Source organism: Amphiprion ocellaris, chromosome 9 (assembly GCF_022539595.1).
Source record: "Amphiprion ocellaris isolate individual 3 ecotype Okinawa chromosome 9, ASM2253959v1, whole genome shotgun sequence".
Lineage (NCBI taxonomy): Eukaryota > Metazoa > Chordata > Actinopteri > Pomacentridae > Amphiprion > Amphiprion ocellaris.
Genome location: NC_072774.1, coordinates 4,087,891 through 4,232,069, shown reverse-complemented (window position 1 = coordinate 4,232,069; position 144,179 = coordinate 4,087,891). Strand labels below are relative to the sequence as shown.

The 144,179-nt window shown below is 38.9% G+C and overlaps 1 protein-coding gene across 2 annotated transcripts; it reads left to right on the top strand.

Annotated features, from left to right (window-relative positions):
• Positions 1–43,974: 43,974 nt before the first annotated feature.
• efna3b (ephrin-A3b) lies at positions 43,975–143,651 on the top strand. 2 transcript variants are annotated; one of them, XM_023293238.3, is made up of 6 exons: positions 43,975–44,365; positions 44,645–44,860; positions 122,417–122,709; positions 125,174–125,239; positions 125,949–126,026; positions 139,285–143,651. In XM_023293238.3, the coding sequence occupies exons 2-6, from the start codon at positions 44,751–44,753 to the stop codon at positions 139,401–139,403; spliced, it is 666 nt and encodes a 221-aa protein (XP_023149006.2). In that variant the 5' UTR covers positions 43,975–44,365; positions 44,645–44,750; the 3' UTR covers positions 139,404–143,651. The 2 variants fall into 2 exon arrangements, with proteins under 2 accessions (XP_023149006.2, XP_023149005.2); XM_023293237.3 differs by having other exon boundaries at positions 43,976–44,472.
• The last annotated feature ends 528 nt before the right edge of the window (positions 143,652–144,179 follow it).

The window sequence follows — 144,179 nt, the reverse complement described above, 5'->3', positions numbered from 1 at the left end:
AAAATTTGCAAAACCTTCAGGAAGAAAAAATCCAATAATTTCTTAAAAAGTTTTAATTTAAAAAAAAAATCCCCCAAATTTGTCAAGAAAATTCTTGTAAATATTTTCAAAAAATTTGTAAAAATCTTCCAAAAAAATCCTAAAAATATCTAAAGTGATTTGATATATATCAGTAAAACTTCTAATATTTTCTTTACGAACATTCACATAAAAATCAACCAAAATCCAAATTCACTGGATTTTGGTTGATTTTTATGTGAATGTTTTTAAAGAAACATTTTTAACATTTCTTTTTTTCCACCAAAAAATGTTCAAAAATTTCCCAAAAATGTTGAAAATGTGGACATCAGAAGTTTCACTGTGAAAATATTTTTTTCTCTCCATATTTTCAAACTTTAAAACGGGTCAATTTTGACCCACAGGATGAGGGAAGGGTTAAATATCTATAGAATGTGGAGCCACCGTCTGTGGGCCACCGTCGTTTTCCAGTATTGGTAACACCTATGGGCACTTGGAAAGATGCTGTACATGTTGATTCCATTTTTTTCCACTGTAACTGTGTCATCCAGCATAGAAGACATTTCTCCTTCTAGCTATGGTTCTTCTGGTTCCATAGAGGTGCAGGACTTTATATTGCAGTGAAAAATGAGCCCACAGTGGGTAAAAAATGTGACAGGAGCTTAAGAAAAAAGCAGCCATAAACTGCTCGGGGGGTTCAGAGGGTTAAGTTTGTGTCATTTCTCGGTTTCCCTCCATGTTTTCTTCCCCCCTCGCCGCTCCATCACTGCCTCTGCTCTCTTTTTAGTACAGTAGTGTCAGTAGCCTCTTAATCCTGTTATCTCCACATACACAGACTGACACCGAGCTACTCGCCAGAGCTGTAATCAACTAGCCTCCACACACTCCTGCCTTTTCTTCCACACACACTCCCAGCGTGAACACACTCCATCACCGCGTCTCTCTTTGGCCTCGTTCTCCGTCGACGCTGTAATCCAGCTATTTCTGGTCTCCTGCTATTTTCAACAGCCATATGTCCACATGTTTAATGCACATCGAGGTCCGTCGATCACTCGTCGCTCCGCTGCTGCTACTTCCTGTTACAAGTCTCGCCTTTGCCTCCGAGCAGGAAATGTTCCCACAACGTTACCGACAGTCTCTTATGTTATTTCTGTGAAGTTAGTGTAATGTTTTAATGTCAACAATCAGAGAGAGTTATCGGGAGGACAGATGATGTTCTATGATTACAAAGAAAGATCGTTCTCAAACCAACATTCAAATCATTTTTTCTAGATGTTGTCGAGACCTTACATGATTTTTTGAAAATCAAACGGCAAAGTGGATCATGCTGCTTGCAGTGTTCTGGGGATGTTCTGAGGATGTTTTGAAGATGTTTTGAGGATATTCTGAGAGTGTTCTGAGGATGTTCTGAGGATGTTTTGAGGATGTTCTGGGGATGTTTTGGGGATGTTCAAATGATGTTCTGAAGATGTTCTGGGGATGTTCTGGGGATGATTTTGAGGATGTTTTTGAAGATGTTTTGAGGATGCTCTGACGATGTTTTGAAGATACGCTGAGGATGTTTTTGGGATGTTCTGAGGATGTTTTGAAGATGTTCTGAGGATGTTTTGAAGGTGTTCTGGGGATGTTCTGGTAATGCTTTGAGGATGTGTTCAGGATGTTCTTGGAATGTTCTGGGGATGTTCTTGGTATGTTCTGAGGATGTTTTGAAGATGTTTTGAGGATGTTTTTGGTAATGTTCTTAGGATGTTTTGAGGATGTTCTGAGGATGTTCAGGGGATGTGCGCTCCTGTAATTTGATAGGGTTAACAACGGTGGAACATTCTGCCAGCAATGTTCTGAGGATGTTTTGAAATGTTGTGGAGGTGTTGAGATGTTCCACAGTGTTAAATAACAAAGTGAGAACGTTTATAGTGCACCATTTAGTTTCCAGAATGTTTTAACGGTCTAACAGTGATATCACCAAACATCTATAGAACATCTTTAGTTATTTGATCTTTAAGAAGAACATACTGGGAACTTCTTGCAAAGTTTTGAGGATGTTTTGGGGATGTTGTTGAGGGAACATTTCATGGACTGTTCCACAAAGTTACATAAGAAGGTAGAAATGTTCTCAAACCAATATTCAAAAAATGTTCTCCAGATGTTATCAAGGCCTCAGATGACAGAATGTTTTCTGTATAGAACATTTTATAACGTTCCTGTAATGTGATTTGTTGCTTTTTTTGTTGAGGGAACACATCATGGAACGTTCTTCAGCAAAACATTCTCACGGTGTTCCATGACAACAAAGGAAGAATATTCTCATCCAGATTTTTAAAAAAAACTGTTTTCCAGATGTTGTTGGGGCCTCAGATGATTCTTATAAAACATTCCTGTAATTTGATATATTAACAAAGGTGTAACATTCTGGCTGTGATGTTCTGAGGATGTCCTGGAGATGTTGTGGAGGTGCTGAGATGTTCCGCAGTGTTAAATGATAACAAAGTAAGAATGTTTTCGAGAACTTTTAAACAGTCTAACAGCGTTATCAGCAAACTTCTATTGAACATCTTTAGTTATTTGACCTTTAAGAAGAAAATTTTGGGAACTAGAAGAAAATTTTGCCCTTAAAATACTAGTAGAACTTTGTAGAACTTTCCAGGAACATCTTGGGAACAACTGTTGCTCAACCCTCCTGCTTCCCTTTATCATTTGAGTGTTTAATTTTTTAGAAATCGTCCTGTTTTTCCAAATGAAAATGAACTGACTCCCCCTCTGTCTGTCCACACACACTTACCCCAAAGTAAACCTTTGCACAACTTTCCTTCTCCCTTCATCTTTGTCATTTTGTACTTGGTGAAGCCGCCTTTTCTTTTCTTCTTCCTCACGCCCACAACACTTATTTGCAACAGTGCCAATTTAATAGGGGTCATCATTTTACTTGTGTGTATTTTTTTCATCCTCACCTTTTTTCTTTTTTTTCCCCTCTTTTGTAAAAGTACATTGTGTGCAGCTCTTTTCTTGTGTACCGCCGCTCTTTTCCTCCCCCTCTGTCGCTGCCGTCTCACTTCCGTAATTACAGCTCTGGACTCAAGCCGTGATGGTAAATGCTTTTCTATTCCCCTCTCTCCATCACTCTCCCTCCCTCAGTTTTCCACCTTTTTTTCTCCTCTCACCAAGCAAATTACATCTCGGTTACTATAGAGACGTTTATTGAATGCTTTTTACCTCACTTTTCTTGCTTCCCCCCTCAAGCCCCCATTGCTGCCGTCCTCCTCTTCCTCGATTCTACCTGCCTTCCTCCCTGTTTGCTCTCCTCTTGCACTCTTGAGCGTCAATGGTCACCTGTGTCTTTTCCTTTTATTTCATTTTTTCACCTCTTTTGTCGTCTGGAGAGCCGCTTCAACTTCAGCGGCGACTAATAGTTGCTATTTTGTAAAGAAAAGATGAGAGCCGAGTACGTCGGATAGATTTTCAATGCAGTATTCGCTGCTTTTGTTGCCGCCATGTACTACATGTAAGGAGATTAAGCAGCGAGGTCTCTTATTGTACTGATGCGCCGTGCAGCTATCTATTACTATTGACTGCCTAAGTGGCCCCAACTGAATACAGTGCTGTGAGATGCAACAATACGATTGCATCTCTTCTTTCATCACAGATAGTGTCCAATCTGCTTTTCTTTGTTTCTCTATTGGCTTTTTCTTGTTTTTCTGTTTATATTCATTTGGGAAAAAAAATGTAGATATAAAATCACAAAGCAAGAAACATTAACATGCGCAGGTTTGTCAATGCAAATCAAGCGATGACGTCCAGGAGACGTGGGTAAAAATTCAGGAAAACAGAGTAAAGCTGGAAAAAATATCTGCTTTCTCAACTCAGTTTGATGATCCAACATAGTTTTTGTTATAAAATGGCTAAACTGAGCTCGATAAACATCTTTCCTGCAGTTTGTTTGTATGACAACACAAATATATTTCTAATCAACTTATCATGATGTCAAGCTGTTTTACCATTTATTGTCTCAATTGGATATTTATTGCAGATATCTAGAATTAACTTTGTCTTGACATCATCATTCTTCCAGGAGAAATTACATGTTTATTACAGATCTACAAATCAGTTGCAGATAATTGCATATGAATTCTGACTAGTTGTAATTCCAGTTTTGAATATCTGCAGTGTAATTCTGACTCATAATACTAGTTTAAGATATCTTTAATTCCTCTAAATTCAGCATATCAACCTCGTCCTTTTTAGATTCTTGAATCAAGTTTGAATTGCTCAGAAAGAAACCGTCAGTAGCTACTAAAGTGACATCTTTAAGTCTATCTAACAGCTAAGTTTAATTATCCAAAATTAAAATTACAGATTTCAACAACATCAGTTTGACTAGTTATAATTATACTTCGACTAGACAGAATTTTAATCCAATATCAAAAAAACACAGTTAGAGGTCTGTAATTATGGTTTGCCCTCTCAAAAATAACAGCTGCAAAAACATAGCAAACTGTATTAACATTTAGCAATACTGGATGTAAATAAAAGAAAATTCAATTCTTTCTGCTCAAAAAGAACATCTCAGACCTCAACGTTGTCATTATTCCAGGACAAATGACGTCACTTTAATCATTCATGTGTGTCTCATTAAATATTTCTACATTTCAGCTGCAGATATCTTAGAATTCTACGTAGTTTTAGTTCAGTAAGTAGTTACAATTAAAGGTAATTGCGCCCATGTTAGCTAAAAGCTAACTAGCATCTGTGGTCCCTGGACAGGTACAGCAAACGAGAACAACCACGACCAATAAATACACTTCAATAAAGAGTATAGAAAACAACAAGTAACGACAAATTTCAAGACATTTTAACAAATTTTAACTCATTTTTAAATAATTTTGGACTAAGTAGGTCATTTAGGACAGGTTTCAGGTGATTTTTGGACATTTTTAACAAATTTGTGACCTTAATTGAGTCATTTTGAACAAATTTAATAAATGGCAACAAGTTTCAAGTAATTCTCAGTAAATTTCAAGCCATTCTGACTCTTTAAAATTGCAAGGCATTGTATTGAAGTTTCAAGTCATTTTAGACATTTATTAGCTCATTTTAGAGAGTTGTTAGCTCATTTTGGACAGTTATTAGCTCAGTTTAGAGAGTTATTACCTCCTTTAGATAGTTATTAGCTCACTTTAGACAGTTATTAAATCATTTTAGACATAATAAAATAAACAAGTATAAGGTAATCATTGGTAGTGATGATGTTGTGCGAGAACTTGAGGCTGGTTTTAAACACTTCACAGCTTCCAGAGTCTCCTAATGTTTGTCGGGATGGAATTCCATTTTCAAGTCCTCCCTCAATTAAACAGATCTTGATTGTCCTTTTCAGATTCTTAAAAGGAGTTTGATTAGGTCAAAATAATGCTGAATTTTGTCTTGTCAAAATGTAATTATGGAATTTTGCATTGGAAAAATCATGTTAGCTGGAGTTGCATCAGAAGTTAGCTTGTTTTTCAAACACTATGAAACTGCAACTATAACCACATACTGCAGCAGTTTTAACTCTGTGTCAAAGCAGCTTGAGGACAAAGTTTTAGTGAATTTTGATGTAACGAAGCTCTGGTTCTCCTCGCTGATGAGCTCTGTCTGTTTTCCAGCATTTTCTAACCATTGTATCTGTCCTAGCAACCAACATTTCTTCTAATAACACTGTTGAAATACATTCATGGACCAACACGCAATGAGAAGCCTCACATTAGCATCATCACAACAATTCAAGTTCAATTATATTGAGTTTTGAGACGTCTGCACTGTGACTGGTCAGAATGATGTTGTAGAGATTTAGAATTAAACATTTTACGATTCAAAATGATGCTGTTGATGCTATTAAATGTTAAAACAGCCATAGTTCTTCTGGGTTAAAGTCCCTTCACCTCCATCCTTCTCCTTACATAAACTTAGTGGCTCCGTTGTCACGTTTTACTTTTCAGTGAGAAAATACATTTCCTTTCAAAATGCAGTTCAGTCGTACAGGAAGGTGGCGGGGTTGACATGGTTGCAGTCTCGTTGCCGTACAAGAGGAGTGCATGGCAGTGTGAATAATGTTTGAATAAATATTGCATGTAACATCGAGGTGTAAGCTAGCAGGGTGATGCTACATGGAGAGGACTAAACAGAAGTGAGCCGGAAAAACAGGAAGGTATTTATTTACACACTACAAAAGGAAAAACAAAAAGAAACAAAGGGAAAAAGATTTACTCCCAACAGTTACAGGAAGAGTTGTGCTGCTTGCAGAGCAGATGATTCCTCATCTCCACCCTGTGTATGTACATATATCCATCCATTTTAAACCAGAAAATCAGGTCAGACCTTTACAATGAACAATAAATTACACACGAAACACAAGATTTTCTTGACATATTTCCACCAACAAAACCTCAAATAGCAGTTTAACAATCAGTCATCAATACTGAATATTAAAAATTAGCTAAATATTTGTGTTTAGTTCAGTATTTAAGATTTGATTAAACTGAAATGAATGTTTTTTGCAACTAATTGCTCAGAAAACAAAATTACATAACATAAGAAATGCAGTGCCTAATAGACAAAACAAAAATAAGTAGAATACATTACTGAAAATAATAAATATGTATATAAAATAAGACTAGAAGAGAAAAAAGTAGCACTAAGTAGAAGAATTAACAACAATTATTCAGAGATAATGGTGAATTATTGCACATAAAATCGAAATATTGCACATTACATTGACTTTATCTTAATTATGTTTAATTTAATCTAATATCCAATCAAATTGCAGAACCCAAACATACAAAGTTGATTTTGAGGAGTGCTGCTTTGAATTTAATGTCTTTTTAATCTTTTTTTTTTGTTGTTATCAAACGTCTAGCCACTGATATTCAAACTATGAATTAATAAAGAAGAGGAAATAAAATGTGATTAATGTCCATCTTTTTACACAAAAGTGCTCAGCATGTAGTCCAGGAGAGAGACTTTGACTTCCCATACAGAGATGCTTCATGTACTTCCACTGATAAACAGTATTACATGTGTATTTCCAAAGCCGCCATGTGTGACGTGAGGAGAAGCACAGGTGTTACAGAGAACATTATTAAAGGTGTTAAAATGTTCGTGATCGCCATGACGGTGTGACAGTGAGTCAGAACACACAATAGCATCACCCACAAACTGAAGCCGCTAAATGGAAGATGTGCCGGCGCTATTTTCTTTCACACCTTCTCCGAAATGTCAAAATGTCTCCTGTTAAAAAGCCCTAATGACACTTAAAAGGATCTTATCTACATGCGACTGAACAATGACTCCATTACTTCCCCTACTCATCCCCATGACGGGTTTGGCTTTTTTTTATTTAATCAAAAGATTTCTTCTGGCGTAAGCAAGATTTTTGTTTGTTTTTTTCAGATTTTTACCAAAAATGTGATGTCCAGCATTATTCATACACCTTGGAATTGTCTGAATGTTTTCAGAAAATGCAGTTTTTGTCTCATTCCAGATGCTTCTGATAATTTCTACCATGTTCTAGAGCGTTCTAATACACTATAAACTGAGAACAGCTGATGCAGTAGTTCTCAAGTCAGTCAAGTCGTGACTGAAACCAAAGACCGAAGTAGGGCCTCCCGTTTCACATTGTTGCTGCTCACAAAACGTTTGAAGGCTACAAAGTCATATCCAAGTGTTTTCAAGGTCTGGTGTTCACAGTTTAAAGTATGATGACAAAGTCCAAAGAGTTCCACACTAAAAATACTAAAAATACATGGTGAAAATGCTTTATACTCCTTGAAATTGTTGAAAATTTGTAAGAAAATGCAGCTTCTATGTCATTTCAAATGTTCAAGAGCTGTGCAGTGGTGACTGTTGCGCTGGAAAAATGTCTAAATTCTGCAGATGTCTCCAAAATATTTTGAGAACTAGAGAGCAAGAGAAAGTTTTTCATCAACGTATGGAAATATGTCAGCAGCATATGTGGAAACTATTTAGTGCCAATGAGAGAAATGTTTAAAAATAGTTCCCTAACTCCCTGAATTTGTTGCCAGTTTTTGGAAAAATGCAGCTTCTATCTCATTCCAAATGTTCCTGGGAATTCCTACCATGTTCTAGAGTGTTCTAATCCACTATAAACATCCACAGTCAGTTCAAAATCATGACCATGAAACCAAAGTTCTCAGTGAGAACCTCCAGTTGCACATTGTTGCTGCTCACAAGACATTCGAAGGCTATAAAGTCATATCAAAGTGTTTTCAAGGCCTGGATTTTTTTTCTGATTGGTCAAAAATAAAAATTCATTATAAATTGAAGTTTGTCATGATTCTGAATAAGTTTGACCTTCATTGTAAATATTTGTATGTTGTAACTGAGTAGAGAACTACTGCATCAGCTGGTCTCAGTTTATAGTGTAGAAAACTGTGCAACATGGACCTAGTATCTGCATTTTCTCAAACATTTTCAACAATTTCAGGGGCATAAATCATTTTTGACATTGATTTCTTTGTAAAAGTGTAAAACCAAAACATAGATATTAAAGCTTCCCATTAGCATCTCCAACACAAAGTTTTACTGTCTTTTGTCACTTGTTTATGTCATTTCCAAGCAGAAGAAACCCGTTTGTCAAGATAAAAATCCCTATAAATTGAAAGTTAGCATGGCCATGAATAAGTTTGGCCTTCATCCTATATATTTGTGTTCTAATCAACTAAACTGCAATTATTGCATCAGCTGTTCTCAGTTTATAATGTATTAGAACACTATAGAAGAAAGTTGTAGGAGTAATTGGAATGGTGTAAAATCTGTGTTTTCTCAAAAACTTTCAATCATTTAAAGGACATGGAATATTGCGACTATAACAGTCTTTGTTAAAATGTCATTAAAATATCTGAAACAATGCATTACTTCATTTGTTTATGTCATTTCCTCAAGAAGAAACCTATTGGTGAAATAAAAATTCACTACAAATCAAATTTTGGCGCAGCTATGAATCATTTGGGGCTTAATTTAACTTACAGTAAAATGAACTGGCAGGGTATTATGTTTAATGTAGTAAAACTTTGACTTCTGCTTGTGAAAAAGAACATTTTTACGCTCCATAAAACAATACTCCAAGCATTCTGTTCTTTTCTTGCTGGCGTCTACTTTCTGTCTCCTCCTGGCAGCGTTCGTGGCCGATCAGTAGATGGGAGCTGGAAAAGGACGAACAGCTCAGTATATTTATCTGCCCTTCTGTTCCCTCCGTCCGTCCGCCGGCCCAGTCCTTTTTCCTCCCTCCATCCTCTCGGTGTGCCAGCAGCCATCCTCTTCCCCGAACACCTCCACAATTTATCCTCTCCTCTACCTCCCCCTGTCCCCGACTGCACTGCATCCCTCCTCTCCATCCCAGATGGATCGAGTGAACCCTCTGTAGTAAAATTAACTTTGAGATGAACGAGGCTGTGGCTGTTTGTGCATGCGCTTTGATATCCTGCCAGAAAAAATGCAGTGAAGGTTATGTCTTGATCTATTTACTGCCAAGACACTCCGCTTTTTGTAACTTCCAGGGTTTATGCTCTAAAGACAAAACAATTCTGCTCCGTGCCAAAACAGATATTTCCATGAGGAGGCAGTTGGGTGGGTTCGAGTTAAAGCGACTGTCCCATTATTTAACCCCATTAAAGTGCCTTTGAGGGCGATGCAGATCTCTTACCTGCTCCGTCATGTGGCTCCGAATGAGATAAGAGAGTGAAATGTTCCACATTAAAGCTCCGAATTGTCGTTTTTGTGTGTTTTCGTAAATGTTTTCCTCAAAATGATGCCATAAAATATCTACATTTAAGTGGATCCGTGTTTGTAAATACAATTAAAAGCTGCTTTGGATGGTTCTCCTGCTGGAATATTCCTCTTCTTCTAGCTTTATGTCAGCCAGTGTTTTGGTTTATTCACAGACATGCATCTATAAATGTCATCTCCCCACATCATCACACTCCCACCTCCGTGCTTCACTGTCAGGACTATGCATCCACTGTGGTAGTCCTGGTCAGGTTCACACCAAACATGCTGGACTCCATCTGAGCCCAACTCATTTATCTTCATCTGACCAAAGAATGTTCTCCAACATTCATCAGGCTTCTTTTCATGTCCTTTAGCAAAGTTTCATCTTGCATTTTACTACCATTCAAATGAGATAAGAGACTGAAATGTTGCACAGAAAAACTCAGAATGGTGATTTTTGTTGTATTTTTGTAAATGTCCTCAAAATGACGCCTTAAGATATCTACATTTAAGTGCATCCGTGTTTGTAGAAACAATAAAAAGCTGCTGCTTAACCTCTGTGTTTCCTCTCTTCTCCAAACTGCTGTTTGCATGGCTTTCTTCATTAACAGCAAATGTTTTCCAGTTTGTGTCTTTGTGTCTGTAATCTGCGACTGTCAGTGTGTGTTTCTGTGGGCAGTGATCTGATGGGGATTTGGCAGACATGCTTATGTGGTAGGAACTAAAAGCAAGTTAATTGTTCCCTGAGGAGACGTTCAAACAGGCCGGACCACTTAAAATTAGAGGCTGGAGATAAAAATGCAGATTTTTTTTTCTTTTTTTTCCCTTCTTCTTCTTCTTCTTCTGTTCCCTGTCAATGACTTTTTCCCCATCAACGATTTTCCCTGTGAGTTATTACTGCGGAATCAGACACTAGCATTGTATATGTGTGTGTGTGTGTGTGTGTGTGTGTGTGTGTGTGTGTGTGTGTGTGTGTGTGTGTGTGTGTGTGAGAGAGTGTGTGGTTGTGTGTCTAAATCTGCATGTCATTAAACTGCCTCCATTCTGCTGCTCTTACATTATAACACAGCATAACGTGTGACAGGTTTACAATAAACACCTGCAAACATTTAATTAAAAAGGAAGCGCACACATGTTTTCCAATAATCCCACTTCATGCTTTGTAATTAACTCCACATACAATTTAACTTAATTGCTCTTGGAAGAGACGTGCTGTAAAACAACAATCAATGCGCTCGGCCTATAGCTGAGACGGCATAATTACCCCGATCAGGTAGATTTAGCCCGGTGCAGAAGAAGAACACTCTGCTAACAGGTTTTCCTAACTCCCCGATACCTTTGGCTGGCGGTTTGCGATTTGAATTATTAATTGCTAGTTATTGTCTTATTGCTCGGGGATGTGGATTGTGTCTGCTGTGATGCTCTTCGTCTCCCCAGAACATGGGTGAAAACGATATCTCCTAATGATTGCCCTCTGCCTCGCCGTCTTTCAGTAAATGAGGGAAAGTGATACGGTTCTCTAATGACCAGCGTGAATAATCACCATCTAAATAAAGGTTCTGTTTGGTGCTAGAAATCCCCCACTTTGTCTCTCGCTATCAGCGTCTCGTTCTCTTTAACTCTCGGCTGACCCTTTTCTAAACCCTTTGTTGATTTCTTACCTCTAATTCTACCTTTATTGCGTACGACGTAAATACACCCCTGTGCAATATCACATAAGATTAAATGGTTCAACACTGAGTCACCTCTCAGTAGTTGCATTGTTTCGAAGTGTTGAAGTGGAGCGTTTGCTCTTATGTATAATGAAAAACTAACAGTTTAGATTCATTATATGAAACATACAGGCCCCACAGTAGGAACTGAATGCAACAAAAGTCGGTGCACGTTTCATTATTGGGGCTGTGTTGCTCCACATACATTCTATTGGATTCATATCAGGCGACATACTTGTCCAGTTTGTTCTTGTTTAGAAACTCTTTTGTGATTTAGTTCTGTGGATGGTTCTCCTGCTGGAATCTTCCTCTTCTTCCAGCTTCTTGTCAGCCAGTATTTTGGTTTATCCACAGACATTCGTCAATAAATGTCATCCCGCCAACACCTTTTGCTCTCATGTAGCCCCATATCATCATACTTCCACCTCCGTGCTTCACTGTCAGGACTATGCATCCACTGTGGTAGTCCTGGTCAGGTTCACACCAAACATGCTGGACTCCATCTGAACCCAACTCATTTATCTACATCTGACCAAAGAATGTTCTCCCAACATTTATCAGGTTTCTTCAGGTTCTTCTTCAAGCCTCGAGTTCTTTTGCAAAGTTTGTTCTTACAAGTTTGTATCAAACAACAACCAAGGTTGCTTTTCTAGTCCTACATACATAGAGGTCGATGTCCTGAAGTTGGCTTCTCACTGTCTGAGCTTCACAGATTTCCACTGATAACCCCTGTAACTAGTGTGAAACAGGTGTTGTCTGTTTTTCCCAGCTGGATTGTGAAAGTAGTTCACTGTCTGTGGAGTCATTTTAGGAGGACGACCACTGCAGCCATGATTAGTGCTACTATGACTCCTACCTCCTGATTACTGCTAAAACTGTTTAACTCATTTTTTGTTGATCTTTCAGGATTTTTTTTCCATGTTTGTGAAGTCTCAGTCAGATTTTTCAGTTCCTCTGTTCAACTCTTTTCCAAGTGGAGCCATGATGCAGACATACAGTTCATAGGTCCAAAATGTATAAAGTTCTGCTGTCCACAGCTCATTTTAGAACCACGTTCATACAGTTTGACTCATTGGAAATCACAGATGGACTCAGTTTCTATGTTGGGACTTGGATTTTTAATGTAGTCTTCATAAATAATGAGTTTTTGTTTGTTCATAAGAGGAAATACTCGACTGTTTGACGCAATTTTGAGCTATATTGCACAGGGCTGTACTGACTTCTGCTCTATACTGTAATATCAGTGTATGTATCATGGCAGTCACAGTGCTGTCTTCTCCTCATCATTGATATTCTGGTAAAAAAAATTTTTTTTGGTCCCCAGCTCTACCTCAAACCAGATGGTCCATTTTTTTATGCGGTTGTCAGTTTTCACATCCTCAGTCCATTACAGATGTTGGGTACGTGCACGGATGTGTATTTTTCTCCGCGCAGATCAGAGAGGAGCTCAAATTGACATCCATTTCAGCTGCACGTTTAGCTTTTATATCCTCAGCCGGAGTGAACGGCGAGGGGGGAACCGGAAGACATGAAAGAGTGGGAGAGTGCCGGAGAGATAAAAGGAAAGCACTGGCAAAAAAAAAAACCACTGCTGTCTGTCCGCACGTTTATTTTGTGCTTACTAAAGTTCTTCTTCTCACACATTCTCTCTCTCTCTCTCTCTCTTCGTTCGAGTGAGGAGGAGCTGAGTTATTAAAACGCCAACCTTTCCAACAAGAGGCAATAAATCAAACTAAATATCCAGGGGAGAGAGAAAGCAGAGAGACAGAGAAGGAGAGAGACAGGGAGAACATGGAAATGAAAAATAGGGAATGTATAAGTCTAGGAGGGGGATTTGATGAGCAGAAGGCTTGGGAAAGAGGGAGAGGAGATGCGATGAGAGAGCGGTATTATAAATTGATGTAGGGGATGAGAGGAGACGAAAGTAGCAAGGAAAATAATGAGAGTCTCACCCGGGCCTAGTCCTACACCTGCCCTCGCCTTGTCCACTTTGATTACAAACAGACAGTTCGGCCCAATCAGGGTTAATTCTCCATCGCTGCAAATCAGTCAATCAGAGATCCGCTGATTTTTCAAGGGAGCCGTAAATGTTTGGTAGCAAATTGATGAGGTGATAAATGGAAGGACGGGGCGCTTTGAGAGCCGGTCGCCGCGAAATGACAACGATGAAGAGACGATCATTACCGGAGAGATGATGTGACACAGACTCGGAGCATCTTTTATGCAATCTGGATGGAAAAATTAAGATGCATCAACTCCCGGACGACGCGCAGAAAACAGATGCTGCGTCCCAAAGAAAGAATATTACAGAGAGCGAATGTGTTTTAGCTAATATTTAATACCATCAGGACATAATGCTTGAAACGTGCAGCAACTTTGGAATCAAACGGCCAGCTTAGAAGAATATTTTATTATATGATGCATATTTTAGGAAGCTGCCTCATCCTTATCTGCAGCTTCGTTTAAAATTTTGGCATCATTTTTGTCACTCAGACATATTTCCAGTATTATTAGGACCCGGCAGTGATGGAGGACATGGTAGCATATTTATCATACAGATTAGATATTTATACATGCATAATACATAAAATTGCACTAATACAAAAGATAAATCAAACTGTCCAAATAACTCGCAATTTAGTGTCTTTCTGATTTCCTAAACAGTGAAAATTCTGTCCATTTGTGATGATAATTCAACTTGTACTTTACAAACTATAAAATAAAAACATCCTGACAGCTGTGATGGAGCTCAGAACCTTAAAATTGATAACTGCAGCTGATAAATTGCGGCTTTAAGGTGAAGGAAAGTCCACAGTATGACCTACTGGTCCACCCTGTCTCCATGTGAGGGATAAATTATAATTAAAAGTAATTAATGAAGTTCCTGCTGCTGTTGGATACTGCAGGTATTTAATAAACTCAGAGGAAATATTCCTTAACAGCTGGAAGCAACAGACTAAACTTCAGCTCCTGTTAGATCCCGATCCATCTCGTCTCCATATCAGGGATAGATTATAATTAAAAGTAATTAATAAAAATGCTGCTGCTGTCTGATGCTGCAGATATTTAACCCTTAGATGCATAAGTGAGTCAAAAATTGGCAATATTCTTGTAATGACAAGTTTTTATCATTTCATTTTCCAGCTATTACTCAAAAAACATGTTTTTGATATTATTCCATTAAAATTTTTAAGTTACCTTTTGTACTTTGATAGAAATTGTAATATTTGTATTACTACCCTAAGCTCTTTATCACTGATAATATCATACAAGAAGTGATACAGCGCACAAACTTGGAGAAAAAAAATCTGTTATAAAGTGATAAATAAAAATTTCAAACATGAAATCATCCTTGTGTGGGCCAAAATATAATACAAACAATAATACAAATTATTACTCTTAACCAAAATGACAAAAAATGGCATAAAAACACACTGGGATATACGGGTCATTTTCGATCCACTTATGGAAGAGTGTAGGGTCCAATCACTCAGGCATCCAAGGGTTAAAAAACTCAGAGGAAATACTCCTAAACAGTTGAAAGCAACGAACTAAACGTCAGCTCCTGTTTCTCAAAGTTTATTATGAACCAGTCTCATTATTCTGACTTGTTACATCCTCTTTTTTTATTTATCTTTCAGTTTCTAATCAATGTAAAATTATCAAGCAAAGTGAATTTAAAAAAATGCGTTTTGCAATTTTCAAACTGAGTCTTTTGCTCCCTTGGATATTTTTGGACCAATATTGATCCAAACAACTCAATGTAGGTTAAATCACTCATGCATGACTGTGTGTTTGGGCTTGTGGTGAGTTAACAAATGTAGAAAAATGTGACCTAGGAAGATTGCCGTTGTAGATTTTGTGAATAAGTGAACAGCGACGTCACTCAGATGCATTCAGATACCATCGAAAAGAGTGAATGAATGGGCCTTAAATGACAGAATGCACTTTAACAGATTGATGAAGCAGCAATTTTATGTACCTTATATTTAAAGAGGGCTTAGGTTTGTAAACTCTCAATTAACTCCCTGATCCCATTAGAATAAGACTTTTTTTGCATTGCATTTGCTGTATTTGGCTGCTGTATTGCATTTGAACGTGAATAATGTAGTTGTGTGTGTTTTTAGTTACATGCACTATATTATCCTTTATATCTTCTACTTCGCCTAATCTAAATTACTGTTTTTCATCAATGGAGGAAGATTTGAAGCAAGATTTCATGTTTTAAGACAATATTATACATAAATTTAGATAACTGAAAAGAATGAACTGAGTTTTTCTTGTCACTTTAATGTTCATCTCACCATATAGTGTTTATTATTATTTATTTAGTCTATAACCATTAATTTGACGGGGTTTTACTCATCTGTCACTATTACGTGGTATATATAAACTGAAATTGTTAAACATTCTCAATTCTAGTGTCTAAAATTGCAATTTCTTTGTTTAATTTCACAGACAATGGATTAAATTTGAGATTCCAATGTAACAAGACATCACTTTGAGGAATTCTGACAGTTTTCTGACAATTTTTCTGCATGTTATCGCTGTTTTAGAAGGACACAAATGGAAAAGAAAATCAACAAAATAATCCACGACACAAATACATAAGCTGCGGTCGTGTCGTGCGATAATTTAAAACCTGATTGTCATTTTTTAATTATTACATTCTGAGTCATTGCTTTGAAAACATGTTGTACTTAATTATGAACCCGGCGGTAAAGCAAGGAGGAGACGGAGAGCGGAGGAGGCCGTCTGACATTGAGAGGGCTCTGAGGTTAAATGGTTAAACGGTTTAGGGCCTCTTAAGTGCCTGTTTTCTTTCTCCTTCATCCCCTGCTCCCTCTTCTGCCCCATTCGTCTTTAAAATACGAGGAGAGAGACATCCATCACGGCTCTGAAACAAACACACACATGTATTCCCATCTGCATGTACATTACGGGGCATTCGCGGACGGACACTGCGCTCGTGTCGCAGACTTTCCAGGGTAATAGAGAGATTCAGAAAGGCGTGAAAGAGAGATGGAGCAATAAAGAGTAACACTCTTGTTCTGGCAGCTGCATCCTCTATCCCCCACCGGACCAGAAAGATGGGCTGGAATCCACGACACGCTTCTGAGAAATATGAAAGCGCTCGTAATTTGCCAAGTCTGGGAGTAATTATGTAACTTTTTAACGAGCGGAAGTGTTTAAAGCGCAGGTCTGACACTAAAATAGGATTTAGGAATCGCCCTGCTGAGATCTAATTGGAGGTGCTGTGATTGAAAAAAGAAACTAGATGATCCCAAAAGTGTTTCACAAACTGTATTCGAGCTGGAATTCTCAGTCGCTGCATATGTGACATCTTGAAGTCTAGTTTTAACCTTTAACTACCCGGATGTTGTGCTTAGATTTGGGGGTCATTCCAGAATTGGAGGACATTTGGGCTTCATAAACCTTCTCTTTTACAGTTTTCTGCTCCATATTCATGAAAAATAGGAAATAAACTATCAAAGGCTTGATTGGCTCAGCTTCCACATCAATGATACCATTTTTACTCACATTTTTATTCACTTTTAATCACACTAGCCAGATTGTTAATCCATAATGTTAGTTTTTTCTCAGGAGTAGAAGCTAGATATTTAGCTGCTGTTACTGCTGACCAAGAGGACAAACTGACTGATGGAAAAAAGTAATAGAAGAAAAATAGAAGAGAGGACATAGCTTTGCTCTATCCATTCTTTAGGAAAACTGTTTGATGATGTTAATTCCAGCGTTTCATGTTATTCGCTGTTTTCTTCTTCTACCAGCTAAAAAGGTTATGCTAACAAGGTTGTTGTGGGACACACATTCCATGCATAATAATTCTTACTGAAAATGTTATGCTGATTTTAAAAAATGGTCCCACAATTACAAGAGACATCAGTGAAAAAAATAATACCAAGAAAAGGAGATATAAATTTAATTTTAACAGTTGTATTTGAGATTGGATTTGGTCATCATTGGGGTGGGACAAGAGAAAAATGGCATTTTAGGGGAAACTCCAGACTTATTTGGTATCTTTTCTCCTATTTTTTAGATTTGGTCTCAGGACAACAACATTTACACAACAACTGCATATTTTAGTATTTTGTACATGGATTATTTGAAATTTGATGGGTGGGATGTAAAATATCCTCCAATTCTGGAATGGCGCATGTGACAGATTTTTATGCTTCTGGTTTTTCTGTAGGTGCAAAGCTACGTCTAGTTTTGTTTCCTGCCGTATTCGTACAAGAAGAGACTAGTTTTTCGTGCACAAAAGCAGCAGCAGCTTTGAATCGTCTTGGTCAGGCCACTTCGGTGTATGAATTCTGACCTTTTTTAGCTGAAAATAAGACTCTCTGCATTTTTTTACTCTAATAAATAACATAAAGACAAGTGTTGTTCCACTCTGATTGCTTCAGCACTTCTCGCAAAGATTTCCACCAAATCATAAATAAAATTACAGTTATTGGCATCATTCTGAGCAGTCAAAAAACACAGTTTGAGATCTCTGTATTTCGGTTTCGATCTGTCAGAATGATAGTTGAAAATTATGGAAAGCTGTTTTAACACTTAGCAAGACTGCAGGTGTGTTGCAGATATCTAGAATTCAATTTTTTGTCAAAAATAACCATTTCAGACCTCCACATCGTCATTCTTTCAGAACCAATGAAGTGCTGTTTACTGTTTGTGTTTCTCATTACAGGCATCTGCAATTCAGCTGCAGATGTCTCTATTCTACGTCAAAATATCTGTAATTCCCCTCCAGGTCAACAAATCTGCTTGGTCCTTTTTAGATTCTTAACAGAAGCCTGAACAGAATGATATTGTAGAATCTCAAAATATAATTCTGCAATGTCAGAATGTGAAATATGGAGTTTTAAGTTGGAAAAATGACATTGCAGATATCTCTAGTTACGTCAGAAACTACGGCAAGTCAGAAGCAGCTTGATTTTCAAGCATATCGCATCTTACAGCTGTTTTACCTCCATGTCAGAGCAGCTTGAGGGTGAAGTTCTCATAAATTTTGACTGAACGAAACTCTGGTTTGCCTTAAACTGCTGCTGATGAGATCTTTCTGTTTCATTTTCTAACATCTGATTCACCACAGCAGCCAACGTTACTTTTTCTAACACCGTTCAAAATGCTCTGATGGACCAACATCTGACACGAAGCCTCACATCAATACAATAATTCAGACATTTGAGATATTTGCAGCTGTTATTCTGACTAAATTGACTTACAAAGATCTCCACCTGTGGTTTTGACTGATCAGAATGATGCTATAAATATCTGTAATTTTAATTCTGATGGTCAAACTCAGCTATTAAATGTTAAAGCAGCTTCTATAGGAAGCTGCTGTGGTCGATTAAATGGTTAGAAGATGTAGTGAAACAGAAAGAGCTAAGAGTTTGCTGAGAATGAGAGCTTCGTTCACCAGAAACTTGAGGTAAAAATTTACTAAAACTTTGTCATCAGGCTGCTGAAGGACGATAAAACAGCTCCCATAGAGGATTACAGTTGCAGCTCCATAGTATGTTGGAAAAACAAGTTGTCATAGCTTCTAACTACAGATATCTCTAACGTCATTCTACGTTGTCAAAACCGTAATTCAAGAATCTGTAATTACATTATGAGGCAGAATTTCACTTTGAGATTCTACAGCATCATTCTGACCAGTTCAAATTTCATTTAAGAGTCTAAAAATGACACCATGTATATGTTGAACTGACGTTAATTGAAGATATTTTGAACTACAAGTATGATTAGGAGTTGTAGATATCTGAACTTGGTCAGAAAATCGTTCTTAGTTGTTGATATCTGTATCGAGAAACAAATTAATGGTAAAAGTGACGTCATTTGTCCTGAAAAAATATTTTCTTTTTGTCGAGGAAGAATATCTGCTGATACATAACCAAGCTATTAAATATTGTGACTGATTAGATGGTGTTTTTTTTTTATTTGTTTTTTGACTGAATTCTGCTTTAAAGCCAGATTTAAAAGAGTCAGTCACACATCTGCTAAATCGTTGGCAGGTAACCATCGTTTTTAAAGTGAAATAAGGACGCTTCTGTTTCACTGCATCTTCTAACCATCTGATCCACCACAGCAGCCTCTTATAGAAACAGTTTTTTACACTTAATAACGGAGTTTGACTATCAGGAATTAAAATTACAGATATTTATAGCATCATTCTGACCAGTCAAAAGCACAGTTGGAGATCTCTGTAAGTCAGTTTAGTCAGAATAACACCTGCAAAGATCTCGAACGTCTGAATTATTGTGACGATGCTGCTCATGTGAGGTTGTCATTGGATGTTGGTTTGAAAGGTGTTAGATCAAGCAACGTTTGCTGCTGTGGTGGATCAGATCAGGTCAGTTAAGAAATAAAACGACAGAACCAGAGCTTTGTTTATCAGAGACTTGTGGTAGAAATTTACTGAAACTTCGTCTTCAAGTTGCTCTGATATGGAGGTTAAACAACCTTTCATAGGCAGATGTTAGAAAATGAATCAGAAAAAGCTCATCAGGACAAGCTTAAGGTGAACCAGAGCTTCGTTCAGTCAAAATTTACGAGAACTTGGTCTTCAAGCTGCTCTGACATGGAGGTAAAACAGCTCTAATGTTTGAAAATCAAGCTGCCTCTGACTTGCCGTAGCTTCTGACACAACTAGAGATACAGGGGGTCCTCAACTTATGTCGGAATTCCATTCCTACGGCCCGACATAAGTCCATTTTCGCTGTAAGTCGGAACTGTGGCGGAAAATGTGAACAAAGCCGTTACGTGCATCACGATGTCGATCAGTTATTCGTAAAAGTCATGAATGCCAATGAATTTCATGCATGTATGAGTCATTTTACAAGAAGATAACAGAATATGTTGCACTGTTTTTACAACTTGATCTACATGATTATGCTTGGGAACCGCAATGAAGGCCAAAAAGTTAGAAAATGTAGCGCAATCCAATGTGGCGTACACCCAACGAATGTAAACAAAGCCATCTTATGGCATGGCGTGACGACATATTCGTCCACTCCACTCGCCAAATAGTTCCACGTAACCAGTTCCAACAAAACGACGAAACGCCGTACGTCATAAACAGAGGACCCACCCGTAACCAGTTCTGACGTAACAACGAAAGGCCGTAGGTCGAGGACGTCGTAAACCGAGGACCCCTGTATCTGCAACGTCATTTTTTCAACTTAAGACTCCATATTTTACATTTTGAAAAAGGTGTCCTTATTTCATTTTTAAAAAACTGGTTTCCTGCCAATGATTTAGCAGATGTGTGATTATCGGACTCTTAAATCTAAAAACAAATAAAGAACACCATCTACTCAGTGTAGTAAAGGTCCAGAATGTCTGTTTTAAAAGCAGAACTCTGAGAAACTGACTTCAGTCACTATTAAAATCTTACTTTTAGCTAAAAATCTGTAGTTGCCAATTAAAATCAGGAGAAACTATCACTGCTTTTACCTTCTGGATTATTTGAGTGAACTTAGAGGAGGGCATTGACCTTCAGAAACACCTGAGAGACGAAGTGACGACATCCAACCGCCACAAGCACGACAACACGATGCTGATGAGTAATGGAAAAGCAAATAGAAATGATTTGGAGGGAACATTAGCCCTAGAGCACACCGCTTCCACGCTATTGTTTGCTCTTCTATCAATATTTTGAGGTTTTAAAAAAAAAAAATATATAACAGAATTCGATTCACGCCGTCAGAATTTAAATTTGCTCGACAGCCTTTTTTTTTCCAGTTTTCTCTCGTCAGGATGTAAATTGCTCTTCATGCTCGAGGATCCAAGAGAGACGTGGGAAAGCACCTTATATTAATAAATGGTTTTTACATTATTGAATGGACTTAGTTCGGCTCTGTGCTCAGAGTGCCTCCTCACACAAACACACAGCCATGGGGGGAAGCTGGCACTGTGCTCTGCTACTAATTGAATCACGTATTACATTTCCTGGAGGATTAGTTTAGCCTGAGATGCTGGCGGCTGCGCGGCCTGTAAGACACTCGCTGTTTGTGTGTTTTCTGTATATTCATCGGGATGGAGAACCTACGTATCAATTATTCATCACAGTGCGCCGCTCAATCAGATACTCGGGAATCCAGACCTGCCTCTTTCTCACCTGCAGGGATTACAGGAAGGGGACACTCAGTGGGTTAGCACACTGCTATAGGAATTAGCAATGTGGTGCCGTGGTTACTGGTGAAGCTGGTCAAACTGGGAGGTTCACTGGTGCAGTGGAGCCCCAGCTGAGTGCCGATAGCTGAAGGAATCTCAACGTCCAAGACCTGAGAGGGGAACATGAATAATAAAAACGCACACTTGAAGGGCAAACTGCAGAGAAAGAGGAGAGCAGTAATAGAATGAGATGAAACATAAAGATAAGGTGGTTTTAGATGTTAGGGGTTTAAGCGTGCAGATGGGGATTCCAAACTGCAAATATTAAATGTATTCTTAACCCTCATGTTATGTTGCGGGTCAAATTGATCTAGTTTATAGTAAAAATATAAATAAATCGTGTAGCCTCCTGAGCTTTGGTTGGGCTTGCATTTTAGATTTCTTCTAGTTATTTGGGATAAGGAGTAACCAATAAATAAAAGAATCGGATAATTTCTAATATCTGACTATTATACATACTATATTTTATTAAGTTTATATTATGTTTATATTGTTATTATTATTTCTATTATTATTATTACTCCGCTAAGGAATGCGGTGGAGTTATGTGACAATCAGAGTACGGTTGGCTGTCCGTCTGTTACTTCGTCTGTGTGCAACATCATTCAAAAACGGACAAACGGATTTGGATTAAATTTTCAGGGAAGGTCAGAAATGACACAAGGACCAAGTAATTAGATTTTGGCAGTGATGTGGCTTATAGTCTGGATTCACAGATTTGTTAAAGATTTCTGTACCATTGCGAAATAGCAGCACGACATCACTGTAACCATGACAACAAGTGAACACTACGTCAGCTGCCTGCTGATGATCACATAATTGTGATTCTACTATAAATCCTCCGCTGTGGACTTATCAGGACTTTTCTGTCAGAAATGATATAAGGAACAACTGATTAAATTGTGGGGGTGTTTCTGAGTCCCATCAATTCCCGCCACCCGCTACATATTTAGCTCACGCGATTCGGTATCCGTACATAACGTACACATGCAGAACACACGCCTGTGATCAGCGCAAAGTCATTTTGATAATGACCTTGTAAATAACACCCACATCAAAATTCTGTATTTTTACAAATTCATTTTTATTTTTGGTGTTGTTTTTGCAACGTGATCATACTGTTTGACTGTATTGAAAAGTTAATGTTCTTTTTTTTTTTAAATTACTGAGAATAACTAGTGAAGTCATTGAAAAAAGATCTTAATCTATGTGTTACCTGTTAAATTTTTTTTTTAAAAGACCCAAACATCCACAACAAGAATCAGTATTTTTCTCACGGCAAGTCATTCTTTTACAATTTTACAACATTTGACAGTAACACAACCCTGTTTCCCCAAAATTAAGTTACTATAGCCTCAGAAAAAATACGTTTCCATCAAAATGTAAATAAAAACATCATTTTTGAGGGGAAAAATACAACTGACAGCTACTGGATCCAAACTGTTTGAACAGAGATGTGAAAATGGTGTCATCTCACTGCAAAAAACAAATAAGACTATTTCCTGAACTATTGCTTTTATTTCTAGTATAAAACACGTCGTTTTTTGTTAATTCTCTCTGAATCCTGCCTCTCCTTTCAGTCCCTCTAAAACCTGAATCTGCTTGACATCGTTTTTGTGTCTTCTGTCTGCTTTACGTTCTGAATTTAAATTCAGTTTCTGCTGCATCACACGTCATCCAGTGTTACTCAGCTCCTGTTGCATGAATGCACTGATATCTGTGTGTCAGTATTTTGTATGAAAAGTGTTCTCGGTGCATTGCTATGCTACGGGTGTCCTGGGGTCACCTCGACATGATGGGCAGGCGGACGGTAGCTTGTTAGGAGGCTCCAGCTGTGAGCACATCGTGACCTCCAACCCCCGGTTGGAGCGTCAGATGGTCGGAGTCCTCGGCTCGGTCTGCTTCGGATCTTTGTGACCCTGCAGCTAGAAGCCCAGCTAGAAGTTCGGGTTCGAGTCGGAGGTCAGGGAGCGAGAAGTAAATAATAAATATTCACATCCAGGGAAATGAGTAGCAGAGTAACGTTTTACAATATTTATGTCTGGTTGGGTTATCTTGGCTGTTATTAGTCCACCGCTGCTTTTGGTTAAACAGACGATAGAAGCAGATCTGACTTCAAGAAAAACACTGTAAAATCTCTCATGAACACTCTGCTGCCGGAGTCCCAACTAACACCAGATTACAGCGGTCCTCAAATCACTACACTGGCTTCCTGTTAGCCAAAGGATAGAGTTCAAAATCTTACTCCTGGTCTACAAAGCACCGAATTCTCTTGGACTAGAATACATCCTGGACTTTATTAGCTCCATATGAAGCATCCAAAGCCCTCAGGTCATCAGGGTCACGTTTACTGTGTGTTCCCAGAACCAGAACCAAGAGTAGTGAAGCATCATTCAGCTGTTAAGCTCCTCACCTGTGGAACAAACTTCCTGAACACCTGAGGTCTGCTCAAACACCAAGAAGATATTTGTTTCCAAAATCCAATTATCCAAGGATGCAGCAACGGTGCCCCATCAAAATGATGTCTGAGGAACTTGTTTTAGTGGAATGTTTGCATGGAGGCAGTGTCATTAAAATGGTCAATACACTGTAAAAACCATAGCCAACCTACAAATTTGCTGCAAATTTGACATTTTCATGCCATAGGTTGCAGCTCAGAGGCTGCTGTTGCTGTTTCCTGTGGCGTTGCTTTCTCTCTCAAAGTAATTTTATTGATTTTACACCAGTATTGTATATGGTAAACAGTGATTCCAATAGAATACAGGTACAACAAATATTTAAAAAAAAAAAAACAAAAAAAACTATCCATCATTGATCCATATTCCTCCAAATCACTACCAAAAATGTGCATCAAGTGCAAGAAACATAAATATATTCATCAGTTGGATAATATAGAGAACATAAACACAACACAGCGAGCAAACAAGCAATGATAACAAAACCTACAAAAATGTGAAATGTTCAGCAGAAACAGCTGGCTGATGTCTTCAGCCTCCATCTAGATGCTGACAGATGTACAGGAGTGTTTCCAGTTTAAAAGACAGAGGATAGAAGATGAGCACTGAGGTTTGCATCACTGTTTTTTCACTGAATTTCATTTGCATTTTGTGACTCAAGTTTCTTTTTCACTTGCTGTTTGGTTAAGCCAAGTTTAGAATACACTCTTGTGCAACTTTGACTGCATGCTACAATTTAAAATTCTCAATACTTGAGAAGAAGTGGCAGTAATAACATCAGCAGGAGTGACACATTTAGCTCCAATCTCATGGCAGCTAGATCTGATGATTCTCTGTTGGACTAAATGTGCACAGTGAAACAAAAGATGCCCTTAACTGCATTCAGCTGTGATGCCACGAAGATGTTTGTGTCCAAAATCCAGTTAAATTCAGTCAAAAAATAACTTTTTGTGGAGAAAGAATATCATTACAAGATTGAGGTCCATCTAATAGCTGTCCTGGGGCTCCCTGTCATGTCAAATGGACTTTGTGGAAATGTAAAGTAGTGCAAATTAACTCAAACATCATGCTACAACCTTATCTGCTGCTTAATACAAAAAGAAAACTGACAGTTTCCATTTTCTATAACTGACCTACCACAGTACAATCTGTCTGATGGAACATCATTTACTCCTATTTGATTTTTTTTGTTTAAAAAAAACAAAAAAAAAAAAACAACTTTAACTAAATGACACAGTTTGTTGACCTGCACAACAAAATGAGCACAGAACCAGAGAGAAGCACATATAAGGAGCATTTGTTGAAAAGAAATCAGTTGCATGAAAATATTTCGACTCCAGAAATTATATTGATCAAAAACTGTTTCTCTGTCTGCAGTTGTTGCCACCACAAAAGTTTGACGAGTGCAAAATATGTCAATGTTTCACCATATGAGAAGCTTTAACCAACTTTTTTCAGCTTTTTTAAAATTACTTTTATTTTTGTTGCAGAAGCTCCTTCTTACAAAATCACCCCAACCCCTTCTAGGATCACTAACTCTTTCTAAATAAAATTCTTCAAGACATCTGGGGAAAATATTATGTTTTTCAGTGATATATATATATATATATATATATATATATATATATATATATATATATATATATATATATCACTGAAAAACAAAATATCATAATGTCTGTTTTTGCAATATCATGCAGCCCTAGTTACAGTTTGTGTCCTTAGAATCAACAGCTGAGAAAAGATCATTGCACAATCTTTTGTTCAAATGATTTAGCTTGAAAAAAATCCACCAAAACAGTGACTCAGACCATTTTGCAACCATTGTACATCCTCTGATGGCTCCTGAATGCACTTTTAGACAGTCAGACATATGAGGCGTCAGAAACAAAAGCTTTTCAAACTGTGTTTTCTTGCTATTGTATTGCCAAACTTTGAAAACATTAAAAAAAATAAATAAATAAAGTGACTAAATGCTCACTGAGACAAATTACCGGTGGCGGCCAAGTTCCATCTTTATGAGCTGATTTTCCTTCTGCCACGCTGAGTTCATTAAGCAGATACTGCTCTATCTGGAAGGCAGCAAATCAATATAAACATACATAATCTGGGTTACTGTACAGATAATGGACTGAATTCTTGGCTCATTTAGGAACACGGTTGCCTACATATTGTATGCGGGATGATTTTGCAGTTTCGGGAGCATGCCAAGAGCTGGCATCGGACCACCCTGGGCTCATTATTCCACCCGTCCCTGTGGTCTCATGAGGGGGGAACGACGGAGACGACGACGAATGGATGAGTCAGAGGACGGAGAGACGATAAAGAGGACATGAAAAAGGAGGAAATAAAACAAGACGAGAGGAGGAGCGGCGGCGGTGTGTTTGCTGTATGTAGGTGGAGTGCAGCAGGAGGCGTCGACTGTCTTGGCGAGACAATAAAAATAGTGCTGACATGCTACAGTCAGAGAGTGGAAGAGAAGGAGTGATCGGGAAAAAACAAAGACGAACCAGGTTGATTCCAGATGTTAAATGGCACCTATTTAGTTAACCGCCGACGGGATCGATGGGGACGGAAGAGCGGGGATGAAAAAGTGGCCGAGCAGGGCCGGGGAGGATGTATGGCTGCCGTGTGGAAAGGCAAAAAAGTGGCGGAGGTAAAGAAGGAGGTAGGGAAGAGGGATGGAGGGTTGAGATGATGGATGCGCTGCTCTCGTTTCGTGCCCCCTAACGAAGACTCTAATTAGTGTTTGTGTAATTCCACACTGTCTCCTCCGCCTGCTCATCTTAATTAACTACATTCATCTTCCCCTCCCTCCATCCATCCCGTTCTCTCATCCTCCCTCCCTCTGCCCTCCTAAAATAACATACTGACTGCCTGAACCCCACCTGGACCAGACCTGCTTTTACTTACTCACTGTTTCTCTTTTTTACTCGTCGCTTTCCCTCCATCCTTTTCTTTTCTCTCCACCTCACCTTGGAAAAAAAAAACCTCTCTGTTTTTGTTTTTTTTTTAATGCTGTGTCTCTCTTGCGGCCTCCTGTGTTAGTGCGTGGCCGCTGTAAAAGCCTGCCCACCCCTTAGAGTCTCCTGAGTCGTGTACTACGATGGTCCATTTAGTCACCCCACTCATTAATTTCATCAACAGGCTCAAGACGTAGCAGCGACAAAACCAAAAAAACACCAGAGTTTTCTTACATCTCTTCTCCTGTGGAGGCCGTAGAAATAACCAAAATGTACCAGCAGTAGTTTGTGCACATTGATGGTGAAATAATGTGATTTTTTAACTCTTACATTGACATACTTTTCAACTGGTGTCTACCCAACGACCCCAATTAGAATTTTCTGCAACGTTCTATTAATGTTTTCTTTTAGTTCCCAGAATGTTTTTCTTACAGCTCATATATGTAAACATGTTCTAAAAATGTTTGGTGGTAACACTGAGAGACTTTTTTTCCTTTGACTAAATACAGTCATGATTATCAGTTTACATTCACTTATCATAGTAGTATTCAGTTTCCAGTGACTCCTATAACTCTGATTTTTCTACGATGGACTCATTGAAACATCAATCTTTGTCGCAAAAAACAATCATGTGTTTTGCTTCTTTCCTAGATTTTTTTATAGGTCTTCTGGAACTCTGACCAAATCTGCTGGGTAAAAAGTTACATACACAATGCTTATATGTAGTTAAACGTCCTTTAGGCCATTTTCACCTCAGTTAGGTTCTTCTGGTTTCAGTCTTCTGGTTTATCTTTGACTCCTCTGGACAGAATTGGTGCAGCTCAGACTTGTTTCTCCATCAGTCCACAGGTTTTTGATGGGTTTAAGTCAGGACTTTGTGGAGACCAGTCTAGAACCTTTATTCTAGCCTGATTGAACCATTTCTTTACCACGTCTGATATGTGTTTGGACTCATTGTCTTGTTGGAACATCCAACTGTGTCCAAGATCAACCTTCTGCTAATGATTTTAGGTTTTCCTTGAGAATATGGAGGTAATCCTCCTTCGTCATTATTCCATTTACTTTGGGTAAAGCTGCATTTCCACAGAGAATGATGCTGCTACCACCATGCTTGATGGTAGGTTTGGTGTTCTTGGGGTTAAAAACAGGTCTAAGACCAGAAATCAGTCCTAAACCAGTTCTAGAAATGTCTAAAACCAGGACCAAAATCAAGCCTAATACGAGTCCAAAAAAACGTTCACAACCAGTCAGAATACTGTTTGAAACTAGTCCTAAAAAAGTCCAAAACCAGTCCAAAAGACAATCTGAAACCAATCCAAAAGCACTTCTTGAAAGCCCTAGAGCATTATACTGCCACCACCATGCCTGATAGTAGGTTTGGAGTTCTTGGGGTTAAAACAAAGAGTCTAAGTCTGAAACCAGTCCTCAAAAACTCTAAAAACAGTGCAAAATCGGGACCAAAACCAAACCTAAACTCCTCCTTAAAAAAAGTCCAGGATAAAAAATTTCCAGTTGTAGGAGTCATTGGAAACTGACGACTGCCATGATATACATGGTCTTTACAAGTGTATGTAAACTTTTGTTCACAACTGTAAATATAGTATATTTTTGGAAAGTATAGTTGCAGTATTTAAGAGTAAACCTCATATTCTATGGCAGAGTCGACTGTTGGGTAAAAACAGTGAAATACTGGCGTCCAGAGCTGCCAGTATTTCACTGTAAACTTGTTATAATACTACAGTGTTATAGTAGTTAACAATTTAAATAACTTCATATAGAAACACAGTAAAATATGCTATTTTTTCATATTTTACAGCAGAATGCGTTCCACTTTTACAGAACAAAAACCATAAATACAAGTGAAATGTGTTTTTTCTCTTGCATTGACTTGATTCGGCAGCACGGAGCGCTGAGGGCCCTCGGCTCTCAGTTTGTCTGATTGGGTTTTTGTGCATGATGTGTGCAGAATATTTATGTCTATGCGTGTGTGCGTCGGTGTGTGTGGAGATGGGATTCGGTGAAACAGAGGCTCTGACTCCCAGCAGTCCTTTGTCACACTGACTGACTGCTGAAAGGCTGAAAGCAGGAAAGCCATTTCAGAGCGCGGGGCTAAATGATGGCAGGTACTCCGATCCATCCAGCGCTCGCCACAATAACACAATACAGACCAGTCATCAGCCCAACTGTCGTCTCCATCTGTAAATGCACTTCAGCAGCTCCTCCGTCGCTGCCTCGCCTCCGACTGCCATTCAAACTCGTGTAACTGTCCCCCAAACTCAATTGGCCCTCAGCTGGAGAAGAACCACGGCCGCTGAAATCATTTTCCCCTGTTTCCTTGTTTTGTTTGCTTCGTGTCTCCTTCAATTTGTTAGGAGTCGCGGATGAATTCTGCTGTTTTGGTTGAAGGAAGAGGGACAGGATGTCACTGCTTTAATGTATGATCCAGCTGGCAGCAAACGTTCCCTCATCACTGGTTAACATTAACTACACGTTCTACAAATCTTTTAAAGAAATTGTTTTAATCAAATGCTCAACGAACAATTTAAAAACACTTCCATTTCCAGTAATGTTCCTGTAAAGTAAATGTAATGTTCAAATTAAGGTCAATGACAACAAAGAAATAATGTTTTCTAGCTATTGTTGAATAACTTATAATATATTATATATAACAATAGTATCAAATACTTGTAAAGGTGGAACATTCTGGCTGCAATGTTCTGAGTGATGTTCTGGGGATGTTGTAGAACGTTCTTCTATAAAATGTTCTCACAATGGTCCATGATAACAACAGAAGAACATTCTAAACTTAACATTTAGAAAATGTTTTACATGACAAATGTTGTCAAACCAGCATTCAAAAAATGTTTTCTAGATGTTATCAAGGTCTCAGTTGAGAGGTGGAACTATTAGCTTTTTTGTTGAGGGAACACATCATAGAACGTTCTTCTATTAAACATTTCCACAATGACAACAAAGGAAGGATGTTCTCAGTGCAACTTTCAAAAAATAAATGTAATATATCAGTAATGGTGGAACATTATAGCTTCAATGTTCTGAGAACGGTTTGGGGATGTTGTATTGAACTGTGAATAGCAAAAATATGACACAAATTCTCTTTATGATCCAGAATTCTACCTGTTTACCATTAAAAAATGCATTTAGCAATAAAACACCTAAAGCAATACAGGGTAAAGGAAATGGCAAATATAATTTTTGTCTATTAGGAACATTTATTTAAAGATATCAACGATTGACAAATTGTAGTCTATAAAGTATATTTTAGAAAACGTTGACAAATTATTTATTTTATTGTTAACAAAAAAACATCTAAAAATTGCAGATCTCAGTGGATCAGTGTATTTTTTAAGCCTAATTCACAGTTTTTACAGTAACCTGCAGTTAAAAGTCATTCTTATTTCTGGCTTCAAAAAAAAAGCAGATTTGACAGTTTGAACTGTATCTTTAACAAAAACATCCCAGTGCTGTTAGAATGTAGCTGTGCAGTAATATATCACAGTATATATGAAGTGTGTGCATGTGTGTGTTATCATGTTTGGATGCTCTGGACGCAGCACTAAAGCTGCATTTTGCTGATAGCAGCAGAAGTGTTTTATTTTTTCATCCTCTCCGGACAGCAAAGACCCACTTACACCCATAATGCACCATCACAACCCAGAATGCATTTCACCCGGTGTAATTTGCCGGAGACCTGCGCCGGGTCAGATAGCCATCGTGCTTCAGTAATGTAGAGAGAACACACACACGTTCTCCTCACACACTCAGGCCTGCATTGATAGCAATTACAAGCCAATCGGTGCCACCTCCTGCTGGGGGTCGGAGGTTAATCTGCAGGGTTTCACCTGACAGCAGTTCTTCCCCACGGAAGAGGAGAGGAAATACAGATACACCCAGGAAAATAAAGGTGCTGACTGGAACCAAATATGGTTCTTCACGGTGATGTCATAGGAGAACTGACTTTAGTTTCATTGCCACTATTCCTTTTTGAATTCTAGCTTTACTTAACCTTACCTATTTTTATTTGTGTATCTTATTGCTATTCTGTCAGGTGCTGCATTCATTCTCTTGTTACTGTAATATTCCTTGTCGTTGAGATTATTAAAGTTTTCAGTTTTTTTTTTGTAAAGAACCAATCCTTCAAATGGTTCTTGTGTCCCAGAACTGCCAAAAAATGGTTCCTTTAGGCACCATAAATTTTGCTTTGATAATTTTTTAAGTAGCGTTTAAGCAAGTATTTGCAGCATTTCTGTGTCTACCATTTTATAGAAAGCACATTTAATGTTCTGTGTTCTTGGTCAGATAGAACAACATATTAAAAAATGCCAGCTTGGGATTTGGGAAATGGTGATGGACATTTGTTTTCTGGTGTTTTACAGACCAATCAATAGTGAAAATAATTGTTCATGTTATCACCAAATTTTAATACTTTCAAGAACCACATAAAGTATGCAAAGAACCTAAGTCCCCTAAATAAACAGGTTCTTCAACTGGTGATATCTATCTATCTATCTATCTATCTATCTATCTATCTATCTATCTATCTATCTATCTATCTATCTATCTATCTATCTATCTATCTATCTATCTATCTATCTATCTATCTATCTATCTATCTATCTATCTATCTATCTATCTATCTATCTAGTTCTTGAAGGAACCTCAAAAGAGGCATCTAAAAACCACCAAACAATGTTTAGTAAGTGGTGATCCAAAGAACTTTGGCAAAAAAAAGATTCTTTAAGGAACTTTTTACCATTTAGTTAGTCTTTAATGACAAGACTTGATAATTACTCAAGAATCTATAAAGCTATAAAGTCAGATTTGCAGCATTTCTGGGTTTTCCATTAGAACATATGTAATATTTGGGTTCTTGATGAGACAGAACACATAAAACATGTTAGAAGACACAAACCTGGAAATTGGGAAACTGGTTGGCATTTCTCACAGTTTTGTGACGCTTTATAGACCATTCAATAATGAAAATAGTTGTCAGTTGTTCTATTTCTATGCAGTTATCTGCGACCAAACTACACAAGTCCAATAAAATTGAATAACTACTTGAAGGGCCTCATAACATGCATGAAACTGTGTGGACATTTCTCACTGTTTTATGATGTCTAATGTTATGCTGTTACCTCCATCAAACCAAATAATTCCAACAAAAACCCTTTAACAAACCACATAAGGTGCATGTAGAACCTTCCCTTAAATAAAGTGGTTCTTCAACTGGTGATCCCGCCTTGAAGAACCCGAGAGCCTTCTGAAGAGCCATTTAAGAGCCGTTATTTTCCTGAGAGGAGACCGAGGAAAGGAGGAAGCCAGGAGCAAAAAGGCGACAGGGGACTGAGATGGAATGACAAAGACGAAGCTACAGGCAAGAAAGAAAGAGAAGAGAGAACACCAACTGTCCACCGATCCAGATCATCCAAATGGGAAATAAAAAAAAAATCTAAAAATCTCCCCTCCATCTTTTAAATCGTATGATGTCACCATCAGACGTCCTTGAGGGTGGAAGGTGGCTCTCGGCATTGATCTCGGATCGGCTTAGCCTCTGGAATACCTAACCTTTAACAATGAAAGGGAAATGCAAATCTGACCTTAGATGACAGTGTATGTTAAAGCTCTTCCTACTCTCCTAATCTGGGCGCCCACTGGGCTCAGCGTCACCTGTGCTGCTGCTACTGCTGATGAAATGTAGACGTTACAAAGACGAGGTGGCAGCTGGCTTCCTCAACCTGCACCTGTTCCTCTCCTGTGTGTGTGGTTGTGTTTGTGTATATACCCGCTGTCTTCGGTGTTGTCTGCAGAAGTGCACTCGCAGGGACGATCCAGTACTGAGATTTGTGATATATGAGGCGTCAGGAACATTTGTCTGAATAGCCCCAAAGCCCAACCCCTCTCATACACGAGCTCGCAGCTGTGCACGTACACAAACGTGCATGCTTGGCTCTAATTATCTGCTTAAGTGGCCTAAACTTTTTTCCCTACTTTCTTTGCCAGGTCTTTAATATGTAGAGAAAGTTGACAGAATAGAGGAGAAAACATACAGGTAGTAACTTCGAATTAATCTACATTCTGATAGATTTTGGATCAATATCTCAAATATAGATGATCTGATTGACTTGTTTTGATACCTTTATTACTCCGCCAAGAAACGTGGTGGAGAGATGATTATTGGCGTTGGTTTGTCCATCTGTTTGTCTGTCTGTTAGCAACATTACTCAAAAACGGACTAACGGATTCAAATGATAATGATGGTGATGTAAAACACATAGTAATGCACAAATACGCAAAGACTAAATCTAAATTTGCTACCCAACTAGTGATTTACTTGGAGCTGATAAACTGTGTGAGACAGCTCACCGGTTTGAGGTGAAGAAAAATTCAGTCCTCTTAGATCCTGATCCATCCTGTCTCCATGTCAGGGATTATTTGTACTTATAGGTAATCAATAAAGTTACCACTGTTGTTCTCTTTCTTTGGCGATGCTCTAATATACTAAATATATATAGTAAAGATCCAGCTGCTGTCTGATGCTGCAGGTATTTAAAAAACTCAGAGAAAATACTCCTAAACAACTAGAAGCAACAAACTAAACTTCACCAACTGTTAGTCAAAACCTGGATTTCATTCATTATTGGTGAGTCTCGTTATTTCTGACCTGTGAGAGACTCTGTTTCCATTGCAGTTAAGTTGTATGTTATGGAACGTTCACTATTTAATGGTTGTGAAATTGTAGACCAAAGTGAATTTTGTCAGCTGACCTCATAAGATGAAAAATGTGTCAATTAATTGCGAAAATAATCTGCATGCTAACTGATCATGAAAATAATCGTTGCAGTTCTTAATTCAATCTACGTTTAACCAAATAACTCTGAGAAAAACACTTAAGAGAACCACAGAAAGAACCATTCTGGAAATAATAATGTTCTTCAACTGCCTTGAAGAACCAGAAAGAACCATTTAGGAAGCATTATTTTTCTACAAATAGCTTGAAGACAGAGAGAAACTATGAGACTGTTTCTGTAAAAAGGTCAAAAACCTTCCATTTGCACCTCTAAAGCTCATCTTATTTGTGTAAAAATGTAAATTTGCTGTCTAACAGGGGTGAATTCTTCAAGAAAATGCTTTCATGTGGCTGTTATTTGTCTAATAAGTCGCTCCTGTATGCACCAAAAACATTTGCAGTGTTTAAAACGGGACACAGAAACTCATTTTTGCTCTTCAGAAAGTAAATCAAGTGCATTGAGGTGTCTTTACAGCCCTGCAGTTATTACCGCATCCCTCCTTCTTCCTCATTTACGGGAAGCTCATCTCTCCCTTCACTGATGCAGCCGATCTGATTTATGTCAGGATCTTTGGAAAGAAAAAAAAAAGGAAAAAGAAAAAGCAGCCTAAGTGAATACGGCTCTTTGTGTGTGAGTGTGAGAGATCTGCCACTGTGCCACTCATTCTCTCTATGCATGAGATCTTCAGATATCTGGATGGATGCTATTGTTGAGACGTGACACCTCTCAGGATGAAGATAAGGATTCTCTGCAGGGCTGCAGCCTGAAATAATTAGAAAATGCACTTATTTATCCAAAATGAGACGTAAACTCAAGACTCAATTATAAACGACGGAGGTGGAGAGAACGTTGACTCATCATTTTTACTGTGGATTTCTGCCATAGTGGAGGTAGAGTGTGCAAAAAAACTGTTAAAATGGTGCCAGAAAAAATACACTAAATAAGGTGGAAAGCTGCAACATTAACAATAGTGAAAAATGATGCACATAATGGCAAATATTTGAAAAATTACTTTTAGCAGATTTAAATACAGTAAGAATGGTGTAATTTTCTGTTCATGTGTTGTAAATAAAGAATTATTAATTGTACAAATATAGGGGTTGGATGTTGAAATGGTAGACGCTATTTGCTGTTTTCAATCTTTAATACAGGGGGTCCTCGACTTATGTCAGAGTTCCGTTCCTTCGGATCAACATAAGTCAATTTTCACAGTAAGTCGGATCTCCAGCGAAAATGTAAACAAAGCCATTATGTGCGTCACGATATCGATCAGTTCTTCAGAAAAGCCATGTTCTGAGCATTTTATTATATCTAATTTCACTTCCATGGAGATGGCTTTCCTTTTCTTCAGAGCACTGCCATCAGAAGAGTCTGACTAAAGCTTGGGAGCCATAATGAAGGGCAAAAAGTCAGCAAACAGAACACAATCCAAGGTGGCGTACAGCCGGCGAATGGAAACAAAGCTGTGTGATAGTGCCGCGCGACGACGTATTCGTCCGCTCCACTCGCCAACTAGTTCCATGTAACCAGTTCCAACGCCACGATAAAACCTCGTACGTCATAAACCGAGGATCCACCCATGACAAATTCCGATGTAGCGACGAAACACCGTAGGTCAAGGATGTCGTAAACCGAGGACCCCCGGTATATCTATTTTGCTTGTAAAATATCTGTAAAATAATTGGATTTTTGGCTGACTTGCATGCAGCAAAAATCAAATGTAATTTTGTGGTCAAACATTGAAAAGGAACAAATTTCTGAAAGTACAGATTTTTGGTGTAGGTGTTATGTATATATATATATATATATATATATATATATATATATATATATATATATATATATATATATATATATATATATATATATATATATATATATATATATATATATATATATATATATATATATATATATATATATATATATATATATGCACACACATGCATAAAAACTGAATTCGACAAAACCGAAAAATCTGTAAAATAATACTTTAAAAAAATTATTTACCATTTATCAGTCCATACTGTACTGTATTACTACTACTATTATTGTTATTATTATTATGTATAAGAATGAATTTACATGTGGAAAAAAATTATTTCTGATATGGAGTTTTGACCCGTTTTTATGGTTAACATGTATATGAATATTTTTTAGACTTTTTGTGATTTACTAGATATCATCTGCACTTCAACAAAACTGAAAAATCTCTAAAAAGCAGTTATAATATTATTTATACATGTTATTTATATAAAGGCGTCTAAACAGAAAAGGGATGTAATTATTTTACAGATATCTACTGTTATTTAAAAAAAATATATGTACAACAATACTGCATATGCTAACTGTAATTCAATGAAACTGAGAAATACCTGTATAATAATAGTTTAAAAAATAGTTTACCATTTAACAGTCTGTAATTTACCTTTTTTTTAAAAAAAAATTAAAGAATGAAATTACTGTTGTAAAAAAACAAATTTCTGATGTTATGTTAATATGTATATAGATACTTTTCTTTGTGATTTTACTAGATATTATTTGCACTTCAACAAAAAAGAAAAATCTGTAAAATAGCAGTAGTTTTTTTTAAATGACAGTTTTACACCATCTAAACTTTTTCCTACTTTTCTACATGAATCATTTTTTTCTTTTTAGGAATCCATCAACAGAGATTATCTGCATTAAAATAAAATGTGAAAGAGGAATCTCAGCATTCCATATTTTGTATTTTTTTATTACTTTGGCGTCTCCTCGATTAAAATTCGGGCTCATCCTGGCGCCGCGACTGACACCGACTTCTGATGATGTGCGAGTTAAATAAATAAAAATCATTTCTCCATGGTAATTTTCGTCAAACCTGCCAAACGCAGCCTAAATATTTGACATGGAAGGAGAGAAGATCAGTGAGGAGTGAGATCAAAGGAAGTGGGTTGTGTGTGTCGGTGTTGGTTGTGTGCGAGCAGTGATGAAACGTACTCGGCAGTGTGATATTTTCAACACCAGCGAATTCCGCTCCGGCTCCTCCACACATGGGAGTAATCTAAACTCAAAGCAGCGTCGCTCGGGTGTGTGTTGGTCTGCAGCCACCAGCGACTATTCCTCATATTCCTGTCACCTACTCTTCTTCTTCGGCTCTCATCTTCCTCTGTCTCCTACGACGACAACAACAACAACACACAGACGGCGCAGACACACACTCGCCGACACACAAAACGATTGTATTTGTCTTTATCAGTCCCTCCATTTTCCTCGCCCCTCCTTGTGTTCGCTCTCCTCCGTTCAATATTTCATGCTGTTGAGAGCGTATCTATTCTGAGCTCCCTCTCTCTCTCTCTCTCTCCTTTTCTCTATATTCTCCTCCCTCTCTTCCTCCAGTCTTCTTCTTTAAAAAAACCCTTTTTCTACACATCACTCTTGCTGTCCTCTCCCTCTTTCTGCACCTCTATAAATCTCCCTCTCCCCCTTGCTCTCTCTATATCTCATTGCACTCCTAATGTTCTGTGCCCCATCTAACTTTTTCCCCTCCGCCCTTTCATTTCCTCTCCTCTTTCCATCCCCCTCTTTTCTTTTTTCCCCTCCTCCTTCCCCAGTTTGCGTGACTGTTCAGAAGTATCGGCTCCTCTTCCTCCTTTCCCTTTAACCCCTCTCGCTCCTTCCTCGTTTCCCCCTTGGATTCCCCTCCAACCAAAACACAGAGAAAGCCCTGTTCTCTCTTTTTGCACCTCTCTTTTTTTTTGCGTCCCCACCTCCCTCCTCACCACCACAACCAATCTTAGTGGCACCTCTCCTCCCTCCTCCTCTCCTTCTGCTTCTTCTTCTCTTCTCCTTCCTGTACTCATCTCCTCCTCCTCCTCCTCCTTCTTCCTCGTCGCTCTTAGCCCCGGTACCAGTGTTGTTTTAGGCACAGCGGTGAAAGGTAAACAGAGAAATTGAAAATTCGTGTCACTCAGTCGAGTGAGAGAGGGGGAACAGGGGAGGTGGGTGAGGAGGCGAGAGAGGGAGGCGGGGAGGGGGGAGTGTCAGTACAATTTACTAACACAACAGTGAACAGCGAAGCAGGCCAAGAAAGCACAGCGAGCAGAAAGGCGAAGCTCGAGAAAGAGACTCCCGGTGCCGGAATACCATCAGAATGTGCATAAAAGTGCACGGAAAAAACACACATGCGTTGTTTTAGTCAAAGTGAATATCTAATTATCGGCGCTGTGAGAAAGCTCCGATTAGATTTCAGGAAAAAAAAAAAGGAAGCCGTTGACAGATGTGCCGTTGGCCGACTCCGGGTTGAAAATGTCATAAGAGCCTCGGCGTCCGTCAGCCCCGAGGTCGTTTCTCATCATAGCCCCCAATACAAAAGTAATCCAATAGCACTGCAAACCCCACGCCTTGCAAACCCGGGCAATTAGAACCGACAGGGGCGTTTGCTCAGACAGAACGTGTCGGCGTCCGCTTCGAGGAAACAGAACGGAAAAGCGAGAAATCAAATTTTTTGTTATTCAAAACAGCAGCCGAACCCTCAAAAGCGCCTCGATGCCGGATGCTGTGTCTCCTTTAAAACGTGGCCCTACAGTATATTTACAACCAACCTTTGTAGCCTCTGCACAGTCAATCATTTAAACAATGCAACACGGCAAAAACACTTCAATCTAACCATGCAGCAGGCCTGTATAACCAAAAATGCCCTTCCAATACGACTAAACTGCATTTTTCTGCTGGATTATTCTGGTAATTAATCACAAACGCCTTTCAAACGTCGCTCCTTTTCAGCGAACCAATCATATGGGTCAATCCAGAATTGGAGGACATTTGGGCTTCAAAAACCTTCTCCTGTTCAATTTTCTGCTCTATATTCATCAATAATAATAAACTATCAAAGGCTTGATTGGCTCAGCTTCCACATCAATGGTAGCATTTTTATTCCATGTTTTCTGTGTTGTTTGCTAACCCTACTCTAATCACAGTAACAGGGTTGCTAATCCATGCTAATGTGATCTTTTTCTCAGGAGTAGAAGTTAGGTATTTAGCTAGTTGGCATTTAAAGAATGCAGCAGCCCTATATTACCAAAAACGCCCTTCCGATACGACTATACTGCATTTTTCTGCTAGATTATGTTGGTAATTTATCAGAAATGCTTTTCAAATGTCGCTCCTTTCCAGCCAGCCAATCGTATATTAACATGAATGGGACTCTGGTAACCCAGACAATGGAAGAAACAGTCATATTTTACGTCAAATTGTGCTGTTTTCTTAAACCTTACCAGGTTATTTTGGTGCCTAAGTTTAACTGAGCTTCTGACATACAGTTATCTATGTGAAAGTGTCAACTAAAGTGGAATATTTTCCTAAATTGAAACAAACTGTGAATGAAAAGGAAATGTCAATCTAACAATAATGGCTTATGCAGACTGTGTTGCACCATCAAACTTTCCTGTTTTACCTTTCAGTGAGAAAGTTAGTTTTTTCAAAACATAAATGAGGTTGCATTTTAGTTGTGTATGTTTGGTAGACAGGCTGTCATGCAGATTGTAGTTTTCTTATTTGCATGATTTGTGAGACTCACAGGATTCAAAGATTTCATTTAAAGAATTTGACAACCACATATCTTTCCAGAAGCAGTGTCCCCGTTAAGTTACACTTCTAATTCTGCACAGTGTGCACGTCTGTTTCCTCCTGTTTTTGGCCTTTATGGTAAAATTAGCTAACTGGCTGCTAGTTGTACCTGGATATCAATCTTCTTATCTAACTCACTGCAAGAAAGCTAACAATGCTAATTTCAGATATGCTTTTAAACAGAGAGCGTTAACTATTACATATACATTTTCACAACTATTAAATAGTGAAATTTCTATAAAATGCAACTTCACTGCAATGAAAACAGGCTCTGTCACAGGTCAGAAATAATGAGACTCGCCAATAATGAATGAAATCCAGGTTTTTACTAACAGAGTTAGCTCAGAGTTGTTTAGGACTATTTCCTCTGAATTTATTAAATACCTGTAGAACAAATAGCAGCAGGATCCATTTGCAAGATGCAGTAATTCCATTAATTACCTATAATTATAAATGATCCCTGACATGGAGACAGGATGGATCAGGACCTAACAGTTTAATCTGTTGCTCCCAGCTGTTTAGGAGTATTTCCTCTGAGTTTATTAAATACCTGCAGCATCACAGAGAGAGAATAAACTTTATTAATTATGAATGATCACTATGTGGAGACAGGATGGATCAGGATCTAACAGCAGGTCACACTGTAAACTTAAATTCATCTCAGCTGTGGGTAAACTGATCATTTTCAGAGCGCCGTCGTCAAATGTTTTAATTTTATGTTTGTAAAGAAGCAGTTAAATTATCATCACACATGGACAGAATTTTCAGCTTTTAAGAAGCCATAAATAAACTAGACAGTTTTTTGGACTGCTTAAAATGAATATTTACCAAAATGACAAAAGTCCTCCTTGAACTTATCCTTTATTCTTTGGGCAGAAGGAGTGAATGTGAGTCTAGACGTGCTCTGTTTACCTGCAGGACTGTGATGCTACATGACTCAGTGTAGCGATAAAAACATCGGACAGAAGCGAGGAAGGAGAATAAAAGGAGGAGTGCTCATTAAAAACACTGCATGCCTGATCTGGCAGAGAGGCTGAGAGAGAGTTTAGACCACTAGAGACGAAGCCAACAGAAAGACTGAGGCAAAACTGCAGAAAGCAGGTAGCATCAGACCGAACGGTGGAGAAAGTTTTCATTGGTAACTGGAGAAGGAGGAGAGAGGAGGATTAAATGGACAGCTCATGAGAGAGGTGGAAGGACCGGAGAAGACAGAGGGATTCCCCGATGGCATCTCATCTCTCCCTCTTTCTTGCGCTCCTTCTCCCCATTTCCCTCCTTTTTTCTCCCAATAAATCATTCTGACTTCTCCTTAACCAACTCATTCCCAGCAGGCGGCAAGAAAGCTGTAACAATCCTTCTCCTATCTGCAATTTCTCTCTCCTCCCTGAGTCCAGACCTCCCTTTTTTCTCCTGCATAGCTTTAGATGAACAGCTTGAACAGAGGAGGTGACAGAGTTGCTGGACAATTTAAATCAAACCAGATTGATTTAGTACATTTTAAAGCAGCTTAGGTTGACCAAAATGCAGTATATTGTATATTTAAACACATTTTGAATCAAATTATGCTGCTAATAACTTCAAAATAATGATTTATTAGTCCTAAGGATGTATTTTTTTTCTTTAAAATAACAGGTAATACCTTAAAAATACAGATTACTTGGGTTTTTACAGTTCAAAAAATATAGAAAATACCTGTCTACATCTGTGAAAATACAGATGTTTCATGTGGATATAATTTATTTATTATTTTTATTTATTATTTACAAATTTAATTATGCTAATAATAACTTTAAAATATATATTTTAGCCTAATTATAGTTTTTTTTCTCTTAAATCAAGAATAATAAGGCTTGGGTGCATTTAATTTTGCAAAAATTATGCAATTTGACAGAACAAATATTTTAAAAAATACAGAAATATATCTGTAAATAATCTATATGTTTTATGTAGATATAGTTTATCAATTAAATAATATATTTTTTTATTTAGCCCTAACTACAATTTTTTTCTCTTGTTAAAATAACAGCAAATAAATCAAGAAGAATAAACACTTGGTTGTATTTAATTATAATAAAATTATGCAATTTGACAGTCATAAAATATTTTTAAAAATACAGAAATATATCTGTAAAACATCTAAATGTTTTATGTGGATAGAATTCACAAAATAAATAACATATATACTTTTTTAGTCCTAGCTAGATATATTTTTCTTTAAAATAACAGCAAATACCTGAAATATGATAAAAATTTGGGTTCGGTTATGGTAAAACTATACAGTTTTAGAGTCACAAAATAGAAAAATCCTGATCTGTGTCTGTGGAAATACAGATGTTTTTGTTATATTTTTTTCTTTAAAAAAAAAAAAAAAGCAAAAACATGAAAATAATAAGCACTTAGGTGCATTTATTTATGATAAAATTATGCAATTTTGACAGTCAAAAATATTTTTAAAAAACATGTAAATATATATCTAAGAATCCAGATGTTTTATGTGGATATAATCTCTAAATTAAGAAATCTTACTAGTAACTTTAAAATGTTCTTCTTTTAGCCCTAACTAAATATTTTTTCTGCAACAGCAAAAACCCGTAAAATATTGATCACTTGCATGCATTTAATCATGGTAAAATTATGCAAATTTTACCTTCAAAAAATATAAAAATACATATCTAGATCTGTGAAAATACAGATGTTTTGTATGGATGCAATTTACAAATCTAGTTATGCTGCTAATAACTTTAAAATAATATGTTTTTTGCTCTAATCCTACCCCAGATAGAGTTTTTTCTTTAAAATAACTGCAAAAAACAAGTGAAGTAATTACCATTTGGGTGCATTTAATTATGGTTATATGACGAAGTGACAAGATTTTAGGACTGATGTTATGGAGGTGGAGTTATCTAGATTTAATGGCAGCTATATTTGCGTGTCAGTGATGTTAAGAGACATGAAGTTTGTGGAACATGGAGCTGAAAGATAATATAGAAGATAAAATGGGCCCTAAGATGGAACCTTGAGGGACTCCACAAGTGATTGTGGCAACAGAGGAGGAGCAACTCCAAAATTTAGACACATATGAGCTAAATGCTTGAAGAGAACCCAAAATCTGTTCATAAAATTATTTTCATACATTTTAGACTTTAATTATAAAATCGGTTAACATGCAAATATGAGTTAAATGTTTGCTATGTCGTAACTTGTTCAGAAAAGGTGCTTCCTTCTCCCGCTAAACTCATTAACTCTTGAGAGGTCAAAATCACCTAAAGAGAGCAGAAAAGATGTCAAGGACGTTGTTTTTTTCACATTTTGCTGTCCTTGTTGACCTTTTCTAATAGGATACGAGGCCTGGACAATAAACTGGCAGTGATGAATGCTTCAGTAATAGCCATAAGCAAATAATTTGATAGAATGTTTCATAGTTTTACTTGAATGCATGAGATGCAAATTACCTTGAAAGCAAATAACAAAAAAAAGGTTGCATGAATAAACCCTAAGCATGTTCGCTCCCTGGATCATAAATATCCAGTCATTTCCCCTTTATAATGGAGCCCTTTTGCCCTATAATGGTCTAAATATGGCTGCCGTGCAGGTCTCCCGAGGCATGCTAGTCTGCTTCCTGGGACCAGTGGTTGCTCTTTGTAGTCAAAAAACACCCATGACCTTTTATGTTCTACCACTCCCACCGGTGCACCTCGACGTCCTCCTCACTTCCTTCGCTTCTTATACTAAGATTAAATCATTCCTTTATTCTAATTTATTGTCATTTTTGTGTGCAAATGTGCTTATTTGTGTGTTTTCATCGCTGTGTTGACATTGTGCAGCTAGATAACCAGGTGAGAATGGCTAAATTCGAAATATGTTGGTCTTTATTAAAAATAGGTCACTGAAAATGATAAGAAATGACTGATTTCCACTGAAGTAAAACATTTTTGAGTGATAGATTTTCTACTTTATTGCACAGCCTCAACTGCAAATTGCGATAATTAAGACAAATCACTATAATCTAATGGCTTGCAGATGATAAAATGCAGTTTGTATAGTCTAAAAACATGCAAATCTTATATTTATGCATATTAATGAGGATTTCACATGATAACAGAGGAGCTTACAGTGTGTGTGGACGCAAGCAGAGAAAAGCAGTTTACACAGAATATACTGTGTGCATGAATCTGTGGACGTTTGCAATAAAAATGCAAAAGTGTGCATGTGTTGGGGGAGCTGGTGGTGGATAAAATAGGCTGCAGAGGGGGGATTCAGGGGCTTCTACTTTTACACCATCCGTGGAGGTCGAATACTTGACAAAAAAAAAGGAAAAAAGAAAAACTTGAAGTCGCAGTGATGCCTGATGTGCTGCTGCAACTCGGCCACAATATTGGAGGAATGCGCTTTTGTCGCTCGCAGGGGGTGGAGTTAGAAAGTGAACGAGCGCTGCCTACCAAACGGAGAGAGGAGAAGGAGGCGAGAAAGAGAGAGGAGAGGACAGAGACGGCTGGCCAGGCTGCTCAACCAGCGTACGATGGTGGTGGTCGGAGCAGAGTCCTGAACGAGAAACGAAGCTGTGAATTGTTTGCAGCGATTCCAAAACCTAAAAAAGAGAGAAAAAGCGCAGGAGAAGCTGGGCGTGCTTTGCATCTGGGATCCTTTAATTGGAAAGGAAAAGAAAGAAGAAACAAGAACAGTTTTTTTGAAGGAAAAAAGAGGCGAGGAGTTGCTTTTTTGGGGGGTAATATCTGTTGTTTTAGCGCTTTCTCTGCGCGCCGGACTGTTTTTACGCACGACGCTTGGAGCCACCACACCACCATCCTCCAGCACTCCTCCGGCGGGCTCAGAGGCAGCGGTTCCCGGTGAGGACGGAGAGGAGCAGGCGGTCATAAAGGAAGGGAAGCACGGACCGTAAAGCCCCCCTTGTTTGAAGCCCCTGGATTTGTTGGGGAGGAAGGAGGAGGAGGAGGTTCGCAGTGTCTGGTTTACTGTGGAGAGGGGGGAGGAAGGCAGGGATGGGGAGGGAGAGGAGGTGTGAGGGGGCCACAATAGACTTTTACAACACTTATTAACTACATCCAGCGCAGTTTCTTTGTGCGGGCTTTTGCATGCATGCGTGAAGCTTTTGTTTCTCTCGTCAGGCTTTCTGCTGGGATGTTGGAGTCGCGCCGCTTGGAGGGCTGAAGGCACCGAGAGAGTGGCCCGGAGAGACCGAAGGGGACGGAGGCCGAGACGGGAGCCGGGAGCATGGCTCTGGCAGTGCTGTCTCTCTGGGTGCTAACGAGTCTCACCTGGGCCAGTCAGCTCCAGGTGTCCGCCAACAGGCACTCCGTTTACTGGAACAGCTCCAACATACAGTAAGAACAACACTTCCGCTCATGGTTTCCTCCTGATTTCTTGCTGCTCTGAGCTCTGCTTGCATGAGATCTGTATCTTTTCCACTCAAAACTACCTGAGCAGGCCCCTCTCTGTGTGGTACAAAGCTCTATTTCCAACACCTTCTGTTGCACAAGACATATTGTACCTTCAGCCGAGCGTGTTGTCAGAGCAGGGAGATGTGATTCCTCCTCCTCCACTCCTTCTTTTTCCCTGTCTTTCCTCTGTCTTCTCCTCTATCTGGTTCAATTAGGAGCACTTCTTCATCCTGACCCCATTGTGTTGTGGCAGTGTCACTATTCAATCTCTCCTCCTCGCTCCCTCTCCAACTTGCTCTCCTCCTCCTATCCCTCCCTAACCCCCTTTTTCTTGTTTACACTCAGTCCGTTGGCCTTTTTGTTATCCTCCTAATCCTTCGCTCCTCTCACCCCTATCTCGATTCAAGTGAGGGTGAAAAAAAAGCTTTTTCTCTCTCTTCTGCTCTCTCCTTCTTCTTGAAAGCTGCCTTTTTAATACTGTCCTCTGGAGTCCATGGATTCTGCTGCTGGATTCCTTTCGAATGTAGCATCAATGTGCAGAAACACACACTCCAAGGCTTATCTTTCTCTGGGTTTGATCCACTCTGAAAATATTCACATGTTGTAGCGGCTCGGGGTTCAATGTTCTAATCTGTACATGAGAGGCTAAAACACATCCATGAAATGCAAATGAGAGCCATATTTCCAGTTATTAATGTGTGTTTTTCTCGATAAAGTCACAAAATGTGGCAGCTGTCAATGTAAATTTCCCACCTTCTCCATGTTGTGTGAGGTATATTTCAGGTATCTGGTGTTTTAACCACTTCGACTGAATTTACTGAGCTCCCGGGACGATAAACAGCGAGTTCCTTCTCATGACTGGTGCTTATTAAAGGCATAAACAATCCGAAAAATCGACAATAACTCTAAGGCCGGCGATTTGAGTTTACAGCACGAAATAAAAACTACGAGGAGCAAAGTGGATTTACACCCTCGCGATGGAATTACTGCACATAAAGCGGAAACAATATTAGTTTTCCTGGAAATTCTTCTTTAGAGGAGCTAATGCGAGCGTGCTCAATTTCTAGACTCTAGCTCTGTAGGATTCCTCTAATAAATGCTAATGAGATTCCACCTTTGGTTTACGAGGCAGAAGTTGATTTTGGTAAAGTGCAGCTTGGAGGCATGAAGACGTGAACCCTCCGGACCAGTCAGTCGGCTCGGCGTTAACCTTGGTGAAAAATGTGCACTTTAGGAATCTATCAGCTGATTTATGATTTTGTTCCAGAGTTGTTTTTTTTCTCTGCAGAGCAGAGCAGTTGTGGAAGCAGCGTAACCTTTAACCCGAGTAACTGCAGAGCCCAGCAGTCTCTCTTTTCTGTCTCTGCACGTTCGCTGCCAATACTGTTTTCATCCCGGTGGTGGAATATTCTCAGCCCCTGCAGTGTGTGTGTCTTTTATAAAAGACTGTGGTTAATTAAAGAACACTCTGCATCTCAGTGGACCTGCCTCATCCCTGATCTTCCCATCTCTCTCGCTCTCTCTTTCTTCCTCTTCCTGGCTGCACACAGTGACAGTGCATGAGAACTTTTTCAATTCAGCCTACTTTGAGCGAATTAGGAGACAAAGGATGAGGCAGAATAACCTGTCTAATCTACCCTTTCACCGCCGCAGATCCTGCTCTCAACATCTAGTGCCAGGTAGCCGTCGGCGCTCGCTCGGCACTCCCTGGAGTTTCTCCCCAACTTGCGGTGCAGCGTGAAGGTTTAGCAGGCCAGTAATAAGCTGTAGTACGGCTGTCAGTTTGAGTGGTAAACACATTGTAAAGCCCCGGGACCCTGCAGTTCCTCAACCGGCTCCTGACCCCCCGAGCCACTCATCAACCACGAGAGACAGGCCGGAGACTGTTAGGGAGGATTAACAGCTCCACACACACACACACACACACTCATGCTCGGGGTTGGTGCGCCAAGCTAGCATGTTCGCTAATATTCACAAATCCATGTGCAGCTTTTCCAACTTCTTGTGGAAGACGCATGGTTTCCTCGGTTGGCACATCAGTCGCTTGTCACTGCTCTCCCAGGGCGTGAGCGTGCACGTGGTGGTGTGTGTTTTAGTGCCCGTTACAGATGTCCCTGCTCATCCATGGGACCGAAACAAAACCAGATATATATGCAGTCAATATGCAGATCGACTGCCCTACAAAATCACCTCAGTCATTCTAGACTCATTCGTTCTTTGCATGTAGAGTCTTTGTAGTAATGCGGTGAAAATTCCTGTATTTTTTTTAGTACATATCACAGAAAAGCGACATCATTTTTGCAAAAAGAAAGCAGTTGCATGGAAATATTTGAGGTTCTCTGGCTGCAGTGTGGTGAAAGGTCTTGTATGTGTGTATTTGTCGCAGAAAAACTACACACTGCACCGTCATTTTTTCCCAACATGCAGCAGTGAGATGAAGCAGCAACACAGACTCAGTCATAATCAGCCCTTATTGAGACACAGTGATCAGACTGTTGTTGGCTTAGATCTGGTTATTTTTCCCCAACCAAACCGTCCATTTTTACTGTTTCCGACTGATAAAATGTGTAATTTTTGCAATTGGTTTTAAAGATAACTCCCCTTTCAAATGCACTGGTTGGGTTTTGGGGTGCAGAGGATTAAGGATTCCTGGATACACTCAGTTTTTGTTTTAGAACTTTATTCATAAAGACATATTTGTCCATGTGTGTACATCACAATGAGCAAAGAACAGGAAAGAAACACTGAAAAGGAAGGTTTGGTTGCAAAAAGAAAGCAGTTGCATGGAAATATTTCAGCTTCAGGTTCTCTGCAGGGTCTTGCAGTTGTTGCACGAGGGAATGCAACTTATTCATCTGTTAGTGAGGATTAGCTACTCCACACATACTCATACGTGCTCAGGGCTAGTATGTCCGCTAATATTCACAAATCCATGTGCAGCTTTTCCAACTTCTTGTGGAAGACGCATGGTTTCCTCGGTTGGCACATCAGTCGCTTGTCACTGCTCTCCCAGGGCGTGAGCGTGCACGTGGTGGTGTGTGTTTTAGTGCCCGTTACAGATGTCCCTGCTCGTCCATGGGTGACCGAAACAAAAACAGATCCATCAGTCCGTTAAATCGCACATTATCTTCCGCCACCTGGCAATTAACCACCGCTGCGAGCGTGTGCGCAGGCCGTACACGTGTGTGTGTGTGTGTGATTTAATAACGCAGCAGTTAGCCCATTTGCATAATAGATAACTGGCGATATCTCTTAATTTATCGGTTGTGTGAATAAACAAACACTTGACACTGTTTGCGTGATGCGACACCGTCACCCCCGTGCCGCCGGGACGAGAAGGAAAAAAAACGGCTGTCGCAAGCAGATTTTGGCTCTTCACATAGATGCATGTGTGAGGTAATCGATGCCGAGGTGGAACTTGTTTTATATTCATACGGGCTCGTCAGAGTGCACCGAGACACGTCACGCAAGGCGGGAGAGAAATAATGCAGGAATATGAGAGGAGGGGGGGAGGGCTGCTGTTGGATTTGGTGTTGAATTCTAATGGGGAGGAGGGTCATCGTAACGACGGCGATGATCCGCTCGGAGTTCCTGCACCGGCCCGGTTCATGTGGAGGAAGCAGACGAGAGGATTAAACAAGCCAATCAGCAACTCCTCTGACAGCAGCACAAAGCTATCTGTCTCCCAGCCCCACTTAGGACAACATATTTACATTTATGAGTATCTGCACACAGAAGTCAGCCGCCACCACCAGAGCTGCACGACTTTTAGTTTCAGCACCACGATGTAAAGGACGGCAAATAACTCTTCTGCTGCTTGAGACAAAAAAGAAAGCTCGCACTGTTCTCATTTTCCATGACGAGTCTGTCAGATAGAGCAGGAGTGTCAAACTCATTTTAGTTCAGGGGCCACATTCAGCCCAATCTGATCTCAAGAGGGCCAGACCAGTAAAAAAGTGATTTTGATCAACCGCATGATTTTTGTCTTGGATCTGGTTATTCTTCCCAAAGAAACCATCTGTTTTTACCATTTCCGGCTCTGACAAAATGTGTAATTTTTGCAATTTTTTAAAAGGTAGCATGACTTTCAAACGTGCTGATGGGTTTTTGGGGTTCAGAGGATTAAGGATTCTTGGATACCCTCAGTTTTTTACTTTAGAACTTTATTTAAACATCACAAGTTTGTCCACGTGTGCACAGCAAAATGAGGGAGGAACAGGAAAGACACACTGGAAAGGAAGGTTTGGCTGCAAAAAGAAAGCAGTTGCATGGAAATGTTTCATCTTCAGGTTCTCTGGCTGCAGTGTGGGGAAAGTTCTTGTGTTTTTTCCAATATATATTGCAGAAAAGCTACATATCACACTGTCATTTTTTCCCAGCATGCAGCAGTGTGATGCAGCAACACAGACTCAGTGATAATCAGCCCTTATTGAGACACAGTGATCAGACTGTCGTTGGCTTAAATCTGGTTATTGTTCCCATCGAAACCGTCCATTTTTACCGTTTCCAGCGCTGCTAAAATGTGTCGTTTTTGAGATTTTTTGAAAAGATAACTTGTTTTTCAAACGTGCTGATGGGTTTGGAGTTCAGAGGATGAAGGATTGTGGATACAGTCCGTTTTTTCTTTTAGAACATCACTTAAAAGACAGTTTGTTGACATGCAGGCTCCACATGTGCACAGCAATATGAGTGAGGAACAGGAGAAAAACACTAAAAAGGAAGGTTTAGTTGCAAAAAGAAAACGGTTGCATGGAAATATTTCATCTTCAGGTTCTCTGATTGCAGGGTCTTGCAGTTGTTGCCACTAGTTGTTTGGTTTGACCATTTAAATCAGTAGGATGAAGGCTCCAAATGCAGTTTTTGATGCATTTTTCAAGATTATTTTTTCTTTCTATGTGGACTGATTCCCTACAAAGTCACCTGAGTCATTCGTTTTTTTGCAAATAGAGATTTTGTAGTAATGTGGTAAAAATTCCTGTATTTTTACAGAATATATCGCAGAAAAACTACCTAATTTTTGCAAGATGAAAGCAGTTGCATGGAAGTATTTTAGCTTCAGGTTCTCTGGCTGCAGTGTGGTGAAAGTTCTTGTATTTTTCTCAGAAAAACTACATATTGCACCGTCATTTTTTCCCAACATGCAGCAGTGTGATGCAGCAGAAACACAGGCTCAGTGATAATCAGCCCTTATTGAGACACAGTGATCAGACTCAGATCTGGTTATTTTTCCCACTGAAACCGTCCATTTTTACCGTTTCCGGCTCTGAAAAAATGTGTAATTTTTGCAAAAAGAAAGCATTTGCAAGGAAATATTTCAGCTTCATGGTCTTTTGCTGCAGTGTGGTGAAAGTTCTTGTATATTTTTCAATATATATCGCAGAAAAACTACATATCGCTGTGTCATTTTTTCCCAACATGCAGCAGTGGTGCAGCAGCTCCGGCTCAGTGATAATCAGCTCTTATTGAGACACAGTGATCAGACTGTTCATTAGTAACGAATAATAAGGCCACATGGCGTACGGCTGAATGGATTCTGGTTGGCGGCTGTGAAACTGTGTATGTGTGGCGTCATTAATTAAAAGCAATAGGGAACACCTGTGTGATGGATGAGTGCTGTTTGCATAATAAGATCCGGCTCTCCTCTTTCTTTCTCGCCCCATCTGTGGGAGTAAATAATTTTTTTCTCCGATCGGACAGGTATTGTCTGGTAGGTGCAGGAAGGAGGAGGAAATAGATTATTTTCTCCTTCTTTCTCTATCTTCGGGGATGAGCTAGATTCCAGGCTGCCACCTCTTCCCTTCATCCTCCCATCGCCCGGTGGGGAAGAACTCTCGGGGAGCTGGTATTTTGGGAGCTGTGCACTTTTTAATGTGAGTCTTGAGAGACTCTTTCTCTGTCAAATTAAGCCGGACTAAATTTGCTCGAAAATATGTTGCTTTGAGGTGTCTTTTTCCTTCACCTCACCTCACCCACACTTTCTTTTCTCTTCCTCTTGTGCACTTTCCTGGCCACGTCTCGAAAACGCACATTGATCTTGAGAGAAAGTATCGAGCCCACCCTTCTTTTTTTTTTTCTTTGTTGCATCTCGATTGGCTCTTTCATTTCCTCAAACGCCGCCTCGCTTACATGATCGACTAATCGGAAGCGTCGCTGTGAAAATGGAGCATTGATGTCGATGCTTGGCAGCTGTAATGGTCTGTGGGTTTTTGGGGGGGGGGGATTTTACAGATGTAATACTGCTAAGACCAAACTTATATTGGAGTCAGTGTGGAGTCGAGCAATTTTGATCAAGCCTGACACCATGTGAAGGTCTTAGAGGTATAAATGCCCGGCCGACGATTGCTATTGATTTGGGTGACTGCTGATGCCATGCTGGTGGCTCACACATGCTTCTGAGGCCCAATTCATCAAACCTTTCAGGCTCCCCGTTGGAAAAAGTGCCCCTGAAATGTCGACAAATAAAGACTCCTCCGTTTCAGGACAGACTCATTAACTCGGCTGTCTTTTTACAGTAAGCTGATGCAGGGAAACGTAAAATGAAATGCAGAAAATAGCATCACTGCCAGTGCTTCCGACCGGTTGAGGGTTTATTTTTGGTAGTCGACCTCAGGGGAGGTGGAGGTGTAGCGTGGTGGGCTGCAGCGACTTCACAAGCTGAGAGAGCTGCACATGAATGCAGTAGATGTCGAAATATTAAAGACAACAATACATGCGTTTGATCAGAAATGCACAGGAGTCGACTGCTTTTCTCTCTATATCAGAACTCCTCACAGTCTGGACACGTTATTGTGTGTCATTTGGACCAAACATCGAGGATAATGCATGCACAAGCAATACGTGTTGTTCGTGTCTTATGGATTTACCTGGAATGTGTCTCCCAGACCATCGATTCATGCACTTCATCATACCGGACAAATCCCAGAAAAAAACCACATCATTTGCACTTAATCTGCTTTTTCATCATGTCTGATGTCAGGAACAATGAAGTTCAGTCGGTGTGGTTGCATGAACTTGTGCTGCTTTGCTTTTAGAGAAGCATGAACAGGCACGTTTGGATGCTGAAGAAAATCGGTCACGAAAATTTGAATTATTGAACCCTGTCAGTGTCTTTGAATGCATTTTCATTCACTGGTTTATGGGCGATTTTTGTCACATTTTTCCCCACTGTGGGTTCATTTTTCACTGCAGTATAAAGTCCTGCACCTCTATGGAAACAACACAACCCTGACTAGAAGTAGAGAGAACTCAGACATGTCTTCTGAGCAGTATCATCATCAAAAAGGGCAAGACGAAAGTCAAATTCGTTTGATTATTTATTCTTTAAAAAAACTGATGAGTAAAACGTGGAATCTGTATGTAAAATATTAAGTACCATAAGTGTCCACAGGTGTTATTAATTTTGGAAATAATAGCTCTACATTAAAACTTCATTTTTAATTTGTTTCCTTATCTTTTTTCCGTCTCCTGTCTTTTCTGTGTAAATGCTGCCTGCAGTTCAACCCATTTCAGATGGGACTTAATTTTAATTCCTTAATTTTTGTCAAGTGACTGTTGATGGCAGCTGATTAACTCATGTCTTGTCAGTTGTGCCGATAAACACAGAATTTTTATTTTTTTACGGAATGTGGTTAATAGAAATGGTTTATTTCTTAGCAGATTATTAAAAAAGACATTTAGAATAAAGTGCTTTTCATTAAAGATCAGGATTCTGCCCTTAGATTTGGTTCAGTTTATTGAAAAGAATGGAAAAATTGGACAATTCCTTCTTTTACAGTTTCTGGCTGTGATAAATGGAGAAATTATTACAATTTCTCGAAGATAAAGTGCTTTTGGCACCATCCGGTTGACGCAAACGATTGAAATCTTTTTAAAAAGACACTTAGAATGAAGCGCTTTGATAAAACAGCATGACTTACGGCTTCGATCTGGTTGTTTTTCCCCAACAAAACCGAGAATCACAAACTATCGATTCAAGGACTGTTGGAAAGTTGAGAATCCAACAATTCTTCTTGCTCCCACAGTTTCTTGTCAATCAATAAATGGTGCAAACCTAAAAAACAACATAACCTACTGGTGGGTTTTGGAGGATTAAGAAGCTGGAATGTGAAAACTTAGACTTTGTTTGCTTAAAAAAATGACTCGATTAGTCACTTATCCAATCAGTTGACACATTTATTTAGTAATTAAATTGCGGCAGCTCTCATGTGGATGCATGCTTCTCGCTGCATTTGCCACCTGCTGGGATCTTCTAACGGTTTCGAGCGGCTCTGCAGAAAACAGGATGACTCTCCTCGGCTGTAATTGCTGAGAAAATGTTTTTTTGTCATCTCTGTGTCTGGAAAGATGAACAAATATGCATCACTGTGAGACTTTCAGGCCATTTAGGACTGATGTCTGGATCAGCGACGCCTGATTAATCAGACTCCAGCTTGCGTCCGAGTTTCCTTCTCTGCGTTTCTTTTTCCACCTGCTTCCAGCCACATGCCAGCGGTTACAGTGGACAGTCTAAATTACCCAAAGGTGTGACTGAGAGAGTGACTGATTGCTTCTCTCGCTGTTCTCGGTGTTCGGGTCGCTGTATCCTCTCTGAGAAGTGCTGTCTGGACACTCTGAGCGTGATTAAAAGCGCCGCTCAGGTTTTCCGACAAGGTGGGCCCCACGTCGCCCAATTACTGGAACCTTCGCCAAACCGGCAGCCAGACGGCGACACCTGGGTCCCGTCCAGGTGTGCACAGGTGTGGAAAATGGGCCGAGCTGGAGGTGCGGTTGTTTCCCTGCGTGTTCGGGCCTCCGTCGCTGGCCGTGGCCGGCGTTCAGGTAGCAGAGGAAATGCTTTCAGGCTGCAGCCAAAGATGGGATCTGAAAAAGAGCCAGAGTCAGATGTGAGTCGATAGACAGCAGCGCCGTTTATCCGCACCTAATGTTTCCGAATCACTCGGCTCTGCAAGACTCCTAATACAAGGAAAATAAATCGTACCGAAGACTCTTTACTTTCTCCTTCCCCTCCCATGTCGTCTGGCTTCTCTCACCTCTGTGCAGAGCTGCAATGATCGGCAAAGAGACGATAATCGATTTGTTTGGTTTCTTCGTCTACAGAATGTTTCTGAGCAGCATTTTCAGCAGATGTGTCCTCATTGGAGTGGAAAATCCTAAACATTGTGTAAAGGAGCCGAAATGATTGATTAATTGAGCGATTAATCGTCAACTGCAAATTAATCATTGGGAATTTTGATAATCGATTAATAAGTTTGAGTAAAGTTCTTTTAAGATTTCAGCTTCTTAAATGTGAATATTTTATGGCTTCTTTGCTTCTCTATGGCAGTAAACTGAACATCTTTGGGTTGTGGATGAAACACCACATTTTAGAAACACAGATCGACATTTTTCAGAATTTTCTGACATTTTGTAGACCAATCGACCAACGACTAATCGATTAATCTTGATTAATCGATTAGTTTGGTTATTGTATCTACAGAAGGCAGATAACTATAAGGTTCTTGCACATGTTAAATGTCTATAAACAAATGTTTATTTTTATCTCAGAGTGGCTCTGGTGTTTTAATTAGGGGTCAGCTGATGGTTATTTAGTCCAGATATTGATACCAATTATTAGTAATTAAGGAGATCGATGAGCTGAGATACAGTCACAGCTAAACTGACAGTTTAGTTGTCAAAATTTAGAATAACACAAACTCTAATGTACATCACTTTCACACTTTATTCTGTTTTCTTTGATGGATTTTAGATGTGGATCAACACTAATTTCGAAGGATTTTGGTTTGTTGAGTTGAACCAGAATGTTGTTGGGTTCTTTTTTCATTTTCCAGAGAAGAATTTGATCAGAATCCAAAGTTTTGGCAAGTTTGATGAGGGATAACTGGAAATGAGTCAGCCGGTGGCGTACGTGATATTTACTTGGTATGAAATTGTATAAAAGATCAGAAAATTCAGCCTGTCACAGTGATTCTGCAGATTAACTTTTGGTTTATACTAAAAAGAAGGCTAAAGTGCTGGAAAGATCAAAAGTGCAACGTGAAGTCAGATAAATGAAAACAAACTTGACAAAAAAGTCCTTTTCCATGACCCATCTACAGGAAGAAGTCTGATAGAAAATAATATACTCAGAGATATGGTTTTTGTGTAGTTTTTTCGTTATCACATGTATTTTATGTATCGCAGAAAAGCAAAATGTCGTCGGAATATGTCAGTTTTTCTGAATATTGTGTAGTTTGTGCACTTACAGAAGTACAATACCAGTATTTAACCCAATAATTTTTCCTCTCCATGCGAGTTAAACTGTTTTTGATCTGCATTTATGCTTTGAAATGTTACTTTGGTTCCACTTTGTTTAAGAACAAGACAAAATCTGATGGAACGTGTCCGGCGATTCCAACAAAATTAAGCATAAATACTAACCATTACTATAACACCAAGTTTGATTTATGTATTTTACAGCAGACAAAATGAGGCTGTTGCTGTTTTATTGGAAATTTTAAACATTTTGTGATCTGCAGAGCTAAAATAAAAGCACGACAGAAAATTCATCAGCAAGTTTGATGATTAAAGTCATTTATTTAGCACAAATCCCAATCGCCTGATCCCAGCCTCTTAAATGTGTGTTTTTTTTTAATATTTTGCGTCTTTGTCAAGTGAATTTTCGAGTTTTTGAGTGACCAGTAGCGTGATGATGCTACTGTAGGGTCACTGTTTCTATAATATTAAAGAAACCAAACATTATTGGTAGATCAGTCAATAAGAATCAAGAGTCTGTTAATTATTGGGCTGCTAATGTGACAATTGAATAATCTTTTTTGGGTTACATTTAAAGAAAATGTGGTAGATTTATTGCTTTTCGACTCAGTCTTTCTCACTATTGTATGGCATTTAACAGGCGACACGATGTAGATGATGAAAATATTTCATACGTGCAGCGACACGGACACCAAAGCGCCCAAACAGATTCATCATACATGAATTTTCCTGCTGCTGGTTCTCAGATGTGACAGCTGTGGTTGGCTGCCTGGTTTCCAGCGACACATCGGTGTTGCCATGAGGAGCAGGGAGGCTTGTTGCTGCTGCCTCCCTCTCCGGCCTGGCTGGGACTGATTAAAACCTTCTGCTGAAACAAGGTCATAATTCACTTAGCCATTTCCCAATTTCCGCATAATTACCCTCCCGCTTCACCAGCGCGCACACGCATTTGCGCCGAACGCTCCGGCACAAACACATTTCCTCTCTGATTTGTGTCATTACCGAGCGGAGAGTGGTTAAAAGGTTTCCGAGTTGGCCTCTTAGTGACAGCTTAAATGGATAAAACCTCAATTAAAGACTGTGTGCCTCTCCGCCGCGCTCTCTCTGTGGATGGAATAAGCATAATTCTGGGTCCTCTGCAGTTCGCTTTGGGGTTTTTTATTTTTTTTTGCTCTTTCTGGATGCCAAACCTGCTCACAACTCAGACATGATGTTGTTTATATCCTGATGAACTGATAATCGAGGACATGATAGTTTTTGCAAAAAATATGGCCATGTTTTCATGTTCGAAACTGTATCGTAGCAACATAGAGGGTTCCTAACTGTTATGTCGGTGGAGTTTATTAACCCTCCTGTTGTCTTCATTTACAGGCACCAAAAATTATTGTTTCCTTGTCTGAAATAAATCCAAAAATTCACCAAAAAAAATCCCCAAATTTCTTAAAATTTGCAAAACCTTCAGGAAGAAAATTCCAATAAAAAGTTTCCTGTAAATTAAAACAAAAAAAAAACAAATTTGGCGAAAAAATTCTTGTAAATATTTTGAAAAAATTAGTAAAAATCTTAAAAATATCTAAAGTGATTCCATATATATCAGTAAAACTTCTAATATTTTCTTTATGAACATTCACAAAAAATCAACCAAAATCCAGCAAATTTCGCTAGATTTTGGTTGATTTTTTTGTGAATGTTCTTAAGAAACATTTCTTTTAAGGTTTCTTTTATTCCACCAAACAATGTTCAAAAATTTCCCAAAAATGTTGAATATATTTTTTTTCCACACTTTCAAACTTTCAAACAAGATGACGAAAACGAAATGAAAAATGAGCAATAATCTTCCCAAAAATCCTAAAAATATCTAAAGTGATTACATATATATATATCAGTAAAACTTCTAATATTTTCTTTAAGAACGTTCACAAAAAAAATCAACCAAAATCCAGCGAATTTCGCTGGATTTTGGTTGATTTTTAAATTAATTGATTAATTAATTTTTTAAAACATTTTTCCCACCAAAAAGCGTTCACTGTGAAAATCAATATTTTCCACATTTTCAAACTTTAAAACGGCTCAATTTGACCCGCAGGACGACAGGAGGGTTAACGCTAGGCGGCTCCGCTCCGCTCTGCTCTGCTGTGATGGGCCTCGGCATATGGCCTCAGACTTGCCGCTACGCTGCTATCATTAGCCACGTCACAAACGCACCATATGAGCATCTGTGGACGTGTGTGCGGGAGCTGACAGTCGTTATTAGTCCCACCAGCCGCCGCTGCCGCCTCCTCCAAGCCCCAAGAGCTCCGGAGTCGACATCATAGTGAATCCTTGCGCACACGTCTGAGCATAAAGGCTTTGAAACAGCCTGTAAACATCACAGCCTCGTTATTAGCACCTGATTACACTGCTGGAGCTGAATAATGTTAATATCAACAACAACATCCGGTCGGTGTGTGTCCCGGTGTGTGTGTTTTCGCCTGCAGCCGGTGCGATTTGTCCTCTGTGGACAATTTGCTCAAATTTAACACATGGGTGGGAAAGATAAATTCTTGTTTTGCCCCGTATTTTGGCGTCGAATCCGCAGATAACGAGGGACGACGGCCATTCGGTAATTTGGCTGTCAGAGGAAAAGGGGAAGAAAAGAGGTCGATTCGTCCGCCTCACGGGTCTGACCGTCGGAGCTGCCGGGTTTTTCTGAGGGTGTCTCATTAGGATGTGAGTCCGACTGTCCTCAGAAAACCTGCTCAGTGTCGCGGCACTGTTTAACTTCCCCACGTCCTCCCTGGGCCTGTGCATTAGTCATACAGACACCGTCCCGGGATAACCTGCACGACTGAGCGCTCACCTTGAAGGCTGCAGCGGGGGAAACCAGTTCTGGAAGCACAGCTGCACCATATTGGTAGTTCTCCTGCAATTTGTGTTGGAAAAAATGCAAGAATTTTCACTGCGTTTGGATCCCTTCTTGCACTGTGTGAGAGCAGTGGAAGATTTGGGACGCATTTTGCACTCTGAGTTATGTGCTGCTGATTCAAACAGTCAAACTAATTAGTCGTGTTTCCTCGCGTGGCGACAGAAAGCCTGTTTTCGGTTTGGAAATATATGCTTTTCTGGAACCGAATCTCGACTGTCAGTGTTTCTGGCCTGTTTTTCTGTGCACGTGTGGAGACCGCGTGCCAGCTTTGTCTTTGTAAATCAAGTGTTTCGCCCTTAAATCTCAGTAAACGATGCTTTCTTTTTGTATCGAACGGCAGAAAACAGTTGCAGCATGCTGTGTCAGTGTTAATTTGACTGTAAACCGAACACAATGGTCCCACATCTATCGCGACAGTTAAGTTCCAACCCCCTGGAAGCAGCGACCTCATATTTATTTTGTTATTTATGTATATATTTTAAGGCTTTATAAACCCTCCCCACACTCTTATAAACACTTCCTGTGCTATTAACCCTTGTGTCATCCTGCAGGTCAAAATAACCCGTTTTAAAGTTTGAAAATGTGGAATAAAAATATATTTTCACAGTGAAACTTCTGATATCCACATTTTCAACATTTGTGGGAAATTTTTGAACATTTTTTGGTAAAAATGTTTAAAAATGTTTCTTAAGAACATTCACATTAAAAAAAAAAAATTTCTGTTTTTTTTTTATTTTTTGTGAATGTAAAATATTAGAAGTTTTACTGATATATATATGTAATCATTTTAGATATTTTTAGGATTTTTTGGAAGATTTTTACTAATTTTTTGAAAATATTTACAAGAATTTTCTTGCCAAATTTGGGGGATTTTTTAAAAGTAAGAAAACTTTCAAGGGAAACTTTTACAAAATTATGGGAATTTTCTTCCTGAAGGTTTTGCAAATTTTCCAAAATTTGGGGAATTTTTTTGCTGAATTTTTGGATTTTTTTCAGACAAAGAAACAATATTTTTTGGTGCCTGTAAGTGAAGACAACAGGAGGGTTAAACACTTTCTACACTGTTAAACCTACGTCATTTTAACAACACGTAAAATATAATATATAATATAATACATGGTTACTCAACAGTGAATATACTACAACTTGAATGATGAAGATGATGATGATGATGAGTTAGCTGTGCAGCACTAATGATGAAGAGATGAATGTATGGCACAGCCAAGAAGAACATGACAGCTCTTCTGAAGGCGCCTCTTCATCAGGTGGTGCTGTATCTTCACCCTCATCCGTAACTTCTGTTTTTGCTAAAGGTGTAGGCGTAACTGGGGCCTTTTCCAAGCAGGGAACATAGTTTCGGGGAGTTGGTGGCGCTGCTTTTTCTTCTCGGGGAGACTGATGCTACGGTCGCTGAGCCAATCAGTGCCTAGCGATTTTAATTTCTTCTAATATCCATCCATCCATTATCTATTCACTGCTTAAACAGGTCACCAGTCTGTCACAGGGCTACATATACAGACAAACAATCACACTCATCATCACACCTACGGACAATTTAGAATAATCAGTTAACCTCAGCATGTTTCTGGACTGTGGGAGGAAGCTGGAGAACCAGGGATCTTCTGCTGCAAGGTGAAAATGCTAACCACCACGCCACTGTGCAGCCCCCTCTTTTATGTTTTCATTATTATTTTTAACATTTTATTTGTAGTGTTTTCGTTTTTTTAGGCCAGAAAAAAGGCCTATTTTACTGCAAAAATTATTGAAATAAATATTAAAAAATACCTATACACCACAAAATCCCACAAAACAAAATTAGATATATACAATTTAAAAATCCGTGATACAGTGAGACCGCGATATGGTGAGGGACGATTGTATTGTGCAGCTGTAGTCGAACTGAATTGATGTTTCTTGCAGAGAAATGTGTCGACTGGTTGCATTTGCACAAAACAAAGCTGCAATGCAAACGTGTGCACGCTGCTGCAGCCGACGTACGTTTGCTGGTCTGATCTTTGCCCTGCTACGTTCCTGCCTTCGGTTCTCGTGTTTGCTCCTGTGTGACTGAAGGCTTTCTTGTTCATGCATGAATAGCTGCTCTGCTTGCTGCTGGTCTGCTGGATCGATGGCGTCCTCCAGTCACTGGATGTTCCTCTGAGCGTCTGTTAGCTCAGCCTCTTGGCAGCTCTTCCGCTTCTTCTTCGTTGTCCTCCTCTGCATCGGCGAGCCGCTCTCCAGTCTCTCTTCAGATCAGACAATGAGCTCTCGGTGCATTTTCACTGCGTTACGAGGAATTCCTGTTGTCGTGTCGTGTTGTCGTGCCGTCTGCCAGTAAGACGCTGCAGCTTCTCAGTGGCTTTTCAGAGATTTGTGTGATTTTTGTGCTGAAATAGTCGGTCAGGGAATCATCAGTGCTCATTGGTGGACGCTCCTGCAAAAAAATGAGTCAAATTCGAAAATTGCAGCATCTTCAGTTTAGGATAGAATGTTATGCATCCAGGATTTTCCAAATTTATGCCATCGTCCTTGTGTGATGCTTTTCATGGCGTGTCGTGCATTAATGCTCCGTCACGTTTTAAATCTTCAGCTGAATGTTGAAGTGACTCTTGACTTTAAAGACGTCAAATCGCAGGATCTGTCAGAAAAATCGCAGTCAGGTATTTTCTACAAGTCTTTCAAGCTTCTCTAATGTCTAAAGTATAATAAAATACAAATCTAGTTGTCTATAAGGATGTGCTGTTTTATGTCAAAATGTTGAATTGAAAGATAAACACAGTCCACAGTGTATATAGTCTGTTAAGGTGTATTTTAGAGGTTAATGGTGTATTTTACAGACATTTTAAAAAGTTTTTAGGTGTTTTTATGATGTAAAGGTGCATTTTCTGGTGTTAACACATATTTACAGGCATATGTTATCGTGTTAATGTATATTTTATAGTGTAATGGTGTATTTTACAGGCATTTTGAAAAATTTAGGTGTGTTTTACTATGTTAAGGTGTATTTTATGGTATTAAGACATAATTACAGACATATTTTATGGTGTTACGGTGTTTTTTATATGGTGTTGGAAAATGGTGAAAAATGTGGATCAGTGTTTCCCAAAGATGTTTGTTTTGTCCAAATATATTCAGTTTTCTGTCACAGAGGAGGAAAAAGGAGAAAATATTCATGTATAAGACAGTTTCTCTTAAAAGAGAATCACTCAAGCCGACTAATCCATTATCAGAAAGCACTAATCGTTGCAGCTCTCTTAGCGTTTTTCCAGTTCAGTGAGGACACATCTGTTGATATTTATTCCTAGTGAGGAGGAACTTTCAGCAGAAAAAAGCCTTCTTTAGTTCTAACAACCAAACAAGAAAGTCTGTTTCTGCAGGAATCCACTGAATAGAACAGTTACTCAATAAAATCCAATACTTCCTGGACAAATTTCTATTGACCTGCTGCTGTATGTTTGTTCGTCCTGCACATTTTTCCTTGGATTTGACCTCCATATTTTACAGATGTATTTTAACGTTGAGACATATTTTATAGAGTTAAGGTGTATTTTATAGCGTTGAGACATATTTTTATAGTTTTAAGACGCATTTTTATAGTGGTAAAATGTCTTTTAAAGAAGTGTTTTATAGAGTCAAGACATATTTTAGAATGTTGAGATACATTTTATAGTATTCACACGTTATAGTCTGTTCAGATGTATTTTATAGTGCAGTGGTGTATATTACAGACATTTGTAAGTGTTTTTAGGTTTATTTTACGATGTTAACGTATTTTATGGTATTAAGGTGTATTTCATGGTGTTAAGACATATTTACAGACGTGGTTTATGGTGTTAAGATGTATTTTATAGTGTTAAGATGTATTTTACAGATGTTTTTTAAAGGTTTTAGGTTTATTTTATGGTGTCAAGGTGTTTTTTCAGACATATTTTATAGTGTTGACACGCATTTTATCGTGTTAAGACGTATGTCATAGTATTCACACGTATTTTATAGTCTGTTAAGATGTATTTTATAGTGTAATGGTGTATTTTACAGAAATTTTGAAAGGTTTTTAGGTGTATTTTCCGATTTTAAGGTGTATTTTTTGGTGTTAAGACATATTTACAGACGTATTTTATGGTGTTAAGGTGTATTTTATAGTGTTAAGATGTATTTTACAGACATATTTCAAAGGTTTTAGGTGTATTTTATAGTGCTGAGGTGTTTTTTATCGTGTTGAAATGTATTTTTATAGTGTTAAAATGTATTTTAAAGAAGATAAAATCCGATACTTCCTTACAGCGGTGTCACTCCGATTTGCAACATCGCCTACAATGAAAATTGACACATTTCCATCCAGTCGCTGCTGTATGTTGTCTGTTCGTCCACGAATGCCCCCATGGATTTGACCTCGGAGGGCAATTTAGTTCTGTTTTTTATGCATTTAGATGAGGTGCAGCTGCCTCTTTGCGCATCCTGAGTTTTTTTGTCGGCGTAGGGGGATCGGATGGCTGAGAGCTAGCAGCGCTAACACCCACGCTGTCTGTAGGCTCTGCTCCTACGCTGTAGTACGGCTGCATATGAATGAGTGTTTACTATCTCCTCTCAGCCAAGTTCCTCCGTCCTGTTTAATGAAAAGTCCTGAGCGGCGGCGGCGGCGGCGAGAGGTGGGATACATGCACCGTCTTTATTCCACTTGTGTGATGGGGATGGAGGGGATGGAGGGGATGGAGGGGGGGTTGTTGTAATGAATGTGCTGCAGTTAAAAAGAATTCTGTGTCACTTCCCAGGAGAGGGAGGAATAAAGGTGGTGGAGGGGGGAAGAGATGTTGCAAAATGGGATGTGTTGTGTTGATGGAGCAGAGTTCCAGAGACGTAAACTCTCCTCCCCATTCTGGTGTGTATTATATATATGTGAGCATCTGCATGTGGGGTGCAGAAAAAGAGAGAAAGGCTGCATGAGAAAGCACCAGAATACCACCCACACACTTCACCCACATGTATTACACCCATACATATGCATACTAGCTCCTCTCCTTCCATTTTTCCCCCCTTCAAGCGCACAATCTTTCACACACATGTGCAAGGGGAGGAAAAAAATCTCGTTTCACAGGGACAATCTCTGTCATTACCTCCCACAGATTCCTCAGGGGAGTACATTGTTATTTTCTACCAGGCCCTGATCAAATCAAAAATGGAGCACACTCTCCTCCACATACAGAAAAACTCACACGGCGTACAGTCCTGTTTGTTAAATTGTGATTGAATAAAGCGGAGCGCCGCCACCCGTCCGCCCACTCGCTGTTGTGAATCGTCCCCCCTGGAGGTGAGCGGTACGACGGCATGTGTTGCATCACGGCAGTTTCTGCAGCATCGGCTCAGATAATCAAAGTCTCCGGTGGAGAGGAGATGGGAGAGGGTGGTCAGGTTTACTCCAGCCGTGCTTGTTGCTCAGAAAACAACGGAGACTGTCCAGAATCGGTCGTTACACACTATTTAGTGCACCCAAAGTATCCCACAGTGCACCGTTCAAAGTTGATGGTCAGTAATGAAGAAGTATGTACCATCATGCATTGTGACGGAGGGGAATGCTAGAACTGAAGACCGGTGGCGTTTTCACAGATTTCTGCTGGATATTTTGTGGTGTCATTTTATAGAGATGTATTTTACAGTCGTATTTTAGTGTTAGACGTGTAGTGTAACACGTATTTTATAGGATTAAGGTGTATTTTATAGCATTGAGACACATTTTATAGTATTAAGATGTATTTTATAGTATGTGCACTGATTTTATAGTCTGTTAAGATGTATTTTATAGTGTAATGGTATATTTTACAGACATTTTTAAGATAAGATAAGATAAAGTTCTTTATTTCTCCCCACTCCAGGGGAAATTTACATTGTTACAGCAGTTTTATTTACAATATATACAAGGGTGGCAAAATTTTAACAGAAAAAATAAAAATAAAAATAAAGTTTAAAAGTGCAGAGATGTGCAGTGCAAGAATGTCTGTGCAAATTTTATGGTTTGGGGTGGTAATGATATAGTCCAGTTTATGTTAACATCAGCCAGTGATGCTGATGTTGTAAAGTCTTATAGCAGATGGGATGAAGGACCTGCGATAGGTGTAGGTGTAGGTGTATTTTATGATGTTAAGGTGTACTTTATGGAGTTAACACATATTTACAGATGTATTTTGTGGTATTAAGGTGTATTTTATAGTGTTTTAGATGTTTTTACAGACATATTTTATACTGTTGAGGCATATTTTATAGCGTTAAGATGTATTTTTATAGTGGTAAAATGTATTTAAAGTAGTATTTTACAATGTTAAGACAAATTTTATAGCTTATATTTTATTATGTTAATATGTATTTTATAGTGTAAAGGCGTATTTGACAGACATATTTTAAAGGATTTAGGTATATTTTATAGTGTCATGGTATATTTTATAGACATTTTTTAAAGTTTTTGGGTGTAACTTATAATGTTAAGGCATATTTTACGGTGTTAAAATGCAATTTACAGTGTTGAGATGTATTTCACAGAAATATTTTATAGTGTTATGATGTATTTTACAGGCATATTTTATGTAAGTTAGGTGTATTTTATAGTGTTATGATGTATTTTATGGCTTTAAGATGTTTTTCATAGTGTTAAGACATATTTACAGACATATTTTCTAGTATTAAGATGTATTTTACAGGCATATTTTATGGAAGTTAGGTGTATATTATAGTGTTAAGATGTTTTTAACAAACGTTTCATTTTTAGCAACATTTTATACTGTTGAGACATATTTTGTAGTGATAAGCTGTATGTTAGAGTATTAATATTTAGAATGTTAAGACTTATTTTATAGTGTTATGATGTATTATACAGCTTTGTGAAGTATTTTGTAGTATTAAGACATATTTTATGCTGTTAAGTATTTTATAATATAGACATATTTTGCAGTTTTAAGTCTCATTTTCTGTAGATCACATCTTAAAAACAACAGAACAATAACCTGCATTAATATGTCTAATGGAAGCAGAGTGACGTATCACAACACAAAAAAAGAGAAAAAGTTATTTCCATTCCTTATTTTTGGAAAATCTGCTGAGTATAGTATGAATATATCACAACCACAGCCGGCATCGATCTGATAGGTTTTAATTGAGTGACAGCAGTGATGTGAGTTAATTGCAGAGAGACTGCAGTAGTGAAAGCTCCATACGTAGTTCATTATAGTCAGAGATAGGAAGTAGAGAATGTGGATGATTTCGGACACAGCCAGAGAGCACAAGAAAGACCAGACAGAGGGAAAAAAATTGATGGAGGGCGAAGGGGAAGGAGGGAGGCCAGCGAAGAATGGAGAAAGGAGGGCCCTGCAGAACAGTGCTGCCAAAACCGAGGTCAATTGTGATGAAAATGGCCGTTCACATGACCACAATAGCGTCTGAGTGACAGCACTAAAGCAGCATGGACGGGCTTATCCTGATCACTCAGGGCCTTGACTGGGGAAATCACAATGCCCTGGAGATCTGTCCTTTCTGGGCTTGGAGGATCACAGAGCGCCCACGGTCCCAAGCTTTGGCCCTGAAACGTCCCTGACATTAGCATATCAATGCTTCCCCGGCTGCTCGGCCAAGGAGCAGGGCGGCTAGCGATAGTACCTCCCGGTTAGCATCGGCCTGCGCCTCCACAGCGGCCATTCAGCGGGGCGTCAATGCTAGCTCAATGCTCGGGGTGAATGGGAAGAAGTGTAAGCTCGCTCCTGCAGCGTCGAACCCACGTCTGCAGTGTGTTGCTTTATCTCGCCGCCCCACTCGCTCCGTTTCTCACATTTCAAGTTCTGCACATGTTCTCCAAGCTGAATGCTTTTTGAGACGCGTCCACGGCGGAGAGTAGTAAAGAAAAATTCCAAAAACTGGCGTCCGAAACTTGCTCTGTTCCGATCACAATTTCTGATTGGAAGCCTATTATTTTGCCAATTAGATTTTTGTTGAAGCAAACTTCTAGTCCAACATTTGCATTTGTTTCAGAAATTTGGCTTTCTTTTCTAATATAAGAAAGAAGCTTTTTGTTGGAAAATGTGTCTCCTTGAAGAAAATCATCTTTCTGAACTCTGAGAAGTTTCTAAGTGTTTTTCGCTGGCAGTTTTTCCTCACTGTTGGCTCATTTTTCACTGGAATATGAGGTCCTGCACCTTCTCATCCAACATTTGAGTTTGTTTCGGAAGCCTGGCTTTCTTTTCTCATATGAGAAAGAAGGTTTTTGCTGGAAAATGTGTCTCCTTAATCAAAATTAACTTCCTGAACTCAAAGCAGTTTCTGGACTTTTTTTAACAGGCATTTTTCCTCACTGTTGGCTCATTTTTCCACTGCAGTATAAAGTTCTGCACCTTCTCATCCAACATTTGAGTTTGTTTCAGAAGCCTGGCTTTCTTTTTTTAATATAAGAAAGAAGGTTTTCATTGGGAAATGTGTTTCCTCATAGAAAATGAACTTTCTGAACTCTGAACTCTAAGCAGTTTCTGAGTGTTTTCTGCTGGACATTTTTCTTCACTGTGGGTTCATTTTTCACTGCAATATAAAGTCCTGCACCTCTTTGGAAACAGCACAATGACTACAAGGAGACTCAAATACATTTTCTGTGCAGTATGATCCACTTACAATGCCAGAAGTCCTACAAAAAAATACCATTTTTAAAATTTGTTTTAATACTTGTCTGCTATCGCCTCTGTGTAAACACTGCCTGCAGTTCAGCTGAAAAGTTGTGAAAAAATTTTTGCCATGCAGTTGTTGATCACAGGTGCCTCACTAAAACCTTCACAGTTGCACTGAGAATTGCAGAATTTTTTGTTTTTTGCAGATTTGGGCTATTGCAGATGGCTTATTTTTGGTGAATTTTTAAATCTAGACATGTCGAACAAAGTGATTTTTACAAAATCAATTTTAACCTTAAATTATCACGGCTAAATGATTGGACTATTGTCAGATAGTTGAACATCTGGTGATTCTTTCTTTATTGTTGCAGTTTCTGATAAATGCACAAACATTTTGGCTATTTTTATAGAAGTTTTTGGGGTTCAGAGGGTTAACAAACCTGACATCTCTGCATATGACACGTGATTTGACTGAAAGCTGCAGGGCGGCGGCGGAACGCTTTTCATGGTGAGATTATCTCCACAGCTGCTGTTTCCAAGTCAGGAATAGATTTTGTTGGTGACTTTTTTGGCAGTGTGGACAAAAAGAAGCTTCCAAAATGCCTCCTGGAATGTGTTGCGCCGACTCTTTGTAAATCCATCGCTAAGTTTCTGTGTCAAGTCCTTGTCAGAGGTGTCATTGTTATTGGAAAAATTAGCAGCAGCCAATCAAAATCAAATCAAAAGCACTAATTAACACTCGTTAAAAGCTGCAACTTATAGAAGAGGACAAACTGCATGTTAAATGTCACTGCTAGTCCTCTTTTAATGTCGGTTTATATGTGCATACGCATAGAAATATCAGTTAATTTAGTCCATATTCATGCTATTTAGAATGAGTTAGAAAGATGTTTCACCATGCTGAATGTATCTCCATCAACTTGCTCCTCTGTTCACTGTTTCTGAGCCATACTGCATTTATTTTATTGGTCCAGTAGCTTTGATTTTCTTGTCAGGATTATTTTTGGATATGTTTATGTCACTTTCAACCAGTTTTGGGTAATCTTGGACACATTTTGAGTCACTTTGAACATGAACATTTTCACGTTTATAGCTTATACAAACTTTTGCACTTTGCTCATCATCTGCAGAAAGATGTTTCACCATGCTGAATGTATCTCCATCAACTTGCTCCGCTGTTTACTGTTTTTGAGTGTTTGTAGTACGGCTTTGTTTCCATACTTGCCTCCTTTCTACTCTGTGCAAACACCGCCTGCAGTTCAGCCGAATATTCACAAAATTTTTGTCATGTGACCGTTGATCACAGCTGAGTCACTAATACTTTTCTGGTTACGCAAAGAAATGCAAAAATTTGTTTTTTTACGGAATCTGATTAGTACAAACTGTTTATTTTTGAAGATTTTTTAAAATGAGACATGCGGAATAAAATGATTTCTGTTGAAATATTAGATTAGAATAAATGCTGTAAAGTTGAACATTTGCAGATTCTAGGTGCTTCAAACCTGCCAAAACGGTGACAGCACTCTTTCATTCAGACTTAAATCACTGTTAACGTCTTTTTGGGTTCATTTAGACTTTAACGATGGAGAGAGCTACATCAAAACATTGGACGGTGCATCTTGGTTCATGAGTTAATAATAGCCGCTTGATTCATCTGGCCTCGGCAAATTGCACAGTAACAGTTGTATAACCAGTTTTTGTGAATGAGGTGATGTCTGAGGACAGCAGAGCAGCTTCCGCATTGTCATGGTGTGATATCTGCTCCGTTATCCATCCGGCTACAGCCTCGACTCCGGAGCAGAAACATCACAGTTAAACTCCGGGTGTGAAAACGAGGCGAGCAGGTTAGAGGCTCGCTGCGCTGCGAGGATATTAGATCACATGACACTCGCAGCATATGGCCTTTTATATCATTATAATGGCATTAGAGATAATAGTCGGTAAGAGTACAAGCCACAATGTAGTGTTAACCTGATTATTACACAATGGGGAGGAAATGGATGATCTGGAGAAGGAGAAGAAGAAGGGCTCGGTTTTTAAATCATGCAGAGATAGCGGGATGAGAGGAAGGAGAAAATCGATGGAAGTAAAGTAGGGGATGGAGGGGGGGAGAAAACTGAAAGGGCAACGGAGGGAGGAAGATGAGGACGACAGGTGAGATATTGGACGGAGACTCTTGTGCTTTGTCATTGGGAATGGGAGCCGCGGGGCAGGACGGGAGGGGGTTTGATTTGCTGCTCTTGTTTTAATCTGCCAGTCAACGACGGGGGCAGACGGCCTCCGGTGTGTCGCTGACGTATCGGCAGCGAGATGAGGAGGTTATCATGCGTCGCCGGGTGTCGGGCAGACTCTCGGTTTGTCATTTGTAATTAGAGAGAAAAGGGGAGCTTGTTCTCTCTCCCCACTCTGTTCTCTCTCTCGGCTGAAGGCTTGTCTCCGGGTATCGACAGACGCACAAACACATGCACTGACGCACGTTTGACGGGCCGAGTTTGATTCCATTAAGTGGAGTTTGTCAGTTAGTCGGTGGAGTGTCGGGAGGCATGCTGATGGGCGGCTAAACGGCATCCGAGGCGGCCCACGCTCCGACACACAGAGGGTGACTGAGCAGTGGTGGCGGCAGGGAAAGGCCTAGCTATGACTATTTTATGTCAGTCACACACACACACACACACACACACACACAGCACTATCTCGGCCTTGTAGGGCTATGTGGTCACGGTCCACACGGCTCTGAGTTCTGGTCACGGTTAAAAAGGCTTCCTTCTGGAGAGGAGGAGGAGGGGAGCCTTAAGACGAGGAGTGGGAGATAATAGGAGTGGGGGAGGAGGGCCGGGATGGACCAAAGAGGGAGTGAAAAGGGGAAGATAGGTGGGTTTTCTGAGTATGAAAGCCTGCGTGCCTCCATTCCTGCGCCATTGATGTATTCTAATGCTAAGTGTGTAATGCTGGGTCTCTGGGAGAGTCGAGGCTTTGATAGGCTGGGACAGATCCCTCGCATGCCATTCAAATGCATATCTTTGTGTGTGTGTGTGTGTGTGTGTGTGTGTGTGTGTGTGTGTGTGTGTGTGTGTGTGTGTGTGTGCGTGTACAAACTGTTTTTTTTTCTTTTTTTGAGCCATTTAAGTAACAGTTTTTTAGCCGTCGGTCACATTTCCATGTCAATGTGAGCATGTTTTGGGGCTGTTTTGATTCGAATCATAAATTAGCCCCGTGGACCGAGCTGGTGGATGTTTTTAGGAGCTTTTTTTGTTGTTTCCACGCTCGTTTCCTGTGTAAACACTGCCTGCAGTTCAGCCGAGAAGCTTTAGCCATGTGACTGCCAGTCGCAGCCGCCTCTCTAAAAACAGTTTGACCATTTTTCACTGCAGCATAAAGTCCTGCACCTTCTCATCAAACATATGAGTTCGTTTGAGAAGACTGGCTGTCTTTTTTTTTTTTATGAGAAAGAAGGCTTTTGTTGGAAAATGTGTCCCAAAGAAAATGAACCCTCTGAACACCAAAGCAGTTTCAGGGCTTTTCTCCTCACTGTGGGTTCATTTTCCACTGCAATAAGTAGAGAAAACTCAAACATGTCATCTGTAAAATGCCATAAATCCTACAAAAAATATCAATTTGAATTTGTTTCCATACTTGTTCTCTATCTGTTCTGTGTAAACACTGCCTGCAGTTGAGATGAAAAGTTCCTGCATTTTTCAGATGAGATTGTTGGTCACAACTGCTTCAATAAAAGCAGTTTCTGGGTATTTTTCCTCACTGTGGGCTCATTTTTCACCACAATATAAAGTCCTGCACCTCTGTGGAAACAGAACAATCATGATTACAAGCATAGAGAACTCAAACACATCTTCTGTGCAGAAAGATACACTCAGAATGCCATTAATCCTACAAAAATACCAATTTTAATTTGTTTCCTCGCTTGTCTCCTGTCCACTCTGTGGAAAATCTGCCTGCAGTTCAGCTGACAAGTTCCAGAATTTTTCCCATGTGGCTGTTGGTCACAGCTGAGTCACTAAAAGTTTCACAGTTGCTCTGAGGAATATAGAGATTTTTTGTTTTTGCAGGATTTAAAATATTGCAGAAGACGAATTGTTAGCGCTTTTTTAAAAAAAATGAGGCATGTGGAACAAAGAGATTTTCATGGAATAGCACATTTTAGGTGTAACTTTGGTAGATTGGTTACAGTTTTGTCAGAAAATCGAAAGTCTTGATTCTTTCTGTTTTTTTCCGGTATCTGTTTCTACTGAATCTTGTAATTTTTTATATTTTGTTTAAAAAGATAGCATGTCTTTTAAACCTGCTTGTGGGGTTCAGAGGCTTAACAAATTTGATATCTCTACGATACACTTAAAATACCATAAATTCTCCAAGAAAATACCAATTTTAATTGACTTCCACACTTGTCTCTTGTCCGCTCTGTGTACACTGCTTGCAGTTCACCTGAAAATTTCCTGAATTTTTCCCGTACAACTGTTGATCACAGCTGCCCCATTAAAAGCTTCACAGTTGCACCAAAGGATGCAGAATTTTTAGTTTTTGCACAATCTGGCGAATGCCTATTGCTTTTTTTGGGCAATTTTTTAAAACAAGACATGTAGACCAAAGTAATTTTTAGAAAATATCACAATTTTAGGCTTACATTTGGTAGATTTTCCCAACAAAATGACACGTCACAGATAAATGGTTAGACTTTAATCAGAAAATTGAAAATCTTGATGATTTTTCTATCTAACATGTCTTTCCAACCTGTTGGCATGTTTTGTGGTTCCGATTCTGCGTTTGTATTTTCATTTTGAACAGGTGTGCGGCTGCAGCACGTCTGATCAGGTAATCACCGTCTGCAGAGGAGGCCAAAGAGCACAATGTTAAAGCAGGAGGTGTGTATGTGATGCTGGCGTGCCTCCTTTGAGCTACAGTGTTGTGCGGACGGCTTTGTTTGCCGTGTGTTCCGGTCCCCGGCCGATTACGGCGTGAAATTCCACACGCATTGTGCAGCGATGGGGAGTCTCACATGTGGACAGACGCACACAAACAAGCTCACGCAAAGCAAAGCGAGGATCAGGGAGGCCGGTTAATGAGTGTCGGGGCAGAAAGGCAGCGGGACTGTGTCGGTGTCAGGGGCTTTGTGACGGATGCTGGTTGCAAAATGCCTTCCTCACTGGTTGATTGTTATGACAAAGAAGCAGCGATCAGATTCGCTAAGATTGATGCCGTTCTTTCTTTCTTTCTTTCTTCGTTTTTCACACACACGATGTATCAGTGCAGCATCGACAGTGTGATGTGCAAAACAGTCACATGGCAGGAATGTGAAGAGTTTCTGGGTGCTTTTTTTTTTTTTTTTGCTTGGCATATTTTTCAACACTGTGGGCTCTTTTTATTGCACATTAATGCCCTGCACCTCTACGGAAACAGAGCAACCATGACAAGAAGGAGACAGAACCCAGAAATGTCTTCTGTGCACAATGATGCATTTAGAATGACAGAAATCATAAAAATGAAAGAGGAAAAATAGCAAAAAAAAAAAAAAAATGGAATCAACATGTCCAACAATTTTAAGTGTTCACAGGTGTTATCAGTGTTGTTTTAAAAAAATGGTGGCTCTACATGCTAAGGATTTTCTTTGCATTTTTAATTTATTTTCATATTTGTCTACTATCCGCTCTGTGCCTACATACCCAAGCCCAAGTCAGCCAAAGAGTCCAGGAATTTTTGTCAAATGATTATTGGTCACAGCTGAGTGACCCATAGCTTCACAGTTGCATGAAGAAGAGCAAAATTTTTAGTTTTTTACAGAATTTGGTTAAAGTGAACTATTTATTTTTGGCATTTTTTTGAACAAGAAAATACAGTGATTTTCATGAAAAATCAGAATTTTAAGGTTAAATCTGGTTAATTTTTTACACAAAAGAGAAGGACACTGATGATTACTTGAAGAGCCACAAAAACGCTGAAAAACTGAAGATTTTTTCAGTTTTTGCCGTTTCTGGCTCTGATAAATAGTGTAGTTTTGTTAAATTTTTAAATGATAACATGCCTTTAAAACTGGGCTTTAGGTTAGGTTTAACTCAAACACAGCATGCTCTGTCCTTTTTTACCGCTTGATACGAAAAGAAAACTTCTGCGATTCAACTAGAGAAGTTTGTCTATTAAAACATAATTTACTCTGATTTAAGGGTTCTTGAATGCACTGAAAACCTTATTTACAAAAATGAAAGACATTGTTGACATGCAGGCTCCACATGTGCTTAGAAAAATGTGCAAGGAAAAGAGAGAATCACTGGAAAGGAAAATTTGGCTGCAAAGAAATCGATTTTGTTGAAATATGTTAACCAAAAAACAGATATTTTGTCTTGCAACATGAGCAATTTGTTGAACCATTTAAATTAGCAGCACAAAGCCACACCTGAATGAGCAAAAAGCATTTATTTTAGATGTGTTTAATCGAGTTAGACCCAATGAGAGAAGTTCCAAATGGCTTTTTTTCATCTTTTTTAAAGTCATTTTTTAGTCTTTCAAGTCTTCTGGAGGAAATTCCTCCATTTCTCCCAATACATATTGCAGAAACAATAAATACTGTTTTTTTAATTCACAAAAAAAAAATGCAAGAAATTATTGGCAGGCTGCAAAGAAATCCATTTTATGGAAATATGTTGACCAAAATGGGTACTTTGTCTTGCAACATGAGTAATTAGTCTAACCATTTAAATTAGCAGCACAAAACCAGATCTGAATTAGCAAAAAGCATTTATTTTAGATGTGTTTACCAGAGTTACACAGTTCCAAATGGCATTTTTCTTCTCTTCTGGTGGAAATCCGTCCATTTTTTTCCAGTACACATTGCAGAAAAACTAAACATTGCAGTGTCAGTTATTTTCCAGGGTCTTAATCCCTGAAGAGTCTCCTGTCGGTGACCCTCCGTCCACCTCCCTCCTCTTCCCGCTCAGATTTGTTCTTCTGCTTGTTCATCTCACTTCACCTGCACACTTCACCGGACCGCTGTGTATTTTACCCGCGTGCACGCTCGCCCGTGCACGTGGGCATATATGTGCTCACCGCTGTAGATACGAGGAAGGAGGAGGAGGAGGAGGAGGTGTGTCAGAGTCGCCTTTATGCCTTTATCTCCTCTTTTTCTGTTCGAGAAAATGATGGATGTTTCAAAACAGAGCGAAGGCTGAATATCAGTGATGCTGCTTTCACCTCCAAGTGTGTGTCGGGGTGTGTGTGTGTTGTGTATACGTGTTGTGTGTGTGTGTGTGTGTGTGCGTGCGCGCTCAGAGGCAGTGCGGGTTATTTGATCTCATTGTGTTGTTGGAGAGGAGGGCTGCTCTTCTGGCTTTATGACCAGCGCTGTAGGGAGATATTCAGCTTCACCTGCCTCCCCTCAACAATCCATCATCCCTCTCTCTCAGCAGACACTCCACTCATCTTATTACTTCCCCCCTCGCTCTCTCTCTCTCTCTCTCTCTCTCTCTCTCTCTCTCAAACATTTAAAGACTTTCCCTCTTTGCACTCGCCAGCAGTGCCCCAGCTCTGTGTGAGGAAGAGCTGTGTGTTAATGAGTGACAGTGTTCTGATAATGTTTTGTGCGAGTGATTAGAAGCTGCTGCAGGAGCGGCGCCTTCGTTAGGACGTTAAGTGTGCGGTAAAGCGAGCGAGGGACGGCGGCTCGGCTAATGACTCTTTCTGCACACTTCATCAGATTGCTCGCCTGTAATATTGCCTCATATCGCTCTCCGGCACCATTGGCGCTTAATAGTGTGTTTTTGATAGTGTTTGTGTGTGTGTGTGTGTGTGTGTGTGTGTGCATCAAATGTATATTGCTTTGTAGAGCCATTACAGTTTAATAGGCGTAGTGGAATGCGCGGCGCGTTAACGCTCCGCCAACATGAAGTAATGACACAATAAAACAATTAAATATGGTGGGGGAGAATTACTTTGCGAACAAGCTGCACCTAGAGGCAATTTCGGACTGAGACGGAATAAACAAAAAGTACAGATCAGGCTTATTAAGAGCTCGCTGGCTTTAAAGCTGTCAGGACGACTGTGGAAGTGCTGATTCATGGACTGACGGACCAAAGAGAATCACAGAGACGTGCCGTCTGAGTGATCAGGAGCATGGATTCAGATTCCAGATCAGTCCAAGATTAGATTTTAGATTAGTCGTTTAGTCGATGAGACGTCAGAAGATTGTAATAAATGACCCAACGTGACAACAGCCAACCGATTTAGCTGATGTTTGAAAAGAACACAATGCAAACATACTTAATCTGTGCACATAGGAAAGAGAAGAAAGCAAATCTTTGTGTTTAAGATGCTGGATGGGGCAGTTTTTAGGTGGTTTTTGCCACATTTTCACTCACTGTAGGCTCATTTTTCACCACAGTATGAAGTCAGTGGAAACGGAACAACCATGAAGAAGGAGAGAGAAGTCAGAAATGTCTTCTGTGCAGTTTGAAAAAAGAATGAGTGCCATAAATCATGAAAACTTAACTTGAATTTTGTTGATTTAAAGAAAGAAATACGTACAGCCTTTGTCCAACTCCTCACAGGTGTTACCAGTACTGGAAAGAAAATGGAGACTCTAAATATTATTGATGTTTACATTTTTAAAACTTCTACAAACTTTACCTCTCTACTCTGCTCATCATCAGTAGGAAGATGTTTCTCCATGCTGAATGTATCTCCAACAACTTGCTCCTCTGTTCACCGTTTCTGAGCCATGCTGCATTTATTCTATTGATCCAGTAGCTTTGATTTTCCTCTCAGTGTCTCTTGTTTTATGTCTTGTGTGAAATAATGACGAGACAGTTTTTTCTCCTGTGTGTTGTCATAAAAAGGTTGTGAGTTAGTTTTACTTTCTGTTTGTGTCTTGAATGAGCGCTCGGCCTCTCAGCGATGAACCGTGCGCGTAATTTAGGGTAACGAGATGCATCATTTCCGAGGTTATTCCAAATCACATCGGTTCAGTCTGGAGCCAGTTTTTGTTTTAAAAAGCCACAAATAAGCAGTGAGGCCTTTTTTTCCCCAAAGAGTTTTTAAAATCTGGTCAAACCAACAGAAGGAAGCCAATTAGGGTCAGACCTCCGCCGTACTCTGCGTGGGCGACGGCAGTTTGTGTACGTCTGTGTTTAAACGGCGGTTTGTTTACGCGCTGGAGTCGCTGTGGCTGTAGATTCTGAGTCACCGAGCAGACGGGAAATTCTGAGCCGATCTGTAAAATCTGTACGTAGGTGTCGGTTAAAGAGTCGTCTTTTTTTCTGTATCTCTGTCGTCTCTCTCTCGCGTGTCTTCATGTAATCGTTTGCGGGGCTCTGTTGAGAATTAGAGATCGAAAACCCATTTGCAGAGGTTACTTGCGTCCAGTCGGCCCATCTGTCTGCTGTGAAATCGAAGCTTCGCCCTCTCTCCTCCCTCGTATCTGAATCTCCAACTGCAGCTCGCTCGCCCTCGCCGGGGTCACGGCTTCACGGTGGAGCGGCGAGAAGACCACAGATTAGATGATTGGGAAGAAATGAGGGAATTTGTTAAAGACGGAGGGACGACGGAGAGGTTGTTACAGAGGAATAAGGAGGCGGCACAGTGTTGGGGTGAAGGATGGAGGCCACAGATATCATTTAGTCCTTTTTTTGTTGTTTTTCCACAGAAAGAATGAAAGAAATGGTCAGATTTTCTCTGTTATTTCCATCCGTTAATTGGTTGTCATCACTGCACATCATTTCCACTTCCTCCTCCACCTTCTAGCAGCTCAGTAGCTTCGTTATCGTGCATTTGGATCGTTGATAAACAGAAAATAAATGCGATAAACTGGGAATAAGTGCATGTACAGAATCATGTTTGCCTATATTTGAAAGAAAAATTCTTGAATAATATATAATATTTTTGCAGATTTAATTACAATAAAAAATAATTGTATGGTCATTTTATACCACACAGATTTTAGTACAATTTAAATGTTTTGTTTTTATTTTTTTGGAGATATTGGGGATAATTAGACAAACAACAACTAAAATCAGACACAAAGTGATAAAACCGAGACAAAATTAGACAAAAAAAAAACCAGAAAAAAGAGACAAAATAACAGATATGGAAAACAAAAACGAGACAAAAAATACACAAGACATAAAACAAGAGAAATTGAGAGGAAAATCAAAGCTACTGGATGAATAAAATAAAGGCAGCATGCCTCAAACAGTGAACAGAGGAGCAAGTTGGTGGAGATACATCCAGCATGGTGAAACATCTTTCTACTGATGATGAGCCGAGTAGAGTGAGTTCATAGAGGTTGTAAAAAACAAAACATTGTACTAAACCTCACCAAAATGACATAAACTTGTTGAAAATAATGAAAAAGGATACTTGAGACAACTCAAAATTTGTCAAAAATGACATGAAATTTTCAGAAAATGGCTCAAAAATCAGCTATACTGGTACAAAATTAGTCAAAATTTGTCCAAAATGAGTCAAAAATTGTCAAAAAAGATCATGAGAGGAAAATAAAAGCCACTGGATCAAAAAAATTAATGCAGCATGCGTCAAACAGTGAACAGAGGAGGAAGTTGTTGGAGATACATTCAGCATGGTGAAACATCTTTCTGTGGATGATGTGCAGGAAAACTTAGTTTGTAGAAGTTGTAGAAATGTAAATAATGAAATATCTGTAGCATATGGTGCCCATCTTGTTTGTTTTTTAACAAATTTGGATACGTGGGAAGAAGTCGTACACGTTGATTTCCTTCTAGTAATTTTTGTTCTGTTTCCATAGAGGTTCAGGATTTTATATTGCAGTTTAAAATGAGCCCACAGTGAGTGAAAATCACCCAGAAGCTGCTGCTCAGAGTTCAGAGGGTTAGTAAAGTAAATGTCTATATTTGCTCTGCGTTACTCCAGTGATTGATGTGATTGTGAACACTTTAGTGAACGTCACCTCACAGTGAGTTAATGATGCTATAATTGTTTCGATGTCGGTTTTATCTGCGTCTCTACATCAGCTGGAAGCAGCCAGACGACGTTTCCTCCGATGTGATAATGCAGAACAGCTGCTCTCCCGTCTTTTACATTCATGTTGTTGGATCATGCACAAATATAAAACAGAGAGATGTGACGTCTTCAACACGATCTGCAACATCAGAAGCGAAGATATGTGGGGTTCAAGCAGCCGTGAAAGTCATTCCTAGTTTCACACGGTCTTCAGTCATGCATGTCTGCAACATATTTACTGCAGCAGCTGGTCCATAAATAGCATTCAGACTTCATATGAACATGCTGAGCTCTGTATAATCACTGCTGCATTCAGAAATGTCTCTTCATCCTCTTGTATTTGCATTTAGTTCCTGTTTGTCTCATATGGTTTAATAGGGCAGACACCATTACTGATTATTAATAACTAGAGCTGTAACTAATGATTACATTAATTATTAATTAATCTGCGTTCTGATCGGTTGCTACATTAATTAATTAGTTGACAAGATTTGTTTTGTCCAAATATATTCAGTTTAGTGTCACAGAGGAAGAAAGAATCCAGAAAATATTAATATTTAAGAAGCTACAATCAGATAATTTAGGCTTTTTTCTTTTAAAAAAAAAAAAAAACTTGCGTCAATCAAGTATCAATATAGTTGGCTTAGTTGATTGAGAACAAAAATATTGCAATTTCACAAATGTTTGCCTTTATTCTAAATAAAAATGTGTATATATTATTACATAATGTTTTTGCTGATTTAAATACAGTACAAATAATGGGGTTTTATAACCAAACCTTATAAAATTTTTAATTAAAAAAAAATACTGATTTTTTTATATATATATATATATATATATATATATATATATATATATATATATATATATATATATATATATATATATATATATATATATATATATCAGATTTTCCTTGTTGTGTTGTGGGAAATTACATAATATTTTGTAAAATTACAGAAAATATCATTTTACCTGTGAACTGTAAAAAAACAAAGCAAAAAAACTGCACATATTGTCCACATAAAATATTAAGTATCAGTATAGTTGGCTTAGCTGATTAATTGAGCAAAAATATACTGCAATTTTACAAAAAAATGCCTTTATTTTAAATAAAAATGTGCATTCATTATTATGTTTTTACTGATGTAAATAAAATTTTAAAAAATGTGATTTTATGACCATCACCACCAGTTATCTGTAATTTTACAAAATATATGTACATTTGACAGACATTTGCTGTTTTTGAGCCGAAAAATCTTGTATATTGAGGATTGAAAAAAATGGTAAAGAATTTTTTTTTACTTTTATTTTACAGATAATGCTTGTTTTGGTAAATTACAGATCATGTCCAGTAAAATCACACAAAGAATTATTAATTTACACATTGACTATAGAAAGTACCGCACATAATATCCACATAAATAATAGTAATGTGTTTTCTTAACACTTTTTATACAGTTTTTTTAAACTTTATTTAAATTAGTTTAAAATGCAATTATTTTACAGATATTCTACTTTTCTTTTCATTAGCATTTTTTTTTACAGTATAACAACATATTTTAAATAATTCTCTGGAACTTCTGGATTTTTGCTCTTTTTTTGGATCGTTTTATTTTTACAGTGTGCTCAATATGTGATCACATAAAAGGCGACCAGAAGTCAAACCGATATTTACCTTAAAAAAAGCCCTAAAGCATAAAACCACAAAATGTCCTGCTCTCTAAACCAGATGATAGCAGAAGAGCTTGAGGGCCTTTTTAAGAGTTTCAGCTTGGAAATATTTCCAAAGAGGACGTTAGATGGGAGCTGGACATAAATGAATGTGCATTAGTGTGTTTGAGGTGAGAGGATGGGTGGAAGTGGGGAGCGAGGGTGTTTCTAAGTGACTGAAAAGACGGGATTTATGGTGAGAAGTGATGTGAGAAAAGAGAGCAGAGCTGGGAATGATGGAAAACAGGATTAGATGGACAACGGCGCCGCGGGGAAGTGGTTTGGCCCTGTAGCCAGGAAAGTGACAGAGAGGGGAGGCATAAATGAGTGGAGGCAGGAATCAGAGAGGACGGAGGATGAAGAGGGTGAAGATGAAGAGCAGGAAGACAGAAAGTCGTCGTAACAGAGTCTGACATAAAGCCTCGACATAAGCTAATAGCCCGTCTATTAATATCTCCTGCTAATGACTGTCACTCGCCGTCACCGGGTGGCAGAAAGTAATCCTTGTTCATCAGTTCTGAACTTTCGCTTCCTGAATAATGATCCTAATAAATTCTTTAAACGTGGAGGGGAACAGAGTGACCTACTGGAGCCGAAGCTGCAGGAGTTTCAGGCCGATTTAGCCCCGACTCACCCCTGCAGTCGGTGATCCTGGTCGAAATTGATGTTCGGGTCCTGATAAATTGCTGGCAGGTGTGAAGGGCGTGTTTTTTGGGTTTTTTTTGCACCATTTGTCAGAAAAAAATGACAGAACAGAACAGAGTTTTGTTGGGAAAGACAACCAAATCTAAGCTCGAAGTAGGGATATTTCATGTAAATAACTTTATTCTTCATGCCTCATTTGGAAACGAGCCAAAAATAAGCCATTGGCTTTAACCAGATGCAACAAAAATCCAAAGATTATGTGGCCTTTGATGCAACTGTGAGGCTTTTACTTACTCAGTGATGTTCCAAATGGGGAGTTGTCAGATTTATTAACCCACTGAACCCCAAAATGTGGCAATGGGTTTGAAAAACATGTTCTCGAATAAAAAATGGGCAAAATTATAGCAAATATCAGAAACAGATACTGTAAAAAAAACAGCAAAAAAGTCATCAGATTTAAATTTTCTGATTATAGTCTAATCATTCCTCTCTGATGTGGCATTCCGTTGGGAGAATCTACCAAATTTAAGCTTGAAACTCTGATATTTCATAAAAATTACTTTATTCTACATCTCATTTTAAAAATTAGCCAAAAACAAACTGTTTACTCTAACTAGATTCTGCAAAAAGCAAAAAATTCTGCACATTTTGATACAACTGTGAAGCTTTTAGTGACTCAGCTTCAACTAACAGTTACATGACAAAAATTCTAAGACTTTTCGGATGAACTGTAGGCAGTGTAGCAGAAAGGAGACATTTATGTAAGCAGATTTGAGAGACTGAGGACAAAACCAAACATTGTGGATCAGTAAAATAAATGCATTCTGCCTGGTGAAACATCTTTCTGGGTAGTACAAAGTAAAAATGCAAATATTAGAATATATATTGTATGTAGGGCCTCCAAGTTTCCAGGATTGGTGACATCTGTGAGCACTTGGAAGAATATTGTGCATGTTGATTGCAGGTATTATCAATTTTTGTAGAACAAGTACTCAAAGAAATTCTATGAAATTGCATCATCCAGCACAGAAGACGTGTCTTAGCTTTCTCTCCTTCTAGATATGATTGTTATGTTTCGGTAGAGGTGCACGACTTTATATTGCAGTGAAAAATGAGTCGACAGTGAATAAAAATATGACAGGAGCCAAAATTGCTGAGAAGCTGCTTCACAATTTATGCAACCCCATCCTCACCATCTTCCATCATCCAGCCTGTAACTCAGAACTCAACCGAGTGTTATTTACTCAGAAAAAAAGTGAAAAATCAAAACCAGAAAACTTTAGATTAAGTGCGTTGTTGCAGTCTCCTCTTGCAAATGTGATTTATACGTTTGGACAAAGTGAACTTGTTGTTTGCGAAGCTCTGCAGCTTGTTGCCAGAGCGCCGATGCAACTCTTTAAAAAACAATTACCAGACTCTCTTTCACACTGACTGATCACCTTCACTGGCTGAAGTAGATGTCTCCGAGGTTTTCCGTGCCATTTGTAATTGAACGGAATTAATGAGCCCGAGAGGTATGGCGAGAAGTGCTTAAAAATGTCTTTAACCATGCATGTTAAAACAGAATTAACAATGAAGACGTTGGGGGAAAAATGAAAAATATTAGCGAAGAACTGCAGTGACGCTGGAGTCGATGTTTAAGTACCTCGCTGATGAGCGTTAAAAGAGTGTTTGCTAAGTGAGAGGAGCATCAGTCCGTGTTCAGAGCGACATTAGCGTCGCCCTTCATTCATCTCACAGTGCAGAAGAGTCTGACAGAAAGCTGGAAGTGGCTCAAGCCCATTTCAAACCCATCGACAGCTTTGAAAGGCATGTTTACTTTGGAAAAAATTACCAAAAACTGCACCAGAAACTGTCAAAACAGGAAAATATCCACAAATTTTCAACTCTGCATTGGCCTTTGAACACGTCACGTGACGTCAGGTTCAGTCAAGTAAAATTATAAAATCATGACGTTTATTTAAAATCTTTTCTACGTCTCTTTAAAATTTTAAAAGTCTGTGCTCATGACATGACAAAAAGTACTGAATATTCGGTTGAACTGCAGGCAGTGTAGAGAGGAGACAAGTATGAAAACAAATGACGTCTCAATTTAAAAATTTGCTGAAAATAAATCATTTGCTTTAACCAGAATCTGCAAAAAGTCACAAAAAATTCTGCACCTTTTAATGCAACTATGAAGCTTTTAGTGACTCAGCATCAATTAACAGCAACGTGACAAAAATTCTAAGACTTTTCAGATGAACTGCAGGCAGCGTAATAGAAAGGAGACAATTCTGGAAACAGATTACAGAAACTGAAAAGGAATACACTGGATCAATAGAATAAAGTCAGCATGGCTCAGAAACAGTGAACAGAGGAGCAAGTTGTTGGAGATACATTCAGCATGGTGAAACATCTTTCTACACATGATGAGCAGAGACTGAAATGTGGCTTGAAACCTGTCCAAAATGACTTAAATTCACCTTAACAGCTCAAATCTTGTTTAAAATAACAAATTTCCAGATATTTTCAGGTGCTTTCAAGTAAGTTTGGGCCATTTCTGAGTTATTTTGAACAATTTTTGACTCATTTTTGACGCTTTTTTGTTACTTTTGACCAATGTTGAGTCATTTTTGACATGTTTCAAATAGTTTCGGACTATTTCAGACTGAAAATCAAAGCTACTGGATCAATAAAATAAATGCAGCATGGCTCAGAAACAGTAAACAGAGGAGCAAGTTGTTGGAGATACATTCAGCATGGTGAAACATCTTTCCAGTGAAAAAGTTGGTTGTAAAAATGTAAATAGTTAAATATCTATAGTATGTTGCACCAACATTTGTTTCTCCAGTGTCGGTAACGTTTGTGTGCACTTGGAGCAATAATGTACATGCTCTTTTTGTTTTTACTTTTTTATGATTTATGGCATTTTAGCTGATACTTCTGAGTTCTCATTACTTGTCGTCATGATGTTTCTGTTTCCATGGAGGTGCAGGACTTTATATTGTAGTGAAAAATGAGTCTGCAGTGAGTGAAAAATGTAACGGGAGCAAATTAAACGCCCAGAAACTGGAGCTGAGAGGGTTAAAAGAGGCATTTATATGTTGATGCTTTTTGTTTTTTTTAATATTCAAGCGCTTCTTTGGTGCTTTTGTTCAGAAAGCTTTTTTAATCAAAGGGATTTTTATCCTCATTCTACCCAAGAATGGGAAGCACAGTCTAAAATCACCTGAGCTCCATCCGCTGCATCGAAAAGCAATTAAAAGCTTTAGAAAAACAGACTGCAGCTTACAAGGTAGAGGCTTCGTTTCTGATCCCACAGGACTCCTCAGTGACCAGCAGTGGACTCTGGCAGCGATTTACTGTGTAAATAGTAAAATCTGTTGCATTTAACTAGCCTCAAAGCACAAAAAAAACCCCAGCGTGCACATGACGCCGTCCACGGCCACAGCTGGGTAAAGGTTCCTGCTTCGAGGTAAAGTCAAAAAGAGAAGCTGCCAACATGTGGCTTCCAGCTGAGAGACAACATGTGATAAATGTCAGAGCTGACTGACATTATGAAGGTCGACGGCCTTCAGGAGTCCAAACGTGCTGATTTAAAGAGACGGGTCACTGGGCAGGGCTGGGAAGGAACTAAGTACTTTTACTCAAGTACTGTCCATAGGTGCAGTTTTGAGGTCTGTGTAAATTAGTTGACTATTTCCATTTTCTGCTGCTTTTGTAGTTTTTACTCCACTGCATTTATCTGCGTATTCAGATTAATAATGCTAAATATAATCTGCAATAAATGAGGATGTGTTATTGTTGGAAAATCCTGCAGTGACTTTAGAATTAGTGATATTAAAATCAGCTACATTTACTCAAGTACTGCATTTAACCCTCCTGATGTCTTCATTTAGGGGCACCAAAAAATATTGTTTCCTTGTCTGAAAAAAATCCAAAAATTCAGCAAAAAAAATCCCCCAAATTTCTGAAAATTTGCAAAACCTTAAGGAAGAAAAGTCCAGTCATCCCTTAAAAGGTTTATTTAAAAAAAAAAAACAAAACTTAAATTTGGCAAGAAAATTATTGTAAATAATTTCAAAAAATGAGTAAAAATCTTCCCCAAAAAATCCTACAAATATCTATAGTGATTTTGTGTATAACAGTAAAACTTGTGTTTTCTTAACAACATTCACAAAAAAATCAACCAAAATCCAGCGGAATTCGCTGGATTTTGGTTGATTTTTTTGTGAATGTTCTGAAGAAACTTTTTTTTAACATTTCTTTTTTCCCCGAAAATGTTGAAAATGATGACATCAGAAATTTCACTGTGACTATATATATATACTTCATACTTCTGCTGCTCCATAATTCTGAGGTAAACGTTTCATTTTTTTTTTTATTCCACTACATTTATTTATTAATTTGTGACAAACTTTAGCTGCTTTGCATGTTCAGATTAACAATATAAATAATAAGAAACAAATAAAATGATGGGTTTTTGTTGCAGTGACTTTAGAATCAGTGGTGTTAAAACCAGCTTCACCTTCACCAGCTCTAACATTAGAATGGCATTAACATCATTCAAGAGCCCAAATTTGTGGATTTATACAGACAAAGGGCATTTACTCAGGTACTCTAGTTAAAGAAAAATAATTTGATTTGTGTATTTAATTTGTTTTATTTTTACATTTTATATTTGTTGCCACTTTATACCTGCAAAAATTGCATTCTTTTTCTTCACTCACTGCACTTATTTGCCAATTTTAGTTACTTTGCACATCCAGATTAACAAAATCAATGAAAATAAGCAAATAAATTATGACATATCATGGTTGCAAAGTGCTGCAGTGACTTTAAAATCAATGATATTGGAATTAACTGTTACCAGCTGCAACATTAACGTGACAAAAGCATGCGTCAATATTTATAATATTAATGTATTGTTCTGAAATAGACCTTTCTGGGTGATGGGTGCTTTAACTTTTGATATATTGTGATGCTAATTCTTTTGCATGCTTATGTAAGTAAAACTTTAAATGTATTTCAACACTACAACATCCGACTTTAAGTAGAATATTTTCCACGTCTGTGAGCCTGATGTTTATTGTGCGCTGGTTTTGAGACTAATTAGACCATTAAAGTTCCAGCGGATAGATGAGCGTGCACAACAAATGGATGTGTTTGTCCTCGTTGTTATATATATATATATAAAGCTCACCGCTCACAGAACTTCATAATCAATGAGCGGCTCAACTCTAATAAACCGTAATGAATTCTCTATAAAACTCTTTATCCACTATCTGCCTTCTCTTTCACTATTTATCCTCGAAACACTCCCTGCTCATCTTTTATTGGCTCCTTTTAACTATAAATTTGTTCACTTGCAAGTCTGTGCATCTCTCTGCTAAGTCGAGCCTCTTTGTTTACGTCTCACATTCTAATGAAAGCCTTTCTGCACCTTGGAAAACTTTTATGAATCAGTGGAAAATGGTGAATTTTTATATTTTCTCCAGTCTGGCTGCATGTCTGCCTCCATTTCTTCAGTGTTTTTTCCTTCCCTGAATCATCTCCGACCTGCGACACACACGCAGAAACACACACTGAAGATTATGCAAAAGGCAAAACACACAGTGTAATGTTTTGCTGGCTGGCTGACCCACTTTGCTCTTCACACGGTGGTTATGTAAAGACAGGACGAGTGTCTTTTCGCTTGCTCGAGCACACACACATGCAGAAAGGCCATCCATGCATTGTTATATCACCGCTAAGTGGAACCTTTAACTCTCCGTCATGGACGCCGACGGGGAGCAGTGAGACGTATTAGCGCCGGCGTACGGTCGCGCAGACATCTTCGTCGCCGTCCGACAAATAAGTGGAGAGGAAAGTGAAGAAGCTGAGGGAAGAAACGCGTCCAGAAACGAGGGGGTAATAAAGGCTGGGAGGCTGACGCTGCACATTCGTACTCGACGGGAGGCCCGGAGTGTTTGTGTGTTTGCTGCACCTCTGAAGTGTCTCTCAGAAAACACAGCTGATGTGTCTGGACGGTAAACTAGAAAAGCTCGGCCGTTAAAATCGATTCCATACGTCGTTTTATTATTGAGAGTTTTAATGGAAGCAGTGTTTCCTGAGAGTTGCCTGGGCGAGCGTTTGCGTGCAGCGCTCTGCTGGAGTCCAGCGCTTTCTTCTGTCACCGGCACGACGCTGCTTTCATGGTGACGGGAGGAGAGGTGAGGCGGCCGACTGTCCGCCGGTCGTCCACAAAGCAACTAAGCAAAAAATGTGGAATTATTTCGCTCGCTGCTGACAGTCGGGACGAGCTCACAAACACAACAAAGCCCGTCTAAAAGATGTTTTTCCTGCACGACGACGTCTTATCTAGGAGTCGGGTCTCGGTGGCTGCAGAATAAACAGAGCGTTCCAGACGTCTCTCCGGCCAGCAACGTTTTCCAGCTCCTCCTGGTTCATCTTGATGTGTTCCCAGGCCAGATGAGATACAGTGGTGGGAAAATAGTTGTCGGACACCCAATGCATTTTTGAAATATTGCATTAACCCTCCTGTTGTCTTCATTTACAGGCACCAAAAAATATTGTTTCCTTGTCTGAAAAAAAATCCAAAAATTCAGCAAAAAAAATTCCCCAATTTTCAGAAAATTTGCAAAACCTTCAGGAAGAAAATTCCAATAATTCCTTAAAGGTTTCCCCTAAAGGTTTTATTTTAAAAAATCCCCCAAATTTGGCAAGAAACTCTTGTAAATATTGTCAAAAAATGAGTAAAAATCTTCAAAAAAATCCTAAAAATATCTAAAGTGATTACATATATATCAGTGAAATTTCTAATATTTTCTTTAAGAACATTCACATAAAAATCCAGCGAAATTCGTTGGATTTTGGTTGATTTTTTTTTTTTGTCAATGTTCCTAAGAAACATTTTTAACATTTCTTTTTTTCCACCAAAAAATGTCCAAAAATTTCCCCAAAATATTGAAAATGTGGACATCAGAAGTTTACTGTGAAAATACATATTTTTTCCACATTTTCAAACTTTAAAACGGGTCAATTTGACCAGCATCACAACATGAGGGTTAAGAATCACTCTTAGGTCTTCAAGTGCAATTTCTTTTAGTACAGTCACAGCCATAATACTACACAAATCCTACAAAAGAAAATTGATTGATTCCGGTGACCCCCTTCTTTGTTGCCATGATTTCTGATCATCAATCACTAAAAAACAAATGCTTTATTTCTCAAAAAAAGTGCTGCATTCTTGCCAATGCCACATGGGGGGGATTGAATAACCTTGGTGGAGTACTGCGCTCTCTGAGTGCTTTTCTACTTTTGTGAAGTTATGTGATGATGTTGTGACCAGGTCTGAAAACACAGAGACCGTGAGAGGAGTCTGTGTTGTGTTCACGAGAAAGACAAAGCTTTGCTGTGTGAAGGACAGTATCTATTAGAAGTGTGCGTTTTGTGTCTTTGTCTGGGTCAGACCTCTGCCCTTTCAGATGGAATATTCACTCCACATTTCTCTTCTTTATTATTCACTGCTACTCCTTTTATTCTTTAATCAATTTCAAAGACAAGTACTGTTGTATTATACTATATATCTAACGACCTATGTTTCACCTAAATCATTTTATTGTACATGGTGCATTTAAAAAATTGCAAAAAATAAACCATTTCCTCTAACCAGATTCTGTAAAAAACTTAAAATTCTGCGTTACTTTGCACAACTATGAAGCCATTACTGACTCAGCTGTGACTCACAGTCACATAACCAAAATTCAAGAACTTTCTGGCATGAAGTGGAAGTTTGGTTGTCAAGACAAATATGCAAACAAAATTGCTAAATTTTAAATGCAACATGAGATATCCTGATTTGAAGCTTTGATATGGTTACCGTACATCACAGATGAGTAGTTTAAGGAGTGTTGGAAGGTTAAAAATCAGAATATTCTTTCTGCTTTTACAGTTTCTAGCCCTGATAAATGGTGCAATTTTGACGATTTCTTAAAGATAACAACCTTTCAAACTCCCTGCTGGGTTCAGAGGGTTGTTAAAAGAACCACTGTCATCTATTATTACATTACTTTCCTGGATGTTTTAGGTTTTTGTTTCAGTATTGACATGTTTATGCAGGTGTTGAAGTCTTAATTCTGTGACAGCGCCGGTCTGGACTGTCTGCTGCTGCGTTCACTGGCATGTAAAAGAGCTCCGGAGTGGCCATGATGCCAGAACATCCACCTGCTACATATAAATGAACCGCAGCGTGTCCCTTGTTACCGCCAGCGTGACCTCTTGTAACGGAGCACTGCCTCAGACACACATATATATGCATTCACACAGCGCATTAGCTAGACTTGAAGTTTTATGCAGGCGGAAACATCGGTGCAGCCTTCGCCTTCGTTTTCCCGCTGACCTCTCTGGCCTCTCGCTGTGCCTCCTCTTCCTCCCTGCATCCCTCACTCCTTTTGTTTCACATGTCACTCACAGATCCTCCTTTTTTCCTCCTTCCTGCAACAAAGAAAATTAGCCGTTTTTTTGTTGTCGCAGTCAGCACACAATCGGATATCCCTGCGTAGACACACAACATAAACAAACCTTTAATTTGTGTGTTTATGCAAAGCCAGCGTTTGCTATTCAAACCAGCCGACCACAACCAATTACAACCAATCCAATTACCTTCTACAGGCAACACTCGATATCGAGGAAGAAGTCTGCCCGACACAATGCCGCGATTCAAAGCAGCTGGGCGTGCACGTGAGCGCACGTGCGTGCGCCCGTGTGTTCGCTGACCTGCGGGTTATTCCCCGGTTGGCTCGTCGTCGTGTCTGATTGGCTGCCTGCCGGTTTCATCACATTGCACCAGAGACAGAAACAGACCTCGTGGCCTCTCACCCGCAGGTCTCCGGCTTTCTTTCTCCTCCCCTGTTTTTCCTCTCAGTCCGATTGAGCCGAGCTCTGAGCCCCGGCGTTGGCTGACTCTGGTTTCTCGTCTGGCAGGCCGAGCTGTGGGGAAGCACTTTGATTGAAGAGACAGAACAAAAGCTCACACTGCCATCTTTGAAGCAGCTGTCCTGCGCAAGACAGCCTCGCCGATACAACACACACACAGACACACACGCACACACACACTCACACACACACTGACACACACACACACACACACACACACACACACACACACACAGACACTGACACACATGCTAGAAATGTGGATGTAACCTGTCGTCTGGCCGACTACCACCTTCCAGCACATGCAGCCACAAACACACAAACACCATCTGCTTATCAACTCTTTGTTTGCAATTAATAATGTTGTGTGCAGCGAAGCTTTCCCTTCATTTGCTCCAGGATCTCGGTTATGCAAAGACAGGTGTTAATTGATTTATTTAGTTGATTTGACTTCATTTGAATGGTGCAAATATTCACTTTGCTGCCACGTAAGAGCAAGAAAAGGTAAAGACTCTCATGTTATAGAGCAGTTTTTAGGGGATTTTTTGCTTGTGAAACTGTTATTTAGCCCTTGTTAAAAGGATTAAAGGGGTAGTTTCATGTCAGTATTGCAGTAAATGTTTTACATCTTATGTAAATATGACCTAGAATCAGTTTTTCACTGTCTTCTGTCGCATTTTCCTCTCACTGTTGGCTCTTTTTTTAAAAATGTGAAATTAAAGTTTGGCACCTCCATGGAAACAGAACAACTATAGCTAGAAAGAGAAAGAAATCAACTATCAGTATGACACACTTAGAATGCCAAAAATTACAAAAAAAGTTGAATTGCTCAGATTTTTTGTTGTATAAAATAGTAAAAAACTGGAATCAACATGTGCAATATTTTCCCAGGTGTCCAGATGCCATAAATATTTAACTATTGCACTCGTTTCCATTGCAGATTTGAAGTTTTCACACCACATAAACTCTGGAAAGATATTTCTGTTTACAGTTTTTAGCCATGCTGCATTTATTTTATTTACTCAGTCGCTATGACTTCTTTCTACACACCAACTATAGATATTTTACTAATTAGATTTTGAGTTTGTTTGCATATTTGTCTTGATTTGACAATCAAACTTCCAGTTCATGCCAAAAAGTTCCTGAATTTTGGTTATTTGTCTGTTAGTCAGAGCCGAGTCAGTCTTAGCTTCACAGCTGTGCAAAGGAAAGCAGAATTTCTTGTTTTTCACAGAATTTGTTTAGAGGAAATGGTTTCTTTTTTTGTAATTTTTAAATGCAACATGTAGAATAAAGTGATTTAGGTGAAATGTCATTATTTTAAGCTTATATTTGAGTACAGCACATGAGTAGTTTAAGGAGTGTTGGAAGGTTGAAAACCTGATTGTTCTTACTGCTTTTACAGTTTCTAGCTCTGATAAATGGCAATTTCTTAAAAATAACAGTCTTTGAAACTCACTGCTGGGTTCACAGGGTTATGAAAAGAGCTGCAAATGTTACGTTCCATTCTCTGTCATCTATTATAACAATACTTTCCTGGATGTTTCAGGTTTTTGCAGAGGTGTGTACGTAAACTCGAGAGACTGTTTTCTGAGCCATGCTGCATTTATTTTTTTAGCTCAAACATGCTGTGTTTTGCTCTGTCTGTTTTGCTGTCACCTCTCTGCTCTATGTAAACATGCCTGCAGTTCACTTGAAAAATCAGAGTTTTTGTCTGATACTGTTGGTCACAGCTGAGTCATTCATGGCTTTTCCATTGTGTAAAGAAGTGCAGAATAGTTTTTTTACAGAACCTGTTAAGTGTAAAGGGGTTATTTTTGGCAATGTTTTAAGTGAAACAATAATTTTGTTACTATTTTGCAACTTTGAGGTTAGATTAAGTGAAGTTTCATGATTGAACCAGCCATCAGAAGTTGAAAACCCGGCCATTTTCTCCTGTTTTTACAGTTTCGTGCTCTGATAAATAGTGTAAGAAGAAGATGAAAGTGTAAGAAAGTGGATGTTTCGGACCGGGCTGTGTGTTTTGAGTTTCAGAGGTATAAAGTAAATACCTTGATATTAATATGTAATGCTATGATTTTGGGATCACATCTGTCAAATAATCTCTGAAAATCCAAGTGCAGCCTTGAGGACTAGGAAAGGCAAATTGATAACCAAAGTGCAGGTCATCTGGGATCTTAAAATATTCATATTCGCATTGATTCATTGTCCGGCTCGAACTGTACACAGGCCACGTCCACTCAGATGTCGACCTTCATGTCTCCCTGCTTCGCTTTGCTGTTTCTCCGGCTCATAAAAAGAGAAAGAGGAAAAGGCGAGGAAGTGTGGCTGACAGAAAGAAAAATGTGCAGAAGAGCAGCAGCACAGAGGCCATGAGGGGAGTTTAAAGACTCCGAGAGACAAACCAGATACCGGCAGCAGAGCGACTGCTGGCGGTGTCGGCTCAGCGGCGATGATAAACATTACAGCAGGCTAATGGATGGACGAGTCGGTCGCCACGGCCTCTGATGTTGCTTTATCTTCTCTCTTAACACCCGACAACAGACTGGCCACAACCTCCGCGGCCCCGGACAGGAATATGTGCTAAGCAAATCGCCGAACTGCACGAGTCGCCGGCTAAAGCTCGGGTTTAAATTTCAATCAGCAGTGGGTAGGAGGGATGGAAAGATGGAGGCATGAGGGGGTAAAGATGAAGGGGTCAGCCCAGGGAGATAAGCGAGGGCAGGGAATGAGAAACGGGAAAGGAAAAGCAGATGGAGATATTTTACATAGAGGCAGATAGATGGATGACAGGGGGTGCAACAAGGGGACGGGGCGGAGAGATAATTACTAAGATACAGGAGGAAGCGAGCGACAGGAGAGGAAGAAGGGATTACAACTTTACACTAGATTGGCGCAGGAGACGAGAGGAACAGGTGATGTCAGACGGAGGCGGAAAAGACCGAAAAAGAAAGTGTTGGAGGACAGCAAGCGAAGGACAACGTCCTTGCCGGTGGGGACGAAAACGTCAAACCGCTGTTGATTCATTCCTCAGTCAGCTGCGCCCGTTCCTGCACACATCCTGGAGGAAAGAAGGCGTACATACGGCGGCACTCCTCATCCAGCTGCACGCGTAAACACCGAGCATCCGTAAAGGCAACAACGGCCTCCCAAGACATAACGGCAGGCTTTCATATCCCTGAAATTGGCTGAATCAAAGCGCTGTTAACAAGACAGGGAGCCGGTTTAGTCAAAAGAGCTCCATGGCAGCCGGGGTGAGCAGGTGGCACATCTGGTTTCAAAAGAGATATTTTTAAATCTCGAAGCAGAAGGCAGCAGCACGCCAAATGACAGTCCCTGACTATTGCTGCATTCACATTTTCTGTGATATTCAGCGCACTGGAGGTACGATGGAGCCACCGGAGGTGGAGCGAATCCCCAGATAGGTGGTTGAGAAATAAGAGTGGGAAGTGGGAGAAAGTGTTATGGGCATCCAAGTTAGTGCATTTAAAAAAATCTCACTCAGGTTGTAAATGAGCTGTGCAAGGTAGCATTAGATATGTTTCCCTCTGCAGTAGCATGTTTATGGTGGTCTCGTCTTTTATTCCGACCCTGTAGAACCTCTTTCAGGGCTAGAAGTAACTCCAGGTTCGATGTTCTCATCTGTTACTAGTCCTCTTTTTTCAAAAACATGGCCATCTTCAATCCAAAATTGACCATATATGTTAACATAAGAAGCCTTTGTTGTTCTACATGCTTATAGAACAGGAGTTTGTTGTTGTTTAAGTGCACCTTGTTGAAGGTATTGGAAATGGAAACCTGTCCCGAGTTCCTGCATTGGAAAGTCACCTTATGAGTTGGAGCTCCTTCAAAACACAAGCTTTTATGCAGAAAAGTGTCGAAGTTTGGTAAAACTCACAATATTCATGCAGTGAAGCTTGAAATTTAGCTTAGTACTTTATGAAAAAGTGTCCAAAAGCAAATTCAAACTAAGTGTGAAGTAATGAGAGAACCTGTAGAAACAAAAAGAATCAGATTTACTCACCTGTGACGTGCTGCTTCATCAATCTCAATCCAAGCTTCAAATCGTGACGTTTTACCAAAATCACTTTATTCTTAAAAATTTGTAAAACATAAACGGTTTGCTCTAAGTAGATTCTGTAAAAAACAAAAAATTCTGTGCTTCTCTGTGTAACCATTAAGGCCCTTAGTGACTCAGCTGTGACCAACAGTCTCATGATAAAAATTCTGAGACTTTTTAGAAACTGAAGCAGATTTTTGAAACTTTATTTGGTAACTATATTGACTCTCTGAACCCCAAAACCTGCCGGGTGGTTTGAAACTTATTTTATATTTTCAAAAATCAAATTTATCAGAACCAAAAACTGTAAAAGCATAAATAATAGTCACATTTTTAACTTTCTGCCTGTCTCTGAACTCATGTCTGTGATGTGCAGTTTGGTCAAGAAAATTAACCAAAACTCACAATATTCATGCAATGACATTTAAAATTTAGCTCAGGGTTTTGGTAATGGTGTCCAAAAGCAAAATTGAACCAAACGTGGAGGAAATTTTGGACTCTTACAAACAGCACAAGTACAGAAAGTCAAGTTAGACCAAGCAGCAACATCCAGGACTGGAAAGTGAAAGCGTGCTGTTCCTTGAATAGCCACACGAGGCTACGTCCAAAAGAGTCGGTCTACGTTAGAGAATGCAGCAACGGCATCGCTGCAAAATACTCACGAGGGGGATTGTTTTGTCATTAAAATGGACAATCTTTTGAAAAAAAAAAAAAACTAGCATCATGGCCTTTACTGCACAATCCAGATTCTCTGCAAAGCTTGAACTGGTTGTAATTTTCTGTATATGTAAAGTGAATTTTGGAAACTGTAGTATGCAGACTGCTGGAAGGAGAAGAAAACCTTGTAAAAATGAGCAACTAGTAGCCAGCTGATACTTGAAGTCTACATCCGGTGAGTCAGAATAATCCCTGTGGAGCCCCAGTGTTTTACAGCAGAAATATCCACATTCATCGAAGGGCTGCACAATGTTGAAAGAACTGTGTTGTGTTTTTCTGTCATGCATGCTGTGAGAAATTGAAAAAAAAATACTGCAGCTTCCACCTGATGACTTAAATAACTATTTGAAAAAAAAGATTCCTTCCAAGTGAATAAGATGATTTTATAGTGGAGTCCGTCTGCACAGGATATGAAAATGTTTTTAAAAAAAGGTCGTTTTGAACCTCTGTCGTGGTACAACACTGGTGAAGACTTCCATAGATGGTGCACAGATCTGGCCTTTCTTTCTGCAACCAAATCCTCCTTTTCATTGTTTTCCTCCCATTAATCCTTCGTTTTGCTGTGCACGTGTTTAGCCTGCATGTACAGCAAACTCTTTGTCTTTTAAACAAAGTCAAAAAATTGACAAGAACCCTTAAATTGGAGCAAATGTTCCATCAGACCGGCTTCTCTTGTAGATTTTTCATTGCAAACGAGAACCATGAGAGTTTTCTTTTTGTACCGAGCAGCAAAAAATAGAGTTCATTTGCCTCGCCTCACACATTTAGAAGTTTAAGCTGAAATGATGTATCACACAGCTCTAACTCGCACTCGTCTTGTCCACCTCCTTTTCTGGCCTCTTTCTTACAAAATAAAATGAAACTTTGGGGCTTTTTAGGCTGCGGTGCGAAGCGAGCGGCACCCATTAGCAGATTGATGCTCGCTGCACCTGAGCTGACAACCGTTGGGGAAAAGTGGGATGGAAGGAAGGGAGGAAGGAGGAAAGAGTGAGGAGATTAGATAAAAAGGCAGCCCGTCTTGTAGCTGTCCTGTTTGTCCCGTCTCTGTCGGCATGGATGATAGAATATGACTCTGACTTAGTGTCAGGCTCCTTGCTGACACATACAAGTTAGAGATTAGAGAGATGCGAGAGAAGAAGGGAGGCGATGAAAGAGGACAGATGGATAGATTTAGATACAGTGGTGCTTACCCAGCGGTAGTCTCTGTTTTCACTTGTCATTTTCTGTGAAACCGGAGTGAATGAGAATTTACCGACTTCCTGAGTCATCCTGATTTTCCTCCTGATCTCCACCATTTTCTCCGCCATCCATCACCTTCACTTCCTGTCCCGCGCCTCTCTCTTTTGTTCCCCCTCTTTGTTTGCGCATTTGTTTCTACAGTGCATACGGATGTGTCGATTCTCTCCCCCTGAGCTTCGTATTAAATTTTAATTCCCTGCAGTGGAGGGCCAGAGATAGTGACGGAGGCTGACAGGTGTGCAGAAGAAGACGTAGACGGCTTGGAGAGGTGTAGGAGGCTGGTTCCAGTGCTAGTTCGGAGCCAGTGCCTGACTTAGCACCAGTTCTTTGTGTTTCCACCAACAAAGCACCGGTTCCAGGCTCCAAAAACTGGTGCTTTTCAGGCACTAACTCTTTGCTGGGCCAGAATTAAGAACCGAGTACGTCAAGGGCTGGGGGCGGGGTTACGCTGACCGACGATCAACGATGAAAACACAGAACCGCCATTTTTAACCCTCCTGTTGTCCTGCGGGTCAAAATTGACCCGTTTTAAAGTTTGAAAATATGGAAATCAAATATATTTTCACAGTGAAACTTCTGATGTCCACATTTTCAACATTTTTGGGACATCTTTGAACATTTTTTGGTGGGAAAAAAGAAATATTAAAAATGTTTCTTAAGAACATTCACATAAAAATCAACCAAAATCCAGCGGATTTCGCTGGATTTTGGTTGATTTTTATGTGAATGTTCTTAAAGAAATTATTAGAAGTTTTACTGATATATATGTAATAACTTTAAATATTTTTAGGATTTTTTTTTTGGAAGATTTTTACTAATTTTTTGAAAATATTTACAAGAATTTTCTTGCCAAATTTGGGGGATTTTTTTAAAAATAAAACTTTTAAGGGAAAGTTTTATGGAATTATTGGAATTTTCTTCCTGAAGGTTTTGCAAATTTTCAGAAATTTGGGGGATTTTTTTGCTGAATTTTTGGATTTTTTTCAGACAAGGAAACAGTATTTTTTGGTGCTTGTAAATGAGGACAACAGGAGGGTTAAACACCCTAGCCAGCAGTCGTAGTAGTCGTGCTAGTGTTTAGTGTTAATGTGTTGAAAACCCATAAATATGGACCTCAAATCCAAGCAGCAGTGGTCTGAGGAGGAGACCTAATGCTTCCTGGCACTGTGGTCTTCATATGTATTCAGTCGAAGTTACAGGGAGGCTCTCTGACCAAGCCGGTGTTCCAAACGATCTAGTGGGAGATGGCTGCAGCCGGATAGGAGTGGAGCCTCGAGTAACTCCTCAAATTAGCTCAAAAATGACTACATGGACCAGAAAAGGGAGCTGGGATGCAGCAGTGGTAGGCCAAAAGAGTCCTATTTTGACCTGCTGCATTCCATGATTCCAACTGGGGCCCTGAACGCCACATCTTTGACAATGATGTTTTGATTCTTAACATCATTGTCTTCTTAAACTTAGTCGCCGTTGCTCGTGACTACGATGAAGATGCGCATCTAGTAACAGTTTGATTATTTGTTTCTGGATCGCAATGTAGGCTTACAAAGTCAGGAACAGCACTTGCATGGTTACGTTGCGCGAACATTGTTGAACGGCTACACATGCAGTGACATGCTGATGTTTTATGGTGATGCAGTGACGTGGCTCCAACTCAATGGAAAAGCAAAGCAGTTCTGAGAAGGCACGGGATTTGAACCAACTAAGCACCAGCGCTGAACTAGCACCTGGTTGTTTTTGGTTGAAAAGGGATAAGACAGAACAACAAAGACACGTGTTTCTCCGTTTGAAGACTACTTTCTGTTTGCGGTGTCTTTTAGATTAAGAATCTAAAGTGAGCAAATCACTGCCGAGCCTCCCCCACCCCTCCCCCCTCCGTTTGCATGTGTCTGCGCCTTTATTGCGTGTGCACCGTCAGCACAAAGTTGGTGCTGAAACTGATAAACCATTATGCACGACGTGGGAGTGCATGTTTATGTGCCATTTTGTGTGTTGGTGTGCGTGCGAGCGAGCCGGTGTGTGTTGCGTTTAATGATCTTTTTGATGGTTCGGTGTAGCGGATATTGAGATGGATGGTCCATATGCTCTTTATGGTCCATGCATATTTCATATTCCAGCAGCAAGAGCAGAGCAGAGCAGGCATTGCTTATATGGCCAGGATGTTGCACTGGGACGTGGGCTGACTTTATGAGCGCTCAGATGCGCATCCCACTGCTTTGTCCCCTTTGAATAAATGCCGGATAAATACAACACATTTCAGGAGGACACCTACATATCCATAAACCTTAATGCCGGGCATCGGCGTTAGATCCTAAACGGACCCGTGCGGCCAGCTGTTGTGTGATTCACGGTGTCTGTTTGCATGTCATTTACTGCACAAGGACTCACTTAATAACCTGCAGGATCTTCATGTGAATAAATGCCAACTTCGCTACTTTCCTCCTCCCCGTTTATGAGGCACAATAGTGATTCAGCCGATACCTTTTTCATTTCCTGTTCCCTCTTGAGAAATACCCCTGGGCACACGGAAAGTGATGTCTTTTATGCTGCCGGCAGCAGCTGCAGTTTGTTTTGGAATAAAACAGATGAAGAGCGCAATAGTTAGAATGAAAGAAAAGCGTGAAGCAGCAGAAACTCGAAGCTCTTCAAAGGATAAGTATAGGACGAGTTTCAGTGAATGATCAGTAGAAAGCTCGCAGGACGCCCACACACAAACACAGACGGAAAAAACTTATATTTTTATTTCCATGTCCATGATACTATTTGTTAGAGGTGGTTTTCCACTTTCCATTTATTCGCATTAACTGTTTAGGATGTGGACATCATGTGTAGTATGTATTTAGGAGACATTTGTGTGCATTTTAACCCTCTAAACCCTCACCAAATGTCACCAAAACTGCACCATTATCAGAGCCAGAAACTATAAAAACAAAATAAATTAGATTTACTCTCCTGTAATATGCTGCTACATCTTTTTATCAAAATTATTTTATTCTACATCACTCATTTGAAAATTTGCCAAAAATAAACAGTTTGCTGTAAGTAGATTCTATAAAAAACTTAAAATTCTGTGCTCCTCTGTGCAACCATGAAGCTATTAGTGACTCAGCTGTGACCAACAGCTTAATGCCAAAAATTCTTAGACATTTCGGGAGTATTTACACAGAGTAGAAAGCAGTACTGAAAATAAATTTTAAAAAAAAAAATGTTAGTAGTAAAATATGTATAGTATGTGCAGCTGACACGTTTTCCAGTATTTGTAACACTTGTGAACACTTGCAAAAGATAAAGCTGGATAAGGATAAACTTTATTAATGCAAATTAATGCAGGAAAATCTTTCTAAATGTTATACATGTTGATTGTAGTTATTTTTTGCACATTTTTGGCATTTTTTTATGACATTCTAACTGTGTCATTCTGCACAGAGGATATTTCTAAGTTCTTTCTACTTGTAGTCATGGTTGTTCTGTTTCCATAGACTTGCAGAATGTTGTATTGCAAAGAAAAATTAGCCTATAGTGATGAAAAATGTGAAAATAGCACCCAGAAACTGCTTCAAACAAGTAAAACTTCTGATATTTGAGCATCTTGACTGACAGGAACATTTGTTTATCTGTTAAATAGCAGCTGAACGGACAAACTCTGCTTCCCGATGCTTTATGTGCCGCACATGTTCCCATACGCTCTCAGAAAAGCCCCTCCAGGTCCACGAGTGCACATTTCGCCGGGCCGATACGATGATTGACAGGTTGCCACCGCATGGAGAGGCTTATTGACTTCGTGGGAGAAAGAGACGGGGAGGGCGGGGACGACAGATTGACAGGGGAAGATGGAGGGGGAGGAAGAGGAGGAGCGAGAGGACATGGAGGAAGATTGAACCTGAAATGAAAAATTGAACGCGGGACGGATGGAAGGACACTGATAAGGCTGGAGAGACAGAGGAGGAGAGCGAGTGATGGTCGGGATGTTGCGCTGATAGACTGTCGACTCTGACAGAGTCTGCTCATGTTCAGTGGAGAGAGGCAGCCACATCATCAGCGCTGACACCGACACCCCCAAACACATGCACACTGGGATGCACGAGCTCGGAAAATCAGCCCGATCTGAGGCTGAACGTTGGTAATCCCACACCAACAGGTTCTCTGCAGCCGCACTGTGCTTTATTTACAATTTAAACCGTTGCACAACTGTATTTCTTCACAGAATATTCAATTTAAAATCACTATTTTGCTCCAATATCCTGTTTTTCGACAAAGTTGTGCCTTCTGCAGGCAGAATACTGGAGAGTCAGAGAGGTTTCTAGCAGCAGGCAGACTTAAAGTCAAGGTTTTGAAAGCAGACAGGAGATGTGCCGGCGGTTCTATTCACACTACAACAGCGTTGGTCTGTTTCACTGACGGTCACATTGCCCCTCGTATTGAACACAGAAAAACACTCGAAGCACCTGCGGATGTCTCTGAAAGGCTTGACTTTGCTCTTTTTACACCATAGATCAGACTGTAGCATGGTGTCGGTTATTATTCCTGAACCGTGTCGAGCACAGTGGGCGAATGTAGCATGGGATATCTGGAGAATTTTGGATTGTACACCTCTACATCACCTCCAGAATCCTGTAGCTACCACTTCGATTACAACTTTATTAATGATGATGAATTTTAAAGGTGTGGATGACTGAGAATGTCCCTGTAGAGTCTCTTCTTATGACAAGGATTTGTTTTTCTGGCACATTTGTAGTCCACACAGTTACAAATCTTCCATGTTTGTGGACGTCATAGATGATGAAATTTACACAACACGTCCATTTGTGATCAAGCAAAGACACAAAAAGCATAATTTAACATATTTTTACCCCCTTTTCTACCAATACAGACCAGTTATTACTTCTTAGATGGTGCTATTGCAGGTTAAAAGTTGGTTCAAGCTGCAGATCTTCTAAAAACCAGTTTGCTTTTTGATGCTACGTCATTGCAGAACTGTATAGTTTGTCTTCAAATAAGGATTTTGAAATTGCAGAGAATTTCAAGAACAAAATGCAAGTTCCAAGAACATGGATTTTGTTCTTGAAACTTGGATTTTGTTCTTGGAACTCTCTCAAGAACATGAATTTTGTTGTTAAATCTAAGATTTAGTTCTTGAAACTCTCTCAAGAACATGGATTTTGTTCTTGAAACTTGGATTTTGTTCTTGGAACTCTCTCAAGAACAGCACTGGGAGAGCTAAAACTCTGGTTGATCTTCTTCCTTTGGTTATGCAGACCAGCTCTGGTTTTTAACAGGAAACCACAAAGTTTAGTCATTTTGTTGGTCACCTAACCCCGACTCATCTCATGACATCAGCAGTTCTTGGTTCTAAACGTTTGTAGGCGTAGAGTTTGTTTCAGCCTTGGTGGGAAACACCTAAACTGGGAGGTCCTGGTTCCAGTCAGACATCGGCTGTTGGAAAAGGATCATCTGTTTTCAGTTTGCAGTCCTGTTTAGGGTGAAGGACTGAGGAGAAAGCTTGTACAGTTTGCGTATTTAACAGTCTGAAACCGCCGACCCACTCATACTGTACACACAGCTGTTGGGCTGGTCGGTAAACTGCACAAAGTTTCCTTTTCAGTACCAGACGCCAACATTCAAGGACTTTTGGCTCATTCATCATCCGACAGAATCTTTTTGTTTCTCTTATCAGTTTGGCCTGCGGAAGGAGGTCTCAGCACCGAAGCATCAGCGCTCCGCTCATCTTTTATGTTCCGCTTTGATAAAAAATAAAAATAGAAAACTCTCCAGATCAAGTCAGGTTGAACATTGTTTTTTTAGTGTGTGATTTTTTTTTATTTTTTTTCCCTCCCCTTTCATTGTTTTACTCCATTGATTCCATTTTCCCTCGACGGGTAATTGAGCACTTACAGTCTGAGTATGTGTGCGCATGCTTTAATTTCAGGCCTTTGTGACTGAGTATGTATGAACACGTTCAATTAATTCTCCACGTCACTGTGCATTAATAGAAATGTTGGAGCTCAGTGTCGTCTTCTGTCTGACGAGAACTGACTCAGACGCATTTAAACACTTAAAGACTGGATGCCGGTGCCAGCTTGTCCGACTAAATCCGCTGCTCATCTCACCATCTTTGTGTCTTAGTCTGAGAGTAACACAGCTTCTGTTTGCCCTAAAACCCATGTGTCTGTTCTGTAACAAGACAGGTTAGAGGAGAAATTTAATCAGTTATAACCTGGCACATGGTCAGTTGATAACAGATTCATAGAAAAGTGCTTCTTTTTGGAGCAATATGTCTTTAAATCTGATCTTATTTTACTTTATGAAAGGCTGTACAAGTGAATCTGTGCATATCCAGCTGGAAGTAGTAGGTCTAGGTCTAGGCAACAAACACAAATACTTCATCAATAACAGTAGGAAAGTTGTTATATAGTTTGACTTAAATTCATGAGATTCAAACCAACTTCAATGCACAGAACGATAAAGTTCAGTCTGGTATCATGAAAATGAAAAAAGCATCTAAATAGTCACTTCGTGTGGTAATGGAACATATTACTTTTTGCATCTGACATATCACTGCATGCCATGTAGTTGCAAAAAATGACCCACTACCCATTGATGTTCACCTTTTTTATATTAATAAACCTGACAGTCGAAAAGGTTCAAATGCAGCGACATAACATGCAAAATGTGCTGGAAGCGGTATGCTATTTATACGCAGTGCCATAATATTATGGTGCAAATTTAGATGTATACTTTCAAAAAATTCCCTTTTTTTAGCTGTAAGTTCTTGAACAATTTACTGTTGATTTACAGATTTTCTCTGTTTAGTTAAATTACAGATTCTAACTATTAAAATCACAGAAAAAAAATTTCAATGTTAACCATAAGAAAACAAGCCAAAACTGCAAATAATTAAAAAATAAAAAACATTTATGCATGGAATTTTGTTCTTTTATGTTTGACTATGAAAATTACATTATTTTCACTGTTTAAATCAGCAAAAAAATCATTATTTCCCAGATATTTGTCATTATTTGAAAGAAAAAAAAATATGCGTATTAAGAATTGAAAAATGGTGAATACTTTTTAAAAATAGTTTTGTTAAATCACAGATAATATCTAATTAAAATCACGAAAAAAATTTAACATTTCCGTGTTTACCAAAGGAAAACAAAGCAAAACTGCAAATAAAGTCAAAAATCAAAAATCTAATTGTTTTTTAAATGGTAATGTGTTCAAGCATGCTTCCTCCCTGGATCACAGAATCCAATCACATACGTTGTTAATAGAACCTCCATCACTCTCCGTCATTTCTGTGCAGGTCTCCCGAGGCATGCTAGTCTGCAAACCTCCACTGGTGAAAGCTGCTGCCCATGTGAGATGGTTTAAGAACTTCCACAAGAAACCTGACATAACCTGCAGAACAATCAAAAACTTGATTTGTTGTTATAATTAGGGCAAGTCGGGTGTTTAATTTCATCTCATTTTGCTTCCAAGTGTTGTTGTTATAGATGATTAATTTGTTCTTAAATCTTAAAAGCTCCAGTTACAGGGGGGTCTTGACTTACATCGGAGTTCTGTTCGTATGGCGCGACATAACGTGATTTTCACCGCAAGTTCTGACCTCCGAAAATCCACCACAATCCAATGTGGCGTACAACCAGCAAATGTAACCAAAGCCGTCTTCCTTGTATAGCACCATGTGATGATGTATTCATCCCCTCAGCTTGCAAACTAGTACCCACGCGATATTTGTTTTAACGTCGGAAATGCCGTACGTTGGAATGATGGAACAAGACTTTAACCACAAAACGCTGTAGGTCGAGGGCATTGTAAGCTGAGGACCTGCTGTGTTTCACTACATAATTGGAGTTTTGGCCTGGTTGTGCCAGATTTTACTTCCTTGTTTTTCTAACTTGACCATGACCACCTGTCATAGAGCAGGTTGTCCACTAATCTTAATGTTTGATGGTTTGACTCCCAACTGTTGCATAAGTGTCGTTGGGCAAGACACCAAATTCCAACTTGATCCTGTTGACAGGCAAACACCTTTTTTTGGAACATAGCTTAGGTTAAAAAGATGCTATATTATCCATTTTAAATGTGTGAAGCTGAATTCATTCCTTTGTCCTTGTTTATTTGTGTTCACGTGTTTTTAACATTCAAATTATGAACTGTGTAGCTTAAAAGAGCGGCAAAAGTGGTAAAAATCCAACTCCAGATCCCCATTAAAACTGTAAAAACATCAATAATTACCTTTACATTTTATTGTAATAAATCTCTTAGCTCTTTGTTACACACCTCAGCTCTGCTTTTAGTCAAGCTGAGATCTAAAATGGAACAAAAAAACGTGTCCACCTGAAACCAAATTTCCAGTAATCGGCGATGATTTGTGCTAATGCAGAGCAGTAATAAGTGGCAGTTAATTAGCCATTAGAGAGAGGGGATGGACACTCTCACAAAGCAATGAACCCCTGTCGACCAGCCTGCCTCTTTCTTTATTATTTATTTTTTTTATTCCTACAATGGCTCCATAAGTAGGCTTCTTCTGTCGTCATGGAGACTAATGTCGAAAGCCAGCTGTGGTTTTGTCTCTGAAGCCCATTAGGCCGGTGCTCAGTTGGCACTCTCCTCCATCTCCCTTTTCTTTCTGGCTCTCGCCTCCTTTCGACTTCACAGTAGTGGAAACATTCCCTCTGTGTGTTTAACTCCTGGGTCCGCGATATCGGGTCAAATCGAGGTTTCACATTCTTCTCAGCCTTTTTGTTTTACGCCGTTTGAAACTCTTATATTAGCCAAGCTTTAAACACTTTCCCCGTGTCTTTTAACACAGCGGACCCCACCCACCTCGCAGTTCAAGTAGTGCAAGCAGATAAAAGAATCATTTGCAAACCGTCTGACCCGAGTCGGCTTGATGGATGGCGCTGCTTCCCGTTCCTGCTTCCCTTCCTGCCCCGAACGTGGCTCAGGAGAGGGATCTGAGTAATGTTGTTGTTGTGGACGGTTCATCCCGGCACTCGGAGTGCAGCAAAATTACACAAGTGAGAAAATGTATAAAATAAATATAATATAAATATATTGCAACGTCATGCACCTATCGCTTGAAAAACACAATGCAGAAATTAAAACAGAGCTGTCAAAATGGAATGTTATATAGTTACAGCGTACTTGTGGTCCAGTCCAATAACAGAACCCTACATAGATCTAAATTTTGACATTATGAATGAGGACTTACAGCTGAAGCTGTTTTTTTCCATCATGCAACATCATAATGGAGTTTAGAGAAGCTGCTCAGAGCCTGGATGCAGGGCTTTGGGATGCATCTTGCAGTTGGCACTGTATATTATATAAACTTTATGTTTACTAAGCTGTTGATTCAGAAAAAAAACATTGCATGTCAGTTTTTTCCAATATCGTTCAGCTTTAACCTGCAGGCAAACACGTGGCAGATGTTACTGAGAGATGAGTGTGGTTTCCACCAGTAATCAGTAATATTGAGTGAGATGGCATCACTAAAGGCCACACATGCTCTCTAGCAACACTCCTCATGCTTTCTACTAAACATGGAAACAGAAGAAATGAATGTGAACAGGCAGAAGAGAGAGCAACCCATGTATATTTGCTGTTGTGAACGGTTCATCCCGGTGCTTGGAGCTCTTTTCCTCTTTTCCTCTCCCTGATATTCAAGCCTCCAGACCCTGACCCAAACGCACCAGTCAGCGGGACACCCGGTGCCATGCCACCCGGCCAGGAAGTTTGTTATGCAGCAGATTGATCAGGTTTCGCAGCCAAACTATCAATCTGCAGGACTGTACACGTGGCCGAGCGGTGGGTGTTGTTTTTCAGCAGGGTCAGGGTCGGTGTTTGTGTGTTTGGGGCGGCGAATGCAAGAATCGATAGGCGGGTCGGAGGGTAATGTCTCACTGAGTGCTGAGTCTATACACAGCCATCAGACAGGATCACTATCAATCACAGCAGAGCTTAGGGAGCGCTCGCTCTCTTTTCTCTCCGCTGAGCGTCTCTTCCCGCCTCTGCCGGCCGCCGTCTGATGGGATCACTATTGCTCATGTAAGGGCTTTGGGAACGGAGTCGTAGGGAAACGGAGGGGATTGATGGGAGCCCAGCGACAGGGTAAGAAGGCGGGAAAGATTGGTTCGGAGAGGGATAGGAGAAGCCATAAAGTGAGGCACGAACGCCATGGAGCGTAAAATAGGCTGCGTGGGCGGGATGGAGGTGAAACGGGCGATAAATTAGAGTCGAAAACAAAATCGATTTACACACAAATTAAGGTAAAGACCACAAGTCCCCGGCCTTATTCACAGGTTAAACAACATTTTTCTTAATTGAACCGTTCTGTCTTTCTCCCTTCCCGTTCGTGTCGCTCATCCTTTCATCCACCGTGCACTCTAAAAATTTATGTTTGGGTTCAACCAAAACAATCAGGTTTTTAGTTTATTTTTCCAACTATCCACAGGTGTTAACTCCACATACTACAGACATTTAAATACTGACGTTTTTAAGGTATTTCCATACATGTCTACTGTAAACTTTGCCTCCAGCTCAACTGAAAAATCAGAGAATTCTTGAACTGCCATTGCAAATATGTTCAACCAACAAACTATATTAAGTGAAGGGACATTAGATTTTTTTTACTACAAATAATTGCCACTTATTTATAAAAAATAAGTGGCGTGAACACAATTTTTTAGGTAAGTTCTTATTAAAAATCTGGTAGTTTTGACTAGTTTTTATGTATGTTTTAAAAGGAAATTTTAAATAAAAGTTTAAGTTAACCTGTATGAACACAAGTTTTTAAACTGGAATTTTAAAAAAAAAAACAAAGTGAAATAGATAAGTAAGGGGATTAAATTTAGTCATAAAACAATTTGCGTCAATCTTTTTGAGTTAAGACAACTTGATGAAATTATGTTCAACCAACAAACAATATTAATTTAGTAGAATAAGCATTTCCTCTATAGTATAAAGGGACTGTTAATTATCACTTACTGAATGATTGATTATGGTTGATTATTCTTGAAATCTAGTTCTTTCAACTAATTTTTCCATGTCATTTTTAAAGGAAATTTAAGTGTTATGTACTTAATTAGTTTTTAAGTTGGAAAATTAAACAAACAAAAAAATCAGTGAAATCGATAAGAAGGGAGACTTGAAATCCTGACCTCAAGGTAAAGAAAATGTAATTATCAAGCAATTTGTGTAAATTTTTTTTTGAGATAAAATTAAGTTTACCCAACAAACAATATTAAGTTACTGGAATTAGCTTTTCCTCTGTAACTGAAGGGATTGTTAACTATCACTTACTGAATGATTGATTGTGGTTGATTATTCATGAAAATTAAATAGTTTCAATAGTTTTTCCACATTCTTTAAAATGAATTTTAGGTGTTATGTACTTAATTAGCATATTTATAGAATGCAAGTTTATAAATGTGCAATTTCAGCTAAGTAAATAAGAGATTGGACTTGAGATCCTGACCTTAAGATGTAGAAAAAAAAGCGGTTTGTGTCAATCTTTTTGAGTTATGACTACTAAGAATAAAGTAATTCATAGTATTTAGATTATAATACCATTAGATATTATGTACACGATGGAATAAAATAGTTCATATTGCATTTTATATTAACTACCATCAGTTCAAATAAAGTTTCTTCCTTGTTAACTATTAAATTAATTTCCAACTATTTTATTGATTTGCGCAGTTTTTTAAAGAAATCAGTATGCTGTGATTCTAAATACTTTCTGAGTTCTTTATTCCTCTCTTACACTAACCCTAAATATCTTTGGTTTAAAGACAAAACATTAGATTTGAAGATGTTGTTTTTCACGTTGAGAAACACCGATTGGCATTTTATAGAACTAAAAGATATGTTCAACCAGCAAACTGTAGTGAGCTTCTCTTAATAAAAGGTTGCTCATAGAAGTAGTATTTCCATGTTATTTAAGAGGACTTTTTAAGTTTTATGTACTTAATTATCATAATTAGAAGTCTTCAAATCAGCAGATTTTAAAAATGAAGTTGCTCCAGTGTTAGGGAGGCAGATGAGGGGAGAGCAATGTAGTTACCTCAACTTCAGTTTAGCTTTAAATCAACTAAGTTTAAATTTTACACACAGTACTGAATTGGTGTAAAATAATGTCAGCCCAACTAATCAAAATAGTGTTTACAGCTTTAAAAGTTCAAATAAACCAGAAATTCAAGTTTTGAAGTGGACAAATATTAGAATTAAAGTGATGTAGGTAGAGGAGGGGACTTCTAAATAGTGCAGACATTTGGGTTTAATTTACACACAATATTCAGTCAATGCAACATGATTGTCAACCCAATCCATCAAAATAACAACTTAAAGGTTTATCCTAACCAGTATGTATTTTTTATCCTGCAAACATGGATTTGATTAAGTTGTGGTAGCGGATCCTTTGAATCCTATTTTCAGTCACATCTCTGATCTCTTCGACCTCATTTCTTCTCATTCCGCACATGTTTCGACCTCTGCGTTTTCCATCTGTAGTTTCATGCGGTTGTTCATTTTAATTTCCTCACGTCCATCCGTCTCTGTCGCGTGTGTTTGGGCAACACCCACGACAAGAGCCGGCGTGATTGATTGCAGCAACATGCATGTGCAGGCCAACATGCTTATTACGTACCATAATGGCGCGGGTGGGTGTGTTTGTGGAATGCGGCTCTCAGCGAGAGCGAGACGGCTCAGTTCAAAGGGCTAATAACGGCTGCCGTTAGGTTCCCGTGATGCCTGAACACTCTTTCTCACACCACCACAGTCCATATCCAGAGGCAGAGGAGGGTGATGGATGGAGAGGAGTGAGACGAGAGGAGAGAAGAGATGCAAGAAAATGGTGGAAATTGTGAGACCGCTGCTCGTGTTGTGGGTCCGTGTGATACTGTGATCAATTACCGACGAGGAGCTCTGCAGGCCATGTGTGTGAGAAGTGGCCTTGAGAGAAGGAGGCGTAATCCAGTCTGTTGGACACACTCTAGACAGGTATTGATTCCAGTGGTGAGAATTTAGAACCAACTACACAACTCAGACACACCTGCAGGCGGACACACAACAAACGCACATGTACAGATGTGGAATGAGACGGCGTCACTGAGGGAGAGGGCTGCACAACATCTAGTTTCATCACTGGTAGCACACATTAGCTACTGTGCATGGTGTGTGGGACCACAAACTGACTCAAACACAACTTATTTTCGCTGCTTAATACAAAGACAACACTCACGCAGTTCTCAAATAATCTACAAGAGAAATTCTGTCTGGTAGAGCGTTATTTTGTGAGTTTCAACGCTGCTTGCATGCATTGAGATGTTTGCACAGCGAAATTAGCGAGAAGCAAGTAAGAAAATGACATTTGGTTGCACAAAAGCAACTGAATATTAATCATGAGCACAGTTTTGGCTTCCTTCAACAAAATTTACACGACTGACTATGATATTAACCCTTATATGTTCAAAATTCACCCAGACTGGAGTGTGGAGGCATAAAATAAAGCATAAAATAAGTGCCTATATCAAATTTTAAACTCCGTATCTATTAAGAATGTCTAAATATCTTATGTCACATTGGTAAATGTATCATTAATCCTTAATAAATGTCTCAGAGAGCAGGGAGAGTGTATTTTTTTAAGTTTCACAACACTCGTTTTTGCAGTATTTTCAAAGTATTATACAACAATATCGTGTCCTGTTTTACGTTAGACAAAAAAAAACATCGGGATTTAAATACATTTTATTGAATTAGAAAATGGCAAGAACACATTGGAACTGTTGGAGTTTGTAATATAACCACGTTTAACCACTGTAGCCATTAATTTTTAACATGCAGCAGCCTGTGTCATGTGGTTTTGGTAAATCTGACATTAGAACACCTTATTTCCCTCTTTTTTTTTCTTCAAATTATTCTCTCTGAGCTGCTTCTGGAAACTAGAAGCTTCTCTGTGCACATCCTGCATCACCACAAAACTCTACATGATGAAATATTTCATTACTGACATTTTTTTGCTTTTATTATATATAGGACAGTGGAGAGCGAGACAGGAAACGTGGGTAGAAGAGTGGGGGAGGGACATACAGTAAATACCCATTACTGACATTTTTAATTTGGTTTCATACTTGTCTCCTCACAGTTAACCTGAAACGTTTCTGAATTTTTGTCACATGACTGTTGTTCACAGCTGAGTCATTTGTAGCTTCACAGTTGCACCAAGATGTGCAGAATTTCTTGTTTTTTACAGAATGTGACGAAAGTGACCAATATGTATTTGACAATGTTTTAAATGACACATATAGAAAGAAGGGATTTTAATGAAATGCCACCATTTGAAGTTTAGATTTTCCCGACCAAACTGAAAGTCACAGATGAGTAGTTCAAGGATTGTCAGAAAGCAGAAAATCTGACTATTTTTTTCTGTTTTTACAGTTTCTGGCTCTGATAAAATGTGCAATTTTGGTCATTTTTGCAAATATAAAATGACTTTCAAACCCACCTGCAGGTTTTAGTGTTCAGAGAGCTAAAAAAGTTACTAAAAAAATGCTGATCTTGTTGCTAAATATGCGATTTGTAGCAACATGCAGCACCTATTTTTGTGAAACTGCTTTCCCATTGCTTGAAAAACTCAATGCAGAAGTTAAAACAGAGCTGTCAAAGTGGAATATTATGCAGTTACAGCTTACTTATGGTCCAATCCAATAATAGAACTCTACTTGCGTATAAATTTTGACTTTATTAATGAGGACTTACAACAGAAACTGCTTTTTTTCCATCATGCAGCATCATAATGGAGTTTAGAGAAGCTGCTCAGAGCCTGGATGCAGGGCTTTGGGATGCATCTTGCAGTCGGTACTGTATATTATATAAATTCTATGTTTACTAAGCTGTTCATTCAGAAAAAACAACACATTGCAATGTCAGTTGCAAACACATGCAGTGGATGTTACTGAGAGATGAGTGTGGTTTCCACCAGTAATCAGTAATACTGAGTGAGATGGCATCACTAAAGACCACACATGCTCTCCAGCAACACTCCTCATGCTTTCTACTAAACATGGAAACAGGAGAAATGAATGTAAGCAGACAGAAGAGAGAGCAGACCATGTATATTTGACACTTTTTTAAAATGACACATGTGGAATGGAGTAGTTTTGATGAAATGTTTTGATTTGAAGCTCAGCTTTGGTTAATTTTCCTGACCGAACTGAAAGTCACAGATGAATAGTTTGAGGACAGTCAGAAAGCAGAAAATCCGACTATTTTTTCTGTTTTTACAGTCTCTGACTCTGACAAATGGTGCAATTTTGGTGATTTTTGTAAATATATAATGAATTTCAAAACCTCTGGCAAGTTTTGGGGTTCAGAAAGTTAACAGTTACCAAAAAAGAGTGTAAAACGTGATCTGGTCATTAAATAAACGATTTGTAGCAACATTATGCACCTGTTGTTCTGAAACTTCTCTCCCACCGCTTGAAAAGCACATACTTGTGGTCCAATACAATAACAGAACCCTACTTAAGTCTAAATTTCGACTTTATTAATGAGGACTTACAACTGAAACTGCATTTTTTCCATCATGCAACGTGGATTTGAGATGTCAGGTCGGGCAGTGAAGGCCACACATGAACTCTAGCGACACTCCTCATGCTTTCTACTGAACATAGAAGCAGAACAAGTGAATGTAAGCAGACAGAGTGGAGAGGAAGTTTTTTAATGAAGGCCTCATTGATGCTCCACATCTCCAGCAGTCTCCATTCAGTGGGGGAGCCTTTCAATTCCACCAGCTGATTGGAGTCCTCCCGCAACAATGTTAGCATCTCCGCACTGGACCGAGATGGGATGAAGAATTCCGGCCTCGGGGGACGGAGTGGCTTTTAAGTCCTGATTGGCAATCATTTGAAAGGCGCCGGGCGAGTTTTAATCCAGCCTTGTGCCCGTCAGCAGCATCTCCTTTGATTTCTTTAACCTTGATTTGTCTCTGCATATGTGTGGGGTTTTTTTTCTTTTTTGATTCTCAAACAGTTGCAGCCTCGCAGCCAATCAGCCACCCATGGTCTCCAGCTTTTTATCGCCCAGTAGGCGGACAGATTGATGCTGGAAACCTTCGACACCTAAATCTCTGCTGTGTTCGTATGTAGATCAAACCTTGAACATGTTTCACTCTGCTGGGTTACTGTCGGAGGCCAGCTGAGAGACAAATGAAGTGTTTCTCAAGTTCTAATGATTACGCTTCACGGTCGTGAAAGATTTTTGACTGGAAAGATGAAAATCTTTAAAGAAGCCAAAAAAAAAACCATTTTGGTGATCTAAACTCCTGGAGAAAGCATATTTTGATCCAGGTGACAAAATCAAGAAGGCGTCCTTTTGTTTTTTGCTCCTTTTGCTCACATTTTTCTTCACTTCTTGACACAAGTCCTGCTCTGTGGAAACAGAACAATCATCTTGAAGGAGAGAGAATCAGAAAAGTCTTCTGTGCAGAATGATACAGATTTCTTTGATCATTTGTTTCATAAAAAAAATTGAAAAAACGTGAAATCACCATGTCCCAACTCTGAGAAAAATGGCAGCTTCACATACTGTAGATATTTAGCTGTTTACAGATCAGCTGTAGGAAGATGTTTCACCATGCTGAATGTATCTCCAACAACTTGCTCCTCTGTTTACTGCTTCTGATCCATGCTGCATTTGTTACATTGATCCAGTAGCTTTGATTGTCCTCTCGGTCTCTCTGTGGAAACACTGCCTGCAGTTCAGTTGAATTTATGCAGAAAAGTTCCCACGTGACGGTTGGTTGCAGCTCAGTCAGCATCTGATTTTTTGTGTTTTTTTTTTTTTTTTTTTACAGAATCTGGTGGCTTATTTTTGGTGAATTTTCCCATGAAACATGCAGAATAAAGTGATTTTGATGAAATATCTGGATTTTAATCTTAAGTTTGGTAAATTTTCCACTCATAATGCATTTACAGATCATTCGAAAGCTGAATCATCAGCCATTACTTCTATTTTTGCAGTTTCTTGCTGAAAAATTGTGTAATTTTAGTGATTTTTAAAAATTAAAGCATGTCTTTAAAAACTTCTGTTTCTGACTTTGAATGGGAACCACTGTACCATAAGACACTTAAATATCATGTGACATAGTCAAACCACTTTAGAGTTAGATAGTTTATTGGGGATTTTTTTGGTTTGGTGCCTTTCATACACTATTGTTACCTTTTTTCAGTTTTTAACAAAATTATTCATTAAATAATGTCTTACACAACTATCTATCATTACAGTTAATTAGTTTTGACGGTATCATGATATAACAACCCTAAATTATTGTATTTGTAGCATATTGGGGTTGGGAATCTGCTCTAAAAATGTGAATAAAAAACTCCAAACCATCAACTGAGCAGACATTTTGACTCGTCGCAGTAGGAAAAGTTGCAGATATGACTACTAACCTTTTATTGAAGTTTTTATTTTCCACCTACGTAACATCCGACAGTAACATGTCAAAACGTCTCCAATAAAAAGGCCGTTTGTTAGCAGAAGCTAATGTCTCCCATTGGCGAGCTGTTGTCCATATGTTTCCTTCTGGTTTTTATGGTAATCTTCAAGGTCACCGCTGAGATTATTTTACAGCCGCACTATAAAGGGACTTTCTCCCACATTTGCTGACCCGTCATGATGAGAGGCTTTAATAAGCTCTTTGAAAAATGCGCCTTAATAAGTAGCATTTCCCACTTTGGCTGTTGAGCTTTTATTTCCTCCCCTGTTTGAAGTTTGCAGCCTTGTTACAACAGTTTCTGCATATAATCACAGACCGACATCTCAGTGGTTTTATAATGTACAGAACATTTACAGACTGTTTCTGTCTCCAGTCTCTGCATAGATTCTAAGAAGAAGAAAATATCTAAACAAAACTGAGCTGCAGCAGAAGAAGAACAAACATTAGAGCAGTTTGAAGCCTGTGAACTGCTTCCTGTCTGCTGCAGAAGTGATTTTAACATCCTTTTATTGGTTTATAAAGCTCTTAATGGTTCTACTTATTTATTGGATTCATTCTATGAACCTTGTAGAACCTTCAGGTCTTCTGGTCAAAGTCTTTTAATTAAACTCAAACTCTGTGTATTTTTTAAAGCAACCTCAAGACCAAACCTTTTTAATTTGATTCAATTTTATTTTATTTTATTATTTCTCTGCTTATTTGTGCATCTTAGTTCATTTTATTTGTCTGTTATCTTGTCACTTTTTACATAATTTCTCAGTTATGCTATTCAGAATTTCTGACTTATGACATGCATTATTATTATTATTAGTAGTAGTAGTAGTAATAGTAGTAGTAGTAGTATCGGTTTTGGAGTAGTAGTAATCGTAGATTTTTTTAGTACTTTTTAACTGATATTTAATTTTCTATTTACTTTTTAGCGTATTTTATTTTGTCTCACTTTTTACAATTATTGTCTTATTTTGCTTTTCTGAATTTTTTTCTGCCTTATTGATATTATGAGTAGTAGTATTATATTTATATTATTTTTGGTAGATTCCATTTATTTATTTCTCTATTTATTTATATATGCATTTTAGTCTTTTTGTCCATATTTAATCATGTTTCTTTATTTTGCTTTTTTGAATTATTCTTAATTTGATTTATCTTGCATCATTATTATTATTAGTAATAGTAGTATAGTAGTAGCAGCGGTGGTGGTCGTCATCATAGTCCAGTAGTAGTAATACAATATTTAAATTTTTTTTTTTTTTTTACTGACTTTATGCATTGCAGTCTGGTTTAGATTTTTCTTTTTACTTATTTTGCCTGATTGATAATAGAAGTAGTGCTTTAAAAAGAATCTTATGTATATATTTATACATTTTAGTCTTTTTTATCTGTCTTTAATCATGTTGCTTTTGTTATTGTTTTATTTTGTTATTCTTAATCTGATTTATCCTGCATTATTATTATTGTTGTTATTGTATTATTATTTTTGTTATTATTATTGGTAGTTTAGTGGTAGTCATCATCGTAGTCTAGTGGTAGTCATAGCATTTTTTTAAAATTATTTTTTAAAATTGATTTTATGTAGTTTTCATTTCACTTTTTAAATATTGTCATATTTAGCCATTTTAAATTTGAATTAATCTGCAGTAGTCATAGTAGTGGTTGTATTGTTTCTTTAAAAAAATGTTTTTAGTCAGTTTCATTTATTTATTCATTCACTTAAGTCTTTTTCTGTCATTCCTTTTTCATTATTTTATTTTACTTTTTTTTTTTTTTTTGGACTAATTTAGCCCGAATAATATTCGAAGTAACGCTTTCAGAAATCTTATGGATTTATTTAAACATTTTAGTATTTTTTGTCTGTCTTTTATCAGTTGTATTATTGTCTTTTTCGCTGGTGTGAATCTTTCACTCATCCCTCCTCTGGCGTTTTCTCATCGTCATTATTTATGACGCCGTTACCTCTGCTCCTGTTTTTATTGAGTCCATCTTTATGACATACTGCTGGAGATTAGGAGGGTTGTAGGGTGTTTTTTTATGCTTTTGTTCTGTAAAGCACTTCTATTTGTAGGAAAGAACTTCTAATGGATTAATTGATTGAAATGGATGATACAGAGTGAATCGTGGTTTCATTGTGGCTCAGTAGGTGTTATTCTTATAAAAAACATGGTGTATATCCGGTGTAATAATGCGGTGTGACTTTAGCTCGCTTTAATATTAGAACCTTCTTCCATCCGGCCAGCAGAGAGGTCCTCGGAGTTCTCGTTACAAAAACCAGGGACTGCTCTCGCTGTCGGAGTGTTTTATTGATGCACGACGCTCCACCAGGCCGGGCGGATGGCAGGCAGGCAGGCGGGGGGTAACTCCGTAGCATTATGTTGCCGATGACTGATTTATATTGTCTCTCTCTCGCTCTCTCTGGCCTCTGATGTGATTTTACAGTAGCAACATTGATCCGAGCCCACTTTGATCTGAGCTCTTAGCTGTTGCTTCTTCTCGGCTCCCCGGTGGCCGGACTCAGCTCGCTTTTAACCCCAACTACTCCTCGTCTCATCCCATAAATCCTCCCATCTTCCCCCATCTTCCATCCTTCCATCTCTCCGGTGGACGTCCTACTTCTTCTGCCTTTTTTTTTCTTTGCTCGGCTGATTAAACTCCGTCTCTCGGCTCCGGCCGGCCAGGTACAGGAGAGGAAATTAGTGGTGATTCAACACAACAGGAACATGGAGGCGTCAGGAGGGATCCCAGCTTTTCATAACCTTCTGCACGCCTTTTTATTTGGAATTTCTATCCAATATCAGCAGAAAAAACACCCCAAAACAAGGCTGCACATTTTGGAATGAAATGAGGATTTTCTCTGCTGATTCTTGGGGAAATCGGTCTCTTAAAATTAAAATATTTATTGCGTTCTCCTTCATATGCAGCAACAATATGACTGCGACTGGTTCGGGGCTAAAAGAGGAAAAAAAAGAGCAGAATCCCAACAGACAGTTTATATTTAAGCTTTTTACTTAAATGAAGCCATGTAAGCTCAAACTGAAGTCACTGTGCGGTCACTTTATTGATTTTTTTCATTATCAAGCAGCTTATTTTATTAATAAAACATATTAATGCTGTTGTGCACTTAAGCTCACTGCAGAATAGACCAATACGTGTTACTTTTGTGCTTTTTCTGCCACATTTCGTGCTGCTTTTTAGACTTAGGAGCTAAAATCTTCCAAACACAACCTCATAATACAGAGCAGTGTAATAAATATTGACATATCAAGAACCAATTCCACATCTATTAGCTTTAATCTCGATATATTCCTGCTTAAAATGTGTTTGTCTCACTGTATGGAGCTGTTTATGTAACATTTAAGCCTAAATTCACATAATTCTTGAACTACTATGGGTCAAATTATGTGTTTTTTCCAATGTTGATACTGAATTTTAGCAATTAAACTTCATTTGTAGATCACATTTTAGACAATGTGCCGTTCAAATAGCTTGAGAACATAATGAAAATGTAAATTAAATACTAGTACTTAAAAATGTGACTAAACTAAACCAATAGAGACAGATAGCTGACATATACGAGCTGTTAAAATGAAAATCTTGGTGTCAAAGTGTAGATTGACATAAAAATTCATGGTAATGTCTTTGTTTATTTGTCCTTCATGTAACTTTTTCCATCAGTATTGATTAGCTGTTGGTCTTGACTTGTAGCCAATCAGAGTAGAGGAAAGCGTCTGCATTAGAGCTAAAGTAGGCCACTTTTAAATGGATTTATTTCATTGAGAGGTGATTAAACAAAGAATGATACCAATAATCTGAGAAATGACGAATATTGGGGCTGATAATTGCTGCAAAATGCATCATTTTTAGTATCTTGATCTTGAAGATAAAGGACAGTATGTTAGTTTAGACTGTTGTTTTAAATATATCATTAATCAACAACTATTTTTGTTAATGTATTAATAGATTTGAGTCATTTTTTGAAAGACAACACCAAAATTCTCTCATTTCAGCTACTTAAATGTGAATATTTTCTGTATTTTTTCCTCCTCTGTGACACTAAACTGAATATCTTTACACAAAACAAGACATTTGTCATATTTAGTTAATGATGGACATTTTTCACTGTGTTCTGACATTTTACACCAAGCAACTTACTGATTAATCTAGAAAATATTCAATAGATTCATCAGCAACTAAAAAACATCATCAGTAGCAGCTCTTGTGTTAGACTGCATTATGCTGTGCAGGATTTTTACACTTATTTTTGCATTTATCTTATCATATATTTTATTTATTTATTTTTTAATACATGATTAAAATCACAGAACAGGTGAAAATAAGTCCTTACATCTTATATATGTCGTATTTTACAGCTGGTTCTTCTTTAATGCAGTCTGAGAACATTCATGTTTAATGCTCGCTCCATTTATGCAGAAGAATTATTGTCACGTAGCGATGTGACTGCAGGTTCCATGTGAAGAAACGACGATTTCGCTGCGATATAATCTCTCTGATTATCTACCACAGCATGAGAAGGTCTTCAAAGATTCTGATGCCACTTTTCCATGATGCAGGATTTACTGTTAACACGGTGAAATCAGCCCCTCTTTGAGTTTTATGTGCATAAATGAAGGTTTGGCAGATTGAAGCGCAGCGTGCACGGATGTAGGGCTGCACCATTTATTGGTTTAGCATCAATATTACACTGCAAAGTGAAGAAAATGAACTAAAACAAGTTTTATTTGCTGCTTTTTGTCACTTTTGACGACTAATCTACAAGAAAATCTGCAATAAAACATCATTTAATCTGATTTTAAGGCTTTTTGAAGGTTTTGATTTAACTTTATTCACTAGATGCAGAGTTTGTTGCCCTGCGGGATCCTCATGTGCACAAGAAAATTTTAAAAAAAGGAAGATTTGGTTGTAAAAACTAACACAGTATCAGTTGTTTTAGCATTTAAATCGGCTCTATGTTCAAATCCGAATGACGTCCAAAGATGAAAAACTATTTTGGATGAGAATAGTGAGGCTAAAGATGAAGCGAAAAGAAGTTAAATTTCAAGAAAAAAAAGTCAATATTTTGGAGAAAAATACATAAATGGCATAATGTGAGAAGAAATGATGTAACTGTTTGGGAATATTCATAATATTTAAATAATTTCTGCAATTTTACTTGAAAATGTTTTGAAATTCTGATGTAAATTCATAATTTTACAGGAAACCTAGAAGAATAAAGTAGTAAAATTGCAAGTTTGTTATTATTTTGAAATACAGCCTTTTTTGGGTAAAATTACAACTTTATTGGTATAATATAACTCTATGCAACTTTATTCTCAAAATCTCAGTGTTTTTTCCCCAAATAATCTTGAGATTTTACTCCAAATTAGATGCAGACTTTCTGAAGCTGTTTAACCATTTATTTGCATTAATTCCTAACTATTTATTCCAGTATAACTGCACCAGTTTCCCCAGTTTATATCATGCTATTTGTGTGCATATGAGCAGAATCTATAATAGTTTAATTACCCATCAATTATCTGTCTGTAGATCTTTTTTTAAATGATTTTTGATGCAGATACAACCCCACTAGAGTGAGTATTTCTTTCCAAATTGAACTTTCCGAGTCATCTGGGGAAAATTCCAGCGTTTTTTTCCATATATTTTGCAGAAAAGCCCATCAGTTTCCTCCGATATCGTGCATCTCTGCTCAGATGTCTCAGAAATCCACAAACCAAAGCAGGTGAACACAAACGCAGTGGGAAACCCGGAGCCATCTTTCATGTGGATTTGCTTTCAGATTAGGTGAATGCCCTGAGCTGCCCTCCCCCTCGCTTCTCCTCCCTCTTCTTCCTCCCATTATCCCTTCATCTTGGAAAACTTGCTTTTGTTTAGTAGCATTTTAAAAACCCCACTCTCCTGCTACCTCCTTTATTTGCTATTTTCCTCAATTTGCATCCACGCCTCCCTGGTGGAACCAAATTCATCCTTTATTTTTATTTTTTATTTTTTTTGCATTCACTATAAATATAGTTCCCTTACAGCGCTTTTTAAAAAAATACCAGCAGAAATAAATCTCCTCTGCAGGCTAGTAAATGATGTAATGAGAGAAAGTGAAGAGGAGGAAGAGCGAGATGAGGATGAATGTTGAACAATTAATCTTCCGACTCTCAAAGAAAAAAAAAGAGAGGATTGGATGGAAAGGAATTGGGGAAGGATTTGAGGGAGTGATGGAGAGAGGGAACAGCGTTTCGATCTTCATTTAATAATTGAATAATAATCTCCCCGGAGACGTGACCTAGAAGCAGCTGGGAGACGGAGGCGCCGAGGACGACGCGCTGCTGCCCCCTTGTGACTTTCCGGCGTCACCGCAGCGGCCTCATAAACGTGTGTGTGCTCACCAGCGTGTGCATGATTTACAACTGCAACCTGTCTCTGTCACACAGATATGGGCTCGTGTCTGTGATGGGGAGAAAAAGAGGCTTTTGGATGTCAGGAAAGAATCTATTTCACTTTGTCTCTCACACACACACACACACACACACACACACACACACACACACACACACACACACACACACACACACACACACACACACACACACACACACACACACACACTCTCAGACCTTATCTTCGCTGTCAAGCCGAGGCTTCTTTAGGCCTGACGCTGATGTATGAGCTTTGGGGGGGAACAAACGTGGCCGGGACGTTGACGGCTGACGTGAGCGCAACGTTGCGTTCAGGTTGATGTACGAGCGCTGGGGTTAGGGGACGCCGCCGCGCTGACACCGGGAGAACGAGCTGTGGCCCCGGGGCCTCGAGTCCACGCCGAAGAGCCACATCCACATTCTGTGCATGCGGCACACACAAACACACACACACCTGCTTTGTGTTATTAATAAGTGGATGACTCCGGAGCACAGATTTGTTTGACACCAGGTGAACATACCAGGAGGTGACGTGTCGTGTTGACTTTGCACTGATGTGTGTGACGGTGATTGCTGAGTAAATGTGCAGAACATGTGCAGGTTTTAAAGACGCTGCACGCAAAACCAGCAGCTAAATGTGGAACTTCACGCAAGCTGTGATAAAACTGAACCGGCTCCAAATACTATCAACACTGTATGCACCAATAACAACCAAGATATTATCTTTAATTTAATGAAAATAAGTCCAGTGGTGTTTAAAGAAAACAACCTAAAATGATTCATTAACATCTATTTTCATAATCAAAAGTAATATTTGTGGTTTCTTTCCTCCTCTGTGACACTAAGCTGAATTTCTTTGGACAAAACAAGACATTTGTCATCTCTGGGAAACACTGATGGACATTTTTCACCATTTTCTGACATTTTAGACCAAACAATTCATTGACTAATCCAGAAAATAATTAACATATGCAGGTGTAAATTTGTTGCATTCTAACTATGATAAAAAGGAGGCTAAACTGGCTCTGCTTTGGAGAAATAAACACTGTATGCACCAACAACACCAAGATATTATCTTTAAATGAAAATAAGTCCAGTGCTATTAAAAAAAACCCTGAAATGATTAATTTCACAACTATTTTCATAATCGAAAGGTCTAAATTCTCTGATTGCAGCTTCTTCTTTCCTCCTCTGTGACACTAAACTAAAGGTGGAACTTTGTGCTAATTTTCATCGTTTTCTGACATTTTAGACCAAAAAACTAATTGATTAATCCAGAAAATAATCAGCAAATGCAGGTGTAAAGTTGTTGCGCCCTCAGTTAGGAATTAGAAGCAGCCGAATGTGGAACTTCATGTAAACTATAATAATTACTGAGGCTAAACTAGGTCAAGTTTAGAGGAAGAAAACACAGTGTGGAGTATTTGTGCACCAATGACACCCAAGATATTATTTTTAAATCAAAACGAGACCTGTGCCGTTTATAAAAAAAAAAACAAAAAAGGAGTGCACCTCATTCTTTCTTACAGATTCGATTATTTAGGACTGTTTTGTTCAATGAAACTGAAGCGTATCTAAGTCAACAACTATTTAGATCATCAGTTTAAGTAGTTTTTGAGCAAATAAAAGTCTAAATTCTCTGATTGCAGCTTCTTTCTTCTCCAGTTTTCTTTTCTCCTCTGTGACAAACTTACTAATATCTGTGCCAAATGTGGAACTTTATGCCAACTCTGATTGAACAAACTGAGGCTAAACTGGCCCAAGTTTAGAGAAAACACCACAAACACCCAACATATTAGTTTCAAATACAAATGAGTCCAGTGCAGTGTTCTGTCAGTTAGGACTATTGTGTTAAAAACTGAAACGACTGATCAACAACTATTTTGATTATTGATCACAAAACTAACAAATTAATTCAGAAAATAACTGATAATGAAGATAATCCTTAATTAGATATATCCATATATCCACAGCACTCCTGCATTTCTGTGTAGTAGAGAATGTGAATTACAACCAGAATTGCAATGATAATAAAAGTTCAGCAGCTATTTTCATGTTTGATTTTTCAGTTTGTGTCATTTTTTGAGGGGAAAAAAGTCAAAATTCTGCAATTGCAGCCTTTAAAATGTGATTGTTTTCTGGTTTCTTTCCTTCTTTGTAACAGCAAACTGAATATCTTTGCACAAAACAAGACATTTGTCATCTTTTGGAAACACTAATGGACGTGTTTCAACCTTTTAATCCAGCAAACAATCATCGGTTGCAGCCGTAGTGTCAGATTACATTGCTGTTGTGCACGAGTTTTGTAATTTTTGCATTTATCTTGTCATGTAATGTGTAGTTGTATGATTAAAATTACAGTACAGGTGAATATAAAGACTCGTCATTTGGAATTAGAAGCAGCTAGATGTGGAACTTTATGCAAAATATGATAAAACTGTGGATAAATTGGCTCAAGTTCAGAGAAAAGACACTGTGGAGTATTTGTGCACCCAAGATGTTATAGTGAAATGAAAATGAGTCCAGTGTTGTAGTAGTGCATGGTATCCTTTGTTCCTTTATTTATTATTTTATTTATTATGTGTGTGTGTGTGTGTGTGTGTGTGTGGGTGTGTGTTGAGCTCTGTGGGCTGCAGTTCACCATATAAATAACATTTTTTACTACCAGTTCTTAAGCCTCAGACTCAGAACTGAAATCTGACCGGCTGCCAAATGCAGATTCTCTTCCTCTGATCCCTTCACTGCCAACTTTTTATTTCATTTTTTATTCACTGGAGGGGAAGCAAATCAAGAAAATGTCCGGTTAGTGTTGTGTTCACTGTAGTTTATTTGAAAGACGACCGAAAATCTGAGAATCTCTGAACTCTGAGCAGCAGTTTCTGGCCGTTTATTTGCTCCCGTCTCATTTTTCCCCACTGTGGGCTCATTTTTTGACTGCAATATAAAATCCTGCAGATCTATATGAAACAGAACAACCATGAAGAAGAAGAGAGATCTCAGAAATGTCTCCTATGCAGAATAGCAAAATTATAATGCCACAAATCATTCCAAAAAAGAGACAAAAGTTGAATTTCTTTGCTTTTTCTTGTTTTACAAACAAATAAAAACCTGGAATCTCCATGTCCATCATTTTCTCAAGAATTCACAAGTGTTACCAACAGTAGAAAATGAATGTTAATATTTTATTGCTCACATTGGTAATTTATTTCCATACTTCCAGCCTGCAGTTCAGCCCAAAAATCCCTGAATTTTTGTCATATGACTGCTACTGACAGCTCAGTCACTAATAGGTTGTCTGTTGTGCAGAAAAATGCAGAATTATTTGTTTTCAGCGGAATCTGTTTTGAGCAAAGCGTTGATTTTTGGCCAATTTTTAAATGTATAAAGTGAAAGTTTTACAATGGAACAGCAATTGATGCGTTCAAGGACCGTTGGAAAGTTGAAAATTAAATTTTTTTCATGGTTGTTTTTCTGTATAATATTGAATATTTGCATGGATTGTGACCGTGTGTGTTGTTGTGTCTCAGTCTGCGTAGGGAGGGCTACACGATGCAGGTGAACGTCAACGACTACCTGGACATCTACTGCCCCCACTACAACGACAGCCAGCGCATGGTGGGCACCGGCGAGCAGTACGTCCTCTACATGGTCAGCTACCGCGGCTACCGGAACTGCGACCCCCAGCTGGGCTTCAAGAGGTGGGAGTGCAACCGGCCCCACGCCCCCCACGCCCCCATCAAGTTCTCCGAGAAGTTCCAGCGCTACAGCGCCTTCTCGCTGGGCTACGAGTTCCACGTCGGCCAGGAGTATTACTACATCTGTGAGTGGACGCAGACCTGCAGCATGAGTTTACAAAAACCCATCACTGTTTCATCTAAAATATCATGTTTGGCCTCCACTAAAACAATGAATGCATCAGGATTTTTTAATTCTGACAAGAGATAATGTTATATTCAACCAACAAACTTCAAAAAGTTGTAGGAAAGATATTATTAATTAGCATTCATTTAATGATTGGTAGCACAAACACATATTTTTAGGTTGATTACTTATGACTACTAATGATGTTGTTCCAACTAGTTTTTCCACGTTCTTTAAAGGGAATATGTAACTGTTGTATGCTTAATTACTATAATTATGAAATTTTTAAAAGGCTACTTTTAGAAATTAAGTTAGTTTGACCTCAAAGTGAAAAAAATGATCCATTAAGTCAATTTCATTATTAATCTGAATTTAGTTTTAATTCAACTAATACAGAAATTTGAGTTTAAATTACTGCTACAGTTAATAACATCATTTAGTGAAGCCAAATAAGCAAAAAAAAAAAGATCTAATTCACGCACAATAACATCAGCAAATGTTGATACAATTTCTGACCTTATTTAACAGATCTAAATAAGCCAAATAACTGGTATTTCCACAGTATCTAAAGAGAACTGTTGTGTGATATGTGCTTATATAACACAAGTATGAACACAAATTTTTAAATTGACAGACATTTAAAAAGTTCAGTTGCTCCAATTAAATTTCCTTTTGCAGATTCTGGCTTTTTTTCTGCAGTAACTTTTAAAAAAATTGTTCATTGTAAAGCAAAATTGTTGGTAATTAGGTTTTTCCTATGAACTGCAGTATATTTTAAGACAGAAAAAACAAAAATTGGGTTTAAATTATGCATTTTCCGGTCATATTATGTCAAACCATACTATCAAAATGATGTTTGAAACCTACGTTTACTTAAATCAAGAAATTTTAAATTACAAGTGACTAGAACGTGTCCCTTGATTTAATTTTTAATTTTCCGTGCAGGTTTTACTGCATGTCCTCTGGAAAATGATTCCAGCAGGAAGCTTGTGAGGCTTCATCTTCGATTAAATGTGTTGTTTTTTTTCTATTGTTGCATGAATTTGATGAATCCTCGGCTCAGATTATCCGGAGAGCGTCCTGCAGTTGTTTCCGGATAATGAATCACTCCTTCACTTCTAATCACATCAGCCTGCAGTCAAGCAGCTCATCCATTCTGCTGATCACTAATCAAATTAACTCACAACACTTCACGCCAAAATGAGGAACTTTTAGCTCGTTGCCAAACAAATCAAACGGAAACATCGCAGGACGTCAGCTGCATAACGACGGTGGGCTGGTTTAACCTACATTAGTAGAAAGTTTGAATCAGAAAAGCTGCACGAACGTCACAAGTAGCTTTCAATTATCAAATCAAAGCAAATTCAGCTGGAAACATGCTGCCTTTGCTTCATAATCAGTCAGAAAAACATCAAAATTCTCTCATTTTAGCTTCTTAAGCTTTAATTTTTCCATTTTTTCTGCCTTTCTGACAGAAAACTGAATATTTTTGAGTTTATGGACAAAACAAGACACAGCTGATCCAGAAAACCAATTTATAAGTTAATCGCTTTGGCTCTACAGTTTCCTTTATAATCAATCAGAAAAACGTCTCAATTTTCTGATTTCAATACCCCTGTACTATACTGTATATATACTGTACTTCTGAATACTCGATTACTAAAGTAGTCGATAGCTGCAGCCCTAGTAATATATATATATATTTCTCCTTCATAACTTTATGATTTTAGTGTTTCTTTTATTCAAGCTGACTTACTATAGACTCTTTTTAAAAATTTTATGACTTTTTTTGTGTGTGTTTTAATATTTTTGATCTATTTAAGCCGTTTTATCGGATTTTAAAAGTAAAAACGTGTATCTGGACAGTTTTATATTTATTTTTCTGCTTTGTAACTTTATGATTTTAGCATTTCTTTTATTTGAGCTCACTTATTATAGGTCCTTTTTTTGTTTATTGGTTTGTGCAGTTATAGATCCACTAGTGGGACTTTTTTTTGTGTGTGCATTTGTAATATTTTTGATCTATTTATGCCGTTTATTTCTGATTTGAAACATAAAGTGTTTCTGGACAGTTATATCTGTGATTTTAACATATTTTTTATTCGACTTGGCTTTTTTTCAGCTCTTTTGGGGGATTTAATGCCTTGTTCAGTTATAGATTCACTAGTGGGACGTGTGTTGTCTTACATTGTAGTTTTTTGACATTTTTTGTGTATATTTTCGATCTGCTGAAGCCATTTTATCAGATTTGAAACATAAAAATGTGTATCTGGACAGTTATATACATGATTTTAACATTTCTCTTATTCGAGCTGATTTATTTTAGACTCTTTTTTATGGCTCGTGCAGTTTTAGATCCACTGGTGGGATGTTTTTTGACCTTGACCTTTGTTGACCTTGTCCTTGTGCGTTTTGTGTTGCAGCCACGCCCACCCATCACCACGGACGCAGCTGTCTCAGACTACGAGTTTACGTCTGCTGCTCCACAGGTGAGTTTCTCCCTTTAACCCACTGGGAATCCGTTTGCAGACGTTCCACCGGACCGTCGCTGCACATCTGGACCTCCCCGCCGTCCTGCGTACAGATGCATGCTGGATCTGAACGCAGCAGAAAACAGGCAGCTCTATTAATACTCCCGCTGAGTTTCCTCCCTGCAGCACTTTCACTCCTCTTCTTCCTCTGTTTTTCAGCTTCCCTCTCTCTCTGCAGCAGCTTTGAAGGGCCTCCCCCCTCCTCCCCCCTCCTCCCCACTCCTCTCCCCTGTCAGAATCCATTTATTGCTGTGTGCGGTCAGTGGGTGGTTGTGTATATGTAGTGTTATCCTCTGCTGCCACCCTTCAATCTCTCGGCCCACGCTCACATTCACACATCCACAGCGGCAGACTTTGATCCCTGGCCTGTCCGGTCCTTTTAACTTCCACAGCCCTCTAGTATTAACCTCTCCTCCCCCCGACTCACCCCCGCAACTCCATCGCTCTGCTTGCAGCCGTTTTTTTTTTTTTTTTTCTTTCCCTTCACAGCTCCTCTTCAGTTTGATCTCTGCTCTCGCCGTCGGGGCTGTTGTGGCTCGTCGGTGTGTTTTTCTTAACCCCTGCCTCTCTCCAGACGTCGGCCTGGATATAATTAAACTCCTTTAGTTTGAAGCACCTGCTGCTTTCTGTGTTTCACTCAGTTTGTTTTTCTTTCTCCCTCCCTCAGCCTCTGACGTGGACGACGAGCCGGAGCCCACAGAACCAGACTACACGCTTAGACCAGGCCTAAAAATTGACGATGTCGGTGAGTCATACACAAACACATCAGTCTGCCCCACATCTGGAGTCATGACAACACATGACAGCAGGCTGAACTCATGAAAGTCACATGATTTGTACTCTTCATAAGCTGCCTCATTAAAATGAAAGAAAAACTCTTTTTCCCAACAAATCTCACAAATACATACAGCTGTTAAATCTTTAGAGCCCCCAGAAAACCTGCTGCCATTTGTTTTTAATCACCAAAATTTATCAGGACCAGAAACGGTAAAAATAGAAAAAATTAACAGATTTTTGACTTTCACACAGTTTTTGAATGATTCATGTTTGGCCTATGGTTCCTTTAGGAAACTCAATCAAGTCTAAGCTTCAATTGTAAAAACAGACTCATTCAGATTGCACTAATTCATTAAAATCATATGATTTGTACTTTTCACACGCTTCATTAAAGTTAAATAAAAGTTCCTATTTTACAACAAACCTCACAAACTAACAATGTGACTGTTCATCTAAAGATTTTTAAGAACAGGTCCCAAATATATGTATTTGTTTTATTAACCCTCTGAATTGAACTGCATTATTAAAAGGCATGTTATATATTTTTAAAATATTGGCAAAAGTTTGCCATTTATCAGAGCTAAAAACTATAAAAAATTTTAAAAATCAACAGATTTTACACTTTCACGTGGTTCTTAAATCAATCATATGTGATATGTGGTTCTGTTGTGAAAATTAAACAAATCTATTCTTTAAGTTGTGATTTTTTTCCCACCATCAAGTCACCTTATTTTACATATTGTTAGTTTTAAATAAAAATCACCAAATATAAATCATTTAACCAAAAAGATTCTGCAATCAACTAAAAAATTCTACACTTCTCAGCACAACTGGGAAACTATTAGTGATTCAGCTGCAATAAACAGTCTTCTGAGCAAAAATAAAAAAGACTTTTCAGTTGAACTGCAGGCAGTGTTTACACAGAGCAGGAAGGAGACGAGGGTGGAAACAGTTTAGACACTGAGAGTAAAATAAAAAGCCCATAAAGTAAATACAGCATGGCTTTTCTAAAAGATAATTCTCCGTGTATCCAAAAGTCCTTCATCCTCTGCACCCAAGACCCATCAGCAAGTTTAAAAAGCATGTTGGCGTTTGAAAAATTGCAAAAAATTACACCATCTATCAGAGCCAGAAACTATAAAAGCAGAAGAATTGTAGAAAAAATGCCAAATATGAGCTTAAGATGGTGATATTTCATCAAAGTCACTTTATTTTACAAGTCTCATTTAAAAATTCTCAAAAAATAAACCCTTTGCATTAACATCCTGTAACAAACTTCTAAATTCTGCATTTCTCTGCACAACTTTGAAGTCTTTGGTGACTCAGCTGCAACCAACAGTCACATGACAGAAACTCTGAGACTTTTTGGTGGAAGATTGGGGAGTATTTCCAAGTTCTTTCTCCTTCTTCATGGTTGTTCTGTTTCATTAGAGCCACAGGACTTTAGATTGCAGTGAAAAATGTGACAAACTGAGCAAAAAAATAGAAATTTTCAGATACTGCCCAGAGTTCAGAGGGATAAAACACCATAAAAAGCATCGACGGCCTCATTCCTAAAACATGTCAGCAAATTGATCGCTGATGTTTGATGGCGGCATCAAAAAGTGGCCAACCAGAGTGAAATGTGCCATTTTCAAGAATTACATCCGGCGCCGTTAACTTCACAGCACCAGCTGGCCGGGCAAGCTGCTGGTGCCGGCGAACAACGGCATGAATATTCATCTCACACATCTCATGCCGTGTTCACCCGGATGAGCAGAGAACACGGAGTTTTCATGATAATTTACAGGCGAAAAAGTCCAAAAATTCATTCATAAAAAAGGGAGGAGGGCTCACTCAGATCTGCTGCTACATCTTCGGTTGCACTTGGAGTTAAATCGTGAAAATAAAGTTGGAGCTGTATGAAATCTGGCAGCGATTTCAGGGAGAAGCTGAGCAGCAAATCAACAAATCACCGGATGATTGTAGGGTTGATTTTCTGTGTTGTGGCAACAGTGCAGCTACAACATGCACACCTAGTTTTGGCTTTCGCTTGCTGCCAATCCTGTCTGGCTCTCGTAAAAATATGATGTTGTGTGTTGTTGTGAAGGCTTGTGGGTAATAAATCAGTTTGTTCTAATAGTTGTCATCAGGAAACTCCTCCTGAATAGCTGCAGGTCATGCAGGTTTGTCGAGGAGCCGCTCCCTCGCTGCTTCTTCTTTCATTTCGTCTTCTTTCCGTCCACATCCTGCTGCCCTTTAATTCACATCTTCATTCAGGTTTCCTCCGAGCAGCAAAGCGGTGAAGAGGAAAACCACCTAAACTCAGTTGATTCACCTTTCGATGTGTGAAATTGAGTTTTTCCCTCGTTTAATAATGTTGTTTTTTTATATCAAACCGATATTCATCTGGAGGTTTTAAAGCGTTCATTAACGCTACAATGGTGATGTAAGCTGAATTAAATAGGAGAAATGATTTAATTCCAAAGTTATTCAAGTTTTCTAGTTGCATGTTGAGCAGAACTGCAACGATTAATTGATCAATCATTTAATTGTCAACCATTCAATTAATCATCAACTATACTGATGACCAGTTATTAAGTTTGCCTCATTTTTTAAGAAATAAAAAGTCCAAATTCTCTGATTTCAACTTCTTAAATGTGAATATTCTTTGGGTTGTGGACAAAACACTACATTGGTCATTTCTGAGAAACACTGATTGCCTTTTTTTTTTTTTTTTTTTTTTTTAACCATTTTCTGATAAAACTGATCGGTTTGAGTGTTTTGTTTTTTGTTTTTTTTTTTTAAAGAAAATTCTCTTATTGCAGCTTCTTAAACGTGAATATTTTCAGTTTCTGTCCTCCTCTCTGACAGTAAACTGAAGATCTTTGGTCAAAACAAGACAACGGTCATTTCTGAGAAACACCGATTGCCATTTTTCACCACTTTCTGACATTTTTATCGACCAAATAACTGATCGATTTATCCAGAAAATAATCAACAATAAACAGAAACATGTATCTAAGACAGTCCAGCATTTCTGTTTTTAGAGAATGTGAATCGCAACTAAAGAAGGAAGAATTAAAACTGATCGGTTAAAGTGGTTTTTTTTTTTGTTTTTTTGGGGGGTTTTTTTGTTTTTTTTTAAAAAGAAAAAAGTCAAAATTCTCTGATTGCAGGTTCTTAAATGTGAATATTTTCTGGTTTCTTTCCTCCTCTGTAACATGAAACTGAATATCTTTGGACAAAACAAGACATTTGGCAATTTCTGGAAACATGGATCGACATTTTTTACCATTTTTTTGACACAACAATGAAATATTTTTTGACCAAATCAACAATGAAAATAATCAATAGTTGCATCACTAATGTTCCATTGCATCGTTTGCCAATAAGAAACAATACACTGCTTGTTCTCTTTCCTTCTAGAACTGAGGAAAATATCTAATTGTGATTTTTCTGACGGATATTTGATTTGGTTTTGTGATTGTGTTTCCTTAAAATCCTGCTTCGGTTCAGTGTTCACTGTGCAACAGATGTAAAACCTGTGATGGAACGTTAACACATGAGACGCCTTTGGACGTGTGACACAGGAGGAAGGACTGAATCTGTAAAGCCACTGAGACGACACTTCAAAAGCTTTTGCACGACATAAATCCTCTGCACTTTGCTGATTGCATCATTTCACGTTGAGATTTTGATTAATTAATCAGCTCTACTTGCTTCTGTTTCTTTAAATGCTCATAAACACGCAGTAAAATGCAAAACATGCTCAATGCAAAAGCAGAAAATCCACATTTTTATTCCAATTAACACCTGGTTCCAAGTTCTGTACGAGAATGTCAAGAAAAGTTGAGATTGTTTCCCGTAAGAAATGCTGTGTTTCATGGGGAACAGGGAAGCAGAGGACATGAAAACACTGTTAATATTTGGTGCCTGGCTGACACAATAGCGGCGCACAAATTAGCCCGGCTCCTGTGGGTCATTTTCACCTGTAGCGCCGCGATGCCAATTAAATTAATAGGACAACCCGAGAGGAAGCGAGTGAGTCAGCAGGGAGACGTGAAGCGAAGCGAAAACAAAGAGGCCGAGCTTTCCGACTCATCACATCACACTTTTAATCACCGTTATTCAGAGTTCACGCAGAAAGCAGCTGGAATGTGGAGGATGTTTCTCCGGGCTGGAAGCTGCAGCTCCTCTTCCCTCCACACTTTGCTTCCTGCCCCTTTCCATCGTCGTCTGCAGCTCTACGGCCGCTCCCCCCTGGATTCGGCCTCCGGTATTAGATTTCATTTAGATCTCGTTTGCGACGCTGCTGGCGGCTCCCAGTGCAGCCGTGTGATTACTGACGGACGCTCGTTTAGCCGCCCTGTTGGCTCTGCCACTCTCAGGTCCGGCCATTAGCACGAAAACCCAAAGCTTCTTCTTTAATGGGGTCTATTCTGGCAATTACCGCTCCTCTGAGCCGCTGAGTGTTTGGGGCACTTCATCAGAAACATCAGCCGAGCAAAGTGACTCAGTGTCGCATCTGGTTTCACTTTTATAGAGACGAGTGTGGTTTAATTCAGCCAGTCTGAGATATCTGGGAATCATACATATAAAGTTAAACCTCCCACTTGTGCATTTTATCCTGCAGCAGCACTAATACTGATTTTATTCTTCACACACTGTACGTGCTAATTTAATGCCACAATAGGAAACTGATATTTAAAACTGACTAAAGTCTGGCCATCCCACACAACCAACAGAGAGTCTGTTAGAGGACTTTATGTACTCACAAAACTGATATTTTTCTGGTAGAGCTTTTCTGATTAGCTCTTGTTCAGACTCTAAAGACTGTAGGTGTGAAAAAAACTCTGGAAACAAATGTGCTCAAGAACGATGCAATAAAGTTGCCCTAAACGACTTCAGCTTATCAAAAATGAGTGAAAAATTGTCCACAGTGACTGGAAACTGTGCAAAAGAACCACAAGTTTCCAACATGACACAAAATCTGTCAAAATTAACTCAGAAATTGTTCAAAAGGACTTGAAACTTAAATAAAAACTGTCCACAAAGACTTAATGTGTCCAAAATTACACAAATAAAATGTCCTAAACGACTTCAGCTTATCCTCAATCACTTGAAACCTGTCCAAAACAAGTTAGACTATAAATAAAGACTGAAAACTGTCTAAAATGACTCCACAGGTGTCCACAATGACACAAAACTTGTCCGGTTGTCCAAAAGGACTCAAATTTGTCCAAAAGGACAAAAGGAAAGGAATTGTCCAGAAGGACTCTGTGTCAAAAACTTGTACAAAGGACTATCCAAAATAAGTTAAAAACTGTCCACAACTACTTACAGTGTCCAAAACAATGCAAAACAATGTCCCAAATGACTTCAACTGATCCTAAATAACTTAAAACTTGTCCAAAGTAAGCTAAAGACTATAAACAAGGACTTCAAATGGTCTAAAATAATTCCAAAGATGTCCAAAATGACACAAAAATTGTCCAAAAGGACTCCAAATAGTCCAAAAGGACTTAAAAACTATAAACAAACACTCAAAACAGTCTAGAATTACTCCAAATGTGTCGAAAATGCGTTCACACTTGTCCAAAACAAGTTAACAACTGGCTGCAAGTACTTAAAGTGTGCAAAATGACACAAAAAAATGTCCTCAATGACTTCAGCTTATCCTAAATTACTTGAAACCTGTACAAAATAAGTTAAAAAACTGCAAAGACTCAAAACAGTCTAAAAATGATTGCAAAGGTGTCCAAAATGACACAGAAATTGTCCAAAAGGACTTGAAACTTGTCCAAAACAAGTTAAAAACTGTCCACAGAATTACTCAGAATGCCTGACTGACCCAGAACCTGCAGCCAAAAAAAAGAAAGAAAAGAAGCTAAAGTCTGAATGGACACAGTTTGATCCTGAGCAGAACAGGGACACTTTGGACCTACGAGTCATATTGTCTTGTGTAATTTTATTTTAAATACATTACGAGCTTTAGCAACAATTAGGAGACGTTCCAACATTTAAATCCTACAAGCTTTTTATATTGTAGATGAGTTATCGTGTCCTACATGACAGCCTGTCTGCGTTAGCAAATAATAAACGTGAGTAACCAAAAAAGTCATGACTGTCCTGTTGTGATTTACTGAAAAAATAAAAGAAATGTGATGTGATTAATCCTCTCAGCCTAAACACTCCTATAAAAACTGTCTTGTTCCGTCATTACGTTTTCACAAAGGCTTCGCTGCCGTTTCAAGCTTCCACTTTAAAACCATCAGAGTGGGTAAACAGTGACCTAATACCAGGTGTGCCAGCTGATCGTCAGGTGAGCCACTAAGATGATGTCACAGCCCCAAATGACTTCTTAGGTAACGTTCACACCTGTATGTTTTCATTTTAACCGTGTTTTAAAACGATCTCCGTGCAGATGAGAGTTTTAGATTACCTTCTGAAATCACCTCCATCAGTACTGACACGCCCAAAGACATGCATCCCATGGTTGCTTAGTTGTCGAGTCCCATGATGCGGCATGACGAATGTGGAAAGTGACTGATAAGATCTAATCTCAAAGCAAACATGGGCACCTGCAGCATCATTTTCAAAAGTCGGTTTCCATGAGGCTCCAAAAGTGCCCAAAAGGGCACAAAATTTGGCCAAAATTAATCCCAAATTGACAGAAATGACTCAACATGTGTCCTAAATTAACACAAAAAATGTCGAAAATGAGGTAAAAACTGTCCAAACTGACTTGAGAAGTTTCCAAACTATTTCAAAAGGTTATAAAATGACACAAAATTTGCCCCAAGTAACAAATACATGACTCTAACTTGTCCAAAATGGCTTGAAAAATAATATAACCAAAATAAGTTGAAACTGTCCATAATGATTCAAACCTTACTCATTAAAAAGTCCATAAAGACGCAGAATTTAATTTAAAAAAGACTCAAAAATAGTTTAAAAGGACTCCTGACGTGTCCAAAATGACCTGAAACTTATCCACAGTAACAAATGGAAGAAGCTACGTTTTAGAAAATAGTATATGAATGTAAACAAATGCTTTGTTTATTGTTCATGGATGAATCTTTCTTGGAACAAACATTCATAATAATACAAGAAATGTGATGCTGCTGAACTTCATCCTGTAATTGGAACCTTTAATGCCGTCGGTTTGTTAAATTAAAGCCGTAAAAGTGGAGCGTATAAATCCGACACATCTCACACAGTGCCAGGAGCAATTAAAGTTATTATTTTAATAAAGTATTTATCACAGGTCTGTGTACTGAATTGCTTAACGGTGCACTTCTACTGTTCATAAAATACAGTATCTGGGGAAACATAATGTAAGTTCTGTAGTTCCTCTGAAAGTCCCACTCACTGTACAGATAAATTTTACGATGTTTATTTCTAGATTTTGGCTGCAAACTCAGACTGATACTCGTAAACCAGTGGTGTCAAACTCAATCAGAGAGGGGACCAAAAATAAGAACTGACTCCAAGTCGCAGGCAAACCAGGATAAATATTTATTCATAATGAGATGGAATTTATCTTTTTAGATGTATTGTCAGAAATCATTCATACAGAAATATGAATTTAACTTTTTTAAGTCATAATAAAAATTCAGAACCAAACCAAGCTTACTGATTAAACAAGATTCAGATTCAGAAAACTTTAACTCTAAAAAGGGACGTAGAGCAGGCAGTGCAACAATGACATAATATTTAAGAAATAGGGATAAATATATACACAAATCTATAGCAAGTAATATAGGAATAGAAATAAAAAGAGAGAGAAATAAGACAAAAACACAGCTTGGTAACATATTAGTGCAAATATGTCATACATAGTGCAAGAAAAATTTCAAACTATCTTTACCAAGTCCACGGATCCAGACTATAAGCTGCATCACTGCCAAAATCTAATCACTTGGTCCTTGTGTCATTTCTGACCTTCTCTGAAAATTTCATCCAAATCCGTTAGTCCGTTTTTGAGTAATGTTGCTAACAGACAGACAGACAGATGGACAAACATATGCTAAACGTCACAATGAAGCCACAATGGCTTTTTTTTGTGTTGCTCTCTATTGGAAGATTTTTGCTGACTCATTTCAAATGAAAATATTTTTTCTTACAAATTCAAAATGATATTAATATTCAAAATAAAATGAGTGATAAAACTTGAAGCAGCTATTCAATAAAAATGTCAGTACTATTTTTGATAATCAATAACAAATATTTCAGAACTTTTAGCAACATGCCTCGTCATTACAGGAGAAAATGCAAAAACTTTCAAGCAGACTGCACATTAGCCCTAGCCGGATGTCTTAGCTACCACCTCGTCAATGTTTGGAGTGAGGTGTGGAAATTCTCAAGATATTTCCACACCTCAGTTTATGACGTCCTCGACCTTCGGCGTTTCGACGTTACATCAGAACTGGTTCCATGGAACTAGTTGGCGAGGGGAGCGGTCGAATACGTCGCCACGCAGCGCTATAAGATGGTTTTGTTTACATTCTTCGGTTGTACGCCACCTTGGATTGTGCTACATTCGCTAACTTTTTGCCCTTCATTATGGGTCCCAAGCATAAGACAGACTCTTCTGATGCTTTGAAGAAAAGGAAAGCCATCTCCATGGAAGTGAAATTAGATATAATAAAGCGCTCAAGTTGTAAAAACAGTGCAACATATTCTGTTATCTTCTTGTAAAATGACTCAGACATGCATGAAAATCATTGGTATTCATGACTTTTATGAAGAACTCATTGATATCATGATGCACGTAACAGTTTTGGTTACATTTCGCCAAAGTTCCAGCTCACGGCGAAAATCGACTTACGTTGATCAGTAGGAATGAAACTCCGACGTAAGTCAAGGACTCCCTGTAGCATGAAGATGTTCATCAGTCAGACGACTCCTGTGGGATGTTTTAAGTTTCACTGCAGAGGAAAGTTGCTCACACACGCATGTGCTTCCAAACATGCTGAGCATTTTAGCAGCATGTAGGTGGAGCTGTTGCATCGTCTCTGGAATGAAACGTGGGAACTGTGCAGTGCTTTTTGGGGTTAGCGTTAGCTTAAGGTTCAAGCAGACACGGTCATCATGACACTGATGAGTTTGTCAATAGAGCTGGGCATAGGAGCTCTTCTTCTTCTGGTTTATTGGCGGGTGGCATCCAGCGTAAAGGTTGGAGTGTGGACCAGAGCACTATCCTCCAGGTTTTGCACTGCATTCTGGGATTTGTAGTATCAGTGGGGCAAAATACCTGCAGGCCAATTCTGATAGATATAAAACATAAAACTGTGGGCCTTGAGTTTGACGTGTCTGTCGTGAACTGTTTTCATGTCACCTCAACGTTCACATTCCCCTGCAGGTGTCTGAGATTCGTAATTACCAGGTGGAAGCTGCAGCCTTGAAACCCACACAGTTTGTTTTTTCTACATGTCACAAGTTCACAGTGTTCGTCACAAGCCTGCTCTGTGTTTACCTGCGACGGCGACGGTGTGTTTTTGCTGTTGTGTAATGATCCTTCAGAGCCGGTCGGACGAGATGCTCGCGTCTCCTGAAGCACATTTCCCCTTCAGCGGCTCGGTGTTCCGATCCGGCTCGGTTACAGAGCGGTCAGAGCGTTTAACCCGAACAACGCCGCCACTCAGACCTCATTAGGTCAGAGCTGGTCTCTAGAAGCAGGCTTCAGCCGGTCATTACTCTGCCGTCTGACCCTCGGTTCAAACATCCCGCAGGTAGACGGAAACACCGAGGCAAACGCAGGAGCTGCTAATCAGCATCAGACGGAAAATTGTGCTTCTGTCTGGGCTCCTGTCTCATTAATCAACTGACTTACAGAAGGTGTGTCGGCTTCACGTGGCTCCAAGGTTCAGACGTGCAGCGAACTGTCTGGCAGCGAGCAGACATCAACATTACGTAGCTCCGAGACAAAGACCGCAGCTATTCTTAGCTTATTTTAAGGTGCACATACAGGAGGGTTGATGGGGGTAATGGTTTATATCAGGGGCTGATGTTCCCACATTTGGTTTTCTGCTTTCTGGCATTGATTCTACACCTTGAAAAAGCCAAATATGAAAGTAACCAGTAGAAACTATGTCCGATTTTGCTGCAAAACTATTTCTATTAGAGCTGCACAACATTGGTAAACAATTAATTTGAATATTTTGTGCAAATTTTGGACATTTTCAGAGTCTTCTGGATAGTTTTGAGGAACTGTGGACAGCATTCAACTTATTTGAGACAAATTTTAAGTCATTCGGCGCAAATTTGAGACCTTTTGGACAATTTTGTGTCACTTTGGAGACTTAGGAGTCCTTTTAGAAAGTTTCAAGTACATGTTGACAATTTTTCTAATTATTTTGCACGTTTTTGAGGCATTGGAGTTGAAAATTCACAAAAAAAATACAAATACAAAAGTGAAAGACACTCGTGTCCTTATGGAAATCATGCAAATCCATGTCCCGTTCTGCATCAACCTGTATTCTAACTGTATTATGGCTGAAATATATTGTAAGAAATTAGCGTAAAACATTTCAATATTGGGTTTTTCTGCTTCTTGGAACTAATTTTATGCCTTAAAAGATCCCTAAAAAACCAAAATGCAAAAGTGACGCACGTCTCGTGTCCTTTTGGTAATCAGTAGAGTTTATTTCAAGTTGTGCAATAATGCTGTTATATTACAGCTGCACAAGATTAGGGGGAATAAAAAAACTGACATTGTAATATTTAGTTTTTCTGCAAGTCAATAAATTGTGTCTTTTAAGTAAAGTTAAAAAGAAAACCTCCTAGAATCCTTAAATCAGAGTGAAAGATGTTCTATCAGACAGACTTCATCTGTAGATCAGTCGTGGAAAATTAGAACCGTGGGAGTTTTATTTTTCTGTAAAACTGCAAAAGAAGTTGAGTTAATTTGCCTTACTTTATACACTACTGCTGAAATTATATATTGTGCAGCCTGACAGTGTAAACAGCGTCTCTGTGTGTAAACTATGCGTGTGTGTGTGTCTGTGAATGTCGCCTCATTAGAACAACAGCTGCAGTATCTGTGGCTCTGCTGCTGTGCTGCAGATCGGCCATATTTCAGTGGGTGTGAGGCTCAGAGCTGCCTTTTGTTCAGTCAGCGGAAAAATATTGGCATATTTTACCAAATGTTGTGCTGTGTAACCAGATTATAGCACATTTAGATGCTCGGATAAACACTTCTTAAATGTTCCTTTTAAGGTTTTAACCTTCTGAACCTGCCAACGGGTTAGAAAGTCATCTAATGTGTTAAAAAAAAAAAAATAAATCACCAAAATTACACTGTTTACCAGAGCCAGAAACTCTAAAAGCAGGAATAATCATCAGATTTTCTACTTTCCTGTAGTCTTTGAATGTATCATCTATGATATGCAGTTCAGTTTGAAAAAATAACCAAATCCAAGCTAGAAATCACTACATTCTCCTTTGATAATTTGCAAAAAAGCAACCGTTTGCTAAAGCCTGATTCTGTAAAACAGAAAAATATCAGGTCTCCTGAGCACAACTGTCAATTTATGACCGACTCAGCTGCAACCAACACTCATGTGGCAAAAAGTCAGACTTTTCGGATGAACTGCAGGCAGTGTTTACGCACAGCCGTAAGGGTTAAAAAAGTAGAAATAGCTTCAAATATGTTTTATTTAAATAGGCGGCAAAAATATAGCATTCTGTAAATTCAAATTCTGTAAAAAACAAAAAAATCTGCACTTTTTTGTGCAAACAAAAAGTCATCAATAATTCTGCTATGACCAACAGTCTCATGCCAATAATTCTGGAAGTATTTGGCTGAACTGCAGGCAGTGTTCACACAGAGGAGAGAGTATGGAAACTAATTAAAAATTTAAGTAGTGAAATATCTCTAGTAGGTAGACTCACCATTTCTTCTTCTAGTATTGGTAACTCACTGAGAGGAAAATCAGACCTACTGGATCGATGAAATAAATGCAGTATGGCTCAGAAACAGCGAACAGAGGAGAAAGTTGTTGGACGATACATTCAGCAGGTGAAACATCTTCCTACAGATGATGAGCAGAGTGGTGTTCACAGAAGTTGTAAAAAATAATAGAATATTGTAGTAAACCTCACCAAAATGACATAAACGTGTTGAAAATAATGAATAAGATTACTTGAGATTATTTAAAATTTGTCAAAAATGACATAAATTTGTCAGAAAATGGTTCAAAAATCGTCAAAAATCAGATACACTTTTATAAAATTATTGAAAATTAGTTGAAATTTGTCCAAAAGGATCATGAGAGGAAAATCAAACACATTAGATCAATAAAATAAATGCAGCATGGCTCAAAAACAGTCAACAGAGGAGTAAGTTCTTGGAAGATATATTCAGCATGGTGAAACATCTTTCTAGAGTAGAGCTGTGTGAAAAAGTTTGTAGAGATTGTTAAAATAAGTAATTAAATATCTGTTGCATGTGGAGCCAGGATTTTTTCAGTTTTGGTAACCCCTGGAGGCACTTGGAAAAATGTTGTGCATGTCGATTGAATTTTATTTTCAATGACAAATATGTTTTTTCAGTGATACATTTTATTTTTAATGACCTTTTTTTTTTTTAAATAGTCAATGATAAATTTAATTTTCAATGTCAATTTTTTTTCAATGACCAATGTTCAAAAGAAAATTTTCAATGATAAATTCTATTTTCAATGACAAACATTTTTTTTCAATAATACATTTTTATTTTCAATGACAAATAATTTTTTTCAGTAATAAAATTTTTAGTAAAAAATAGTATTTTTTTCAGTCACAATTTATTTTCAATGACAAATTTTATTTTCAAATGCAATTAATTTTTTTCATTGATAAATTTAATTTTAGTATTTTTTCCACTCATAAAATTTATTTTCAATGACCTTTTTTCAATGATGAATATTATTTTCAATGACTAATTATTTTTTGAAAGAGAAATTTTATTTTCAAAGACAAATTCTGTTTTTTCAACGACAACCTTTACTGTCTCTGTTTTAGCTCCATAGAGACCAAGTTTTTTAAATAATTTTTTTTAATGATTTCTGTGATTGTAACTGTGTCATTCTGCACATTTCTGAGTTCTCTCTCCTTCTTCATGGTTGTTCTGTTTCCATACAGGTGCAGGACTTTATATCACAGTGACAAATGAACCTACAGTGAGTAAAAATGTAACAGGAGCAAATAAATCACTAACTGTCCTTTTATTTTTTTCTCTCGGTTTTGGGTTTTTTTTGCAGATGAATTTAACCCGTTTGTTCCCAAGCTGGAGAAGAGCGTCAGCGGCAGCAGCCCGTCCAGGGATCGCCTTCTCCTCACTGTGACGATGCTCTTTCTGGCCGCCCTCTTCATCTCCTAGCAACGGCCATGCCAACAGCGTCACCATGCCAACTAGCCTTGGGACGGTGTACAGTATCAGTGGGCGGGAGGAAAGCAGGAGAGTGGAGAGGAAGCGAGAAGAAGACTTTGAAATTAGAGTTTTGAAGCATCACAGTGTGTGTGTGTGTGTGTGTGTGTGTGTGTGTGTGTGTGTGTGTGTGTGTGTGTGTGTGTGTGTGTGTGTGTGTGTGTGTGTGTGTGTGTGTGTGTGTGTGAGGGATTGTGGTTTCGGTGGAGCTGGAAGACCTTCAGGCACTCGGTGGCTCTATTAAAGCGGGCCCAGGTGTGTGTTTGTGTGTCTGAGCAGGCCACGTTGTCGAGCTTGTTCAATCATGCACAACCACACGAAGCATTTAGAGACGGCGCTGGAACCACCATCAAAAGAAGACCACCCGATTGGTAGCAAACAAACAAACAAACAAAAAAAAACATCCGAAGACTTTTTTCCCTCGGAATCCGATTGGCTGTAACACTTCCTTAGGGGCTAGTTGCCATAGTTTCTTACAAGACTGAACTCAAACGGACTGGATCGAATTGAACTGAAATTGCCTTTTTTTTGTTTTGTTTTGTTTGTTCTCGTCGTCGAATTCGATGCTGGGAACTCGGAGGAAGAAAAAAAAAACAAGCCGACGAACTTTACCGGTTCTTTTTGTAGGAAACTAGTCAAAGTAGCTGATAGTTCATACACCAACCCCACCGTTTTAGTTGCCATCTCCACTATGTGTTGGTCTGCAGAAGGCAACAGGAGTTAAAGAGCATTTAATGGGAAAAAAAAAGGAGCTTAGATGTGCCATTGAGGGTTTGTCGGTGTTCTAAGTTGCTGTGTTTCTTTCTCCGGTCAGTCCTCCGTCATCTCCGAGGTTAACGAAGCACACGATGGATGGCTACGGTGGCAGCCATGGATACACTCAGCAATACTTAGCCTGGTACACGAACACGTCCGGACATTAACAAGTTTAAGCTCCGCTCCTCCGGCTTCATTCTCCGTAAACTCCACATGTTAGATGCCACAATTTTTCTTTTTCTGTTATAGCGTGTCCATGAGAGTGAAGAAAAAACCCCATGTGTTTGTCTTTGAGAGAGAGAGAGGATATTTTAAATGGTACTAACAGCCTGAGAACACATCCACATACTGTACATCTTATAAATGCAAAATAAAAAAAAAAAAACAACAAAAAATTATGTATCTCAAAAACAGAGCAACAAGTTATACATACAAATACCAAGTGCTTTGGTGGGGACGTACAGCAATTCACAAACAAATGTACCAGTCGGTTGCTTCAGAATAGCGTTTCCATAGCAACTAGCACCTTATTCACCATGGTTACCCTACCCTGCCAACAACGGACTCTAGTAGGGGCATGGCTTACCATAGTAGCTGATAGCAGTGATGAAGGTGATGCTGATTATAATGATGGTGATGATGATGATGGACTGCGAGCCGACCGCCGGGCCACGACGGCGGCTCACCCACCGGCACGTGAGACGTTCAAGTACTCGTGTAAATGTCAAAAACGGACACAGAATGGAAAATTCGAAATGTCTTGAAAAATATGACGAGGTGAAATGTGATGTAAGCATTTTTACAAAGTTGAAGTTCAGTTTTTACTTTGTGGTTGTTTTGTTTTTTCTTTAATTACAGTTTTTGTTGAGTTCGCTGTGGTATATATTGGGTTATCTTGAGGGGGAAGACGGGTTTAAAAGTTGGAAAAACGGGCGGGTCGAGCCGTATGGAAACTTGGGCTGCGAATCTCTCCACCTTTAAGGTTAAACTATCTTTATAAGTTTGTTTTTGATGGTTTATATTTCGTCTCCTTGAGCAACACTCCAACAATAACACACAAATATGTGTTGACTTTTCGGTAAGTGTTACTCAGCCTGTGCAGACTGTTGCATAATGTCTGAAACATGCAATGAAATATGGCCGTGACGTTTGAAAAACATAGACAGGGAAGGTCCAACAGAAGATGTCACAGAGTTGCATAATGGGAGTTGTAGGATCCAGCAGTTGTGGTTGCAACACCGCGTCCTGTTCAATGTATAGTTTTGACCATTCTCTTTTAGTTGCCCAATTTTTTTAAAGGGTAAAACTGACGCGTTTGAATGAAAGGGTGGATTTCCACTGCAGGAACTTGATCTACATTCCAACCCTCATCGATGGTCATGAGTTCTCAGATACAGTCGACTAAAATGAGGGTGGTTGGGCTCAGAATTGGAGTTAAAATGAGGAGCTTCCAAGAGCTTGGAGTGGAGTCAACAAACTTGGGAGGTTTTCCATGCAGGTACCGGGGTAGTACTCACTGGAGGGAGAACATATCTCATCCGGCCTGGGAACGCCACAAGATACTCCAGGAGGAAACTGGAAAATGACGCTGGACGGAGGAACTTCCTGAAAAACGTAACTTTAAGCAGTAGAAAATGGGAAGAAGGATGGAATTTGTGGCACAAGGTGGTGTGAACATTTACAAAAATGACCACTAATCAAGACTTATGGCCTTTTTGTTTCCGTTTCGTTGTCGAATCCAACAACTCTGCCATAAAATTAACCCCTAGTGCACCAAAAGCAAACGACAAATGGTAGCTACTGGACTTAACTCCGGTTCTTTGAGCGTGTAGGAAGTAGAAAATAGCGTGAAAACCCCTTGTGGGACCTTTTTTGTTAATCCTGCCTGTTTACGCTGGATTTCTCAATTTGCAATTTCAATCGTGTCTTTACTTGCAATCAATAACGCCTGCTCAATATAAGGTTCCACTGATTTTGTGTCTCATCATGTCCTGCAGGATAAACATGTCATTTTACTGCATAGTATTTGAGAAGGGATTCACACTGGTTGGTAAAAACATAGCAGAACTACAGTGGTTAGTTATGCTACGCCAGCAAGTGCACATTTCATTTCTCTCATGTGCAGTAAAAAGTGCTTTAATTTTGAAGGAAAGTTTACTAAGACCCTGGAGAACAGAGCAGGTGTCGCCTCAAACCAGAGGTTGCAGATTTTTTCAATAACTTAGGGAAAACTTGCCTTGCTTTGCTTTTGTAGAGTAAAAACCTGCTTTATCGTCCTTTAAGCTTCATTTGTTGACTTGATTTGACTGGTTGCAGCTAAATCTTGTTTATTTTTCGACCACCCACTCTTTTACAATGAATATTTGGTATGTTAGCCTACACAGTGGATTTTCTACTGTTGATGCTACTCGATGAGGGCAGAAAAAATGGTGCTTTGTGTCCTTTTAACCAAACACAAGCTCTGCAGAATGAATTTTCAGGTCCGCTCAGAAGTTTCTTCCCTTTTTTCTCCCTGAAATTGGCTCCACCAAGACTCTTCTTGCAGTCAGAACATGCATGAAGGTTTGTGTGATGGTAAACTGGCCCGCGAGTTCCTGCAGTGGAAAACAGCCTGAAGCTACGTCTGCTCCGGGTAGCATTTATCTGGTCCAGGATGCTGATATCATGAATTCTTCAGAAAAAATTTGCAAAACAAGATTTGTGTTGCAACCCCTTTGGACCACCAGGATTCAGAGATATATAAGATGTCATTCTATTCTACTCTAAAGAAGTTATTTTCGACCTTGCTGTGAGGTTTTTTTCTTCTCAATGCAGTCTGGCCGCACACGTGCAACAGAAAGATGAACAGAAATGCAGTAGATCTCGTCACCCAGACGAGACGTGGTGCCTCATCGTGGAAACATAAAGAGTCATTGCAGTGCAGCCCAGGTGCTCGTACGGCTCGCGGTCGGGAGGGCAGGTGAGGAAAGGTTCAGGTGTGGAGGAGCTGGAGGGTCGAAGAAGAGCTAGCAGAGGGTAAATCACTCTTCAAGAAGTTGCACTTATGAACTTAGACACGAGCGCAAGAAAAGTGTGTGTGAGTCAGAACTCATTCCTGGTTAATCACTTCATGACTGCAGGAGTCTTTGTTGTCGGTGTGTAAATGTGTGTGTGAGTGTGTAAATGTGTGTGTGTGCAGGTGAACGGATGCGAGAGCGACTGAGTCTTTGTTTCATGTGTGTGTGTGTGTGTGTGTGTGAGAGAGTGTGTGTGAACCGATTGTTGTCTGGCAAAGCAACAAAAGCATTTAATAGTGTTGGAAACAACAATTTACAATCATGTTTACCTTCGACTGGAATGACTTTAAATGAACTTGAAAATAAACTGTAAACTGAACAAACCATAACAGAGGTTATAACAATGATCATGATAACAAAAATAATAAGCTTACAAATGTTACTTTTACCCACACGTGTGTTCGCCTCTTTATTCGCTCTCTGTTCTTTGAGGACATGGGCAGCGGGGAAAAAAAGCGGGAATAAGCGCAGCACTAATCCAAGACAACAGATGGAGGGGGTTGTGGGAAAGGTTCTACCTGGTATATTCAGTTCTCTGTAGATAATGTTGTTTTGGAGCTCACAGATGCGATTTTCCATATCAAAGTTGGTGTGGCGAGGCTCTCCCCCAGCAGTAATACCTTTACACGCTCCGATTAGGGGAGATAAGCTTCAATCACCAGCCCCCGACATTTGAATGACAATGGGACGGACCAGCGGCATGTTGGCGGCAGCTGATGGATGGATAAAACCGCCGCTGATGTCAGAGAGCAGCCAGGCTCATTGTCTGATCTTATGCAACAGGTCTTTGTCATACAGGTGGAGTTATTGTGACTGACAGGACGACACGAGGAAGAAGATGGAGGGACAGATAGAGGTCAGCAGATAGAGATGGAAAACGGACAGATATGGAGCATGAAAGGCAAAAAAGTGGCAC

What these genes read in the sequence shown, in the direction of transcription:
- efna3b (XM_023293238.3), top strand. Translation starts at nt 44,751, where the DNA reads ATGGCTCTGGCAGTGCTGTCTCTCTGGGTGCTAACGAGTCTCACCTGG. An exon ending in TGGAACAGCTCCAACATACA is followed by an intron (nt 44,861 to 122,416) that starts GTAAGAACAACA and finishes GTTGTGTCTCAG; the next exon opens with TCTGCGTAGGGAGGGCTACA. An exon ending in CCTAAAAATTGACGATGTCG is followed by an intron (nt 126,027 to 139,284) that starts GTGAGTCATACA and finishes TTTTTTTTGCAG; the next exon opens with ATGAATTTAACCCGTTTGTT.